Raw genomic sequence first — 142239 nt, forward strand, 5'->3', positions numbered from 1 at the left:
TTCAGATATGTTGCATTCAAGTTGTCAGCAATTTACAGGTTACATGTTGTTTCCATAACGTCCAGAGATCACTTATGTCAGGCCTTTACCATAAACTCGGTTACTTGTTTTACTAGTTTGCTTATGATCGCTTTGTAGGACACTCTCAGTGGGATAGATGTTTCTTCTACATTAGCAAACCAAACAGAGGTGTGAACATTACAGCTCTTCCACAAGTTGACACCACTGCTTAGAAGGAAGTGTTGCTCACAGCAGGTTTCTTACACTTCATTACCACCTTCCTTCCTGTCTGCACAGTTTCTTTCCATGGTTATCAGAAGTGTATGGGACTGTTCACACTGAAGGGCTCACGGCATGGCAAGCTACTGTTCCTCAAGGTTCTATTTTAGGTCCTTATTCTTGTCTCTCTATATGTAGCTGCTTGGACATGTAATTTGCATAAACAATGTTTCATTTTAATACTAATCATCATTTAGGCCAGATTCACAAAGTTGCTCCGACATATAATTGAATGCGGTGATACACAAAAACGTATTTCAGACATACACAATGTACACAGTGCACATTTATAGCCATAAATTCCACTGCACAATGACTGCTGACACATCAACCCATGTGTCCAAACCTTATGCTTCCGTGTGCAAATGAGCAAGTGAGATTTACTCTTAGACAGCTTCCTGCATTAATCAAAGAACCCTCGAGTGAGCCCTCTGAAGTCATCCTCTTTTCAACCTTCGTTCATCATCATGGCCGGGGACACGGAGGTGATCTATACGGCGGTGGAGGCGTTTATCGCCGTGGGGTGCTGCGTGGGCAACGCGTTGGTGATCTGGGCCATGTGGACAAGCGGAGCTCTCAGGCACGCCACCTTCTGCTTCATCTTCTCCCTGGCTGTGGCGGCCCTCCTGGTGGGGGTCGTGACGGTGCCCGTGTTGGTGCTGGTGGACGTCTCCGTGAAGACCTCCTCCCACAACTGCCTTCTCATGTGCTGTATGGTGATAGTGCTGCAAGTGGCGTCTGTGGCCTTCCTGCTGGCCATCGCTGTGGACAGATGTCTCCGCGTGTGCATGTGGACAGATGTCTCCGCGTGTGCATGTGGACAGATGTCTCCACGTGTGCATGTGGACAGATGTCTCCGCGTGTGCATGTGGACAGATGTCTCCGCGTGTGCATCCCCCTCACGTGAGTCGCCCTCCCGTCTCTCACGGGAATATCTTATTCACACTGTAAATTTCCATAATCGAGCACCTGCAGTGTACGATAAGGTAATTAACGTAGGTGTCATCCTGTCTCATGTTAATTCAACTGCTAACCCTGTGGTGTGTGCGTTCAAGATCCCAAAGATAAACGGGGCATATAGGAAGTTGTGGGTGAGACTTTGTAACGGTAGCGAACAGCAGCAGACTGGACATAATAACATATGAAGTCATGCTGCCATATTATGTCCCTTATTATCACTCCTGACAGCACTATTATACTCAGTGTGTCTTTCGTTTGCTTTGTTCAGGCGTGTTTTCAGGTTTTTTAATTACAGCCCAAGCAGCAATTGAATTATTTTAATGTGCATACATACTTTTAAGTGCACATGTAAATAGTATTCAATCAAACAGTTGAATGCAGCATCAACTGTTATATTTACACACATACACTTATTGTCTGGACGTCATCTGACCTTTTTTTAGAATACGTAGTTTATCAGAGACTAGACTGTGTTGCTAGTTCATTACACTCTGCCAAATAAACTAACTGCCAAATGTATGTTATTAATAATATTAAAACCTTTCTGCTTTGCTACAGTCTTGCTGTTCATAAGCATGTGATACTGCAATATCTTCACTGCTCCAGCCATAGCACTGGTTTCTGATGAAGGTTTTAACAATATAGTTTCTATTACGTTCAATAAGGCAAAAAGTGAAAGATATCAGGAAATGATGCACATTATTGTACTGAATATTTACCAATAGACTGTATTGACCTGCTTTGACCTTTACACTTGTATAAACTTTACACTTATATAGACTTTATGCTTGACTGAGAAAACCAAATTCTCAAATGCACACATGTCTGTACAAAAATATCCATAATGAAATTTTTCCACAGGCAGACTAATAGACTTTTTATTGAGCCTCTCAAAATCAATCACAAGTAAAATACATTTGAAATACTCACCATCTACTACGTAAATATGAATTAAAAGTCCAGCACAGCCATATCGTGTATGGGTGAAACAATAACGTAAATTAATTTAAAGAAAGTTCATATGCAGTTTTATGTAGAAGAATTATTTAAGACTGAAATGTTGTGAATACTGTTGGCTTTTATACCACGGTATATCGTTAAAATCTCTAGGTTAGCCAACATTCCTCTTTTCAGATATCCTATACATATAAGACTTTACTTTGTTTGCCATTTTCAAGCAGATGTATCCCCTGCATTTTGTTCTTACTTTGAATTTGTTCAGATTTTCCTTGTTTGACATGTTCTGCTTGTAAAACAACCCCATGCGGTCTGTTTAATTAATCACCAATGAACTTCTCTTGATGAGGGGATGCAGTTACTGTATTTTGCCACCAGGGTGTTCCCAAACACCACAGTGATTTCAGTGTGCAAAGGTACAAAGCTATGAAACAGTCAGCAGTGTGAACATGGATCTCGTCATAAACTGCCTTAAAGGGTCCCGAAATGACTCATGGTTGGAGATGTTGAAGAATTCGACCCTGTATGACATATATTTCTTGGCTCTTTGCTCTAATTAAAGTCACTGTGATGCGAGAGCAGGTTTTTCTGTTTATTTCAGTTTCATATTGAATTCATCAGCAGAGAAAAACAGGACATGCATAAAATCACCGCTTAACACAAACTAACCGCCTCTGTCAAAAAAATAAAACACAACCATTAATTATATTTTTTTAGCTATTTGACATAAACTCCTGTTTTCTCCATGGGTTAATGTGTCTCTCAAGGAAGGCAATAGACTGTATAGTTATCACCTCAATAGGATGTGATTCCTCCCACAAACTATACAACCTACTACCTCACCCTGTGGAAACACTGATACTCACCCTACCTCACCCTGTGGAAACACTGCTACTCACCCTACCTCACCCTGTGGAAACACTGATACTCACCCTACCTCACCCTGTAGAAACACTGATACTCACCCTACCTCACCCTGTGGAAACACTGATACTCACCCTACCTCACCCTGTAGAAACACTGATACTCACCCTACCTCACCCTGTAGAAACACTGCTACTCACCCTACCTCACCCTGTGGAAACACTGATACTCACCCTACCTCACCCTGTAGAAACACTGATACTCACCCTACCTCACCCTGTGGAAACACTGATACTCACCCTACCTCACCCTGTGGAAACACTGATACTCACCCTACCTCACCCTGTAGAAACACTGCTACTCACCCTAACTCACCCTGTAGAAACACTGCTACTCACCCTACCTCACCCTGTGGAAACACTGATACTCACCCTACCTCACCCTGTAGAAACACTGCTACTCACCCTACCTCACCCTGTGGAAACACTGATACTCACCCTACCTCACCCTGTAGAAACACTGATACTCACCCTACCTCACCCTGTAGAAACACTGCTACTCACCCTACCTCACCCTGTGGAAACACTGCTACTCACCCTACCTCACCCTGTAGAAACACTGATACTCACCCTACCTCACCCTGTAGAAACACTGATACTCACCCTACCTCACCCTGTGGAAACACTGATACTCACCCTACCTCACCCTGTAGAAACACTGATACTCACCCTACCTCACCCTGTGGAAACACTGATACTCACCCTACCTCACCCTGTGGAAACACTGATACTCACCCTACCTCACCCTGTGGAAACACTGATACTCACCCTACCTCACCCTGTGGAAACACTGATACTCACCCTACCTCACCCTGTAGAAACACTGATACTCACCCTACCTCACCCTGTGGAAACACTGATACTCACCCTACCTCACCCTGTAGAAACACTGCTACTCACCCTACCTCACCCTGTAGAAACACTGATACTCACCCTACCTCACCCTGTAGAAACACTGATACTCACCCTACCTCACCCTGTGGAAACACTGATACTCACCCTACCTCACCCTGTAGAAACACTGATACTCACCCTACCTCACCCTGTGGAAACACTGATACTCACCCTACCTCACCCTGTGGAAACACTGATACTCACCCTACCTCACCCTGTGGAAACACTGATACTCACCCTACCTCACCCTGTGGAAACACTGATACTCACCCTACCTCACCCTGTAGAAACACTGATACTCACCCTACCTCACCCTGTGGAAACACTGATACTCACCCTACCTCACCCTGTAGAAACACTGCTACTCACCCTACCTCACCCTGTAGAAACACTGATACTCACCCTACCTCACCCTGTAGAAACACTGATACTCACCCTACCTCACCCTGTGGAAACACTGATACTCACCCTACCTCACCCTGTAGAAACACTGATACTCACCCTACCTCACCCTGTGGAAACACTGATACTCACCCTACCTCACCCTGTAGAAACACTGATACTCACCCTACCTCACCCTGTGGAAACACTGATACTCACCCTACCTCACCCTGTAGAAACACTGCTACTCACCCTACCTCACCCTGTAGAAACACTGATACTCACCCTACCTCACCCTGTAGAAACACTGATACTCACCCTACCTCACCCTGTGGAAACACTGATACTCACCCTACCTCACCCTGTAGAAACACTGATACTCACCCTACCTCACCCTGTGGAAACACTGATACTCACCCTACCTCACCCTGTAGAAACACTGATACTCACCCTACCTCACCCTGTGGAAACACTGATACTCACCCTACCTCACCCTGTGGAAACACTGATACTCACCCTACCTCACCCTGTAGAAACACTGATACTCACCCTACCTCACCCTGTGGAAACACTGATACTCACCCTACCTCACCCTGTAGAAACACTGATACTCACCCTACCTCACCCTGTAGAAACACTGATACTCACCCTACCTCACCCTGTGGAAACACTGCTACTCACCCTACCTCACCCTGTGGAAACACTGATACTCACCCTACCTCACCCTGTAGAAACACTGATACTCACCCTACCTCACCCTGTAGAAACACTGATACTCACCCTACCTCACCCTGTGGAAACACTGCTACTCACCCTACCTCACCCTGTAGAAACACTGATACTCACCCTACCTCACACTGTGGAAATACTGCTCCAGATGGAGAGAGCTCCTGATTTTTTTCGCTGCACAGAAGGTCTCAAACACACTGTTCATGTGGAACAAACAAGTGACCAAGGCAACTAGCTGTCAGCATAACACAATTGCCTGCTGCCCTTTAAATACAATCTCCAGCGGTAGGTGTCGGACACGAGTCCAGGTTGGGTCGGCATGGCGTCCAATCACACGCGAGTTCACAGTTGATCAGACCGTCTCCTTAGGAAAGACAGTAGATTGTATAGTTATCTCAGAGGGAGGAGTAATACCCCACAACTATTCAATCTACTACCTCAGCCTCAAGGACAGTGTCTCAGCCACTGTGGCTGTATTCGCATCGAATTCCCAAGAATCTGGTTAAAGAGAGAAGGACATCTTGTTAGTTGTATGACGGTTTGTTCGACTTGTTTGCTTGCATGTGTTCTACATTATAAGGTTTATACATTGAAAACAATCATTTTAGAACTTTGCCGTCATAACGCTTAAGAACATGCATTATAAATATGATAGAAATTAACAGCGCTGCGACTTGATTTAAACTGCAAGCATGAAGAAACACAGGGAAACACAGGCTGGTTAAGGTGAGAAAATACACATAGCAAACGTTCCCCTAATCGAGGGTCATGTCCACACCCTTCCTTCCAAATGTGGCTTCGAGGGAGGGCGTCTGGTAGCAGTTTTACAGGGAATATTACCTTGAGGGAGCAATTTCCTCTCTGATCTTTTGGTTGGTTTAAAAATAAATAAATAAAAATAAAGAAGACATAGGTTCAAACCAGGCAGTCCTGGCTGAAATCTCATTCATACTCTCGCCGGAAATGTGACGGTGCTTAAGGCTTCAGTGGTTGGATTGCAGCATTTGTTTCAGATCAAAATTGCTAATGTAACGTGAAGACTTGATTGTGACGCGTCACTGTGCTCCAGTCGGTGCTTTCTGGTCTGGTTTCTTTTTGTTTGTTTGTTTTGTTTAAAGCAATAAGACAAAATAAGCGATGGTAACAATGCAATGACAATAGAACGTGTTCTCATTCGCACACGACTTATGCCCAGCTCACTGGCATTCAGTGTGGTTGGCGTGTAGTTGAGGTAATCGGCGCCAGGAAATAGTGCCCGTTTTCTGCAAAAACTTGGCGCTTTGCAGCACAGAGAAGCTTGTGGAAGCTTGCTGTTTAACAAGCTGAGGTAAATAGCTGAATTTAAACATGGCCTGCTCGGCTGTCCCAAGCCTCTAGCCTCCAGAGTGGTTTGTATAGACGGTTAGCAATGCATGGATAGGGAAGGGAAAAGACCCAAACAAAATGGCCGCCCTCCTGCCATTTTAGGTAACAGAGTTTGACTCTTGCATGTAAAAAACATCTGTGAGAGGAGAGAACTTACAAGCTCCCACACAAGTGTCTATGCTTTCCATTCTAAAGGCCTGAGAGAAAACATTAGACAATATGACAAGATATATGCTGTATAACATAAGGTAATCATGCCCAAGTCCATATTACAGTAACTGTCAGGGGTTTCTTATGATGACGATTTGTCGTTATCATAAGTGAAATGAAAATACAGCTAAAGGTACATTTCTGTGTTCGATTTTGTAATTGGCCCAAAATCACTAATAAACACTGAGGGATCTTGAAAAATGGCAGGTTTGAAAATTCAACACACCCAGACTTCATTGTGCTACCTCAGCGTCTGCGGTGGCAGCTGAAGCAGGCGCACAATGGCATGAAGCCGAGCCTGGGAGGCTAGCAGACAGGGGTCACCAGGGCAGGCCCAACAATCGACTGCCATGCAATGGAGGGGGTGGGGGCAATTGCCCTGTTGCTTTGCATAAATTAGCATGTGAACCAGAGACGGTGAAAAGCACCATGGTAGCTCATTAACATTCAGAATTCCTCTTTGGCCTAATTAATGGTGACAGTGATTGAAATGTTTTGGCATGGCAGCAGGCTGAGAGTAAAGCAGCCTGTAGTCCATGAGACGAGGGGGGATAGAAGCCTCTTAATTGAGACGTTGAATCAACCTTGAATCAATTACATGGCGAATGGTATCAGGTCTGTAACAGGCCAAGATCAAAACCAGACCATGTGGGAAATTGATTGAACTTTCCTGGCAGAGAAAATGGCTACCAAAGCTGAGGAGAAAGCAGCCATGAAATAACTAAGGGTTAGAAGAAAGATTGAAGAGTTGAAAAAATGGCCTTTCACACGTAAGCAATCACTATTTCATATAGAGATCGGATTGAGGACATTTTAGGACAGTTTTTAGGTCTTCATGCACTCGTCTGCAGGTTAACTTCTGATGTGCATTTAGAGTGGAAGGAAGAAAGAAAACAAATATCTTAATGAGGATCTTAGGATGATCTCATAGTATTTATCATTTTTAAGCAGTCTTTTGTAAACTATGCCTTTCTCTAAAAGTGCTACAAGTCTCTGTTCTCATGCCATATCCCTGTTTTTTCCCTTTGGTTTGCAAAATAATTCATTGTTGCTGTATCATTATATGGCCCTTGCTTAACCTGTATATGTCTTGCTTAAATCTGTGGGCCATTTCACCCATGTGATGCCTGTGTCAACATGAGTGTCAGGCTTCATGACCGAAAATATATGGTAGATACAATATGCCTCGCTACTCAAACAATAAGAGAACATGACCTGACATACCCTCATTTCCTCGCATCTGATACCATATTGTGTTCATATCATGTCCTTGGTATTTCATGTGTAACATATTAGGTTACAGCTGTACAAAAGGACATTTAAAAAATGCAAACAAAAAAACCTTGTGAGTATTTGAATGCAAAAACTGCTGGGTGTTTTTACTAGGAGATTGTACTTTTCAGTCCTCAATTTTTTCAATTTTTTTTGCAGCATTGTTTTAGATACTTTTAGAACAGTTTGCCGACTTGGTTTTATTCAAAACATTTCAAGTGACCTTGATTAAGGAAATGAAGACAGATAAGGAGTTATTTTCAAGACGATTTTTATAGCAGTGCTGCAAGAGCCTATGTTCACGGCACTAAATCTTTATTAGTTATTTCTTATCAGTGCCCAAGAGCAGTGACAAAACCCAGCCACACCCCCACCCCCTTCTTCTTGGGGCCCTGATGACATGATAAACTTTCCTGCTCAGATTCAGCAAACAAATCAAGTGTCTCTGCCTTTGAACACCCGGCACGTAGATAGCTGAATTGGAAAGGTCGATTAACCAGCAACACAAGATAGCACAGTAAAGTAACGATGTCTTTGTTGTGACCATTTTGGAGCGCTAAACAAAGTAAATATGGATGTTGTTTAACATGATAACAGAAGTGCCTAAGTATTTAAAAAGGCATTAATCTACCTGCTTAGATTTTAGTAAGATCGTGTGCTGTATGAAGAAATGCGTTAATCAAATGTAACCTCATTTTTATCTCCTTCACAGCCGCTGATTTCCAGGTCAGAATCGACTATTTTTTCACACAATTCATGAATACCACAGAATAACATTAGCCTGTTGCTGTCTAAAAGCTCTCGGGCTAAATTTTTGAGTCACTCTGTTATTCTGGAGAACTGGAGGAAAACGCCCTGCAAACAGAAATAGCGTCCCTAAACAGGAAGTCTGCCTGCCGTTGACCTGGTTTGACTCTGTCCCACGTGCTCGGACGTCTCTCGAAGTTCACCTCTTATCACTCCGATAGCGGCAAAGTTAAACAGTTTTTAATACCGACTTCTCCTTTTGCTGTCACAAAACAGTGCAGTTATATCAGTATACAGCCTATACATGTTCTTGATGTTAATTGCAGATCGTATGTCACAGTCACTGATACAGTGAACCTCATATTTTGCCCTGACCATGGACTTGGTAACATTATCATTATTTAGTAGTCTATGCAGTTACATGTCTAACAGATATATGCTGTTTAGAAAGGTATTTATCTGTTAGGGCATGTGATTAATGTTTGTCTTGTAATCATACTCTACAGCTGAAATTTGTTTCCAGATTAAGGAAGTAACTTGGTTCCTGGTTACTACACCAGAGAAAGGGAGCAAGAAAGTGTGTGTGTGTGAGAGAGAGAGAGAGAGAGAGAGAGAGAGAGAGGGAGGGGGGACACCAAAATAGCAGGAAGTAGAGATGGCGGGCCACAAAGAAAATATCATCAAGTAACATGGCGAGTTCATCTGAGGATAGAAACGAGGGGAGGGGAGTGTTCTGTCTCCACGCCCTTCTCCTGCTATACTCTTTTTTTCTAGAACATTGTACCGCTCGTAGCGATCGTATCTTAGCACTTAGTTGAAGCATTATTATAGTTAGAAAGTGAAAACTGACCATTTTAATCCTATTTAAACAAAATGAAGTATGCACAGCCGTACACAAATTGCAACCAGGAAGGTGGCATTTGTGCTTAGACAAAATATATGCACAAAAACATCTCCAACGTGCATTATGCCAATGTTAGATTAAAATAATTATTATAAATTCATGAAAATGAAACTCATGAAATGAATTTTTAAATCAAAAGCCATATTGTGCATTTTCTATGAATATTCTTCAAATTACAGAATCGTTTGGTAGAGCTTACATGATCAATGAAATTAACTACTCTGAACATCCTGCTACCACTGTCATGGTGGTGTTTCCCCCAGACTAAATAAGCTGCTTTTTTACGCCTTATTTGTTTGTGTCTTTTCAAATTCATTTGAGTGGTATTTTTCCTTTTATGTGGCTCCATACAGTGTCATTACAGTGTCATTTCCCCACTAGGCCTAACCTGGCTATGGTATGCAGGAATCATTTCTTCCTTTACGAATTCAGATCCATCAGAGATGGTTAAATATCAGAATGGACGATGACTTTACTTTCATGGCCAAGACAAATATACTGTTATCTGAACATTCCTCCAGCCTGCATTGTGCAGGAGGTCGAAAGGGGATTTTCACTTGTTTTTAAGGTGTACTTGCTACACTTGATTTGAACACTACCAGTCGAACGCAAAAGATGATAATGTTGCTATACTGTAAGCTACATTAATTTTTATTTCTTTGGAGGAGTAATTTGTTGACTGCAGCAGCGCAAACAGGTTGTCGAATGAAACGGTCGTGATCATGTGGGCTACAACTATCCTCAAGGGAAAGGCTCAGTTCTTGAGTACATGAACGCAGTCACAAACAAAATCAGACAAAATCACCGCTGGTATTACAAGGTGCAGCGTTCTTGTTTCTCAAATACAATTTGACTTCTTAGAATAGGTCTCTTTTGTAAAAAAGTTATGCGCAATTTTATATTGGATCGTAATGGCGGAGACATTCGCATAGCGCCAGAGGGGAGGCAGGCACGTGTGCAGGAGGAAGATGAGGATGAGGAAAGCGAGAACAAACAAATAAGGGTGGAAGAGAGAAGCACTTTAGAGAACGTGGAAAGCTGTACGACGGTGGCGATGACGGCGGCGGTGGCATCGAACGAACCGAGGGGAACGTGGGAAATACCTGGGCGCGGGGTCCGCGGAGGGAACGGGGCACCGCGAGCCGAGGGGAGGCGGGGCGGCGACGGCAGGCGTGCGGACGGCCGAGGAAGAACGAAGGAGGGAGAGGAGAGGTTCCGCGTCTCGATCGCTGGCTGGTTGGGGCGAGGCGAAGGAAAAGCAGGCGGAGGGGGGTGGGAGGGAGAAGGAGAGGCGTGCTGGCGAACCACCTCGCTCGGGCTGGGGCTGGGGCCTGGGCCCCCAGCCAGCGCAGAGGCCCCGCAACCGTGCCCTCCTCTCTCTCTCCCTGCCCACTTCATCCACTCTGCCAAAAGTGGGCGGGAGAGCGGGCGGGCGTGAGGTCACAGCAGCGCGAGAAGGGAACGGAAAGCGGGCAGGGCGAGGGCTGTTTCAGAGCGCCTCCGGACTCCCATCTCCGGGAGACTCGCCGGGCCGAGGCGTTTTTTGACTTTTTTTTTTTTTTCTTCCCTGAACCACCCCGATGTGCCCGAAACGCTCCGCGAGGCTACCTGGCGGGGCCGTAAGACACAGGGAGAACGGATTCCTTCCAAAAGCGGCACGTCAAGTGACTGCGAGCGCTCTTTTGGCCGAGCAACAGCGGGAAAGAGAGGAGCGAGAAAAGGAGCATGCGATTGTTGTGCCAACAAACCATGGAGAAAATTAGATAGATGTACTTACACAGGCTTTGGCATCTCTTCCAGGAGTCAGGCTAGATTCGTGAAACAATGCCAGGGAATTAAGACACGTCTTAGAATAAAGAATTGGGCTTCTCCCAGAAAGGGAGGGAGTGCAGTGAAGTCTTTTGTCAGCGTTTGGCATCCGTCCCAGGTAGTACATGCCTCTCCGTTCCCCTTCTACAGAAGTCATCACATCGTCTTTAGCTGCCCTCGCCTTGCCTGTACCTTCTGAGCAGATTTCCTCTTACTTTCACACTTCAGAACGCAAGGGGGAAATTTTCGTTCTGGTCTGCGACTGTGCAGGTTCTGGCAAGGGTAAAAGTTTTCTTCCTCTGGAAAAAAAAACACCTTCAGAAACTTAAACAAAGTTACGTAACGATCCAAACACGTCACTTTTTCAACCCCGATGCGGCAGGTGAAAGAAAATGCGCAAACTCATGGTTCGGAAGAGAACCTCGGTTTTCTTCACTGTCAGATTTCATCTATTTTTCTGTCATTCCTCTTGCCTCTGTGTGGTTGCTGTTAGCTGAACTGTGAGACAGTTAAAACTGAGGATTAAATTAAAGAAGCCAGTGACTTGTGGGAGTAGTTGGTGGCGGTGCTATGATGAATCCTGTTCTGCTGTGGAGAGAAAAGGGTCTTAGAATCCAGGCGTCCAGCTGGCCGAGGGAGAGGAAAGTCTCAGAAATTATCCAGCGTGGCTCTGCCAAAAAGTGTGCCTCACCCTCCTCCCAGGGCAAAGGCAGCGAAAGGCAGCGAGAAAGAGGGGGCGAGCACGAGAAAGAGGGAGCGAGAGTCTCCCGTACAAGTTCTGCAGTCGTCTTTTCTCATCCTTTTCTCAGGCATTGTCCAGGGCAGCTCACTCCGTGATGTCACGGCCCCCTTTTTTCCTCTTTTGTTGTTTGTTCATTTATTTCTCTCTCTCTCGCCACTGTACTCTCCAGCTCCTCCTCTCTTTAGCCTACACACATGCTCAGCCTCCCCCCCCTCCTCCTCCTCCGCCCCCCCCCCCCCCCCACGGCAAAAAAAAAAGAAAGAAGAAAAGCTGACAGTAGTCCACTCTGACAGTCTGTAAGGGTGGTTAAAAAATAATATAATAATAATAGCAGTGGACAACAGAAGCAGGAACAGAGAGAGAGGAGCCGCCTTCACAAATCTGCCTGTGTCTTCCTGCCACTCGCGAGCTGTGAGCTTGTAAAACTTTCAGCTGCAGCAGTTTTAAGGCCAGCCTCCGTTGGCAGCGGTTCAAGAAGAGAGCTGGCTGCTGCTACGTCGCCCGGGGAGCGTCTGAGAGGGCGGGGGGAGGGGGGGGGGGGGGTCGCGGCGAGGTGCCCGCGTGTCCGTGAGGTGACAGACTGGGCAGGAGGGTGGAGGGAGGGGTGGAGACGGGCTATGCGTGCCAGCCGCAGCTGGTCCGGGGGTCATACGGGGTCCATGAACTGGAGAGGAGGGCTATCTGACACACAGCCCTTCCTCTTGGCACAGGACGGCTCAGCCAATCCCAGGCTGTCTCACGGTTACACTGTGAGGTTTGGATAGTGGGGTAGATAACCTGGAGGTTTGGTATCGGATATTTGCATTCCATGTAATACTGCACAGGATTGTACACCACTGTACAACACCACTGTATTTGCATAAAACCTACATGTGTCGTAGTTTCTTTTTGTTTAATTCTATAAAAAAGAGGTTGGTCATCTGTCGGCGCAGAACCTTTGAATGATGTAATAAAATGTATGCAATTTCGAAGACAAGCAAGTAAATGCAGTTAAGTTCTGTTATCTGCTGAAATGCTATCTGGATATCAACTGGCCGCTACAGGTTAGGCCACCTGCTGCTTGTTTGCAGAGCCAGGTGGCTGGCAGGTGTCAACGTAGGACACTATCCTACTGCCGTCCTGTCAGCACTGATCTCCCCCCTTTATACACACACACACACACACACACTCACCCCTTGCCCACATACCTCCACAGCCACATACACTTTTCCCCCAGCTGCAGAGACACAGATGTCATACCACTTCTGAGGAAGACTACCCCCTCTCCCTTCCTCTGACACACACATGCACACAACTAAACCCCCCCACCCCCCCATTTCCCCTGACATACACACACACACACAGTTTGTAGTGTATAGAAAGGCTGCTGCTTAGGTGATGTTTATCTTATGGTGAGTGAAAGAGCATTCCAGGAGTGCCGTTCTACTTAGCCGAGACTCTCCCATATCAAACACACTTTACATATACAGAGCTGCTAGAGACAGGGGGTGCTGTGTTTGACAAGAACGTACAAAAGGCACTTTGGGCACGGCTTGGATTTCATCAGCCTTTCAAAGCAAACCACAACTGATCATTTCACCCCTTCGCTATTATGACACAGTTAATATTAAAGAAACCCGATAAGCTTACTTAGTACCTCTCATAAAACGCCGGCTATGGAGTGCAGTTTGTCACATTTAATCTTTCACTTATGAATTGGTTGTAACATTAAACTCAAGGCCTTGCGAGTCAGGCCTGGTGTCTCTGCGACTATGATCTGAACTCACAGGACCCTTAAGGAGAGCTTCACCACAGTCTGCCCACTTTGCCCATGACCTCATCTAAGCAGACATGTAGACTGTAAGTTGGCCCTGATGGGCTGATATTCCTGCCTTCTGCTGTTACGCCTCTCCAAATGGGCCCTGCTGTCCTAATTACTCGTAATGACTAAATGGTGGAGGGTTACAGAGGGGTAAGGTCAGTAACCTGGAAATTTTGCCTCTCCCCCGCAACAAGAGACCCCACCAGCACTACCTTCGTGACACGCAAACACACAGCAAACACGCACGCACATTCGTAGGTAGGCCGTGGGACGGATCAGGGGGTCCTGTGGGCCCCGCCACCCGGATTCTGCTTTCTCCCACTTTAATGTCAGTGATGCGGAGACTCACGTATCCACCGCTTGTCTTATTTTGATTCCAGTCCACGTGAGTTGCCTGGGTCCACTGAACGCACACGTTAAGAATGGAACGGATTGAAATTCGAATTGGCCCCAAACTAACACGAGCGTCAAGAAATAAGCACGAACGAAAGTACCGGATTCTCGTCTTCGAGTTCTACGTAACACGGAGGTGCAAAAATCGGCATTCCAGCTTTGCAAATGTTTGGTGGTGTGGGGCAAGAGACTCGTCGCACAGGCACGTGTGCAACGCCTCCTCCCGCCCGGCGCACAAGTGCAACGCAGCAGTTGTTCCGGAATAACCGTAATCACGAGTAATTCCAACTGGGAAACGTTGTTCAGGAAATGTGGCCAATGTGTTGCGTATTACCAGTAACTAAAGGCTGACCCTCTTCAAACAGAAACCAGTTGCAGAAGCTCAAGGTCGGACTTTATGTTACTATATGACTGTGCAACATCAAAGAGTCAGGCTAACCCTAGCTACCTACCAGACCACAACGACTCCGCTGCTAACATGTTAACATTCTGCTGCCATTTAGTGTTGCTTTCCCCATCCTCACTGACTTTAGCGGTGCTCTAGTGCAAACTGACCTCCAGGGTGACTTCTGGCCTCTTTAACTCAGAGTATATACAGCTATCCCCATGCATATGCGGGTCTGTATTGGCATGCACGTTATGCAAGTACGTGTTGTGGTTTCCATCAAAGTGCAGCAGCGTTTGTATCTGGCCTCAGGATCTGTGTCTCTTCCGATCTGTGCTGTTTTAAAATCGTTGTTCAAGGTTCTGCAGTATAAACAGGTTTGCAGAATGAAATATTTAAACGCACAAACTTTATTTTTCTCTTTGCTCAAACCCTGCAACAATAAGAGGACTGTCACGTCAGCACGTGCCCCGAGGACTAACACGTGGTCTTCAGTAGTGTTATTTGAGGTGAGGAGTAACTGACACAACCGGTTGAGGTAACCTTTGATTTCCACGCCTGTGATAGCCCTTCATGTGTCAGAATGGAGAATGGCTGTGCACGGAAACAGAGGTCAGTTCGAGTTTGAGAATTTATTCGCATGGCTTCCTGTTATATCGGAAAAAGCCTGCAAGTTGTTAAGCTGAAGGATAATGCCACTCTCAATATTTCTTATAAAGCAGTGACCACTGCCAACGACTGCACCTGCAGCCACTGGTCCTCCTCCACCCACCACTGGTGGTGGCAGCTCCTCTCCTGGCCCGGCCCGGCCCGGCGCTCTGTGGCGGAAGCATTGCGCTGCCTTTTCAGTTCTGGTTTGGGTTGACGCAGAAACCCGATCCGGCCTCCGGGCCGCTTGCGCGCGCTGTGGTTTCGGGGCAGAGGCTCTCTCGGGGTAGCAGGGCGGGGCTCGGCCACGAGGGCGTCTCAGGGCAGAGGGGGCGTGGCCCAGAGGGGGCGTGGCCCAGCGGGAGCGCAAACAAGCTGGCTCCGGTTCCCCCGCTCCGCTCCACTGAGCTCTGGCAACTCTTCCTGACAGCCCAGCTGCCTCCGACGTAAATGGGCCCTACGGCGTGCCAGAGTGGCATATGCCACCCCAGCGCATACACACACACACACACACACACACGCACGCACACACACACACACACACACGCACGCACGCACGCACGCACACACACACACACACACACACACACACACACACACATACACACACACACACACATACACACACACACACACATACACACACACACACACACACACACACACACACACACACACACACGCAGCCGCAGTCAGAGAATAAGCTCACTTAAGTCCCTTTAAGCAGGCCTCTGTGGTGCCCATAGCCTGCTGACAGCAGTAAGTCTGTGGTCGTCCTTCTATCTGGCTGAAACTCGGGAGCGTGTGAGAGCGCTCGTGTTCGGGACCCTGGGGGAGACGGGGCAGGCATGTAGTGTGTGTTCTCTTATCCTGCGGGCTTCCCTAGTCTCTCTTGGCTTGGCCTTGACTTGCTGGGTTTGTTTTACAGTGAGACTCAAACCTCCTGTCATTGTCTATGTTGTTGGAGTCACGCAGAATGCAGGAGCACTGATACACACACACACACATATAAAAGCCATCACTGCTTCCCTTAGGAGTGTGTGTGTGTGTGTGTGTGTGTGTGTGTGTGTGTGTGTGTGTGTGTGTGTGTGTGTGTGTGTGTGTGTGTGTGATTATTTGACCCACATCTCCCTGGGTTGGCTTCATTGTTTGTGTTTCCTGAGACAGTAGTGTGTGTGTGTGTGTGTGTGTGTGTGTGTGTGTGTGTGTCTGTGTGTCTGTGTGTGTGTGTGTGTGTGTGTGTGTGTGTGTGTGTGTGTGTGAGACTGTCTGACTGTGTGTGAGTGATTCATCCAGTAGATTGAGTTCATGTCCTCACAGTCAAGCTGCTTCAGCACTCACAGGTCAAGCAAACACCAGACTCTTCCTCTTTTCATAGCTTTTGCTCTCTGCCCTGCATTCCGGTGTCTGTGTATGTGTGCTGTGAACATCCAGCCCCTTAACGTGTGTGTGTGTGTGTGTGTGTGTGTGTGTGTGTGTGTGTGTGTGTGTGTGTGTGTGTGTGCTGTACACATGCAGGAACATGTGGTTGTGGTTTTACTACTTCTCAGGTGCCATGCTTTAACACTGTTGATTTGTGCTCAGGAGTTCATATAAAAAGTATTACTATTTTTATTAGTTTGTAGGATAGGTGTTTTTTCGGTTTTGTTTTGTTTTTTTTTTTAGACTATGAATTTTAAATATTTTTTTTAGTTTTCAAATAAGGGCATGTTCAAGAGATAAGGCTTTTAATCTCACATTTCAGGATATGTCTTTGTGAATCTCAAAATAGCTGTCATATAAGCTATTTTATGAAATGGGTCCTTTTCCTCAGCAGACTGTCAAGTGATTAATGACATCACTGATACTTTCTCTGTGGTTGTCCTGTGTCTTTAAGTCCCACGGACTCCCCAGGGTTCACTGGTCTTCCTTCGCTGACCTGCCCAGTGCAGTGTGGCGGGCGACGGTAAGGCCTACCAGAAGCATAACCAGGCCCCATAGTCGCGACTACATTGCGTGAACAAGTGGAGAATATCGCCATCTCCCGACAGCGCACGGAAGTGCAGTTTTTTTTCAGCATTCTGTTTTTTCTGCGATTCGTTACTGGCTATAGCACCACCTAGTGGCGTGTAGGAGACATGCCACTTCTATCAGAACTGACAGATGCGTGTTGTTGGAGTGTACATCAGAGGTGTCAATTCCAGGTTCAGAAAGTAAAAGTCCTCACCAGGAACCTGGAATTGACACCTCTGGTGTACATTGAATAGTTCTGTACACTAAATCAAGGCTCAAATCAAGTTGACTTCAAGTTGACGGTTTAGGGTTCCGGAGGGGAATTTTTTTCACATGTGTAAAATGTCCGTGTCCCACATGACACATGATTTTTGTTATTTCCTGCCAGCAGAGGCGTCAATTCTAGGTTCAGAAAGTAAAAGTCCTCACCAGGATTTTGCTCAGGCTTCCTGGATTGTGTTGATTCTACTTAATTTTACCAGGATTGCACTAATTAGAAAATCTAGCAAGCTTGAGCAAAATCCTCGTGAGGACTTTTAATTTCTGAACTTTTAAATTCTGGAATTGACACCTCTGCCTGCCAGATCACAATATCATCAATATCACACAGCTGTCTAGAGGCATAACATTATTTTACTGTATTGTGTTCCTGAATGTCATACCATTATTTACAATAATCCTACAGAAATTTCAGCTTCTCAATGGTGTCTATACTGTATCAGTGTCTTTTCTCTCCCTTCAAAATAACATTTTGCTACTGTCCATCTTTCATTCTGCTGTCAGACATTCAGAAGCCAAAATTACATATTTGCAGTTAAATTAAATTGATTTAATTTTAAAATATTTGGTTAAATGTTGTGAACCATTACAGGATATAGGTCAGGGTACTGAAATGGTACTGAAATTTTTCTCTTTGGACAGATAAGGTCCATAACCTGATGGACACCTCAGTCCTAGACAGTTAATATACTGCACACCCATTCTACACCACCTTCAATCCTCAAGGGTTTGGCCTGGTTTTCCCTCAGCTTCCATTCTCTGTGCCCTGTCTGCTGCTGTACAGGGCGGTGTGTATGTCCATCAGGGCTATATGATATATACTAGTGATGGTTTGTTCTTTGGCTCTTTTAAGTGAACGATGGGAACCCCAAAGAGCAGATTATTAAAATGACAAATGAATTTTGACCTGGAAAATATAAGAGCGTATTGGTATTTTTAAGGTCTGCTAAAGGTCCGTTAGTCACTCCCTAGATGCATAACCCCAGTCTGTCAGATTCCATATCTTTACCTGACGGTAGATTTATATTCAAAACTTGCAATAATATTGAAATGTTTCTCTAACTCTCATACTTGAATTAGCTGTGCCGTGAATCGGTGTGGGCAAGCCTGAAAAACCTCTATCACAACCACCATGAGGGTAAAACAAACAAAAGAAGCAAACACGAAAGATCCAGACCTGTGTTTGAGGTCTCGTGGGAACCCCCTGGACCTCCGCACCCCTCCTTCCACGCCGGGTCGACGTCGGCTGGACCCGCACGGTGTGGGTGCACCAGATGGGACATCATGAAAATCCTCTTACCACCTTTCTGCTGATGGCCACTCATTGAGTGCAGCTCTCCAGCTTGTGATCCGCTGGGCAGAGCTCACACTACAGGCGCCTGGTGCTGGCGTCTAGCCACAGGGCTGGTAGAACCGTGTCTGGAATCGCTGAAATTTTAGACTGGGACATGTCTACTGATAAGGTGAGCTTGTCACATGTGCTGTTGTGAAACTCATAGTTGGATTGAGTCTCATCTAGGTCGCCGAACGGTGTGTGATAAGCGGTGTTTGAGTTGGCACTCTGAGACAAGGGAGAGGAAATGTGAACAGAATTGTTTCAGTTTATTACTGAAAAATCTCTCTTTTAAAAAAACATGTAATGTGCATTTTTATATACAGGCATTTTTTCACTTGCTGATGCATAAATGCAAAAATGTCCTAATTATGAAAATGAACTATATTAATATTTTTGTTGGGAAGGACACTTGTGAAATGTGAAACTAGTGAAATGTTACAAAGTATTGTAAGAAAAATAAATGACGTAGTTGAATGTTGCTGTGGATACATTGTGAAATAAAGTCATCCATTAGCCTTCTTAAGCAGTGAGATATAGGAGCAGAAGCTATTACCAACTACTTTATGTAGCACACAGAAAGTAGCATGTAATATAGTTGTGCAAAAGGTAATGCATTTGAATTTAATGTAGTTGTATTACAGATTGAACTACTCAAATACACAGTATATTCTTTATATATAGCATTACAGTTATGGTAACTGAAGTGTCTCAGAATCAGATCAGATCAGAACAGTGGAATACTGTTTAGATCAACAACAAACAACGTGTTAAAAATGAAACGCATTAGTCCGACAGAAGCAACGTGTTGTTCATCATTTTAGCTGTAGTGTCACGAAAGCTTAGTGGAATAATGGTGTGTGTGTGTCTGAGTAGTCTGTCCCACACAGGGGATTGTGAGAAGTGAGGATATTATTAGTGCTACACTAATGGCGTCTTAAGTGGATTACACACACACACACACACACACAGTTTCTAGGAAGTCAGGCTTATGGTGATCTCCCTCTGATTGAGAGAAAAAGATATAACGTGAATACAATGACAGGTATAGAAGTTATATAACCTATAGGTATAGGAGCTTAACCAATATTGACCCTGAAAGGGGCACAAACGTAACAACACTGACTGTAATATATTTTACAACAGAATTTACTGTAATAGTCTCTATGCTGATCATAATGTGTGCATGTTTTCTTCAGTGTGTGGTAAACTCTGCAAACTAATATCATGAAATGCATGGAACATTCTGGGAGCCTTGCTGCTATGTGATGTGAGAGTAATTGTAACTACTGGGCTTAATTTATTCATGGCCAGAGTATGACTAGCATATTATTCTTCACAGGTAGTGATTCTATTCTGTTCTAGTTGTACATACACATATTTACTCTCTCACAGTATTGGTATTAATTCATTTATTCATTTTATATAGTATAATATTCAGTCACTGATTATCAGTAAGAAATTTTATCCAGTGTTAGTTGCTTCACTGTGTTAATCTGTATTTGAAAATTATGGATATTGAGATATGGTCATTTTAGTTCAAATTCTGATGTCACAGGAAGTTAATATTTTAAATTTTCTTGTTTACCCTCTCGTAATGGCTTTATTTCTTCTTTAAATGGTAAGTTCTAAACTTAAGTTAAAACGCTCTAATATCACCCATTACTTCAGTCATGTATTAATTCAAGGCCCAGCATTGATACATGTCCCTGATATCGTTCCTCAGCATAGAAACTGAAAAAGAAGAAGGCGGAGTCGACTCCTGTAGAGCTGAATGGAGCTGAGGCTAAAGCCCCGAAGACCAAGAGCAAGAAAAATACAGAGATGTCAGCAGAGAGAAGCCCAGCCGCTCCGAGTGAGAGAGACACTTCCACACGGTGGCCCCGGGCTATCTCGGGCTTTCTTGGGCACTCTGCGTCTTTACAGTAGTCCTGTCAGTATTCAGAAGTGTAAAAATACTAACTGTGACATAAAATTATTCAAACAGAAGCTGAGAGATTGAAGAAAAAGAAAGTAGAGAAGGAGAAAAAGAAAGACAAGGAACACAAGGAAACAACTGAACTCCCCAAAAAAGCCAGAAGTGTCCCAAAGAAGAAAAAAAAGAGTGGGTCACCCCCCCCCCCCCCCTAATGTTAATTTATCAATGTTATGTTTATGTGCTTTTTTTAAATTACCGGTATGTTTAATGTGCTTTAGGTTCAACCGAGGACAATGATGAAGACGATGATGAAGAAACAGAGGGTAATGCTCAAAAGAAGAAAAAGAAGAAGAAATCCTCTAAAGAGAATACTGATGGAACGGAAAAAGAAAAAGAGAAGAAATCTAAGTCTAAAGGTGAGCTGCGTCTTCACTACACTGAACTGGAGGTCCATACGAGGACGTTTTTCAGTGCAGCCATAAGACTTTTCTGGGTTTAACATCTGGAGTTCACTACCCTTCTTGTATTGTTAGGAGTGGAGGATGTATTTTGTTATGGATGTGCTTCAGATTTGAAGCCTTTTGGTGCTGTAAGAAGGTTAGACTAGGCTTGGTTTTATAGACCATATCGCTGATCTGGAATCAGCTCTGGTGTCTACGGACAGGAGGATCATGTTTTAGTGATGTTCATTTAGCACATGGAGATGTGAAGAGGTGGGATTGGCTGTTGCCAGTGGTGCTATTTTGTATACTGGGTTACGAACGCCACCTATCAGAGCATCTAGTCTGCTGCAGGGTGAAATTATAACGGCTCACAATATCAGTATTGTGGGACTCAGGAAAGTTGGAAGCGAAAAAAAATAATTTGGCAGGACATTTTCTGATTGCATAGCTGCATTGTCCTGACTAGCCTTGTCACACCATCGGGGTTCTTTCCTCAGAACTGCTTACTAACTAAAACACTACAGAAATGTGCACCGTATGGCTTTAGTTAAGACCCTGGGGACTTCACAAACGTAATGAAAGCCAAGTAATGAATCCAAGTTCTTCACTTCTTTACCAATTTACAAAGCATGTTTAGAGAACAAAGAAGACAAGGACGGTAAAGCAAAGCCAAAAACCAAAAAGAAAGAGACGGCCTCCATGTTCCAGATAAATGGAGACAAACCTGAGACCAAGAAAACAAAGAAAGGTTCGTGATGTCACATAATTTCTATGTCTACACCCATTTACCTTCACTTACAAATCTGTGGTAACATTTATCATAAATATGTGGTAACGGTTTATTTTTTTTCCTGAGACATCTTTATGTCATTGTGTGTGTGTGTGTGTGTGTGTGTGTGTGTGTGTGTGTGTGTGTGTGTGTGTGTGTAACACTATGGCAACACTGTGGATGATGGAACCCAGCTGCTAAATCAGAGAGTGAACCAGACAGCGACCCAGAGAGCAAAATCAACAAGAGTAAAAAGACGAGCGGCAGGAACGCAGCCTCCATGTTCCAGGTGGACAAAGACGAGGACAAGAAGTCTAAAAAGTCCAAAAGTGAGACACGCAGTGACACCCCGAAATCCTCTGTACCTACAGTCGTCCAGCACATCTTATGATCATATAGGTGCTGGCTTCATGCCAGCCGCCTTCGGCCACTAAAGACCTTTTATGAAACGCGTAACAAACGCGAATCAACCCCACAATGCTTTGCGTCCTCCCGCAGGCCCTGCCAAAGCGGAAGGGAGCGCTGAGTCCGACTCGGAGGCGGTGCCGAAGAAACCCAAGAGGAAAGGAAAAAAGGGGAAAAAGGTACTGTAGGGTTAGAGCACTGGCAAACTGCAAAGCTCTTTTTATCGTCCTAATAAAGAGAAAACTGATAATACCTAATCTCCCTTTCTCATTTCTAACTTAGATTTAGATTTCTTACAGATTTGAGTTTTATGTGTTTCTCGCCACACTGCCATATGAAAGACGTGTGGTCAGGGGAGGGGTAGTGAGGGAGGGTGAAAAGTAGTGAGGAGAATGATAGAGTCTTATCTCCTGACCTTCCTGTCGTCTGACAGGGCTCCAGTACAGACACAGGTCTGTCAGTCCTGACCATAAGACCATTGATGGACGTAATACATTATACATAAACAACACACAACAAGTGAGCTTAAGAAACACATGATCTTGGAGAGTCTACAGAGAAACAAGACCCAAACCTTGGTATGAGACATGATGGCAGAGATGCCACATATTGAAAGGGAAGGGACTTCATGCCACTGGTTGTCAAAAGAAAATGCAGCCTGTTGCATGGAAATGGATCAGTTGATCTGTGCAAGGTGGAATTAAAATGTTGCCTCTTTCCGGAACATTCTAGGAGGAGCGAGCGCCTTCTCCAGTCATCGAGTTCGACAACCTGGAGGAGTTTGTGCTTCAACCAGCCCAGCAGGGTGTCACGGTGAAGTGCAAGGTGACCCGGGACAAGAGGGGAATGGACCGGGGCCTTTACCCCACATACTACCTCCACCTGGACAATGAGAAGAAGGTCAGTCAACCCTTACGATGTTATAGACAGCCCTACTGGCCACAGAGCTGACACATCATACTCCATTATTTTGGAGAACATATAAAACTGTTCTTGGTGAGGTGATCAAAAATGACGGGAGATGTTTATTTAGGCTGGACAAAGGATTCAGTGCAGAACTGAATTTCAAGGGAGCTTATAATCCCTCTCTGTTCATTTTTACCAACAGGTGTTTTTGCTGGCGGGGAGAAAACGCAAGAAGAGCAGAACCTCCAACTACCTGATCTCAGTTGACCCCACCGACCTCTCCAGAGGGGGTGAGAACTATGTGGGGAAAGTGAGGTAAGCGACTTTTGTGTGGCAAACTGGTATTAGTGACTTTGCCTGGGCTTTCCGGTTGGCCAATTATCTGCGCTTTAACCCGCATGACTGTTCTTTTAGGTCCAATCTGATGGGCACTAAATTCACAGTGTTCGATAATGCACTGCATCCCGACCGAGCCCTCCCTGACCTGTCGAATGCCAGACAGGAACTGGCGGCCATTATCTACGTAAGGTGTTTACTTCAGCCGCCCCGGTTGTTAGATGGCGGCCCGGTCGGCCTCGGTTCCTAATGCAAATGAATGCTGATGCTTGATGTCCTGCATAATGCTTTTCACATGCTAAGGCTGGACGTTGCATTTATCTGCTTCTTGGATAACATCCAGGAGACCAATGTTCTGGGAATGAAGGGTCCGAGACGAATGACAGTCATTATCCCTGGCATGAGCAAGGAGGGAGAGCGAGTCCCCATACGACCGCGCAGCGTAAGTAAAACAACAACCCCCCCCCCCCCCCCCCCCCCCCCCCCCCCCATTCCACACACACTGGCCTGAGCAATATTTCCCACTACACATGGTATCTACTGCCCCCTGTTGTCTTCAACCAGCATGGCATGACCAAAAGAGTTTTGCTTCAGCAAGCAAATATACGGCCTACGGTGCTAATCGTGGTGCTACTCTACTGCAGATTTTAGATAAAGGAAAACGCAGAGCTTCGACTATATATCGGGTGGAATTAGAAATTATTTATAACCAATGAGACAAAAGCCTCTGGATGTAGGCCAGAGTTTTGAATGTATTTAATGTTTTTCTTTTACATACTGTCAGACATTTTGGAATAGAGCGAGTTTTGTACTTTTGTCTTGACAATTTGTGCACATTTTATTCAGACATTAAAACAAGACAGTGAACTCCACATCTCTGGAAACACTACAAACCTCAAACCTGTGACCCCCCCTGAGTGTCTGTGCTTCTTAAACATGTGGTCTAGCTGCAAAGACCAGAGGTATGAGAGCTGTGTCACGTCCCACAGGACAGTGACGGGCTCCTGACTCGACACCAGAGCAGGAACCTGGAGAACCTCATTGAGCTGCGGAACAAGACGCCCACGTGGAACGAGGAGACGGCGTCCCACGTGCTCAACTTCAACGGCCGGGTCACGCAGGCCTCCGTCAAAAACTTCCAGATAATTCACAGCAAAGATCGTACGCAAATCCCTATCTGTGATCAATCGTCTAGCGTTGCAGAGCTTTGTTACAGCACGTTTTAGAATTCTAGCATTTTTTAAAATACCGTACTTGCCATATTGCAGTTATTTATCAACCGTAGAATCTCTGAGCCGCAAGTCTAACCCATGCTAACAATAGAACTTGTGTTAGAACTTAAATTTGATACCAAACGTGTCATGTGATTCCAGACGACTACATTGTGATGCAGTTTGGGAGAGTGGCGGACGATGCTTTCACGCTGGATTATAACTACCCTCTTTGTGCTGTACAAGCCTTCGCCATCGCCCTCTCCAGCTTCGACGGCAAAATCGCCTGCGAGTGAAAGCTTCCAAACATACATCGCCTCTGCTTGCAGCCTGACCCATGACCCATGACCCCTGACCCTATTGAAGCTCACTCTTCATCCCCACGCTTCCTTGTGTCTCTGAGTGGACTGGAAAAACCATAAACCGATAAAAATAAAAGTGCCCTGGAAAAGTGTGCAAGGTTTTAGAGTAGATATTCGCTGCCTTGATGAGGTTCTGGGAAAATCTCATGTGGCACACATCCCATGAAAATACATACTCAGATGAGACGACTTCAAAGGATGAAAGTTTTGGGAAGAAGGCAAGTATCAGGGGATGCTTTGTGCTCTGTGAGGAAGATTAAATGAAGCACAGGTCCAAACCTGTGATATTCTTCAGGGTAATTTTTTTTGCAACAGGTAATATGAGAAGTTCCCAATTTGGTGAGAAGCCTAAAGGGGGTTATGACTGCATCAAACTACATGCTTTAGATATTTAGATAATGTTCAAGTATCAAGATAACATGCACTTTATTCATTTTTAAACTGTGCTTCTTACATGACAATAAAATAGGGAAACCCAAGATAGCATATATTATCCATGAGACATGCCAAAGTATAAGTGCAGATGATTTTGTGAAGAATACTAATAGAATATTGCATTTTATAATTTATCATTTTAATATGCTTTATTAAAACGTAATTTAATTAATAGATTTTTACTGTTTATATGGATGCATGTATAGATCTAAAAATCTAAATTAACTTTGTTGTAGGAGTAAACATCTCTTTTTGTATTCTTGTGTTTCTGTTAATTTCCTTTTATATTTTATTGTAGCCTTGTTTGAGATATGGTCATTTATGTGAAATATATAATGTCAAAAATACAGAATGTCAGTGTTCTTCCTATTTCAGTTTAAGTGTAAAGAGAATAGAAACATATGGGTTAGTGTGCAATACTGTGGCATTTAATAAAAGTCCAAAACAAATGTATGTACAATGCTTTTATTTACTTCTCTTTATTTCTTTCTTTCTTTCTAAGCTGAAACCATTCCTACAAACAGGTTCTAGATCTCTCTGAAATGTGAAATTCATTTCAGGTTTGGATGTAATTTATATTTAAAAGTCACGATTACAGAAGAAAAGCAGCTGTGACATGCTCTTTTAGTCTTTGTCTGGAGGGACAGCGTGGACTGAGTTTAAGGCCTAAATGCAGGTGACACCAGGAATGAAAAACCCGTCTTGAGAGCTGAGGTCCTCAGGGCAGACCAGGAACGACCTGCCTCAACCTGCTTGGTTAGTCAGTCAAACTCGCAAATTTGACAAAGGCTTTTGCCAGAGTTTCCAGTGCCTCTGATGTGAAACTATCGAAGGTCTCCAAAAGTCTTTTTTATAAGCGAATAATTCCTCTACTGAGCTAAATGATATAGTTGCAAGTTTTATGTTTGGCCAATAGACGGAGCTCTGTGCATTTAAAAGCTTGGGGGGTTGGTAGGGGGGGGGATGTGGACAGGGGCAGAAATAGATCCCAAAAGAAAGAATATTATAGTCTTAGGCTCTCTTCCAGAGTATTACATCACTAAGTTGAACTTTTTTCTTTTGCTCTCTGGAGACGAAGTGGCGAACCGTGAGGAGATTTCACTGCCCTCATCGCTCTGGAATGTAGTGAATTCTCACTGAATTCCACAATTATGTCCTTCTAAGGGTTTGGTAGCAGCTCAAATTCACATTTTCATTCAGGAGTGCATTAAGTTTGTACCAAATTCACATAGTTTCCCACTCACATTATTCATAATACAGAAATATTTTAATCTAGGCTGAAAGTTCAATGCTTTATAACTATAATTGTCATAAATGCCACTGTATCATTGAAACTGAGTCTTAAGTTTTTTAATCTGTTTAGCCTGGTTATTCGCCTTCCTGTAAAACGCTTATATATTATATATTTTATAAAATAGAACTAGTAAACGGCTGAAATAAAACACTGTTAATGGGTCACTTGTTTGCTGTACTTAAATCGACAGCATTTGTTGTACGTTTTGAGCGTTACTGTACAGTCCGGCTGCAACTACAGGGCGGGCATTTTGGAGAAGTTTCCGCCCACAACTCCGTTGATTGACGCCCAATGGCCCCTCCTTCAACTTTTTTTCCTCCTTCGTTTTTTTCCTCCTCCAGTGAAGTGCGTGAATTTCATACCAAACCCATACTTCGCATTCCACCTTTACTGTCAAACCAGGAGAAATATTACTGAAAACAATAACGGCCTCAGAAAACAAATAAGCGTTTGAATTAATGAATATTTGGTGCTGGTCCTGCACGGAGACGTGTTTTCTGATTAAAGGTGAGTGAGTGAGGACCCACACGGCTCCTTTGTCTCGTGTCTTTTGCTGGAGTTTTCATGCCGCTGTAGTGAAGTTTTCAGATCTTTGTCATATTTTGCATTTTTGGACGGAACTCCCTGCGTAGGGTGGGATGATGGAAAGAAATGCGAATGTATATGCTATATTGTGTATGTGACAGCGCAGGAGACGCGATTTTGTGTCCCTGACATCGAAAAAACTTTTACGTTTCACTGAATTAAAAAATTCAAGTTGCATCGTTCTTTGTAGTCCGCTTATCAGTTTGAGACCGTCCTTTAATCCGAGTTAGAGTTGACCAAAACCGAACAAAATGTCGCGTTTTTTGGTCGGTTTCTTGAAACCTGTGCTCTGGTTCTCCACAAGCTTGTTTTTGAGAATAAGAAAAGAACTTTTAATCTTCCCCAGGGCTGTCAAGAAGAGAAAGGACGGGGCGACCTCGGCTGTTTGGGACGATAATCCGCTCAAACTCCTGCTTCCACGTTCACAGGTAACCAAATTTCACTTTTATCTTCTAGTTTTATGTCTGTAACTTGTTAGAATGGCACAAACATGTTGTTTTAACGTTTAAGGGCCGCCGCTCTTTATCGCGGAAAGTAAAATCAAAACGACAGTGTGAATAAATCTCGGCTCGTCCAACACAGCGCGCGCAGCCTAATCTCGGATTATTAGCTACGGTCTGTAATTCGCTTCGAACTCGTGAACATGGCCAGTAATCTGCGTGTCCAACTAAAACAACGTAGTGAGTCAGCAGCCCAATCTCTCGGATTAGAGTCATCGTTTACTGTGGAAGTGGACTCATGACTTCACCACGCCACGGTGACTCTTCTGAATTGACACATTGGCCTTCTTTGGTATCATTTCTGTTAATTCAGTTAATGTTTCGGAAATTCTCGGGAATATATTTTGTAATTAGGACATTCGTAATATTTTTTTCTTACGAAACGTGACAGGGCACCATCATATCCACACAGGCACACAGCACTTTGCTGTTGGACCGTGTGAGCTGCGCATATTCCCGCCAAGACGAGACTTTTCTCCTGCCTGTCCTGGACGTCTTTGTCACAGTTTTGAGCTATTCTTCTGTGATTTCTTTCAATGAACTTGCATAAGTCTACACTGTCTTGTTGAGGTTGGAGTCTTAACCGTTGGCAGGTTTGGCGGAGGAACAGAATGCGGCTGGTCAGGTTCATTCCAGGTGGTTCAGCCCAGACTGCCTCTTCTGGTTCTGCAGCATAGTTAGATCTGTCTTATGATGTACCTCCATTTACAAACTCTGGTTATCGTCCCCAGAAGAGGGTTGTGCTTCTTAAGAGAGGCAAAAGGTAAATTTCTGTTAATCAAACATTTCATAATTGAAGTCTGAAAAAATAATTCATTGATCTCGTCCTGTGGAATCCAACATGTCTAAGATGGTGTGTGTGTGTGTGTGTGTGTGTGTGTGTGTGATATGAAGAGATTTTACTATTGAGTTATAAAATAAAAACGAGGTTATTGTTGTTCCAGTCGGTTTGTTTGATAGTTTTTCTGGGCACATATCAGTCTTAAAGTAAACACAAAATAACCACTGACAATGTGTTTTGGAGAGAAAAGTTAGCAGTGTTTGTGAATGTGGCTGCACATATACGTTTGTCCATGCTTGAATGTGTCTGTGTGACAGGAAGTTAGACCATCTCAGTAGATACTGCAAGGCTCATTTTAGGCTAAGCTAGCCCTGTCAAACCAGTATGTGAATGAGAGGTTTTATCTTAGTCAAATGAAGAGTGAAAACATGGTTGAGTATTTCACCTCACCGAATGACTGATATAAGGTTGTTTTTGTTTATTTGTTTGTTTTTTCCCTTTGTTTTTTTTGTTTTGGAAGGGCTTTTTGACTGGTACTGACTAGCGTCATGAGAAAATCTTGTGCCATCCCTAATTTTAAACCGTGAAGAGAGTAAAACGAGTTAGAAATTCCAGATGGTGCTTGGTGCTTTTTCACTTGACTCCTGGAGTCAGATTAGAGCAGGGGAAACAAAGAAGTAATTTAACCCAAGCAACACATAAGGCTTCTAATATTAGACCTTGAAGGCAAGAGTAAATCTGGGCTGGATTAACTTTAGCACTCCGCCGTGCTGGCAGAGACCGCCCTTGTGTTCGTGCCTCTGCCCTTCTTGAACACCTAAGTTGCTTCCTCCGTCTGTTCCAGACATCAGGCAAACCTTCCGTGTGTGACAAAATATGTTTGTTTTTTTGCTGTTGACGTCTTTTGCTTTCAGTTGAATGCAGTGGCTGCCAATTAGATTCATGGGGTTTTCTTTGCCCTCCCCCTCAGCAGTAGGCCTCCGTGTTATTCCAAGTGGAAGTTCATTAACGTGACACTGCTCAGTTTCTGGTGGAAAAGGCTACGATGATTTGTTTCGTGGAGAGTGGTCGTCCTCAAGTTATTGTTTAGCGCTCACTGTGTGACTTTGCGGTCAAAAGACCTTTTGTGATTTACAGGCTGATGTTATTTGTGTCGTTTGTGTGTTTGTTTAATCAGTGGAATTAAATAATATCATTGTGTGTTAAGAAAGGGGAAAAAAAAGGTTTTCTAAATCCAAGCAGTTCAGACCATTAAAAAAAATTGTTTTGCATTTGAATACAGTTCTTCTGGTTATGTATGAGCCGCATTCTTTGATCAGCTGCAGGTGTTGAGATTGCTCTCTCTCTCACTCTCTGCGATTGACTTTCAATTGCGCTGTGCTAGACGTTGTGTGAAGTAACCCAGCTAACTGTATGCCTTTTGGCTCCTCCATACTAAATGAGGTTTTCATGTCTAACAAGTCAACAATAGAATTTTGATGATTTGTTTGTTTTGGCTTGGAAGCCGCCTCATTATCTGTGACTTACAAGCACCGCCTCCATTTTCATTTCTGGGTTTTAAATGAAAACGCGCTGGCATCATTACTGATATTGTAAAGACGTATCCTTTTTCAAAGCTTAAAATGCTTCCTCGTTTTAAGAGCAAATGAGACTGGTTGGAACAGATTGTTTGGGCTGTGCGTGTGTGTGTGTGCACGCGCGTGTGTTCACGGTGCTGGCTGGGTGATAGCTCCCTCGCTAGGTTGCGATCGAGGCCCAGTGTCTAATGAGTCCTCCCCGTTTGTGCAGGCCGGAGCCTTTTAGCACCCGCCTTAGAAGTGACCCTCCAAAAGGTAGCCACTTACCCGTCTGTCAACACAGGCCTGAGCAAATATCTTGTGTGTGTGTGTGTGTGTGTGTGTGTGTGTGTGTGAGTGAGAGAGAGAGAGAGGGAGAGAGAAATAAGAACTGGAGAGGAGAGAAGATATGTTTTCTTTCCTTTCCCCCTAGCTCACTAATCACCCACTCTTAATTGTGTTAGCAACGTCCGTTTCACAGCTTTGGAAGTTTGCTGCTGTTTCACTCTTTAAGCCACCCAAACATTTGCTTAAGGAAACATTTCATAATGTATTCAATTTCCCCAAATATAATTTTTCCCCCTTTTAAATCTGAGACTTTTTCCACATGCGCTTCAAATGAGGCAGTTGTAGAGCTCCGGCCAAAGAACACATGATGTGTCGCCATGCTTTATTAATTATGACGGCAGGCTGGCCACGAAAGTGTGTTTACATGCACGATGAAAAGGAGTGCACTCCAGGCATCTGTTTACATACGCATCATGTGCGAGACGTCGGCAGATAAGGTTTTGGGCTCCCCTTTGGCCTTTCAACTCGAGGGGGAGGAGCGGGGCCATCGGCTGGAACAGAGTGGCCTTTGTTTCGGGCCGTCTGAGGGTGCTGAACGTTCCAGTTGTTCGTGAAGCCACACCACTTTTCCGTGGCAGAGCGGTGGAGCCCATGAACCGCAGGGTTCTGCACACGCGCGTGTGTGCACCTGAGGCACTCGTTCACCTCCACACCCACCACACCCACCCCACCACTTCTTTGTTTTGTTTGAACTCATTAGGTTATTATTAGATAGGACAGCTGGCTGCATGAGACTCTTCACTAGAATGTGGCGGGTAAATAAAGTCCGCTTAAAAAGAGCCTTTTCCGATGAACATTCGATATGACTAGCCTCCTGGCTGAACTTTGCATACGCGTCTGCTCCTTGGTCCGCTGCTGCGTATTATACTGGTAGCCTGGGCATCTGACTTTCTTGTGGCTTTCAGAGGGACTGTGTGTGTTTTATTCATCAAAATGTCAGTTTAGGCTATTATTTAAGGTCCAAGTCCAAAACGTCTTTACCTCAGACGTTTTTGTCTTGAAATATCTGGAGTTTTGCAATGGCAGGTCAAATCAAGTAAAGGTCATTCAGTCTCTCTCTCTTTCTCTCTGTCTCTTTCACTGACACACTCTTGCGCTCCCTCCCTCCCTCCCTCCGCCTCGAGCAGTCCCCTCTCTGCATGTCTTTCAGGTTTCGTGGGGTTTGGCAGCGGCCCCTGGCCCAGCCACTAAATGACCAAGTCGGGCAGTGAGCGCTGCTCCGCAGATTTGCCTGGAGATTTTCCGAGGAAAGTGCTGACTCAAGCTTTCGCGGGAGTCTTCTGGCCCACACGTCAGCCCCTGTGTCAGTCTTTCCTCTGCCGGCTGCAATACAGATGCCGCAAGGGAGCGTATGCTATCTGAAAGCAGAGGCTCCGAGCAGGCCGGCCACCTCCTCCTCGACGTCACGTGAAAGGCTGGGAACCGAAGACTAGCGATCCCCCCCGAGGTTCACGTCTGAGTTTGTAGCTTCGGACTGGAAAGAAATGAGAGAGTATATTACACAACAAGCTAACACGGAACAAGATACATACACGCTCGCGTGGGCAGAGTTTGTGCTTAGATCTGCTCCCTGACATCTCTGGATCTTTCCTGCTCTCTTTCATAGACACCATATTTTTTCTTTCTTTCTCGGCTCTCTCTCACTCGCTCTCTCAGCTCTGATTGTTTCCTGAGTGGCGAGGCAGAACGGAAGTAGGAGGAAGCTATTGGAGGAGCTGGGTAGAATTTATTAGACTTAACCACAGCCCGAGAGGCGAGGGGGAGGGAGGCTCTGGAACCCAGACACACTTGTGTCGGTTCTGGAGGGGTGTTGGAAGGCTGCTTCGGTCCTACTGATCAAGTTCCTTTATTTTGTAAGCTTCTCAGCAGTATTTTGTGAATGCAGAGAACACTAATTTACACAGTTTTCAGAAACGTATTCTTAACATTCAGAAAATGTTTTCATTGCATTTAAATGCAGTACATGGCTCTAGTTACATATCCACGTTGTTACCCTTGTTATAGTCACTCGTGTTGTTACTCTATTTACGTTCACACGCACTGTTACTCTATTTACGTTCACACGCACTGTTACTCTATTTACGTTCACACGCACTGTTACTCTATTTACGTTCACACGCACTGTTACTCTACGTTCACACGCACTGTTACTCTACGTTCACACGCACTGTTACTCTACGTTCACACGCACTGTTACTCTACGTTCACACGCACTGTTACTCTATTTACGTTCACACGCACTGTTACTCTATTTACGTTCACACGCACTGTTGCACTCGTTACGTTCACACGTTACTTTCGTTACATTCACATGTGCTGTTACTTTCGTTACATTCACATGTGCTGTTACTTTCGTTACATTCACACGCACCGTGCTTGCTCAATACTAGCGTTGTTTTCTCTGTGTTTTTTGTGTTTGGCAAGCGGTGTGTGTTTCAAGCTGGAGGTGTTATGACAGGCTGCGCTGTCCCTCAGCAACACCACCACCCAGGTTTTATGGAGGCCAGGTATGTGGCCCCAGCTCTCGGTACCAGTAAACGGGGCAGGGTCCCTGTGGACGGGCAGCGGCAGCTGCGGGCCTCTTTCTCCCGTCCGTCCGTCTGTCCCTCTTTAACAAATTCGTTGCGGGTACAGCCCTCGCGTCGCCCGGTGCAAAGCGTCAGATGAGAAGTTCGTTATCTGCGGGGTGGGACGAGTGTGGCTCGAGGGACCGATCTGCGGTAGCCGGCATACGCGTTTGAGCCCGGGGAGGGAGGCCGGTACTGGGCCGTGGGCTTTGTGTGAAGTGGTGTGATTTGGTTTTTGTTCGGCGCTGGTTTTGTGCAACGCGGGCCGCTCTGCCCCCAGCCCAGAACGTCTTTATCTGTAATCCGACCTGAGCCAGCAGCTGCTGCTACACTTGTCCAGCCCTGTTGTTCTCTCAAGTGTGTGTGTGTGTGTGTGTGTGTGTGTGTGTGTGTGTGTGTGTGTGTGTGTGTGTGTATGTGTGCGTGGGTTTGTGTGGGCATCTGCGTTTGTGCATGTGTTTGTGCGCCTGCAAATGTATACGTGTGTGTGTGTGTGTGTATGCATGATCACATGTATGTTTGGACATGGGCAAATTTGTGTGTGTCTGTGCGTGTGCACACACATCCATGCATGATTTTGTGTGTGCGTGTATGTCCGCACACTTGAGTTAAAGAAGGGTGTGTTGCAGGCGCTACCCTGGGGGCGTCCTCCCTGGGGTGGCTATTGCCAACAAGAGTTCCAGCTGCAGCAGTTTCTTAAGACGACTCCTATTCTGACTAGCGTTTAACAGGAAAAGCAGGGGACTCCTTTGAGAAGGCCGTATAGATTAGTTCCACTCGTACAATAAGGGATTCAGCCGTGGCCCTTGCGTCATGCGGTCTGTAGTCCGTGTGTCCTAGCATGTTAGCATTTGGTTTAGTTGCCCCAGGCCCAGTCCAGCCTGGGCCAGTTCTGACTCGTTGGGGCAGTCACCTCAGTCTAGGCCATGAAAAATGGATCCCAGTCGCCCCTCCTCTCACTGTGTTTTGGGTCCCCCCCCCCCCCCGTCACTTTTTTTACCAAGAGAGGTGAACGTACACGAAGAACAAAAGGCAGGTTATGGGTGCTAGCTTGGCTATCTGCCAATCCAGCACTGCACCCCCCCCCCCCCCCCCCCCCCCCCCCCAAGCCCTCTTTCACTAGCAGAAGGGCGTGAAGACCTCCCTCCTGGATAGGATCCTTCCCCCGACCTTTTCCTGCCAAAAAAGAAAAAAAAAAAAAAAACATGGCCGCCAGGGAAGACTAGCTCACAGATGGGCCCCGAGTTCGCTTCATGAGTAGAATCGTCTGTTTGCGCTGGAAAGTCCCCACACTCTGTCGACAGTTAGAGGACTCCCTGAAACTTAATAAGATGACTTATGGAGAGTGGAGGACGCATGAAAGAGGCTTCGTGAAGAGTCGTGCTTAAAGCAAGAGCGCTGAAGAATCCATCCGCACCTATGGTGGGATTGTGTAAGTCTTCTAGAAGACTGTAGTCTGTTGGTGCTGTTTTGGGACAAAGTTACAAGTTGGTATGCTTGTCTAGATCCCTGCAGAGGTGCTTGTGTAGATTCAATGCTTCTAGGCGACTCTTAAATAATTTCACGTCGGAGGTGGGGAGGATCTGTTGGGTTCCTTCCTATCCGCTCCATAGTCTGTCGAGTTCTCCGTCTGTCTTCTCCACCTGTTTTGTATTGATGACCTTCATGAAGTGGAACCCCACTTTGGTTCTTACATTGTCCATTTTGACCAGTCGAAAAGAATTGGGCAAACTCAAGAGAACCACTGGTGGCTCCTCTCTCATTTTGTGTTTATTACAAGACGCTAGATCAGTTACTGTTTAGTGACCCTGCTCATGAAATCCTTGTAAACAGTCGTCATCGTCATCAGCACGAGTTTGAGTCATGCACACCTCCACCCACTTTTTTGTGGGTCATCCAGAAATCCTTCAGACTGAACCTTCTCTGACCAGTTCCTCCCCCTCCCCCCCGCCCGTCCCCTCATTTCCAGAAATGACCGGTGACTAAGGGCTTCCCACACTGAGCTCACAAACGCACACTGGTTTTTCTCACCAGGGGACGTGTCTCTCCTCAGTCCCCACCAGACCGAGGGGGACGGGAACAGAGGGGGACGATCCCTGTGGAGGCTTAGAGAACGAGACACGAGTTGTGTATGAACACGTCACGCTACGGTACAGCACCGACAGGCGGAGCACGTGGTGACTGGACTGTGGGGATGGAGGGGGGGGTGGATGGAGAGAGAGAGGGGGCTACCGTCACTGAACGGGTGGATGCATGTGCCATGGAGCTTTCACTGGCGTATTTACATTCCTACTGCACGTGGGAATTCTTTAGCATTATAGACTGAGTAAGGGCTCTGTTTGGTGTGTGTGTGTGTGTGTGTGTGTGTGTGTGTGTGTGTGTGTGTGTGTGTGTAAAAGGTAGCTTTCCTACAAAGCGCCAGAGGTCTTTTGAGCGTTGAGGAGCAGATGATTTGATGAAAGTGGTTTTGATTTAAAGACCTCTCAGCTCCTCTCGTCTCAGAGCTCGTCTTGCATGTCTGAATTCAGCCGGGTTCTTATTTTTTTTATTTTTTTACCCCCCCTTTCTTTCCCCAGAACTGTTTCTTCAAGAAACCACGAGAAAAGCACGTGAACAGAGCAAACGTGTTGCCGTGTGTGCACCGCACAGTTGCCAACAAACCGACTCACTCCGCCTTTTCGCAGCGGTGTGTTGAGCAGCGGTGTGTTGAGCAGCGGTGTGTCCCTCCACACACTCCCCCCCCCCCCCCCCCCCCCCCACCTTTCGTCGTGCCCGTAGCTCAGGAACTCGCACCACCGTCGATCCAACTCCGGTCCGCTCTCGCTCCAGCGGGACACCCAGAGCGATCCGGCCGTCCGGGCCTCGGAGCGGGACGTCTGAAAGGGGTCCGTGCGCCGTCCCCTGTCGGCCCCCTGCACCCTCGCTAGCCCCCCCCCCCCCCAGCTGCGGGCGCGCACCCCCACACACACTCCTCCTCTCGCCCGCCACTCTCCCCTCCCCTCGGCCCAGGCTCACCTCTCCTTATTTGGGCAGAGCGCTCAGGAGTGTGGGGCGTCTGTGCTGGAGGGGGAGGACGCTCAGAGAAGGGGGGGGGGGGGGGGGGGGGGGGAGCACTCTCAGACTGTGCTTCCTTAATAAGGAGATGTCTGGAAGTTAAGCCCAGCTCTCCAATAGAGCAGTGTGTCTTCTACTCCTGTCTCACCAGATCCCCTACTGACACACACACACACACACGCACGCGTTCAGCTAGAGATATTGCAGAGAACAATATCCAGCCAGTGAAAAGACTAGGGACATTTAAAGCTTTGTGTAATGTATTGTAAGAGTTATTCAGAGGTTTGTCATTCTCAGATGACGGGGATTCTTACCCTTTCGGTTGTCAAACAGCTGTAGGTCAGTTTCTACCCATATTCAAGGGTGAATGTTTGCCACAGGGTGTCGAGTACACTCGTACCACACACACTTCACCCTGTCCTCCTCTGCACTCGTTTTGTATGGCGTGAGTTCCCCTTCAACACAGTCTGACTGTTTGAAAGCATATGTTATGTGTCACCTTAGCATAGTGTGGACTATATATAACTATACCCTATGTAGGGTATTTAACACCTTGCCGTGGGTGTGTGTGTGTGTGTATGCTCCCTCGTCTCTTGTTCCTCAAGCGTTAGGGGCTGCTGTATATGACCTTTGCTCTGTGTGGCTGTGGATGAGAGTGTACGCACGCACACACACACACACACACACACACACACACACTGCTGAAAGGTAGCTCTGCTGGAGTTCTGTCTCAGCGCAGGATGGATGTGTATGTCCCTCTGGTCTCAGGTTTGCTTCCTGCTCTGCATCAGGCCAAATTTGGGCCTTGTGGGGAATGTCCCACTTTAACCCCCTTTCAACCCTGGGCGACCCCACGCATCTGTGCTGGCCTGCTCCACGTGTCCCCATTAGGCCCTGCTCTTTTTCCACGGCTTTGATCACTAAACTTCAGCCATGGCAGACCCTCAATAATAACGATAAGATCAGAGTTAGTCATCTTTAATCCTCCGCCTTTGTTGCTCCGAGATAGCGGGCCTCGCACGCCTAACGTGGCGGAAACTTTGGAAACCGTTCTCCCCAGTCGCAGGTTCTACGGAGGCCCAGTCTCTTCTTACTGATGCCGGCCCTTACTGCCATGCACTCTCGTAGCCGGCCTCCACGAGCTGCGCTGTCGTAGCCGTAACTCCAGTGCTCCCAGGACCCCGCCCCTCGGATCACGTGCCCCGGTGGCCGCGTTCACCCGGGACCACGGCTTTTAGCCGACATCAGCAGAAAGCGAAATAAAGGAATGAATCATGTGGCCATGATAACCGCTCCTGGGAGCCTGGAGCCCAGAAACAATAGCATGCGCGAAGCAGTAGTCTGGAAAACAGTTAAGAGGCCTTAACCAGTTTCAGACGTTTCGACAGCCACATCGGAGCGTTCGCGCCTGACCACAAGCATTCTTCAGGCCTGGCCTCCTCCTTCAGGCCTTTTTATATAATGGCAGAAATTCTCTTGTCATTGGGAGGACGTTAGTCCCGAGGAAGTCGTAAGAGCTGTCCGTGCTCCGATTGTTTACACACCCCTCCTTTTATGGGTCAATTCGAAATGAGCTACGATGCGTGCAGGTTTATGGAGCATGTGTGCGCTGCTGTGAGTTTGAATCAGGAGATGTGTGTTATTTATTTATTTATTTATTTATTTATTTATTTTAGCTTTGCTAATTGGTTAGCGGCTGCACCTAATTTCAGTTTACTTTGTCTCTGTAATTCTTTATCTAGAATATTTGTATGAATTTGTATTTTTTCATAGGATTATAATGTGTTTGTAATTTTATTAGATCTTTGTTCATAAGGATTTCTCTCTCTCTCTCTGCCCCCCCCCCAGTATCTAAGGAGTGGGCTCGTGACTGAGCCCGGTTCGAGCCGGCACCATTGCGTCGAACGAGTGGAGCGCGAACGGCAGCCCGCAGCCGGGCCTGGAGGATGGCTCCGACGAGCTGGACAAGACCATGGACGGCGACGCAGAGGGCGTGTGGAGTCCCGACATCGAGCAGAGCTTCCAGGAGGCCCTGGCCATCTACCCGCCCTGCGGACGACGCAAGATCATCCTCTCCGACGAGGGCAAGATGTACGGTGAGGGCCCACGGCCGTCCGGACGCCACCTCCCAGCCTTTGGTTCTGTCTTTCCGGGCTACGTGGGGCGCGTTCTCCTCTCCGCCCGACGAGGTCTCGCAGAAGGGCCTTTTGGTACGGTGACTGGACCCGCGTTGTCAGGAGGCCCCAGACTGATGCCGTGCGCTGTGATCCCGTATGGTTATTTCAACATTTAAATTGCATTTGCAGCACAATTTGAAAGCAGCAAGAAATGATTATGTTTATCTGGCTCATCTGTTGCAAAACTATTCAGTTTTACTGGATAACTGCTGCGTTTGTGGCTAATGTGGGCAAGACATTAACTCCAAATTCAAGAGGGTTTTTCCTCTGTTTAGCCAGAACCCTCGCTGATTATCGCTGTGCAACACTCCGTACTCTGCAATAATACTTTATAATAGATTCATAAAGCACGGCAATGTTTTGACAAAAAAGAGGTATTCCTAATTATTGGACCATGTGAAAACTGCAGGTCTTTAAACCGCCACATATCTGTAGTGTCTGAGATTAGTAAAGACACACAGCACATCATAAAAAAATAGCTGAAACATGTTTGAGAGTTTCTTTTGTGTAGCAGATTTCTGTGATTTCAACATCACGAAAGAACAATATGAGAACGGTGCCTGACAGATGAAGCCTGTACTAACTGTGGTAAATGGTGAGCGATTGCAGATATGGAGGATGTGGGAGTTTCATGATTAATGGAGATCTTCTCTCTGTAGCACACTTGATCTTCTGTCAGCTTTTAATGTGTCCTGCTTTACACTACGCAAGACCAAAAAGCAATTCAGCCATCTTGGGGATTCTTCCTGGTCAGCCACTGTACTGGACGGGTTTTGTTGACAAACAATCCATCATTCACCCACGACTTGTGTCATCGTTCTTGTTTTGGTGAGATGGTTGTGAAGCCACAACTGGTCCACATCAGCAGGCATGGTAAACGGTTCCTGTGGAGAAGCGCAGTGTTGGGTTCTGGCCCAGTCTCTCTTCTGATCATATGTGAGCACCACAGGGGTTAGTTGCATCGAGATTGTGTGCGAGTGAGAGATTGCTGGAGGGAAAGAATTTTATTGGTGGTTCATGGGTGTTTCCAAGTCGGAGGGGGGGTGTGTGGGTGTGTGTGTGTGTGTGTGTGTGTGTGCGCGCACTCTTGCGCACTTGTTTTGTATATCTGAAGGAACGGGGTGCGTGCAGCACAGGCAACCATTAGTTAACACAGCCTTACCCTCCTGCTGACACACACACACACACAGGTTTTGCGCTCAGTGACTTCATGTCATGTCACTAAAACCTGTTCCCTCACTAAATCTTTCAGGTCGCACTAAAGTGAGTATAATTTGTGATGGCCAAATCAGCCTTGGTCTTCACCTGACCTTACATAAACAACGGTTTTAGAAAGAATTGTAACCCGAGCATTTCACACATGTTTGGGATTTCTTGGGTTTTCTTCAAAGGAAAGAAAACCTTCACGTCACACGTGTGCACGCACACACACACACACACACACACACACACACACACACACGCGTGTGCACACACACACGCAGATCATAGCCAGTAGTTGTGTTTTTCATGTTGCAGTACCAAACAGGCCTCCACTTGTCCCGAGAGGCAGCCTGAAGTTCTAAAGGCCAACAGTCTTCAGACTGGTTTCTCCTGTGGAGCGCTCACACCACAATCGCTCCTTTTTTTTTCTCCTTTGACTGTTTCTCCCAAAACTGGTTTGATTTAGCATCTCTGATCATCTCCAACTCCAGTTTCCAGTTATAGGTATAGGTTTTGTCTTTCTCTTTCTCCCCCTTCTCGCTCTGTCTTTCTCAGGGTTGGAAAAAAAGTGGCAAAACCAGCTCTGTGTGTCTTGCTCAATCAAAGCATGTTCTTTCACAGATTCTCTCTCTCTCTCTCTCTCTCACGTACGTTTGTCTTCTCCCTCCTTCCACACCTTCCATACTCTTGCGCTTTAATGATTTCAGGTGTTTTATTGCGCTGTGCCATGGTTAACCTTAACCACATGACAGAGAAAGTCATTACATACTTTGCCGGCTTTTCCTCGTATGACCTCCCAGCTTTTAAAGTGTAGCCAGGAGAGTTCTGAGCAGCTGGGTTGGGTGTCGGTGCTGTGACGCGGGGCTCAGCTGAGCGGGAGAACCGCGAGATGAACGTGCGCCACGTTTAGATGTTACCGTAACGAAATGGACGGTTAGTCGAGGCGTAGCTCCTCCAGGCTCAGGAGTTAGCGCGTTAGCGTGTGCACGCGTGAGCTTATGCTGCATATCATTTAGTCAGAGCACACACTCTGCTTCTCTCTCTCTCTCTCTCTCTCTCTCTCTCTCTCTCTCTCTCTCTCTCTCTCTCTCTCTCCCCCCCTCTCCCCCTTCCTCCTCCCACCCTGCTCCTCTTCAGCAGGGAGACCCAGGTGAGTAGGACTGCTGTGCTGTTTTGAGTTAGCACGAACGCTCTGGCACACCGCTGCCCCCCCCCTCCCCACTGTCCTCGCGGGACCTGCACTAAAGCCCCCCCCATCCCCCCCAGCACCGTAGGACTGTGAACTCCTCCCTGCCGCCCTCTGACCTCTGGGCGGCCCTCGCCACACCGTGTAATGTTCGGTTGTCTTCCCCGCGCACAAGACGGAACACTCGTTTCTGAAAGACGAAGCCTTTCCGTTTTTCCGCCCGGTCCCGTGTACACGCCCTCCTGGAACTTTTTCGCTGCTGCCGATTGGCCGATCCGGCCCTGGAAGCGTCGCCCTCCGGCCGTCCAGAACCCACAGCAGGTGCCGAACTCGAACCCTCGTGGCTCTGGTTTCCCAAAATCCTCACCCAACTCGCTGCTGCTGATCTGTGGTCAGCTGAAACGCCCTCCTCGCTCGTCGCAGGTGTGCGAAAACTGACCCAAGCTCAGCGCTTCCAGGCTCGGATGGGCGGAGACGAGGGGGGAGTTGGGGATTACAGGGAGGGGGCTGCGTCACAGCCTTACTGCTGGGCCTAGGTTACGTCACCCTGGCTCTCCCTGTTCCGTACTGCTAAACGGAGCCATATTTACAGCCTCCCGATAGCCCAGAAGGACACGTTGCTTGTCCTCGGCTTCCGAGGGGCCCGTCGGTAGCAGAAGCAGATAGCGAGGCCCTTCGGGAGGCCGCATCGCATCGTTAGCACTTTTCCAGGCGTCGGATTCGCGGTATATCGGGGAGGATTCCCCCGTGCGCCGGGTCCAAAGCGCAAAGTCGGACTGTTTTTAGCACGGTTCCACATTTTTAAAGCCTCTGTGTCCAAGGTAGATGTGATGCCGTGAGCCAAGCTGTGTTCTACGGAGCTCCTGTTCAGAGTTTCCACCTGGAAGACAGGATTTCTGTGTCGCTGGAAGCCCTCAAACATTCATGGAAAACTTAGTGAATCAGGTTCGCACCCTGTAATTTTTTTTTTTTTTTAGAAAAACATGGAAAGTTAGCATCAGCAGATCAAACTGCTAAAGCACTTCCTGCTGATATTAGTTGTCTTGACTGGAGATGATGTGATGTACAATAATACATCAACTTAAACTGTAAAATGGCAATCTTTTCATGTAAATAAACACCCTGCCAACTTCCTTATGTGAATTCTTTCTCTTTTAATTAGTGGTAAAAAAAAAAAACAACAAAAAAAAAGAGAAACAAACTTTGCAACCTGTTCCAGAACCTGTGTGTCATCATATCAAATCATGACAGCTAACCTGCAGCGCTCTGCTTGGGTGTGGTTCGGTTCTTCTGAATGGGTATCTGCACCGTCACTTAGTTAGTGACTTGGAGCAAGTGAGGTTCTGAACCCGCTGAGGGTGGGGGCGCATTGTGAGGGTGGGGGTGCATTGTGAGGGTGGGGGCGCATTGTGAGGGTGGGGGCACCCAAGGGCACTGCCCTCATGTTTCCACAATTGTTTCCAGCATTTTGGTTGACCCCTGACCTCCCCCGATGTCATTCTGGACCTGTGTCTGCACTTCGGCCCAGGTTAGCTCCAGCTAACTACGTAAGCGAGAGTGCTCCGAGATGAATCGCACACATTCTTTATCACATGCCTTTAAAGAGTCTGAGTATGTCGGTTGTTGTTGTTTTTCGTAATCGAGGCGAGTTGCTGATACACCGCGCCATATCTCCTATCAGTCCTGGGAGTGCGGCCGAACCCTCAGACCGTGGCCACTTGTGAAAGCCTTCTGCAAATGTTGATGTATGACTTCAAAAAAAACTAAAACTGAAAATTCTGGTATTTGTGGCCTCTCCACAGCGTGACAACTTGTTCACACGCAACCGAGGAGCATTCTCTTTTGCTCAGAAACACATTTGAATATAAACCTTGCCCTACATATCGTTTACCAATCAACCCCTGGCTTTTTCAACTTTTGCAACTGTTTACCATTCAGCCCTTTGCTGCCTGTGTCTCTAAGGCCAGCCAGGACCCTCCTCCCCCACACACTCCCCCCCCCCCCCCCCCCCCCCCCCCCCCCCGGGGGGTCTGCCATGCTCTTTTTCCATAGCAGTAAACACCTTCTCCGCTTACAGCCAGTCATCCGAGGCCGTACTAGCTGGGCCCAAGGACCCTGCCACTGAAGTAGTCCTCACGAGTAGGGTGACCTCAGCACGCCGAATCCCAACACTGACGTGAGGCTCGGAGAATGTCGTCCACCCCTGCCACTGGGTCGGCGCCGGGGTCGGCCAGGCGGAGGACGGGTTTTATTTAAAGCGCTGTTCCACCTCGGGTTGTTTGTTTTGTTTTTAAACCGTCGTCCATGTTGACTTTGACTGTGATTGAGGAGTGTACAGTGGGACGAGCTCTTCTGCCTCCGATGGTTTTTCGGTGGACATCGGAAGTTAATCTGCCCTCTATTGTCCTGTACACGTTCCTATACCGTCCCGATTTCACGTATTATCACATGCTTCACATAAACGCTATTTGTAAACATTGGATCTGATAACGGCGCGAAGCAAGCAATGGTTTTGGGCGCGAAGAAATGGAAAAACAAGGTGGTGTCTTTCGCGTGTTTGAGTCCTTTCGTCCTCGTACGCAGGGTCTCACGAGGTTGGAGTGACTCACGACGTAGGCGGCTGGCAGAAATGTAGCCGGGCTTGTTCTGTGGCTGAGATGTTTGTCCTACACCTGCGTTTACCCACGATGCAGTGCGAGCTGCCCACAAACAGGCCTGGCAGCTGTCGACGGCCCCGTCGGTGCGTGAGCGGGTAACGGGGCTCGCCCTCCAGGGCGGTGCGAGCCTGAGGGCATCGCCACGGCAGCACAGCGAACAGGTCGAGCTGGGACGCTGTGTCACGTGGTGGGTGGAGGCTTAACGCCTGCTGGGGTGAGACGAGGCCGGCTATCGATTGGTGGACATTCCTGATCTTTCCCACCGGTCAGGCCGGTTCTGAACCCAACGACGGGGTCCAGGGTAGGCAGGGGCAGTCCGGGCTGGGGTTAGAAGCTCCTGGCACAGGGAAGGACCTGAGTGTTGTTATGGAATAGAGTGAGAGCATGAAGCAGTTGGGGAGAGAGAGAGAGAGAGAGAGAGATGGATGAAGAGAGAGAGAGAGAGAGAGAGAGCCCTCTAAAGGTGAATTGGTGGTTCGGGAGAGCCAGGAAAAGTGTCTCTGTTGAAGGTGAGCGTGTGCCCACAGCCGTGTGTGAGCCGCGTGACCTCGCCAACCCATACCCCGACCCCCCCTTTTTTTGCCCCCACGGGTAGAGGCGGAGTTCGTTTGATACCATCCCGCCCCGCCTGTACCTAGCGCCCACATGCCCACGCTTATCTTATGACATCGGTTTGTGCTAAGGGCGAGAGATTTCGCCCTCAGATATTTGCCTCACCTAGAGGAGCGTGTTTGTCTGCCGAGCCATGTGAGCCGTGTGAGATTGAGGGTGACAGTTGAGATGCAGACCAGATGAGGGGGTTGGGGGGGGCGGGGTTTGGGAGGGGGGAGGGGGTGGGGTCAGGACTGTCCGCGGCAGGTGCAAGTGTCCGTTGGTGAGCGTGCTGAGGGGGGTGGCGTGGGGGGAGGGGGGGGGGGACTCCAGCTGCTAGCTGTTGGCAGAAACTGTAAAGCCCCCCCCCCTCATCTCCTTCTCTCCCCTCCTTTCACAGACTTCTCTCTTTCCTCTTTCTCTGTCTTCTGTCTCCTGCGCATGCTCTCGGCCCGGCCTCGTCCAATCGGGTTATGTGGGGCAGATGTGACGGGCGCAGAGGAATGTCAGGAATGCGGAGGCAGAGAGAGAGAGAAGCAGAATATTATGCGGGTGTGTCTGTAGGAGAAAGGGAGGGGGGGGCAGCATATGGCTAGGAAAGGCTTCTCTCTCGCTCTCTCTCTCTCTCTCTCTCTCTCTCTCTCTCTCTCTCTCTCTCTCTCTCTGTCTCTCTCTCTCTGTCCCTCCTCTGCTCAGAACTGCACTGCTTGACTTTTATGGTCACTGATGGAGCAGAGGAAGGGAAATGAAGGCTTTGAATGAAGACTGTGTGTGTGTGTGTGTGTGTGTGTGTGTGTGTGTGTGTGTGTGTGTGTGTGTGTGTGCGCGTGCATTTGTGTGTATGAGAGAGAGACCAAAAGTTGTAATCATGGTGTTTGAATACCCCAAGCTTCTGGTTCTTAACACTTGAGCCCAGAACATTTCCAGGCTGCAGTGCCTCCTCTGGGCGGATCTGAAGATGTGTGACTAAGGATCGAGAGACTATATAAAATATAAGCTGCTTTATTTAGTAGCACCAGAGGGATTATTGGCAAAAGTTGGACTTTTACTGATAAAAGCAAATTATAGCTTAATGGTTATAAGGTTTCAGTTTTGATTGACACACGTGGTGTATGTTTTAAAGCCTAATTCCTGATCTAATTCAATTTTATAGGATATTTTAGAATACTGTGTTTGGCCTGATCGATTTTGGAGTGGTAATATCTGGTTAGATGCGTATATGTCGGCCCTGATTTTTGGGGACTGGCATGAGGGATTTTGGATTGTGTCTCTTCCGGGTGTTGGACTACCTGTGAAACTCCAGTTTCCCAATTCCCTCTGGTGAAGACCTGCGTATGTAAACCCTCCCTCCCCACTGAGTGATGTGTGTAGGGGGGGGGGTATGAACGCAGGAGCTGTGTGGAGCTGTCTCCCATCTTCACTACCAGCAAGTGATGAAATGTGCTCCTACTGCAGCTGCTCTCTCACTCTCTCTCACACACACACACACACACACACACGCTCGTGCAAACATCTGTCTGGTCAACTGTTCAATTGGGAGATCTAGCATGACGGAGGCCCGTACACACAGGATATCCTGTAGTCAAGATTGTCATCCTTCACAAAATCATACTCGCTTTGGCCACGAAGGAGAGACTCTCCTTATCTCCCTCCGCCTCCACAAACACACGGCCGCGTCTTTCCCAGTCCTTCAGCAGACCGTGGGACCCGTCGCACGCAGACCAGGACAGTCCGGCCTGGAATAGAAGCACTGAACCAGTTTAGTAGTTTAACAACCACTCATTTTATGAGCACTGTCATGTTGGGAGATGAGATGTAGACACATGTTCTGTAGGCTTATGTTATATAAAGCAACGTAGTGAAGTGGTGAATGTTTTTCTTTTAAAGCTGCTCTTCCTGCCTGCGAGGCACCTTGGCAACGCACTGAACCGCGCGCGGTCCGACAATCGCCCCGACAATCGCCCCGCCACCCTGCTGTTGTGGAGTGCCGTTTTAAATGCAGCTATCGCCTGATATTAGCTCAAAGCTATCACTTAAATGTTAACAGCTCCACGTTTATTAATTTTCTATTTGCAGTAAGTCTCCTCATTAAGACCACGAGGGTTCATTGGAGGGGTGTGGGGGGGGGTGTTGGGGGTGGAGGTGTGCTTGCATGCGTGTCCTCGTACGTGTGCGCTCGTGTTCAGTACCTGGTACTTCCCTTGAGCGCCATCTTCTGGTAAAAGAAATAAATGACGTACTTTCTCTTTTCTCGCCACAGGTCGGAATGAGCTGATCGCCAGGTACATCAAACTGAGGACGGGAAAAACACGCACGAGGAAGCAGGTACACTCCTACCCCGCCATCTGACCTTATTTATCCTCCCAGTAATGTACTAACACAGGAGCTTATTGTGAAGCAACACGTACACAAAAAACCCATATATAAAATGATGTATATAAAGGTGTTCCAACCCCACGTCTCAGTCCTCTGACCTGAGCCACCAGGGGCTCTGACTACCTAGTACAGGGGGCTACAGCCAAAATGTGGACCACCATGGATGTCCCCAACCTTAAACACTATTAAACAGTCGTTTGTGTATGTTTTTGTTTGTTTGTGTGTTTGTTTGTTTGTGAAAGACTGGTCGCATGTGTGTTTTAAAACCCTCTCACACTCCTTCAGGTATCTAGTCACATACAGGTGTTAGCACGGAAGAAAGTCCGCGAGTTCCAAGCGGGTATAAAGGTAGGTGTCCCCCCGCTAGCCCCTCGGCTAGCGTACGAACGGCGTCTCTTCCCTCCTTGGTTACGGCCTCTCTTTTCTCTCTCTCTCTCTTTTCCTCCCTCTTTCCTCTTCCTCTCCTTTCCGCTCTTCTCTCCTGCAGGTTTCTAGCCATTTGCAGGTTCTTGCCCGAAGAAAATCTCGCGAAATACAGTCAAAGCTGAAGGTATGCGCTTTTCTGCGGGCGGGGGGCGGGGCTTTGCGGCGTTTGGCTTGGCGCTAACCAATCAGAGGCAGCATCACCACAAGGAACAGCGTGTTCCGTCTCACGATTGGCCTTCCACACACCCACAAGAAGACCTCAATGAAGGCAGAGTCCTCTTGTGTCAGATAGAGGTGCTCAGTACAAAAAACAAAAAAAAAAAACCCCACCCCTCCCCACCCGTCACGTTGTTGTAGGTCGTATATGGACGATGGCTCGAGTATAGTCCCGCGCCTGGTCCCGCGGGCCCACCCGTGTAGCAGGACAGCATGACGGTGCATGACGGCTCCGTGCGCTCTGCCTGTAGACTTTCCTGCAGCTCTCTCTCTCTCTTTCCCCTTTCCCTCCTTTCATCCAGAGCTGCCCTATGTCCATCCCACCTGTACAGTTCACTTGGCTCAGAACGCTCTCAGAACAAACCAGACAGGTAGAGTTTAAAGAAAGCCCTAGCTCGCTTGTTTTTCTTTGTCTTTGTGCATGAGGAGTTCAAAAAGCGGGGCGTCTCGCGTTGCAGGATACAAAAGCAGTAGGAACCTGTCTGTATGAAATCCTCCATATTTTAAAGACAGAAACTTTGTTCTAAGGCTCTTCATTGGACTATACTGTACCCTTATAAGTAATCCCAGCAATTCAAAGTCTTAAAAGTTTTTATAGTAATTTATAGTGATCAAAGTAATTACAGTCATTTACAGTGATCAAAGTAATTACAGTAATTCATAGTCTAAGTTTTTACTGTAATTTATAGTGACCATAGTAATTAAAGCAGTTCATAGTGGTCAGAATAATTAACTGTGGCACTATCGCCCCCTGGTGTCCTCAACCTGGCTAACACTGGTAGTACACAGTATATGACGTATTAGCCATTTGTGCTTTTTGCATAAATAATCAAGTTTTTAGTTTTTTAAGATTGCAAAATGGTTTTCTGTGTCTGCATTCTTTTAGGTTTTTTTTTTTTGTTTTTGCTTATTTAACTTTTTTCGTAATACAGACGCTAACTGACTTTTTTTACTAGTATTTGCACAGTATTTAAGCGCCTATATATCTGAAAGTGACATTTAAAGAACAGTTGTATCCAGATATCCACACAAGTGTTGTCACTTGTTAATGGAAGAATACAAATGGATACCAGACTTGCCTTTGTTTTTTGGCACAACAAAAAAAATCTAACTTGACAAAACTGTCCAGGAACGGACTGTCTGGTTAGGGTCGAATGATTCTAATGATCTGAGAGAAACCAGCCAAGAACACACTTAACGTGCAGATCTCCGGGACATTTGTACTAATGGTATCTCTTTCTTTTGATTCAGGCCATGAACTTGGTAAGTGTGAATTTGGATTTTGCTTCGCTTTGCCCCCGCCCCTCCCCCGCACAGCTCCCAGCATTCCGCTCCCCCCCCTCCTCCCCCCTCGCACCCCCTCGCCCTGCTGTACGCATACATTTCCCATAAGCCTTGGGGTGTCCGTAGAATGCCCTGGCATTCGTGTCCCCGTGAACTCTCTGCTTCAGTTTACGGTCATGACTCTCATTACAGCGATTACAGACCGTAGCGGTGCATGAAATTTGTGGACTAAAAGCGTAAGCCGACACCAACTTTGACAGTTACCCAAGCGTATTAATAGACAGAATTTTATTACATGCGCATCTAGTGTCTAATCCTAAATGTGTATACAGTATCTTGGGACAATCTATAAGATTTCTGTGCCATGCTGTGCATTTTGGAAACAAAGGAGAGGTTATTATCTGAATTAAGTGAGCAAAAACACTACACTTATAAGAACCAGTTTCAGCGAATGGACTCGAGACGGGTCTGATTGGCTGTGCATTAAGACTAATGATGAAAAGTAGACAGGGAAGTGATTTGGGTTGAACATACTGGCGTTTAAACAGACGTCCGAGTCCTGGCTGCTGTGGTGGAGTCTGGCTCAGTGATTGGCTGTTGGCGTGTATTGCAGCGTACTCTGGTCCCGATCTACCAATCACCTTCTTCTAACTGCCTCTGCCTGTCTCCTCTTTCCTCTCTTATGGAAACACAGAGCAGCACTATAATCTGCTTCATCTAATTGACAGAATTAACAGCTTTACTGTTATGCAAAAGGAAAATGATGCTGCACAGAAGTTTGATCCATCACGTGCTCTCTGGTTTCCTTCTCTGACACTTTTGGAACTGCCGCACTTATTTGTGTTACTTATGGTTTTTAGCTTTTTACATCTTATGGGCAAGTATAAACTGGGCTAAGCTTTGTGTATATGTTCGCAATTTGTTTTATTCCATTTATACAGTCCTAAGCTGTAACTTAGGACTGTGCTAGTGTGTGTGCGTGCGTGTGTGTGTGAGGGGGAGAGAGGGAGCATGCCTGTGTGTGTGTGTGTGTGTGTGTGTGTGTGTGTGTGTGTGTGTGTGTGTGTGTAACACTCACATATATATTTTACCCCTTTCTAGGATCAAGCATCCAAAGACAAGGCTCTGCAGAATATGGCATCACTCTCCTCTGCTCAGATCGTATCTCCAAATCTCCTCAGCCCAGATCGAGTCTCCAAGCTTCCACTGCCCCAGCCATCTTACCCACCTGCCCCCCGGGTGAGTGGTCCAGACCCCACAAGTGGCTAGGGCGCGAACGCAGGCATACACACGCGTGCTACCTTTACCCTTTTCCTGAATTCTGTTTTGTCCTTTGCAGTTTTGGCCGACTCCAATCCCAGGACAGCCTGGACCTTCTCAGGAGTGAGTTTCGTTGAGTTTCGTTGAGTTTCACATTGGCTTAAACTCCTGGATCTCCTCTAACGGTTCCTGTACTGATTGTTGCAGCATCAAGCCTTTTGCACAGCCTTACACAAACCTGTCCGGCCCTGTTCCACCTCCAATATCTGGTAAGCTGCTCTTCGTCATGGATAAGGACCGGGTCTCTAGATATTTATTTTGACCGGAGCCCCTCCCCCCACACCCTTTCAGCGTACGAGCCACTGGCACCTCCCCTCCCGCCCAGCGCCACCGCTGTGCCCGTGTGGCAGGACCGCACCATCGCTTCCTCCAAACTACGCATGCTGGAGTACTCCGCCTTCATGGAGGTCCCGCGTGACCAAGACACTGTGAGTGACTGCGCACCACACACACACACACATACACTGGTCTCTTCACATGCATCACAAGTGTGTTCAAGTCAAAAAACTGGTTTGCCAACGAGTTGCACTTCGGTGGGTTTTTAATAAAGGAGCAACTCGCGATGTCTCGGTATGCCCGTGCAACTCGCTCTGTCTCGGTGTAAATTCCTGGCTGTACTTTTCCGTTTACAGTACAGCAAGCATCTGTTTGTGCACATCGGGCAAACCAACCCCTCGTACAGCGACCCCCTGCTAGAGGCGGTGGACATCAGGCAGATTTACGACAAGTTTCCCGAGAAGAAAGGAGGACTTAAAGAGCTGTACGAAAAGGGCCCCCAGAACGCCTTCTTCCTCGTCAAATTCTGGGTGGGTGGAACACCTGGCGGCCAGTGTATCCATTATCACTCATTATCATTATTAACAAGCGTCACGCGTGTTAGTTTTAAAGTGTTCTCGCCAGGTCGACTCTAGAGCTCTTGCAGTGCTGTAGCCTGTGTGGATGATGGAGACAGGTGAGAGTAAAGGGTTTGGTTGCGTTGTGTGGGTCCTTCAGGCGGATCTGAACAGCAGTGACATGCAGGACGGCCCGGGCTCCTTCTACGGCGTCAGCAGCCAGTACTGCAGTGCCGAGAACATGACCATCACCGTCTCCACTAAAGTCTGCTCCTTCGGCAAGCAGGTGGTGGAGAAAGTGGAGGTGAGTCGCGTCTCCACCTCACACCTCTGGCTCAAAATATGCGGCCTCCGCACCGGCTGTCGAAGAGCTGTGTTCACCAGTGTTAACTTTGTTGAAGAATAATTCTTGTCATAGTTTTCGTCAACAAACCTTTTTTTCATGACAAAAACAAGACGATAACTAAATAAAAACTATACGAAGGGGTAAAAACGATGACAAAATTAATGGACATTTTTGTCAACGAATAAAAACGAGACGAAAATATTGGCCAGCGACGACATTCAATCAGACCTGATTTAGTTTAGTGAAAGTTAGGGATAAGTTAAGAAGAGATCCAACCGTAACTACTTTAGCGTACACAGAGAGGCGAGACAAACCGGGTAACCATCCAATCAGTACTAACGTCTTGACATCGCACACAACCCGGGAAGACCATACCAGCCTGTGAACTGTGGCCACTCATGAAATTCAACTCGAAGTTAACTCGGCAATGTCAGCAGGGAGAAAGATAAGAGGCGATATATGGACACATTTCTCCTTTGACTTTGGAAAAAAAACAAGATGGTGTGTAAGCCATGTGGGACGATGATGTCTGGGGAAAAATACGACAAATGAAACCACATCTGCAGGCTATGGCATTGCTGTTTTTTTTCCCCCAACATCATCGTGCCACATGGTTTACACACCGTCTTCTTTTTCTCAAAGTTAAAGTAGAAATGTGTCCTTAAATCGCCTCTTATCTTTCTCCCTGCTGACATTGTCGAGTTAACTTCAAGTTGAATTTCATGACGTTAGTACTGATTGGACGGTTACCCGGTTTGTCCCGCCTCTCCATGTACGCTAAAGTAGTTACGGTTGGATCTCTTATTAACTTATCCCTACCTTTCTCAAAACCAAATCAGGTCTGATTTAGGTCTGATATATTTTAGTCAACTAAATTCTTGATAATTAGTCGACTAAATTCTAATGATAATTAGTCAACTAAAACTAAAAACAACTACAATGACTAAATTATGACTAAAACTAAATGACATTTTAGTCAAAAGTCTAAGACTAAAACTAAATAAAAAATTGCTGTCAAAATTAACACTGGTGTTCACACAGCCCAAATCTGATTTTTCTGATCGAATCAAATTTGGAAACAAATTATCGAGTGTGAGGAGGCAGCAGTGGGCAGAGATTGTAATGATGTCTCCGTGGAGACATGGCCTCTGCTTTTATGAGATGTCAGTTCCAAATATGAAAGTAGCCCAAATCAAATTGCGAATGTCAGATTCAATGTGGGTTTTCGCTGTTCACAATGCCATTCAAATGACAAGTTTGTCACATCTGGAGAGAGAGGTCAGATTTGGGCCTGTTTTAACCGATGTAAGAACCAGGCAAGAGTGATGTGGAGTAATTAATGGGCAGACAAGTCAGGTTCCGCCCAGCAGATGGCGCTGTATCAAGGATTCTCCTTCGTTGTTGAAACCTACAGGTCCTTGGTGGCACAGTAAATGCATGGCGTTTCAGAAGCGTTATGTTTTTGCTTAGTGACGCTTTTCCACGCCTGACGAACAAATACGCAGGGGCTAGCAATCCCGTTCCCATTTGTGCGATGTCTGATGAGGTGTTTATTTTGTGTGTGGGTTTGTGTACTCTCGTGACCGGCAGACGGAGTACGCGCGAGGGGAAGGCGGCAAGTACGTGTACAGGATCCACCGCTCGCCCATGTGTGAATACATGATCAACTTCATCCACAAGCTCAAGCACCTACCCGAGAAATACATGATGAACAGCGTACTGGAGAACTTTACCATTTTACAGGTCAGTACAGAACTATATTGCAGCCGACTGTTAAAAGCCCTCGCAAGGTTTCTTGCTGGCGTGTCACGGCACGATCTGTCCCGTTCCAGGTGGTGACCAACAGGGAGACGCAGGAGACGCTGCTCTGCATAGCGTTTGTGTTCGAAGTGTCGACGAGCGAACACGGGGCGCAGTACCACGTCTACCGGCTCGTCAAGGACTAGCCGTGGGCGCGAGCGCCAGGGCTTCGTCCGACAGACCCTCGCGCCGCTCTCGCGCGCCCGCCATCACACACTGTCCGGACGTCAGAGCACTACGGCGGCATCTTCTCCAGAATGGACACGCGGTTTTAACGTCTTCCTCGCCGGCCCGGGCCAACCGCGCACACGTGGACGAGTGGAAAGAAGGAATGTAGTTTTGCTCTGTTAAAGGACAATCCTTTTTTTTTAATATACGTATTTAAATGCCTTAAAAAACAAAGTGGGTCACATAGGTATTGCCGAGTACAGATTCTAAATGTCTTTTATGCTTTTGGTTGTTTTTATTTTCTATTTTTGTTTATTTTTTATTTTTTTGTCTTCATTGGAGGACAATGAACGTTGAATGTGTCAGCAGGTAGGAAGGTTTGTAATACTGAAAGACGATGTGTCCTTAGTAGGTGCACAGTACGTATTAGTAGTAAGGACCAGGACCCCACCAAAAGGGTTGCAGAAATTTTCATAAAGGACATGTCTGCTGAAAATATACTGCTACTGTTTCTCCTATGGGAACATCATTGACGCTATCAATTAATATGAAACCTGATATTATAACAACTGTGAGGCCATCATCAACTTCATCTTCCCTCCCTTCTGTTTATTTTTTTTGTTTTTTGTTTTTAGTTTTACTCCTAAACGAAATGCAAATGATTTGATCGTGGTTGGTGAGCCCAGCTGATTACTTGACCATGCGCAGATTGAGAAACACTGCAGTGTATTTGCATGGACCTGTTTCTTTAGGAGGTGTCAGAACCTGGAAGGCTTACATGGCCGCCAAACGATTTTCTTACATTGGTGAAAGTGACAAGTGCCTCTCTCCAAAGTACACAATGTGGATTGACATTCTGAAGTGCCTTTTTTTGACTACCTCTCAACACAAATCAATACAACTATGTGCTAATGTTTTTGATACTAGAGCATGTCTACGCCTTTAGGGCTTGCTTGTTTTTTTTTTCCTGCTCAGAGCTGATTTCTTTCCTCCTCTAAAATGTTAGTTGCTGTACATTGACGCACGAGTAACTGTTCACACGTTCGTCACAAATTAATAGTGGCACCTGTACTAAGGAGAGTTTAAAAGCAAGGAGAACATGACTGTCAACAGATAGATGTTTTCGCATTAAAATACCCTCTAACACAAGGAAAACAGCATTACTATGGCTTAAGTCATTTTAAGATGGTAGTGGTACTACACATCTGCCTAATGCACCCAATTGGACATGTTTTCCACAATAGTGGGATCAGTTTTCAGTAAAGCTGCAGAGTGTTTGAAAAATACTCTGAGAATAAATCAAATTGGATGGAAAGAGCTGTGAGTGTCGGACCCAGAAGTGTCTCCTGTGTCATTAGTTTACTCTCCCTTTGAAAATGTGGCAGTCACTGATGGCGAGAGTGGGCCATGCTTGTGTGAAAAAGTTATTCCACCTTTTGGAGAAAGTATTCTTTATTTAATATTCATATTAGTTATTTAAGGGTACTCTGTTGTCAGTGTCTTAAGAAAATCTTGCCTCCGATAAACCCAGGTATTGTGCTGTGTTTAAACCAAATCGTAACAAAACAAAGTGTTGTGACCTTTTATTTATCCAAGGATAAAGGGAAATATCTGTGTAAATATTATTACAAGAAATCAAACAGATTAACAGGGTTTTTTTCATGATGCTAACAATATCTCATGATTCAGTTAATTCATTGTGAAGGGGTTATAAGTATTAAAGCAAAGCAAGATTTGACTTTTAAAAATGTTTACCAATCCATTTATGTCAAAATTACAAGGTACTTCTTAGTATACTCACGATGGCAGACTTGACGTTTCAAGGTGTCATGTTATTTCAAAACATTGGATTGGTACAGCCTTACACTGTAAAATGGTGTTGGATTGGTACAGCCTTACACTGTAAACGGTGTTGGATTGGTACAGCCTTACCCTGTAAAATGGTGTTGGATTGGTACAGCCTTACACTGTAAACGGTGTTGGATTGGTACAGCCTTACACTGTAAACGGTGTTGGATTGGTACAGCCTTACCCTGTAAAATGGTGTTGGATTGGTACAGCCTTACACTAAACGGTGTTTGATTGGTACAGCCTTGCACTGTAAATGGTGTTGGATTAGTACAGCCTTACCCTGTAAAATGGTGTTGGATTGGTACAGCCTTACACTAAACGGTGTTTGATTGGTACAGCCTTGCACTGTAAATGGTGTTGGATTAGTACAGCCTTAGCCTTTAAACGGTGTTGCAATGGTGTTATCTGTGAACTTTGGCGCCGCTTCCTCAATTGTACTTTGTTACAGGCTATTGGTTTTTTTTATAATTAATTATATGTTTGCTCTTTGACTTTCAATTAATGCTATATGCATCAATTGAAAATGTTGTGTGTTACTGTTGAGATTTTATATAATAATCTAAACGGTGTTGGAATTTTTTTCCCTCCTTACCCAGTAACAGTTCACTGAGGCCTTGGTTACCAGCTGTGCATTGAAGTCATTTATATTATGTTATCTACAATGTGAGGGGTTTGTACAATATAATCTAAACATGTATAGCAATACCAATAAATTGTCTTGGTTCCCCTTGGGACATTTTTCTTCATAAAATGTGCTTACTTGTGAAAGCCTCTATTTTCTCTCTCGATACACCTCTAATATTCTCTGATGCAACTCTATTTTTACTTTAGGGTGAACGTCATTACCCAACATTCCAGGAGTCTCATGATGACTCTGTGGTTATCGTTCCCAGTCTTAGTACCTACTGAACCCTTTTAGGTTTTTCCTGCTATAACATATGGGATCCATATCATGAAGGGCTTGAAAATAATCTCTGCCTGGAGGTGAAAACCCAAATTTAGTGCAGTGCCTCTTAATACTAGGCCCATGAACACACTGCTGCAAAATCCCCATTTCCACCTACATGATTCAGCTCATGACGAGCTTGACCGTAAGCTGGTAAATATTAATTTTGTTGCCTCCCTGGCTTTGGTGCAGTTCTGTCGTGAATTTAAATAATACAAGATGGATAATGGCTCTGTACATGTTGGCAACAAGGAGGGGGAATGTCCTCAGGATCGAGAAATTTCTGTCATGCTAAAGTTAAGTACAATTACATTATTACTATAATGTGTAATTACATTATAGATAGATATATATATATATAATTTTATTTATCCCAGAGGGAGACTGACGCATTGCAGTAGCTCCATGTATAGAAAGGCAACACTGCAAAACCAAAGATAAAACATACAATATATACAAAATTATAACGAGTTGTGTCAGTGCAATGTAAACAGTGTTACAATGTTCTTACAATTACTATTAATTTAACACTGAATACAATGTGTAATTTCTATATTACTATGTTATAGCAATAATTACAATGTGTAATTACAGTGTGTTACAATTGTAACAATGCAATACATAGCAATTACACATTGTAACAGCACACTGTACTTACATGTTGTAATTACTATGTAATATGTAATTACTGTGTCATAACCATATACATGTTACACAAATTGTTAGTTAGGTAGTTACACATTGTAATTACTATGTAATTACTGTAATTTCATGTTATAATTTCACATTACAATAACATGCCCTTCTTAGACTTTACTTGAAGTCTGAAAGGATTGAGTGACAAATACCACCTTGTGATAATGATTACAATTTTTCATGTTGGTCATCACTGCAATGCCCCGTGATCAGTCTGGAGAATAATATCTGCACCTAAAAGATAATATTTCAGAGTCCAGCGTCCATGTAGAATACCTGGTCTCCCTCGGGAAAGGTTTCCTGCTGATGTGGTGGATCAGCTTCAGATCTTCTCCTTCGCCCTGCAAAAATACTTCACCCCGTGCCTGATGCATAGGTCTACTCTACAATCTACTTTATCAAATCTGGGCTGCACAGTACCAGCCCTGAACACAGACAGTTCTGCAGGTCTCTGAAGGCTCTTTCACAATCACCTTACTCGGTCTGGCTGATCTTTTCTTGTTAAGTCAATTAATTCTGCTGCTCACTGCTGCAAAGTCAGAAATGAAGCAACAATACCAACCTGTCAATCCCAGGAAGGATTTCGTGTTTGGTTGTTGGTACTCCCTGGTAGCTTTAGCACTATCCACCTGAGAACATATGGAGTCATTAAGAACATACAAAAGTATTTTTTAAGTAAGACATTCAGATTTTCCTAATAATATTAGCCAAGTCATTCATATACATAATATTCATATACATATGGTGGTGGGTTAGAATACTTATTTAATCATATACTCATACACATTCTCATTCAGTTTATCAAAACATCTTTATGAAGAACAATTACAAGATACATGAATTACAAAATTCATACATATATAAATGGATCACACACATTCACACACATTTGTGGTAGGCAAGATTCTCTGGTAAATTGCTTCTTTTGGGCTTGAATTACTTAGATAATAATACCCATGAATTGGACCAATGAAAGTACTTTTAGGTAAAATGTTCACAAAGGTTCCTAATAAATATTATTATCCAAGTCATTCATATACATAAGGAGTCTTGGTGATGAATATGGGTACATATTGAATCACATACTCGTTTTCATTTGTTGTTGGTCAGTTTAACAACATTACAAGATTGCAGTATTTTTAAAATGCATTCATACATAAAGTGATTACGCCTCTTGTGGTATAAGCGCGCATGCGCTACCATGTTGCCGTGCTGTCGCGAGACCTGGCAACTCCGAGAATGAATAAAACCACAATCCAGTCGCGCGACAGCTCGTAGCAGCTAGCTAGCCCAAACTTTACAACTGTCTAGCTAGCTAGGCAGGTAAATAGGTAAGTAAATAGATGATTGATGTGAGTAAACACACATTTGGGATTTTTAGAAGTCGTTTACGTTACAAGTACGGTTACGGTAAGTTATCTCGCTCTTATAACTTGTTTATAATTTGAGTTTATAACTCGTTTAGGTCGTAGTTAACTAGCTCTCAGGTCAGATTTTACACATAATCCAGCGTTAGCGAGCTAGGTTGCTAGTTGGATTAACAGTTTATTTAGTTCCTGGTTCATGACAGCTTGTTTTATTGCCTTTTAAATAAATAGGCAGCTTCCGTGTGTGTTTTTGGATGTTTATTCACGGTACACAGTGACATGAACGAGTCGTCCTAGTTTATCCAGCTAGTTTATCCAGCTAACATATCCGCTAACTCTTATTACTCGGTCATCCCGGGTGAACCGCTATGTGAGGCAGCACCACCTCTAAGGTTGTCGTTTATAACCATGAATGCCCACTGACCAGCAAAGGTCAGGAAATATGCCACCTTAATTATTCCCAGGCTTGTGGCTTGACATTTATATTTGATTGTTGATTATTATCTAATTGTTTGGATTATTAATTACAGGCTTAGCCAACTTTGGAGCTCTGTCATAAAATCCAGTTAAATGTATTTATTTTATAAGATTTGACGTGGCTTGTAGGTGGTGTATGTAAAAAAAAAAAAAAAAGTTGATTACTGCCATGTGCTGCTGAAGATGAATTTATTTATTAGTTCTGTAACTAGATAGCTAGCTAGTCTGCCTTATGAACTTTTTAATGGCCATTTCCGTCCCGCCCTCATTTTAAGGGAGCACTATTTTCAGTCACTCAGCGTTTTCCAGAGTTCCTTAACTAATAACATGGGGGCTGTGTTGCTGGGAGGCTTTTAGAGGAAACGTCGCCCTGGCGTCTTGTTTTTATGCTCTTTATTTTGGTCATAAGAGCCTGGGTAATTTTATCAGTTGTTGGGCACTAATGTCATCCCTTGCTGGCCTGACGCTTTCTGTTTCTCCCTGTGCTCCCTCCCTCGTCTCCCTCTGCGTCCTAACTACAGAGTAGCATCCGCTCACCCGTCCCGCCAGCCGCAATGCCCGTAAAGCTTCGTGTCTTCTCCCTCAACTGCTGGTGAGCGTGTACACCCCCCCCCCTTGCCGGCACTGCAAAATGGCAGCAAAGCCAAGTGGGAAAAATGTAGTCTGCGTTCCCCTTCTCTTTTGTCTGACGCTGAACAGTTCCGGGCTAGGTGGTGAATAATTTATACACAGCCACTATCAAATGTATGACACTAGTGTGTACAGAGGCACGGGTCATGATGCCTTATCCTTTGTGGACATGTTGTATCATACTTTGGTTCGATCTGATTCATTTGATCGTTGCACTTCTTGGTGCAGGAGGGTGTGTGGTTTAATGCTTTGTGTGCGTGTGTTTCTAGGGGGATCCGCTACCTTAGTAAGCACCGCACACAGCGCTATGCCATGATCGGAGATCATCTGAGCAAGGAACGGCATGATGTAGTGTTACTGCAAGAGGTGACGGACACACACCCACCCACACCCACACATACACACAAAACAAACAAATCACTTAAGAAATAAGATAATAAAGTTTAGTTTAGAAGCTTGCCCTTCCTTCCAATCAGTTGTTTAAACCCACATCCTAATTTTGCAATACATTTTAATTGATCACAGTGTTTTTTTATTTTATTTTTATATGTAGCTTAGTAAATGCTCTATAAAATTCGGCTGGCTGGGTGTAGTAGTTTCTAATTGCAGCAAACTGTAAAGGTGGGATGATTCACAGAGGAACAACACTTAACTAAAAACAATGTTAAAAAAAGCCGACATATTTAGTACTCAGTTGAACTCAGTGACTCCCTGATATCTGATCCGTAGTTAACGAGATAAATCTCTGAGAAGACGCGCTGGTCACACCTCAGTAATCTTACCAAGCCGTAATCCTACCATTTGCTTCCTGAAGTGGTGTGTCTTTATGGGGAAATCTCTTTTTGTGCTCCTGGTAGAGCCGGTACAGCGCGGTGCTTGCAACACACAGGTCAGGGGTTCAGGGAGCATAAATACTGTCAGACTGATAAATATGTAGGTCTAAGCCGGCCTGGATAAGTGCTTATATAAAGAAAGAAAGTGGAAATGCTTTTTCAGTATGCTGGTCTTTCTGTGTCCTATATAGTGCTGTGAAAAAAATTGGCATATGTTTTATGTCTGTGTCATGGCTACACCTTTCTGAAGCACCCCCTTTAAGGTCATTAGATTTCATGTATTAAATGTCATGGTTTTCCTTTGCATATGGCTTTTGTTGAGCTGAGATAGGAATTCAAATGCTTCTCTATTTGTATGCAAGAGTTAGTTTTTCAGCCGAATAGTGTCATGCAATATCGGTGGAATCGGTCTTGGGTGAGTTTCCCGAAACGTTCTTAGCGCTAAGTACTTCTTAACTTCATACGTTTCATACGAGGTTACGAAGTACTTAGCGCTACGAACGTTTCGGGAAACCCACCCCTGTTTCCAAACTTCTTTTGTCCCAATAAGTATAATCAAGTTTATGGAAAGCTGACCAGTTGAGTTCACAGAAGTCTCCTCTGGTCCACGCTCGTAGAGTGCTCTAATGTTCCCCTGTCTGACGAATCCTGCCATGCTGGTGTGTCTAGGGCATCTTGGTTCGGAAAGATGGTGGAACCCATTTATCAAATATCAAGTAAAAATATCAATCACTTTAATGGCTGCTTGTTTCTGTTCAAGTGGTCCAAAGTTCTTTTAATTTGAATTATAATGAGCCTCTGATGCGTGCAGCTGCCCACAGCAGACAGGACTCCACCCTTAATGCAATACTCACTCCTGAAAAGACAGGAATGCCATCCATCAGCCTTCACTCAGCAGGCATTCACACGCTGTTATTGACACTATGCGGTGTTGAAAGGTCTCTTCCTACTGCTGACAGAGTTGGGTTACTCGCCCTTTACTTTGGAGGCTTAGATTTTTTATTACGATGCTAGTCTGTTCGTGTTTGTCTAACGTCCATGTACACCGTGTCTGTCTGATCAATAAAGATTTCAAATGTGCTACATGAGAGAGTGAGTGGAGTGTAGGGTTGTAGTTGTAACTTTGCACGCAGTTGGTTCACTGTAGCATTTCGGCTCCGTCAAAAGAGTGAATGGATGCTGAGGGTCCTTCTGTCTGCGACACACACACTCACTCGCCCTTCATCATAGACAGAAGAATATGTCGTTAGCATTCTGCCCTGAAGCCCTCAACTCTGCTGTGCATTTTGTCCTGAAGAAATTTGCTCGATCAAGCAAGTTCAGTGCAAGCCTAGTGATTTTAGAAATGCTGACCAAGTTTTATTGGGGGAAGTGACAGTCATGTTACTGCACTCGGGAGAGGCGGGGGGGGGACAAAAACCTTTAAAAAAAAAAGTAACGATGAGGTCGTAGTTTGCTTTTTCTGATCACGGGTTGTGTTTCAGGTTTGGAGTGAGAAAGACTTTCTCTTCCTGAAAAAGAAACTTGGAAGCACACATCCTTTTTCACATTATTTTAAAAGGTAAGACCTGATTCTTGCGACTTTGTGCCGATAGATTAAGTACTGGGCCATGCTTTGTAGATGATAACCGGATTTATTATTAAACAGGTTTATAGTTTTACACCTGTATTTATTAGGACAGGGTGAAGGAACAGCCACTCTTAAGAGCTGATAAAGTTCTGCCTACGTCATCTGGCGCAAACCTTGAACCTCCCAAAGAAGTTGATTCATTGCATTATCCTGAGAAATATGAAACAAAAAGCAGTTTTCTGTATGGTTAAACATAAAAGATGTCTGTGTGTTTGTAATCTCTCTTCCTCAGTGGATTTTTTGGGAGTGGACTTGCAGTGTTTTCCAGACACACAATCCATGATGCGTATCTGTACAGATACTCTCTGAATGGCTACCCCTATATGGTGAGAGTTCTAAAAGACAAAATCTGTTAAATGTAGAAACGTGGACATGCGTACATGTATGACGTGTTTGCTTTTGTGTGACAGGCACATCATGGAGACTGGTTCGGAGGCAAAGCAGTTGGGAAAATATTGCTTAATGTCAGTGGACTGTCAGTGCATGTCTTCGTCACACATGTAAGGCCGCACAAAGTGTGTCTGTGTGTGTCTGTGTGTGTGTAAGTCTGGAGTTTCTTTCTCCCTAAAGGTGAGTTTCTTTCTCCCTACAGCTGCATGCGGAGTATTGCAGAGAGCAAGACTCTTATCTTCCTCACAGGGTAGTGCAGGCCTGGGAGCTCATGAACTTCATACGGTACAAAGCAACTCAAATTCTCACCATTGTTAACCTGACAAAGCAAGCACTACTTTTTATTTTTTGGGAAAAGTGAAAAAAATGGCTCATTCTGGAAGTATTTCTTCCTTTTCTACACATATAAGTTTCCTATACCTGGCAGCACTAGAGGTGTGGCACTTCTATAGTTTCACCTTGAACTATCTTTTGTTGTGTGTCTTTTGTTGAGGAACAAAATAGAGGTTTATATAGACCCACTGTGTGTGACTTTAATTACTTCAGTTTGTTTGAACACCAGCAAACCATTTTCCAAGTAAGCTTGACCACTAGGATACTACAAGTAAAAAAAACCACACGCTGCGCTGATGGCTCCACCTTCTCCACTCAGGCACACGAGTGCTGGGGCGGATGTGGTGATCTTGGGGGGCGACCTGAACATGCAGCCAGGAGACCTGGGCATGAAGCTGCTGCACGGCTACACTGGCCTGCAGGACTGCTTCACGGAGACCGCCGCCTTTGACGTGAGGACGCGCGCTCGGCCGACACTTAAGCTCAAATCGCTTGATGGCAAACGCCACAGTGTATCTGTTAAATGCCCTCCAAGGCAGTAATTCATGTCATCTGTTTGAAATTACCAGGGCTGCGAGCAGGGGTTCACACATATTATGGACAATCTCTTTACTAATAAGCAAGAGCTTATTCCACTCGGAGGAGGAATCCGTATAGACTATGTATTCTTTAAGGTGAATATGCTTGAATGTGCCCCTGGAAATGTTTTTTTTATTATTTTTTAGCGAGAACATATCTTCATGTTTCTTCGAACACATTCGGTCCGGTTCTGACCTGTAATATTATGTTGTATTTTATCAACAGGGATCAAAGAGGGTGGATGTGAGGTGTGAATCTCTAACCACTACAAAAGGCGTTGTCCCTGGTCACCCCTTCCCGTACTCTGACCATGAAGCTCTGTGTGCTGAGCTGCTACTGTGTCCCTCAGAAGAGGGGAAGGGAGAAAGTGTTCCGGAGAAAGACAACACTGCAGGTATACAGACTTCTACAATGGCTTCTTCTTATTCGCGCCTTCTTGGGCTCCGGGTTCTTTTAAGATGGCGAGTTCATTCTCTTTCTCTCGTCCCTGTTCTCTTAGGCAAGCTTTCTGATCTGGTCAACACTGTGACTGAGGCTCGCACTGAGGTGAAGGTGGGCGTTCATTGCGCCGAGCGCATGCGTCACACAGCCGCGCGCCTCGCCATCATGGGCCTGGTCCTGCTGCTGCTGGAGCTCGCCATTGCAGCCGTGCCGTACCTGGCCATGGGGGCGGACCAGCCCTTTCCCAAGACCACCTTCTACCTCCTGGGGGCGCTCTGCTTCGCAGTCCTCCTCTCCACTACCCTGCTGTACATCTTTTACACCATGGAAGTGAAGGCTCTCCAGGGAACTGAGGACCAGATGAGACTCGCGGTGGGCAGCCTGCACGAGCGCCTGAGGGAGTTCCCCAAGGCTGCGTGCAAGGGCCGCTCACAAAGGGAATGTGACGGACTGGACCCGAACACACCGGACCCGGATGAGTGAATAACGCACAACTCCATGACTGTGGAAGCTGCCGGACGACTTTGCCGAAACTGTTACGGGACGCAGAATGCTTCACCTTACCTTACTGCACACCTGTAAAATACCGTTCTCCATTAGTTAAGTAAATCACTAAATCGGCATCCTTTTCTGTCTAGGCACTTATCTTTAGGACAAGACTGTGTCGAGACAGAAAAACATATTCCTTGTGGATGGACTAAATTATGTCTCAGGGATTTGGTTGGACCAATCGCTTAGCTCGGTTATAATGGGAGCTCAATCATTTTGATGAAGACTGAAAGAAACCTTGAAATGTAAGCAATATGTTTAAATAAGATAATATACTGTGTGCTGTAGTGATGCATTAAAAGAATGGACCAGTATATAGTACACTCTTTGTCTAATTTTTTTAATCAGACCTGTGAGAAAGTAGCACTATTTTTAAAATATGGGATTACACCTTGGAGCAATTGTTTTAGTACTGGGGTTTATCATAGTGTACTGTGTGTGCATTGAACTGTTAGGTAGTGTTGTAGACCTGGCGGAGGAGTCTTACTATTTAGCCTTCTGAATGTCCGTAAGCTCTTGTCTGAAACCTGCAGGCAGGTGACTCTTAACAGGATTAGCCACCTCATTTCTTTATCTTGGTTTGCCTTCATTATTTAAAAAGTTTCTTGCTGGTCACATTTTTGTCTGATATTGTTTTCATTCAAACAGCAGTAACTGTAATGACCTTTCAGATTTTATTATTGTATTTTGCACTCTGTCATGTACTCTCATTTAGCAATATCCTCTGTTTAACATGCTGTATACCTGCATAAACTGTGGGCCCTCAAATACCACCCCTGAGTGGACCGTGTAGTGCTAAGACCACTGTACTGCGATATATCTACACTTCTATGTCATATGCAACTTGATAGAAATGTGCTGTGTGTTTATCCTGTATGTGCCCAGTTTCACATACAACTCCAGTAATTTTAACACAGATGCACTTTCCTAGAAGAAATAAATTCATTTTACAAATGGGAAAAACTTGGTTTTGTCTTTGAATGTCAGGAAATATCCACATGTTTAATCTTTGACTTGGTGTCAGTGTTTTGTTTCTGAAGTGTTTCATATTCCTATTCATTCATATTCATATAAAGGTTGCAATTCATATTCATAAATAGGTCTCCAATCTGAACCCGAGTGGTGTTTTGTTATTGGACTTCTGTGCTCGTCACAGTCTGTCCATAACGAACACCATGTTCGAGCACAGAGGTGTCCATAAGTGCACATGGCACCAGGACAACTTTGGTCACAGCTCGATGATCGATTTTGTAATCATGTCGTCGGACTTGCGACCGTGTGGAGAGAGGAGCTGAGGTATCGACCGATCACCACCTAGTGGGGAGTTGGATCAGATGGTGGGCGAGGATGCTGGACAGACCTGGCAGACCCTAACGTATCCTGAGGGTTTGCTGGGAATGTCTGGCAGAGGAACCTGTCAGAAGGGTCTTTAACTCCCACATCCGGCAGAGCTTTGACCGCATCCCGAGGGAGGCCGGAGACATTGAGTCCGAATTGTCAATGCGGTGAACCGGAGCTGTGGCCACAAGGTTGCCGGTGCCTGTCGTGGCGGCAATCCTTGAACCCGATGGTGTACACCTTGGGTAAGGGAGGCAGTCATGCTTAAGAAAGAGTCCTATTGGGCCTGGTTGACTCATGGGACTCCAGAGGCAGCAGACGGGAACAGGAGAGCCAAGCGGATCGCGGCTTTGACCGTTGCGGAGGTATCAACTGTTGTGGGAAGAGTTCGGTGAGACCATGGAAAGTGACTTTCGATTGGCTCCGAGAAGATTCTGGCAAACCGTCAGCCAACTCAGTTGAGTTGAAAGCGGTTCTCAACCAACACTATTCAGTGGGGCTGGGGATCTCCTGGCCTCGACTGGGGATATCATTAGGCGGTGTAAGTAATACTTCGAGGGTCTTCTCAATCCCACATCACGTCTTCCATAGAGGAAGCAGAGCTGGGGGACTTGGATGGGGGTTTGCCCATCACTCGGGCTGAGGTGACCAGGGTAGTTGTGAAACTCCTTGGCGGCAAGGCTCTGGGGGTGGATGAAATCTGCCCTGAGTTCCTTAAGGCTTTGGATGTTGTCGGACTGTCCTGGCTGACACATCTTTGCAACATCGCTTGTACATCGGGGGCAGGCCCCCTGGACTGGCAAGCCGGTGGTGGTTCCCCTTTTTAAGAAAGGGGACCGGAGGGTGTGCTCCAACTATCGGGGGATCACACTCCTAAGCCTCCCCAGTAAGATCTATGCAGGGGTTCTGGAGAAGAGAGTCTGGTCGATAGTCGAATCACAGTTACAAGAGGAACAATGTGGGTTCCGTCCCGGTTGTGGAACACTGGACCAGCATCTCTTTTTTGCGGATGATGTGGACCTGTTTATATCATCGGGCCAGGACCTACAGCTCTCGCTGGATCAGTTTGCAGCCGAGTGCGAGGCAGCCGGGATGAGAATCGGCACCTCTAAAACTGAGACCATGGTACTCAGTCAGACAAGGGTGGAGTGCCCTCTCTGGGTCGGGTATGAGTCCTTGCCTCAAGTAGAGGAGTTCAAGTATCTCGGGTTCTTGTTCACAAGTGAGGGAAGGATGGAACGAGAGATTGACAGGCGGATTGGTGCAGCGGCTGAAGTATTTCGGATGCCGTTGTGGTGAAGAGAGCTGAACCAAAATGCAAAGCTCTCAATTTACTGGTCAATCTACATTCCGACTCTTACCTATGGTTACGAGCTCTGGGTAGTGAACGAAAGAATGAGATCGTGTATTTAAGTGGCCGAAATGAGTTTTCTCCGCAGGGTGTCCGGGCTCTCCACTTAGAGACGAGGTACAGCGCTCGGAGTAGAGTCGCTGCTCCTCCACGTAGAGAGGAGCCAGTTGAGGTGGTTTGAGCATCTGGTGCGGATGTCACCTGGGCACCTCCCTAGGGAAGCGCTCCAGGCATGTCCAACTGGGAGGAGGCCCCGGGGAAGACTCAGGACACGCTGGAGAGATTATATCTCTCGGCTGTCCTGGGAACGCCTTGGTATACTCCCAAAGGAGCTAGAAGAGGTGGCTGGGGAGAGGGAAACCTGGGCCTCTTTGCTTAGGCTACTGCCCCCACGACCCGAACCCAGATAAGTGGATGACAATGGATGGATGGATGGATGGATGGATGATACATTTTTTTGGAGTGCAAAAATGAGATACAACAGCATACATGTTCTTGAATCCAATTTTAAATAGAATATAGTATACACTGTGATGATATAGAGCCTGACACTCAACTCCACTCAAATTCTGATCATATATCTAGCAAATTGTGGAACCTAACCCTAGCCTCCTAGACCACGTATAACTATGAGGGTTATACCCTTAGAAGTTTTTTGGAAAGACGCACATTCCACACACCCTTTATCGACTATATGTCTGAAATTACAATTACTTAAATAACATAAAATAAACATTTCAGTGGCAAAAACTCTGACAGTTACACCTTTTACTTTGCTCAACAAATATGAAAATGAATGTGTCTTTTGTAATGAGACACTCCTGCCACAAGGGTGCGATGTCAAACACTCCGACTGTTGAATACGCTTAACATGACGGTGGTTGAGCATTGCATGGATTGCTTTGTTGTTTTTTTAAACTGATTAATAAGTAATTCCCATTTTGATAAATGTACAGACACCACACTCCAAGCTGCTGTCTATGAATTTTGTGAAGAGTGTTGTCAATGTTGTCATTTACGTTGCTTTTAGATATATTTACTTGTGTGTCATTTTTCAAAACATTTTAACTTAAGACAGAAAACGAACTTGCTCTGGCGTCGATTTACTATATATTTATGGTAATTACATCTATTAAAGCAGCTTATTGCGATTTCTAAATTGGGAGTAACCTCCTCTTTCCCATCCATCTTCACTGGCGCACTGGTTTGAGTCTCACGTTTTATTTTACAGAATTTGCTGAAAGCAGGGATTAAATGGGTCATTAACATGTCCTGACATCGACTTGATGTTGATGATACATTACTAGCACAGCAGGACCTGCCCATGCACATTAGTATTCTGCAGTCTTGCCCAAGGGTGTGGTGCAACCTTCTGTCTGTCGTATGTAAAGTTTGTCACTGGAATTTGGTTTTTAGACTTCATTTCCTTGCTTTGGGAGAAGGTTTTTTGAGGCATGGAGGTATTAGTACGTTCAATACATGCCATACTAAACCTAAAAAATGCAACCTGTTTTATTTAAGTCAATGTGTCCTTGTTTGTCAAATCTTTAATGTCAGAAAATTAAAGTAATCTTCTGTAAGCCTAAACAAGCCAGCAAGAGCTCACACAAAACAAAACTCTGGTTTATTCAATTTTCCTTATAAAATGCATGAATTAAACTATATCATGATCACACATGGTTGTCTTATGCACCAGAGGGAGTGGTTGGAGCGTCACATGGGCGTGAATCACCTTAAGGTGCAGGTAGGTGTAGCTTTGCGCACAGAGAGGGTCACACCTGAGAACGCAGGAACCGGAGGAACTTACACATCTCTTTAACGTTGTCCCAGGCTGAGTCTAAATGCGAAGTCTAAACGAATCGGTGTACCAAACCATGACGCTCGAACCTTTAAGGACAGCGTTGTCGGCCAGCGATGTCGGGGAAACCTCGCTGGCTCTGCCGTCGGATCGTGGTGTGCGGTCTGCGCAACAGAGAGTCTTGGATCAGGTTTCTACACTGAAAAGAACTCGGTCGAAATATCGGAGCGCCAGTGCATCCGGAACTCTATCCCCCACCAGTAAGTTATTTATGCATCATAGTGCCTGTGAATGATCCTAGACTGTGAAATCAACTCTTATGTTGTTTTCTGGACCATAACCGCATGCACTGGTGCGCAGTTCCTTCCTAACTGGGTTTGCTTGGTGCGTCTTTTTAGAACCGGATTGTTTACTTTCCTCCATAAACGTGATTATTTTCCGCATAGGTGTTTCACTAATAGGTTATGTGTCTGCAGCATGTTTTCATGGTTAATAGTGTTTTGAAAATCACGAAAGACACAAGCAACCCCAAAATACATGATTATTAACAAGGACCCCTAAAGTTTCGAAGATATCTGAATAATGTCTCTAATCTTCTCTGTAATTAGGCCCTCCTTTTGACGGCACGTTTAATGACCACAAATTCATCTATAATTGGAACGGATTGGAAGGCTCCGCAAATGGACATATAAAAACGGTAAGCTGTGTGTTATGAACATTCTCTGCCTTCCTGCGTTTCTTTGCAAAGCATAGGCAGAAATCTACACTGGTTAACAAACAATTAATCCAAATAAATGCGATGTAATTTGATGTCTGCGCTGTTTCCCGGAACCCGGAAGATTGACACATTCATGCAGGTATTTTAGAGGGAATCCGTGTAAACGCACATTGCTTTCCTTTAGCGCCATTAATAACGTGTGCGTATGAATGCAATGCGCAAATCGCATTATTAAAAAATAAAAAATAATTGACATTATTGGCATTATACCATTGCTACCATCAAATCTAATGGTGATCTAAGACTTCTGTACAGTACTGTACATTTAGCAAATATTTTAATGTTTCATTATGAAGACGTGTTAAATACGCAAACATGTTCGGCTGAAATGTATTTGTGCTTTTCTGTAGAATATGCCAAATGTCTCACCCCTCTGGTTCCAGAATCATACAAACATCCTAAGTCTCTTATAGGCCTACTTGAATTGTTGCGATTACAACAAAATCAGCAGTTAAAGGTTTACTGTCTTCTCCATGCTTTGGTAAAAGCAAAACTAAGGGATTCATGCTGCATTTAGGGATTAGGCTGTAATGCGTGGCTCAGGTTGAATCAGGTTGGAACACTTTGAGTTTATCCGATCCAGACTCCGGGCTGTTATGCATTGGATGTGTTAATTTAGATGTAATATTTGACAGCCACTCCAAAAGTATACTGAGACATTTTGCAGTGATGCCTTTCCTGGTTGTGTGGGCACAGTTGGTGCATATCTGGGGTCTCTAAAGATTAGATTAGACTAGATTTGATTTGATTTGATTCGATTCAACTTTATTGTCATTACACATGTTGATGTGCAAGGGAAGGAATTACTGTTTAGCACCTAACCAGAAGTGTAATAAGCAGCAAGTGCAAGATTCAGTTTGAAGTATGTACACAATACAGGAAGAGGCATGGTGCAAAACAAAAGCTGATATATTATTGAATGTACTATAACCATAGTATTCAGATGGGTGTGCTATAAAGGTGCATTAGTCAGAGAAGGAAAGTGATTGTCTCAAGAGTCTGGAATGAGAACAAAACAAGCATTGAGAATTATCATTCTGTGGCGAGAGTTCTACTGATGATCTCATCTGTTCTGGGAAACATGCACTCCCATAAATCGTATTTATGAAAGAAATGTACTGGAGACTTTAACAACAGAAAAGGAATGAAATATAGGCAGCCCTGTATTTTATTTACCAGCCAAATCTCACTATTCTAATTGTTTGGGAAAAGTGGGAAGATTTCTAATAATTGTTACCGTGTTTACGGTCCTGTTGTATTGTTTACTTGTTGCAATAGTGAATACAACTAACTTGAATTTGACTGTCTCATATGTGTATATACTATGGTTGTAATTATTAACATATACTGACACATATATTAACATATCGCATGAGACCCATTCTCTACCACGTGTGACATGAGTAATATTTAAAGTAACATGTAAAGGGAAGCTGGATTGGACACCATTTGGTTTAAGTGAGCTATGGACTAATTAATTTGATATTTTGATATTTGATGTTATTACTGCATGGTTACCATTGCAACATGTAGACAGCAATCATGTAGGTTACACAAATCATGTAGCACACAACCAAACAAAAACCCAGTCATGACCTCTTATTGTTTATGGGAAACAGAAGCATGGTTACAAATACAAGACCATCAGCAGCTGGGGCTCCAGTGGGCAGAGGTTCCCCGCCAGCCCCCCACCCATCAGCAACCCCCGAATCCAGACTGATGGCTTCGCAGGCACCATCAACTCCAAGAAAATAAGCAAGGGGGAGAGGAAGCCCACCACGCCCACCACGCCTACCAGACCTGGACCCGGTGGCCAGAACCCAGGGAACGGCACCCTCATTCATCCACCCTCAGGAGGTTTTGGGTGAGTAACACCTGAGATTGCTCCCGTCCTTAATGACCTCGGCCACACAGCGTGTCTCGGTGAATCGACGTTGTCTGAAGGTGTTTTTTTGCTGTTAGAAGGATTGACGAGAAACGAACACCTGATATTACACTAAAGGAGGCGGTGGACTGCATTCAAAGCACAGATGAGAACTATCAACTGTGTGGAGCCTCCTACATTCAGCACTGCACATTCACAGATGACAAAGCCAAGAAGGAGGTAAAGAAGGAAATGTCAAAATGGCCAACAAAAGTTTTCAGCGAAAATCTAGTAAGGCTAACACTGATGACAGAAAGTGAAACGATACCAGTTTTAGCATTATGCTAAATGGAGGCTACTAATTTCGCCACAGTGTGACTCTAGTAAGGTTTCCTATTTTACTTTCTTTCTCAGTTTCTTTGTGAATTGAAATTCACAACATTGAAACGGTCACCTCCAGCGTCATCTGTTTCTTAGGCATTCTGAAACGGTCCTAAACTCCCTAAACTCCTCTCGATCTGCTTCCTGTATGCTTTCATCCAGTGGTGGAGCTAGACTTTTTTTCAAGGGGTGGCCAAAGGGTGAGCAAGGCTTTCATCCACCCTTCCTCCACCCTTCCTCCACCCTTCCTCCACCCTTGCCACAAGCACCGTTCTCACTGCCTAACCCTCTCCCAGGTGTTGAAGCTGGGTGCCGTACCTCGTCTGGTGTCCCTGATGGGCAGCCCCAGCCCGCCGGTCCAGCAGACGTCCGCAGCCGCTCTGCGCAACCTTGTGTTCAAAGACCGGGCCAGCAAGGAGGAGGTGCACCGGGCCGGAGGCGTGACACAGGCCTCGCAGCTGCTGCACGAAACCGAGTCGTCCGAGACTCAGAGACACGTGACAGGTACATGACCCGAGGAGTGTTTAATCCCAAGGCAGGGGTCTGCTGGCAGGAGGCTTTGCTTCTTCTGTGAAAGGAGAGCATAAGCAGTAGTTTGGATATGTCCTACAGTGGAAATGAAGACCTAGTAGAAGGTAGGAAGGTCAAAATGGTAAGCAGTGACTCAGCATTGTCGGCATTAATTATCAGCGGCATTTTGGATGAATAGCATTTCGTGAGCCACCAAAGCAAATCTGATGGGTGCCCATGTCTCTGATCACTTTCTTGATTAAAGCAAAGAAAAGAGCAAACAATTTTAACCATAGCAACATTCAGCCTTAAGGTAAAATCTAGGTAACTAAATCCTCCACAGTTTGGTACGAAGGCACTTTTGGGATGTTCATCAACTACAAGTCTGTGCTGGTAAATGTATTGTTTCTTCCTTTGCCAGATCTAGCTAAACCTGAACAGATCCAAGCCAAGCCTTAAGCCCCAGTGTTAATCATTACTGCAGTCCCTGAGCAAGCTTGCTTTGCCCATAGCATTAGGGATGAGTTGTCTTTGCGTTGTGTCCCTGTCTCCACCCAGGCCTTCTGTGGAACCTGTCCTCAGTGGATACTCTGAAGCCCGATCTGCTCCGCCATGCCCTGCCTTGTCTCACCCAGTCAGTCCTGGAGCCGTTCTCCGGCACATCGGACCTCGAGGTCAAACGCGACGTGGACGCTGAGACCTTCTACAATGCTACAGGATGCTTGCGGTGAGCAGAGCCCGTTTATCTCATGATTATTAATGGACGTGATTCTGTGGTTAGATGCCATAATCATAAATAGACCCAAATGACCATAAGGTAGGTATCTGATGTTTTTGTTAAACGGTCAATCAGCCAAGTAAGTGCAGAATACCCTGCTGCTAATGTATGTCACTGCAGATTTCAAGCATTCTCGTGGTCGAGTTTGTGTTTTCATTCAAACAATCGGAGACAAAAGCCTCATCTTCCACACGTCCTGTTGCTCAGAGCGTGAGCTGTCCAGACACTGAGAATGTGACAACACACTGTGTGAACCGGTCTGCTCGTCAGACTGGGGGAAGCCGAGGGATTAAGTGGAAGCCGAGAGAAGGGATTGTCCTGGTGTTCTGTTACGCAACTGTGACCTGTTCGGTTGCCCCACCAACAGAAATCTGAGCTGTGGCAAGCAGGTGAACCGACAAGCCATGCGCAACTGTAAGGGACTGGTGGACTCCCTCAGCACCTACGTTCAGAACTACGTCGCCGAGGGTGATGTTGACGATAAGGTGACTTCCTCTGCTGACCTGCAGGCAGACTGTTGATGATGAATGAGTGTTCAGGGTAGGGCAAGTTAACCTAAGGTTAGATTAGGGGTTAGATTTGCTTGTTCACTTACAAGAGATGTATGATGATTACATTCTGTTATGACAGTCATGCCATTCTTAGTGTTAAAAGCACACCTTTGAGAAAATGGTGCTCTTTTCTGTCATATCCTGTGTAGCGACCTAGGAATTATGGGGAAAACTTTGTTTTCACTACATATGAAATAGTAAAAAAAAACTACTTTAGCATTTGAAAACAATTCTATTGCTGATGTAGCTGCAGACGGTTCAAGCAGTAGTAAAAGGCCTAACAGACGCTTACGGTTTTCATCGCTGCTGGTTGCTCGTAGTCTCTGGAGAACTGCGTGTGCATCCTGCACAACCTCACCTACCAGCTGGAGACCGAGTCCCCCGCCGTCTTCAGCAAGATCAACGCTCTGGCCAGCCACGTCAACCGTAACGCCAACGCCGCGGACACCGGCCCCATCAGCTGCTTCAGCGGCCAGAGCCGCAAGATCCAAGAGGTTTGCCGAGAAACGCGGGGATGTGTACCTGCTTCGTCGCCACAACGCTTGGTCGCTATACGAAATACTATCAGAAAGTGAAGATGTTCTGTTTTCTGTCTCGCAGAGCCACTTTGACTACCCAGTGATGGAGGAGTCTAGTCCCAAAGGCCAGAACTGGCTGATCCATTCACGGGCACTGCAGTCCTATCTCACGCTGATGGGCACCAGCGAGAACGAGGCTATCAGGGAGGCGTGCTGTGGGACTCTCCAAAACCTCACAGCCAGCAAAGGCCTCGTAAGATCCCCCCCCGCCCCACCTCCAAGCCCAATTAAGACAGCCAGGAACGCAAGGAAATATGAGCAGGCATTCCTGGGAAATAATAAGAGACACAGGGCTAAGGTTGAGTGCTGCGTTTCTAAGCAGGAAGCTCCAGGGATCTCCTGACATCAGCCAGGCTGCTGCTGCTGCTACAGGTTTAGCTCTTGTGTTCTTGTGCGTCGCAGGCGTCTGATGTTCTGAGTCAGACCATCGTGCAGAAGCTGAATGGTCTACGGCAGATCTCACCCCTGCTGGAATCGGACAACTCTACCATGAAGAACCATTCCATCTCACTGCTGGGGAACCTCTCCCGAAGCCCTCGTCTGCACAACGCCATGGGTAAACCCACAAACGCCTCTCCGTTAGCACCATGAACCCTGTGTGTGTTTTATTATATCATCCATTATTATATCGTCGTCCAGGCTGTCATGGCTGATTTCACTTGGTAGTCTGGCAAACTTTTCATTATATTTGTCATTATATGTAGGTTTATTAAATTATTGCATGCAGTGTGATACACATGTTGTGTGTTGTTATGACTGCTGTATATGTACTGGCTGTATAAAGGTTAGTGATTATGAAGAGTTATCTAGGAAGACAGATTACCTTATGCTTCATTGCCAGTTGTGTTGTGTAACAGTACTTACACTGATATTTGAAGGACCCACCAACAGGGTCCAGACTCCCTTTTCCACAGCTATGTGGCTACACATAATTCCTATTAGTTTCAAAGCTAAATACTTTTCAAAATGCTAAACAGTGCTAAATAATTCTCTATAGTTGCTGAATAATGTAAGATAATAAGATTAATATCTAAATTATAAGCCTGGAGTTTATGAGGTTAATGATTGTTTTTTGAGCTGCTTGATGTGTCTAGGGTGTCTGTTTAGTTATTGATTTAGCTGTGTGATTTTTCTTTGGCAAGAATGTCTTGTGTGTTTTGTGATTTGGAGCCGAGTCATGAGAGCGGGACTGTGCGTTTTCGTGCGACGTTCAACCCACCACGTGCCGCGTGTCTCCCACAGCCCGCCAGGCTCTTCCACAGCTCGTCCGCAGTCTGAGCTCCGCCACGCAGGGGGCAGCCCTTTCCCCCGAGTCTGACAACACCACCGCCACAGCCTGCAACGTACTGAGCAACCTGATAAGGGCGGAGCCCGAGCTGGCGAAGCCATTGCTGAATAGCAGCCTGATCAACTCGCTGAATAACCTGAGCCTGAACACGTGAGTAGCTTTATTGCGCAACAACCACGGCGCTCGAGTCAGGCATGTAAAGTTGTCTCACGCAGGTTCTAAGGTGGTGTTGGTGTGTTGTTTGCACAGAAACATGCCCGGGTCCAGCAAGGCTGCAGGAGTCCTGCTACACAGCCTCTGGTCAGACAAGAACATTCAGAGTGTCCTCAGAAGGGTGAGGTCATATATCACTCCTTTACACTGCACCAATGCCATTATGGTTAATTCCCAACATCTCCTAGTAGTTCATAAAAAATCAGTTTTTCTAACAAACCTGCATTATGATGTTTATCCATTTAATAATCAATTGATATAAATTTGCATGAATGACCATAGTGGCACTGCAGTAACAACACTGACAATGTTTTTTCCTTGGATTAATTTAGCAGTAATTTGCTCGCATTCTTGACTGGTTGGATCTGTCTGGTGTGGTGTAACATATATTAGTTTCTGTATGTAGAGGCAAGGGTGTGCTTGGGTGTGTTCTGTTTTGACTGGGTGTGGCAGGGAAGATCACACTGGGTGTGTAACTGCTGTTTTCAGTTTTAACCACCCACGTCTCACCGAGCCAGTTACTGTAAAGCAGTAGGAGTTTGAAAGTATTTGAAAGTGTCTTTGCATTTTAGTTTAGTTTAAGTATAGGCAGTAGACCTGCTGTCAGAAAGCTCGTGTCCAGTGATGCGTCAGTGCAAACATTTGGCCTCATTGTGGAATCTCGCCACGCTAGTTCCCGTGGCAAAAGTCGATCTAAAACCATTGACTCTCAGAGAGTGCTTCATTTTCTATTTCCTGCCCTTTCGATATAGGACGGGAAGCAGCTTTTCAAGATCATTAAAGAGCATTATTCAAAAAAACTGGTTTATAATTATGGCCTCGGGTGCTTGCTTTTCTTCCATCTTGTCATGTATGACTGGGAAGGTAAACAGCAAAATCCCCAGTGTTTCAATCATTTTACAACGTTCATATATGTTCAGCTGTGCTTATGTCTACTTCAGCACTGTAGGGGATTCCACTTTTCCATACGTTGCCTACAGTGTCATATTCCCCAGCCTATTTATGCAAAAATAGCTCTTTAATACGTAAATGTGATAATGGTGTTATTTTATTTTCTTTACCTTCCAGCAAGGGCTGAATAAGAAGTCATTTGTGAATGACATAACTTCAGCTGCTATCAAGTCCGTTCAAGTGATTGAGTGAAAGTCTTCAAGCAAGTATTTTTGCCAACAAATATGTGGGATATATAATGCCACAGAAAAGTTGAAAGAAATGAACACTGGTTATGTATAAAAGCACAAGCAAATTATTTTTTCTTGTCAGCAGAGCTGAAAATCTTTCTAAAAATGCTCTGGAACGTACAGAATTGTAGTTTGTGCGTGCAAAGGTAAAGAAAAGGTGGCACAAAAAGAACATGTAAAGGCATGGTTTGGCTAAATAAATAAATTAAATCTCATTTCTACAGTTTTAACCTATTATGTATTCATATTAGGTATCTAATGCATATTTGGTGTCTAACGTTTCATTTAATATTTTGCACTAAAGCTATGAGTCTTGCAGGAACATTTAAGATATTTTTCATCCAAAATCTTTTCTGTAAATACATTCTTCACACACTTACCTACATATAATTCACTTCAAGTTTTACGTTACGTAACACGATGTGGTTTAGGTCCTGATTACTGAAATCTAGAAAAATTTAACTTCACAAGATAGCTATGTGCTATAAAGTTAACATTGGATAAATGGAGTCAATTGTTAAACACTTTGGTGTGTGATCTGTATGTTGGTACACCTGCTAGTGCGTTCTAGTACGAACGGTGTGCTGTGCATACCCGTCAGTACAGTTAAAACCGTTGCGAGTGGAATGCATTACGACATAATCATTTTCCCTTTATTGCTTTCACTGCACAGCAGCTACACATATTGGACCATAGCTACTTTCTTCCTTTGAAAGTGAAAATGAAGTTCAGTTAGAACTTCTGCAGATTGTAGGCTAGTACCAGTTAGAGCACAAGTTTGTAAATATGAACAAACTGTCCATGCTATTTTTTTTTCCAAAATTGTTTATTTAATGTTTATTATGTATAAACATTCAAATATAAATAAACTACGTTTATACGTAATAATGTTTATACTTAATAATGTAAGCGAGTATGATGACGTGATAATGATGACGTGATAATGATGACGTCAGCATGTATTTCTAAAAGGTTTTGGGTGAATTGTTTTCTAGTATCATCCACGCTCGTTCGTAGCTAAAGTGCAAAACTGGTAAGGAAACTCTGGACATCAGTCGTTTCTATGCTGGTGAACTATATTTGGAGTTAGCGGGAAAGTGTGTCAATTAGATTTTTTTGTTTTTGTTGCCAAGACCGTCGTTTAAATTACCTTCACGATGTTGTTTGCCGTGGCAGTTGTTTAATTTAGCTTCACTGCGTTGTGTTGGCACAGCAAATGCAGGTGTAATGTTTGTCTTTGCAATTTCCTGTTGATTTCATTGTTGCTTGAAAGCTTTGCATCAAGAGGATACACTTTGTTGTTATTTTTTTTAAAGGAGACTTTTGTTTTTTGTCTCATAATTTTGTTTTTCTTTTGAGTGTATGTCTGATTTGAATAGTAAACGCATTACATACACCTGCAGTTAGAGGGATGTTTATGTTGTTACTTTCTTGTGTTTTTACGTATAATTTTGTTTGAATTCAATACCATCACAAATAATTTGTGTTTTTGCTTCTGCCAGCAGTTTAAAGTTAGTATTAGGATGAGGTGACATTATCATAAGAAACACAAATACTAGTTTTGTTTCCTTCTTTTCTCTGAGGCCTTTTATTATTTTTTGTGTTCTCATTTCGTCTTTCTGTTTAAAGTGGGGTCTGCGATTTTCACTGCAGTCTCATGTTTCGGTTGCTAAGGTTTGTATAACAGACAGCAAATAAAGTTTTCCAAAAAGGCATTTGTGTTGACTGTATGACTCTGGTCCTTTAATGAGATGCCACTACTGATGTGCTAAATAAATGGCTACAGTATGTTGCTGGTTAACACATATTTGGAGAGAGAAAAAACAACCCCCTGGGTAAACAACTGGTGAAAAACATAGCTTTCTTACATTAAAGAACGTACTATTATGAGTCATTTTAACCAAGCCACTAACATCAAACAGGGATAAGAATCAAAACTATGTTAATCTGGTTAACCAAAGCATATCAGCTCATGTCTGACTGTAAACACGCTGTCGGTATTCAAGTGACACAATAGAGAATATGTCTGATAACATGTAAAGTCTGTCAGACCTTTTCCTCCTATCAGCATATTTTAATACCCCCAGAGTATTTACCACCCCCAGCACATTTCACATATCCCCAGTGTAGTTTATTACAGCGTCCCTTTGTCTTGCGGGATTTCCTGGGATCCTCTGATCTACAGCAGTGACGTATTAGATCCAGGGTGTTTAATGAGCTCTTGTCAAGTTCAGGCAACAGAGAGAACAGTCGACTCTTATCAAGATTCGATCATTAATGTGGGACTGTGGTTATTGATGTACAAGTCACATAAACTGTTCCATTCACTCTCATAAATTATATTTGTGTAAGTTTGGATTGTATTTAGCATAAATCAAAACTAATGTTGGACCTGCTTCTTATTAAATCCTTTACTTAAAAAAGCCACAAGGCTCTTGTAATTAATTTGCATAGCCTAAAGTCTCAGCAAAGAAAACAAACAAAAATATATACAGAAAAAAATGTCCCCATTCGCACTCCTTCAGGCAGTCTCTCTCTCCTTCAAGATTGTGTTCTCATACCAGAGGCCTGGGAGCTTGAGGGTTCTGTGCAGTATCTGAGCTGTTCCCAGGACTGCACTCTTCTATCTGAGCTGTTCCCAGGTCTGCACTCTTCTATCTTAGCTGTTCCCAGGACTGCACACTTCTATCTGAGCTGTTCCCAGGTCTGCACTCTTCTATCTGAGCTGTTCCCAGGACTGCACTCTTGTATCTGAGCTGTTCCCAGGTCTGCACTCTTGTATCTGAGCTGTTCCCAGGACTGCACTCTTCTATCTGAGCTGTTCCCAGGACTGCACTCTTCTAACTGAGCTGTTCCCAGGACTGCACTCTTCTATCTGAGCTGTTCCCAGGACTGGACTCCTCTATATCAGCAGTTCCCAGGTCTGCACTCTTCTATCTGAGCTGTTCCCAGGTCTGCACTCTTCTATCTGAGCTGTTCTCAGGTCTGCACTCTTGTAGCTGAGCTGTTCCCAGGACTGCACTCTTCTATCTGAGCTGTTCTCAGGTCTGCACTCTTGTATCTGAGCTGTTCCCAGGACTGCACTCTTCTATCTGAGCTGTTCCCAGGTCTGCACTCCTCTGGATGGGGATCTTGAATGGGGTCCATTCTCCCAGGTGGGAGTAAAAGCCTCTATATCTGGAAGGCCAACAGGACCTTAGCTTCTGTCCAAAATGTCTTGGTATGCTGAAGCATTCATAGTTCCTTTCACTGGAACTAAGGGGCCAAGCCCAGCTCCTGAAAAACAACCTCATACCATAATCCCCTCCACCAAACTTTACACTTGGCACAATGCAGTCAGACAAGTACCGTTCTCCTGGCAATCACCAAACCCAGACTAGTCCATCAGATTGCCAGATGGAGAAGCGTGGTTCATCACCAGAGAACACACCTGCACTGCTCTAGAGTCCAGTGGCGGCGTGCTTTACACCACTGCATCTGATGCTTTGCATTGTACTTGGTGATGTATGACTTGGATGCAACTGCTCGACCATGTAAACCCATTCCATGAAGCTCTCTGCACACTGTTCCTGAGCTAATCTGAAGGCCACAGGAAGTTTGGATGTCTATAGTGATTGACTCTGTAGAAAGTTGGTGACCTCTTCACACTATGTGCTTCAGTATCCGCTGACCCTGCTCTGTCAGTTTACGTAGCTGACCACTTCATGGCTGAGTTGCTGTCATTCCCAAACACTTCCATTTCCTTATAATACAGCTGACAGTTGACTGTGGAATATTTAGAAGTGAGGACATTTCACAACTGGATTTGTTGCACAGGTGGCATCTTATCACATTTCTATGCTGGAATTCATTGAGCTCCTGAGAGTGACCCACAGAGGTGGGGACTCGAGTCACATGACTTGGACTCGAGTCAGACTCGAGTCATTAATATTAAGACTTTTGACTTGACTTGAAAAAATATTCAGAGACTTAGACTTGACTTGGACTTTTACACCAATAACTTGGGACTTGAATTGGACTTGAACCTGTTTACTTGCAAAGACTTGATTTTTTTAACCCCAAATCTAAATTTTAAAACGCATATTAATATTTATAAAGTGCGCCCCATTAATTTCATTTCCGTCCTTCTGACGCAGACCGGCGTTACACCAGATTCTGTGACCGTTGAGTTTTGTGACCACAGGGGGCGCTATTTCACAGTTTCTGTTCAGAGGCACAAACGCATTACGAATGCTACGTAAACTACGCTGATGCACTTTCTTTACTCGTTTTGTTGGTGTCCACGAGCCAAAATATGACAGATGTTTATATTTACATTTATCGTCTCTTAATTACATAAATGTACTTAAACAAGATTTACCATTCCCTCACCATTGCAGCCAACAAAGAAATCATGAATGGGATGTACAGGTGAGCCTTTTTAACTGGGGTCACCAATTCTGACGGCAGCCATCAGAATATGTGACCCCACTGAATCTCCAGGTAACAATAGTACACCGTGACCCCACAATAACAGAAAACAATGAAAAAATAACCCTAACCTTTTATTAGTCTATATTTAAACATTTTATCCAAATGTTTAGAATAACCATTCGTAATGACAGCATCTTGCTTACGATGAAGCTTGCTATTTTCGTGTAAAATGATGTAACGAAACATTCTTGTTTAAGTACATTTATGTAATTAAGAGAAGATAAAATGTAAATGATCTGTCATCTTTTGGCTGGCGGACACCAACAAAACGAGTAAAGAAACGCATCAGCGTAGCATTCGTAAAGCGTTGGTGCCTGTAAAAAAAAAAAAGACTCGAAAGGACTTGAAATTCCAAGTTTCAGACTTGGGACTTGACTTGACGGTTGCCTGTCTTGACTCGAGACTTGACTTGAGTTGACTGTCTTTGCTTGAGACTTGACTCGGGACTTGAGGATAAAGACTTGGACTTTCTTGAGACTTGCAAAACACTGACTTGGTCCCACCTCTGGTGACCCATTCTTTCACAAATGCTTGTAAAAACAGTCTACATGCCTAGGTGCTTAATTTTATACACCTGTGGACATGGAAGTGATTGGAACACCTGATTCTAATCATTTGGATGGGTGAGCGAATACTTTTGGCAATATTGTGTATATTCCCTCAATTTGTAAAAAAAAACTCAAATACAAGGATAGGTACAGGTCTGGGCAGATTTACTTTACTGCAGACTGCAGACATATAGTCAGTAATAACTACTTCTATGTCACAGTCACGTAACTTATCAAATCCAGCTATTATTTAAGAAGTTCATAGTATGGAATCAAATTGATCGTATGATATGTTTATTATGCTTTATTATTCGGCCCTTTGCAGAACCCTTTGAGTAATCATGAGTGTGTCATTCCGTGGTTCGGCTGGCCCTCAGGAACCCAAGGTCTCCTGGGTGGTCCCGAGGATCCAACATGTCCTCATTCCCCCCGTGAGTCCGTCCTATTTCCTCAAACCTCTCTTGCTCCTGCGCCCTTTGGTACTGAGGGAGAACACAGAAACACATATTACTGTAACTCAAAGCTATAATAAGTAGTCACGTAGGCATACATGCACACACATACATATACATAGCCTGTAGACAAGCATAAATAAAAATGTGTAAAAACAAACATTTCAAATGAGGAACGTTAACTGAATATCGAAGATTTGTCTATTTGTCATGTACTAAAAAACAGCAGGTTTTCCCTCTCGTGTTGTCAGTCTCTCATTGCAGTAGGGGGTAAAACAGGGAAGCCCCCCTCCATTAACAAAGCTATAGACGCTCGGAGGGCTGAAGTCTCACACAGGAGCTGGTTCTGGTCCATTTGAATCCTCCTACATCACAGCCTTAGCTGTAGCACCGCCCCCCCCCCCCCCCCCCCCCCCCCCCCCCCTCCTGACAACAGCTGAGATGAGCCCCTTGTTTCCACAAGCTAACCTGACACCTTTGGCTTGCCCTGCCCTGTGCCAGCCTGCCTGCAACATGCTGTGAGCCCTGTGGCGTTTCCACAAGCCTGCCTGTGACACACACGTTCAAGAGGGAAGGATCATCACACAGAGAGAGAGAGAGAGAGAGTGAGAGAGAGTGAGAGAGAGAGAGAGAGAGAGAGAGAGAGAGAGAGAGAGAGAGAGAGAGAGAGAGAGAGAGAGAGAGAGAGAAAAAATCTCATATGAACCTTTTTCTTTATGTATGTCTTTTATGAAGCAGCTGGAACCAATTCAAGGACTCCAAGGAATAAATTCACATATAAAACTGCCATTCGGTTCCTGTTTCTACTAAGGCGTTTTGGAAACGATGAGATAAAGGTGAAGGAGGGTTGGTTTTTTTGGCTCAATAACAGGAGTTTGGTGTTGTGGACGTTCTAGACGTTACTTAAGAATTGGGTGGAGATTATAAATGTTATCTATACAAGTTGCCACAGATCCGGCATGAGTAAAGGCTGCAATTATGACACACAAAACCAAAAAGAACAACCTTTATATCTGAAGCACCTAAAACACCATAATGCCATCACAGACATTGCACAAGCAGAAACATCACTCTTTCTTTCTGTCTTTCTTTCTCTCTTTCCTTTTGTTAACAGTTGTAATGCTGTGTGGTGTAGTCTTTTAAAGGCTCATTGAAGCCACTGAATGCCCAGTTATGGATGTCTAGCGGGGCTGGGGCTCAGCGTTATAAAATTATACTCCCTGACTTCACACACGGCTTAGTGTAGTTTTACAGCTGTCTTCGCTCCTTGTTATTATACCCACCCCTATTGAATAAGTGTGTGTGTGAGTGTGTGTGTGTGTGTGTGTGTGGGGGGGTGTGTGGGTGTGGGTGTGTTGGTGTTCACATATGCTTTATAGGGTGCCAAGCACTGTCCTTTTTGGAGATACCTTTATTTAACTCAGTGACTTGTGTAGTTGACTTGTGGGTAAAAAAAAAACTAAAAACAAATCACCACGCTACAGCCAACAACAAGCACCTGCTACTACTTCAGACAGAATGTTCTGGAATGAAGGGACTCTGTTTGGCCTTTCCAGCCTTAGCTGGGTATTAACTGTGGCTGTCACTGAGGTAAAAAAAATGTGTCCAAAACCATTAAGGTTTCTGAGGTGTAGGACATTAGTTTTAAATCTTAGTGAACCCAGTACTGTGTTCTTTGTGGTAAAAGTTATGAGTTAAGTTAGGACTTGGGTCATTTACAGTCAGGAGATGTCTTTTGCTTGGGCATGCGTGATGATAAGGTAGACGAGTGTTGTGTAGTGTGTCATCACTCACATCTTCTGGTGATCGCTGACTCGGTTTCTCAAGACAGTGACCTACGAAAAGCATCATCAGAGAAGTGAGACAAGCTTCTCGGAATCGTTCCAAACTCCAAGTTTCCTTCTCATGCCAATCAAATGTCTAGGAACTGATCCAACAAGACACAGTAAAACCAGATGGCTCTGCCAAATCTGGCCTAGGTGTGAATGGCACAGCTCCTATGATTTATAGTTTTTTGGCTCTGTAAACCTGTTTATATATAAAAGTTCTCTTTCATCAAAGGAAGTTACTGATCACGTTGTTATCTGTCCTCTTTATGCTTGTCCTAGTACTATGTTAGACACAAACTCATGTCAAAAGTCATACCTCATATTTCTGATGCATGTACTTGTACTGTAGTTCAAATTTCTCTGCCTCAAGTTGGTACATCCACTTCCAAAGTTCATTTGCCTTCTCTCTACGGCACGACAAACAGGATTAACCAGTCTCTAAAGTACGTATAGGCCTGTACTCTGTGGTTGTGCAGGATATTTTAAAAATGCCTTTAGCATACCATGCTTTAATACCACATTAATTCTTACATTTAGGCATTCAGTAGATTTATTTATGCAAATGTTCTGTCTGTACCTGAGCTTCTCAGCATTCAGGTGGTCAATGTTCAGCTCTTTACGGCGTTCACTGAGGATCTTTTTCTTCTTCTCTCTCTCTGTTGGCTTCCTCGGCGTTCCCCTCTTGTCCGTCTGTAAAATGAATCTGTCATAAATCATCCGGCCGCCCACCCCATAACATCACAGTCTCTGTGGAGTCACCGGAACTACCCTCTGAATGTAACCGGTGAACTGTAAGTTTGTCAGAACTTTCTTCTTCTTCGCATCATCATCAGCCTTTTTTTTGGCCTCTTCTTCTTCCTTTCTCGCCTTTTCTTCCTGCGATGTACAAGATTAATTAGTTTTGCAGAAAAAAAAAACCCAAAAAACAAGCCAAAACAAAAAAGCCCCGAGGTTTGAACTCACCACTAGCTTGTTCTGACGCTCTTTGTCTCTCTCGGCACGAATCCTCTGTTGCTCCGCTCTTTCCGATCGTCTCTTCTCCTTGTTTTGAGCAGAAAACGAGATGTTCAGGCGTTCTACCCCTACAGCTACAGTTCCTGAGCAAAACATCCTTTGGACTCACTATTCTGCTGGTGAGGGCGAGGAGTTCCTCTTCCTCTTTCTTGCGGCTCTCGAAGTGCGTCTCAATCAGGGACTGCAGCTCTGTCAGATCCTTCTCCATGCGCTTACGGTGGATGTCCTGCTCAGAAGACACCACGACATTGCCTGGCCTAGTTACAGTACTGTCTGTTTCAAAACAGAGAACTCCTCCTCAAAACTGGTGATGTTCCAACTATTTATTTCATTTGTACTCACATCAAAGTCAACTTTCTCCCCATCAGGAATTTTGGGAGGTACCAGGGGTGGCAGGAAAGTTCTGGAAATAATAGTGCAACTGCAGTTTTCCCTCCAACATACTGAGGAAGTGTACGTATATGCATCGTACCCCCCACAATCACTCACTTTGGTTTAGGTTTCGCTTCCTCTGTGGCAACCAGTTAGTTTGAAGGAGGTAACAAAAAGGGTTAAAAACATGTAATGATAATTATAATATCAAGAGAGATGCTTAAGAAACAGAGATAATAAAAAAAAAATTGGTGAAGTTGCAGGATTCTTTCCTACCTCCTTCCTCACATTCCACATTTGCACCTATGGAAGAAGAAAGGTCAAATATATCTGGGTAATATTACATCATACAATGCCTGAGGATTAAACCACAGACCATGTTGTCATTCACACTTCCTTTGTTGGAAATACAGCATCTCACAAAACCAAGATTTTTCACAGACTGGTGAAAAGGTTTGGGTATGGCAGATGGTACTTAAGGGGAGAATGTTCCAGAAGGACTTGCCCACAAGGACTTGTCTCCCAATGCGTTATTCATGCAACCTGTTGCTAGTGTCATCATTTAGCTATTTAGCTGTTCCTCTCCTGATTCTTGATGATTGGTTGACTCCCTATGAGCTGTTGAAGATAAACACATGGGCACGATGCGTTCATTTACAAATTACTCATTAGATGTTAAACGTTGAGAGAAGCAAGTTGTGGATGGTGTAGTCACTCAAGGCTTTGAGGTCGTGCCTGACATCCTCCTGCTTTCTTGTTTTGTTTGCATTTCCTTTATTGTCAACACATTTCTGGCGTTTCTTTTTTAAATTAATGTTATTATTACAGTATAAAGATGGAGAAAGAATTTCAATCTGACAAATTGATGGGGACGAAAAGGAAAAAATACATTATTACTAAATATTCATAGTGACTATTTTTTTTGTCCCTCCCCCTCATCTCTACCTTCCACTAACCCCTCCCACTCCTCCTCTCTACCTTCCACTAACCCCTCCTCCTCCTCTCTACTTTCTTCTAACCCCTCCCCCCCTCTACCTTCCACTAACCCCTCCCCCTCCTCTCTACCTTCCTCTAACCCCTGCCCCTCTCTACCTTCCACTAACCCCTCCTCCTCTACTTCTGGCCCCGCCCCCACACCCTCCTCTTTGCCAGGCTCTAACACCATACAGAGGCAGTATTCAGAACTGGACATCCATTCCAAATCCTGTCCTGGATTTTGCAACCCTCTGTATGTTGTAATCTTCTGTAATGACTCATTAACTGGTTGGGCACTGTGTCATCACACACTCCTATGAAGAGGGGGGAGACTGCAGAACCTGGACCTTGAGGACTATGAATCCCCTGCCATAGAAAATACATAATGTATCTGCTCACACATAAATCACACACAACATCCCCTCTCCCCCTGCGCACATTGTAGGCTACAATAGTGCATACCTGTCAAGTGTCCCGTTTTGGCCGGGACAGTCCCGTATTTTACCGCTCTGTCCCGGCGTCATCCCGTATTTTTATTTTCCCGTATTTGTCCCATATTTTCAATTTTTATTTTTTTAAAGCATTCATGTGTCACTAGCCTCGCGAGAACTGCCACCCAGACTACTGCAGGTGGAACTGCCACCCAGACTACTGCAGGTGGAACTGCCACCCAGACCACTGCAGGTGGAACTGCCACCCAGACTACTGCAGGTGGAACTGTCACCCAGACCACTGCAGGTGGAACTGCCACCCAGACCACTGCAGGTGGAACTGCCACCCAGACCACTGCAGGTGGAACTGCCACCCAGACTACTGCAGGTGGAACTGCCACCCAGACCACTGCAGGTGGAACTGCCACCCAGACTACTGCAGGTGGAACTGCCACCCAGACCACTGCAGGTGGAACTGCCACCCAGACTACTGCAGGTGGAACTGCCACCCAGACTACTGCAGGTGGAACTGCCACCCAGACCACTGCAGGTGGAACTGCCACCCAGACCACTGCAGGTGGAACTGCCACCCAGACTACTGCAGGTGGAACTGCCACCCAGACCACTGCAGGTGGAACTGCCACCCAGACCACTGCAGGTGGAACTGCCACCCAGACTACTGCAGGTGGAACTGCCACCCAGACTACTGCAGGTGGAACTGCCACCCAGACCACTGCAGGTGGAACTGCCACCCAGACCACTGCAGGTGGAACTGCCACCCAGACTACTGCAGGTGGAACTGTCACCCAGACCACTGCAGGTGGAACTGCCACCCAGACTACTGCAGGTAGAACTGCCACCCAGACCACTGCAGGTGGAACTGCCACCCAGACCACTGCAGGTGGAACTGCCACCCAGACTACTGCAGGTGGAACTGCCACCCAGACCACTGCAGGTAGAACTGCCACCCAGACTACTGCAGGTGGAACTGACACCCAGACTACTGCAGGTGGAACTGCCACCCAGACCACTGCAGGTGGAACTGCCACCCAGACTACTGCAGGTGGAACTGCCACCCAGACTACTGCAGGTGGCAGTTCTAGTGAGGCTAGTGACAGAATTCTGTTTGGAGCGGCACATGAATGTTTAAAAAAATATAAAAATTGAAAACTCGTGGGTTTAGTGTCGACAGTGGGAGCAAACCTGGAACAACAAATCAGAGATGGGTTTAACGAGAGAAGGCAGTCCTGCCAAAAAAGCTAAGCGTACGTGTGAGTACCTTGACGAATGGGACAGGGAATTTACTTTCCTAAAGAGGAGCATGAAGGGGCATAACTACTCATTCTGTAAGATATGTAGCTGTGATTTTAGTGTCTCTCTTCGGGGAAGGAACGATGTCCGTCAGCACGAACAATCTACCAAGCACAAACGCGGGCTAAAGGCACAGAAATATGCCTAGGAGATGTCCCCATTTGTAGCTAGAAATACCACTAGAAAATTTATTTTTTTATTCATTTGTAGTTCAAAACATATTTGGGGTGTTTTTTCTTCACTTTTTGCCACTCCAAAGATGTCTTCGTCTCTCCTACAGCCTCGATTGCAGCTATATGCAAATAACCGATTATGCAAATTAGGCGATGACGTCATATACGGGAAATGTCCCGTATTTTTAAATACAAAACTTGACAGGTATGCAATAGTGTGCACACTCACCATCATACACAGCAAACGGTTAAGAACTCGGCCATACGCTTGGTTAAGAGCTGTTAGATCAGGCATCTGTATACCTGCCCTCAGTTTATCTCTAAGTTTATGTCAATGTATCACCCCCCTACCCCCCACCCAGCCCACACACCACAGTCCCGCCAACATGGGTGCACAGCCATCTGACAGCTCCGGTCCTAACAGCTTTCCTCGTGGGAAGAACCTTGAGCTCAGTTACACGCAGCCAATAGCAGAAGACTAGGCAGGGATTATCGTGACATAGCTAACAACAGCTCCTCTGTTCGCGGTCTTCAGCTCGCTCGGCTGGATAGGCTCCCTGCGAACACAACGCGACCCCTCTCACCGCAGGCCAGCGTGGGACAGTTAGAGGAAACGCACGAGAGGATAGCCGGGACCCGTGCGACTCTACTAAGGCGCGTGGAAGAAGTGAAAGTTGCGCGCAGAGCCAGATCCCGCAGACCGTGCGTGCCAGCAACGTCCCGTGACCTTAACATAGCACTCCACCCTCCAGCATAGCTGTGTGTTTACCAACAGAGATCGTGGCATGTGTAGCTCCTCTCTGCTTGGTCCACTGCCAAAACCTGCAGCAACTCCTGGCTGGGACAGGGACACTGCCAAAAGTGCACCACACCCAGAAGGAGTACTCACTTTCTGAAACATTTTGGTAAATGTAAGGGTGTGCCCCCCCCCCCCCCCCCCCCCCCCCCCAATCCTCAGTTTGAGGGTGTTTGTTATGGCAGGACCCAAAAAGAGTGTCAGGGAAAGGGTTTGGTTGACAGGAGGTAATGCAACATAAAAGGTTATTCATAACTGACATTCTGTCTTGCTAGAAACAATAAGGATGGGGGGGGGGGGGGGGGGGTATTTAGAGATCTTTCCCTGAGCAGCTCGTGACTCATCTTTGGTCACGGCGTATATGAACATCTCAGATGTTCCATCATCACTTATCTCACTCAGTGATACTCAGATTTCAGTGCCGTGATTACGTGTGTGTGCTGGGACCTCTCTCTTCAGCATTTTGAATTTGTTGTGTATTTGTTGTGTAGTGGTGGCTTACCACGTTCCTCACTGAAACCAGAAACAAAGCAGAGAAGCACTTGATCAGATAGCTGCCATGATATTATACATTGTATATGTGTAGATAACTTTAATCTAGTCATAATTACCAAACTCTGCTGTGTAATATACAACATAACATCATCAATACTGAATTCCCTGAATTATAGAAAGCTGACATTAAAAATGTAGTTAGTACTCACTCATATTCATTACAAATGTAGTCAGTACTCACTCATATTCATTACAAATGTAATCAGTACTTACTCATATTCATTACAAATGTAGTCAGTACTTACTCATATTCATTACAAATGTAGTCAGTACTTACTCATATTCAGTTGCTTCTGTGTCTAACATGTTGGTTGTAATTCTGCTGCAAATAAATACATTTTGATTTTCTTTTCAACTTCAACATTATTACATTTTTTTGCTTGTTGTTTTATCTGTTTCACAATAAAATCACAATAACAACAGCTATAATAATAATCTATCATTTGAATTAAATAATTATAATAAGCATTGGCAACTATTATTGGCAACTTTTGCTCTGCACTGGATTAAAAAAAGATCCGGTATACTGCAATTAAAACAAAACCTTCACATTATTCAGATGCATGTTGATTAGCAAGACATTTTAAATCAATTGTGTATAAGACCTGTATAAAACTATTGCAGAATAAAAATTACATGAATCACAGGCATATTAAAGAATTTTATTAACGTAATTTAGTATAAGCTGTATTTTGTTTTTTAATCCTACCACATTCGGGAAAGAAACAAGAACAACTTTCACAAGAAAGTGAGGTTTTACCTGCGTCTGTGCAGACTGGGGTGGGCTTCAGGAGCTTGCTATACCAATGCATCTGAACTCAACTGGCTTATAAGCTGCCCCCTAGTCACATGACTACCTGTAGGACTCTATTTTCACATAGATGAATATTCTGCAGCATATGCACACATACACGCACGCCTCGGTACAATGGGTGGACACAAATTCTCTCTGGTGATCTATTGTGCCTATTTATACATCTCACGCCCAACTGGCCAGAGCTGAACTAATCCCCCCAACATGGAGCTGTCTCTGCTGCACAATGAAGAGGGGTTAGGGGTGAAGATAGGGAGAATGGGGAACTGTGAGATACAGTAAAGTCTACTGGGCCTAAACAGTTTATGACAGGGCATGTGAGACTGGGAATCGGGCCATACATCGGACTGCCTGACGCCTCAGGAGGATCAGTCACCTTTGACCTCTGACCTGGACACGTAGATTGAAGCCAAAAGCTACCAGCATGACTCATGTGCAAGGCGTTTGTGTTGCATAGATCATGACTATTGTTTTGCTTTAGTTTATCATGACCCCGTATGACAAATGCGAAAATATCTTTTAGGGATACATTGGTAAAATGCACATGGTAAAATCTACTGCAATATTGTAAATTTAAGTTTGAAATATGTAAATGCTATTTAACACACATTTTTTATTTAACTGCTAGAATATGTAAAATGGTGGAATTATCCCGAGTGGTATAAAGGGTGCCCAGCAGGAGAGGCGCGCACACACACACACATACACACGTGTGCCCCACCCCCTATCACCTGATTAAAGTCTACATACAGGTGCTGTGGATTGCTCACCTACAGCAGCTCAGGAGACATCCCTCATGTCTCTCTGCTCACGTTAGCACACTCTTACAGCCCCTATGTTTATTTGATTGTTTGCTGTTATTGTTTTTCCTTTACCAGCATGGTACCTGTTTTGTTGTCATGGAGAATAAAAGACTCACTTGCGGGGGGGGGGGGGGGGGGGGGGGGGAGGAGCACTGGGGACCCTAGGAGGGCTCCGTGCCCAGAGGTGAGCACAGCCTCACTGGCCTCATGTTCCCAGTGTGGGGTGACCTCTGCTGTCGTCATCACTGGTTGAAGGCCTCTCTTATCTCTAATACCCTGCATGTTTTCTATTAATAAATGGTATTGGGCTTTTAACACAAGGGCTCACCTGCCAAAGGATGACACTTCAAATGTTTTTTTTTTTAAATAAATAATTCGTAGCCTGATATATATGTCCTTTCATAAATATTTGGACAGCTGGTTTCCTCATTTTTATGAGTTTCCATGATGCTCTATGGTTTAAACAATGAATATCAAATGTCTTTGTTGCTTCTGAAAATGTCCAAACTTTGAAACCAGCTGCCAATAGCTACTATTGGCAATTCTGGAATTTGCTATTACCAGAAAATACCGATCCTTGTCATTGCTGTGTCCAGGGGCGAAACTGAGCGATGTGGCTACCAGAGCTGTCCAGTGTTCAGAATTTCAGTGTTTTGCACAACAAAGTAGAAAAGATGTCTTGTAAAAAATAAGCACTCTGTCGAGCTGTAAACCTGTCAGTTCATTTGTCTATTAGTACTCCCTTCCCCTCTGGCTGTTTATAAAACTGGTAATATGCAAGAAGAATTCAGCTAGACTTAACCAGAGCCTGATTAGCACTGTGGCCTAGGTCATGTTTTCTGTAAATGACAGTTTAGCTACCATAGTTACAACAGAGAAAACATGTTTGAAACGTGTGAAAAAAAATGTAGGTTGAAGCATAAGGTTGAGGTTTTGTCATAGGTACGATAATAGCAACAAGAACCACACAAACAACAACAACAACAGCATTTTATTATGAAATTGTGATTTAACATAGCTTTACATGAGTCTCTAATTTGTATATGAGGTTACATTTAATCTTTGATAATTTAGTACCTATCAAAGGTTTTCTTCACCATAATAAGGACATTGTGGTAGACCCAATGAATAAATATCATTTGTTGGATCATTATGTTTAAAGGTAATCATCAAGGTAGAAAAAATACCATTCGTATATATTGTTTACATATCTAATTGTTATTTTATGTGTAATTCATAGTATTGCTATTTTTATTGGGATATCATAATAAATTAAGGTCACTTTAATTATTGTGGTGTTGGTCTTTAAATGGTGTTTAATGACACTGGTTCTAGCCTATTGCATTGGGTCTGATGAACAGTAGTACGCAATAATCCTATAGGCACCCAGGAAATTAAAAGCTATTTATAACAGCCAAAATCATATTCTCTTATAAAAAAAATAAGACATAAATAAATGCAGAAATAAATCAATACCACAATAAATCTTGTTTTTTCTGCCTGATGCAACTTCAGCGGTGGCCTTCTGACTTTTTCTGTCTGTGCGACAATGACTTCAAATACACTGAAAGACCCCCAAGTGCCAGTTGAGATGTACAGATTAGAGCCCCGCTCCTCAGATTAGAGCCCCTCCCCTCAGATTAGAGCCCTGCTCCTCAGATTAGAGCCCCTCCCCTCAGCATAAGTACAGCTGGCCAAGCTGCTTAGACAGGAAATGGGAAGAAGCGTGTGCTTCTAAGAATCTACCATAAATATTTACTGCCCTGTTAAACAGCAAAAACTCATTAAACACCTTTGCAAAAAAGGTCATATAATTTTTGAATGCAAATTTTACTGTTGTATTTCTTCATGTGTTAAAGTTGTTTTTGTTTGATTTTACCAGTAAATATGTCAGCTATGCACAGTTGAGTATAACAAATGCGGGTGTTGAGTGACAGCCGTGACCTCATGAGACACTTAAAGGGCGTTACTGACTAATTAATGAACTCTTCTACATTATATCTCCAAATGTTTTATTCAGGAGTCAGCATTTAGTTCTTTATTAACATTACTTTTTACTCACACTCACAGACCTTTTTAGATTAGATAAATGGTTAAAGACATTTTAATACCTGTCCTCTGAGATTTGACTTTTAAAGTACTGGAACTGTTAATATCAAAAATTAACCTTTTCTGCTGTGTTCAGATATATGGGCTGATTGCCTTTGTAAGAAGCTTCAACCTACAAGCAAGAGAAAACACGTGGTAGATTTCTTACTGCAAAATGTTAAATAAAACATGTTAAATTAAATGAAAATACATTCATCCCCTAAGTGATTCTACTAAGTAGTCTGCAACTCAGAACTGTTCCCAAAGTTCCCACATTTAAATGAGGCAAACCTTTATAATAATTAATAATAAATTAAAGTAGCTCTAACTAGTCAAATAGACTTTAAATGGACTTTAATTATACCATTGTACAAGTAAATGTTTCATTATATTAAATGAAAAAATGTTTCATTAAAATATAAATACAATCATTTCTTCCTTTCATTCAACTAGAGATAAACAAATTACACAAATTCATATAATTTCCAAAAACAACAAATATTTAAACACTGCTTTTGTAATAACAGGGAACCAATTTGGGTGGCAGCTTAAACCTAAACAAAAAAAGTAATGAACATCTTAAAATGTCTGTCGGCAGAATTTATTACAGCAGTTTCGGATGGAACAGTTCCATGTTGTATGACAACGTGTCATCTTGTGCAGTAATAGTCTGTTACCTGCCGAGATCAGAAACCAAATCTCTGCTACCTCTGTGCTATTTTTGTGGAGACAAGGGTGTGTGTCCAGGCAAGTCTGATGCGCTCAGTCGGAGCTCAGATAACTCACACTGCATGTGAACACTGCCACCTTGCCGCGCACCAGGGCAACAGCCCGGGACTCATCTCATGAGTCATTCATACTGCTACCAATACGAAATCATCATTAAAGCGCTGCAGAACTGCACGAGCACTGACCTCAGCACAGCGGACCTGCGTCTGGACGCTCGCGCCCTGCACTAAAGTCAACAGTGGCAGTGGAAACTATGATAAGTGGTCTTGTGCTTATCAATCAGGTGCCCTGTCAGCCCGAGTGAACAACCACGTCTATTCTTACCATATCAGGACAGACCCATTCTGGAACATTCTGAAAGAATCACCAGAACCGTGAAAGTATTTCATCCCTGTACTGTTCTCCTCGCGTGCGTTTACGCAGTTCATCAGAACTTCCACCAAACGCTGCACGAGAGTCAGGATGCAGCGTCCTAGATAATGTGCTTTACTGAGCCATGCATTCCTGCATCAAATTACCTGGAGTGAGGCTGCAGGAATATAATAATGACTACAGCGTAAGTATTATGCACATATAAATTTGCCTTGCATAACATCTCGAGGCTATGCACACTGTATCGCCAAATTACCATTATCTTGTATCTACTGCTCAGCATGGTTTATTTAGTTTAGCATGAGTGGAGATGAACAGCTAACAATAGCAAACACCAACAATTGTACATAGCACGGCTCGACACGCATTTGGTCGTCAAAGTATTCATCTAAACAAAAACCACGAGTACTTATGAAGAATTCATCTAAGATCTGTGCAGTAGCATTAACCACTTACAGACGACGCATTCGGTGGCATAAGCAATGAAGACTGTAGGAGATTCATTTTGAATGTCAAAGCAGAGACGTTGAAATCTGAACTCCTTCTGGTCTTTTTTTTCAGAACTGAACCACTTCCCGCTTTGTAAAGGGGAGACAAACCTGCCAAACAATGTCCTTAGGAGGGGTTTATTCTAAGGACAGGAAAATCCCATATTAAAATAACGTCAAATTAGTTTAAATGTTAATGTTAATAAGGGTAAAACAAATGAAGCTTTAAAGTAAATTTCTTGTGTTTACTAACTTAGGCACTGTAAAAAAAAAACAATTATGTTATTATACAATGTACAATGTATACAATGGGATAATCTTTATCTTGACTACTATTTTGTCAGTTTTGTTCAGTCATTCGTCTACAATCAGTTTTTTTTTTGTTCTTTTAAAATTATATTGTGCAAAATGGTTTTCAAGAAAAAAACTGTAATAGCCTATTTCATAGAAAATATTTTATTGAAGAGGTCACAATCAAACATATTGTAATTGGACCGACAAACCAGTGGTAATATTTCGTAGTCAAAACTAATTCAATTCAAAGAAATATTTTTGCTTACGCATTGTAATCTCTTATTATAGTGCGCATTTTCCTCAACCTCAGAGAGACCGAAGTGTCGTTAGACCAGACTGACGGGTTAGTCTATGTGAGCACAGCAGTGAACTCTCTAAACTCTGCCCAATTTTCAAACACTAACTTCATAGATCCTGGAATTACATGAGTATTAATTTCATAAACGTACTGCATGCTGCATGCTAATGTGCACGATCTGTTAATTGGCTGGAATAAACAGCTGCTAGCTTCATCCCCACCGTAGCTGATCCCGACATCCTGTTAAAAGAAAACAGCATCATTCACTATGCAGTACTCTGTCCCTCTGATTAACAAACACACGAATGAACCTTCGAATAGCTAACACATGATTTGCAATGCTATGTTCGTGCACTTAAGACGTAGATGGTGTCTGTAGTTCTTCATCAGGATGTAACCACGTAGACTTAGATAAACACAATTCTTGTATGTGTTCAAACGCAGCTGTTGAGCAGATTATTTCCAGATTATTACCACCAGATTATCTGCTTTTTAGGCATCTAGAAGCGGTATCTTTCTCGTTAACATGCGTTCTTGTGGTTAGCTTCAGCTCTTCTTTGTGGGTGTAGCCTATGGAATTTCCAGTAGTTGTTAATGCTCCCACGAGCTGTGATTCACCCCAGGTCTGGCTCGTCCAGGCCCACGTTCTGTCTTATGACTCCTCGTGGCATCACACCGTTGTGAGCGTTGGCAAGTCACGCAAGCTGTGATGTTCTTGTGTGTGATATCAGGGTGGGGCTCACTCACATGTTCACTGCACTGGTCCCTTAGCAGCATCGAACATCTTCTTCCGCCCCTCCATTCCTGACATGGCCTCCACATTTTTCCTCCAGTCGCTGACCTCCACCGTCTTCTCCTGCAGAATACACACAGCAAGTTTAGGACGGTGCTACAGCAGGCATGATGAGTGTGCTCTCCTAAGGGCTCACGAATGATGGTTCCACCTTTTCTGTGTCTTCTTTCTTGACTGATTTGAGGTTTGCTCTCAGGTCCAGAGACACCTTATGTTTGGAGCCCAGGAGTGAGCGCAGGATGGCGTCTGCTGACACCCTCACCCTCCTCAGGTTGGGACGCTTGAACTTCCCTCTCAGGTCCAGCACCTTGATGTTCAGATCTTTGATCTGTATAGAGGAAAATCCTTATTGCTTACAACAACAATCATGTGGTTCAACAGAGAACAGGACTGTGTGAGGGTTCAGTCTGTATAACAGGAGTGTGTGAGGGTTCAGTCTGTATAACAGGAGTGTGCGAGGGTTCAGTCTGTATAACAGGAGTGCGTGAGGGTTCAGTCTGTATAACAGGAGTGTGTGAGGGTTCAGTCTGTAGAACAGGAGTGTGTGAGGGTTCAGTGTGTAGAACAGGAGTGTGTGAGGGTCCGGTCTGTAGAACAGGACTGTGTGAGGGTCCGGTCTGTAGAACAGGAGTGTGTGAGGGTTCAGTCTGTAGAACAGTACTGTGTGAGGGTCCGGTCTGTAGAACAGGACTGTGTGAAGGTCTGGTCTGTAGAACAGGACTGTGTGAGGGTCTGGTCTGTAGAACAGGAGTGTGTGAGGGTCTGGTCTGTAGAACAGTACTGTGTGTGGGTCTGGTCTGTAGAACAGGATTTTGTGAAGGTCTGGTCTGTAGAACAGGACTGTGTGAGGGTCTGGTCTGTAGAACAGTACTGTGTGAGGGTCCGGTCTGTAGAACAGTACTGTGTGAGGGTCCGGTCTGTAGAACAGTACTGTGTGAGGGTCTGGTCTGTAGAACAGTACTGTGTGAGGGTCCGGTCTGTAGAACAGTACTGTGTGAGGGTCTGGTCTGTAGAACAGTACTGTGTGAGGGTCCGGTCTGTAGAACAGTACTGTGTGAGGGTCTGGTCTGTAGAACAGTAGTGTGTGAGGGTCCGGTCTGTAGAACAGTACTGTGTGAAGGTCTGGTCTGTAGAACAGGACTGTGTGAGGGTCTGGTCTGTAGAACAGTACTGTGTGAGGGTCCGGTCTGTAGACTGCATGGCTCGGACCTCTCTGGTATTGTGCAGCACTTTGGCCTCGATGTCGTATCGCTCCTCATCCACCACGTCGATCTTGGCGTGTAGCTCTTGGCACAATTCCTACCCAGAAAAACCAGCAGACGTCTGCCACAGTCAGACTGAGTCACTGCTGACAGACGGTGTCAGCTATTTGAAACGCATATGAATGAAATGAAGTGGAAAGAAAAGCTTATTCAAATTGCATGCCAGGAGCAAAGAAACCATGTCGGAGTACAAACAGTGTCTCACGCCGGTTTTGATCCAACTTGGTGCCCGATCCTGTGAGCTTGAGCGGTCGTGGAGGTGTGTGTGTGCGTCGAGCGTGGGTTTACCTGCAGCTCTGCGAAGGACAGGCCGCTGGTGTTGAGAGGAGGGGCCTTCTCGGCCAGATATCGCTCCTTCTCCTCCTCCTTGTCCATCAGCTCCTGTTCCAGCATCTCTTTAGCTCTAGCCACCATCATACTCTGCCCACATACGCACACGCAAATATACATCACCTCGCCGTACTTACGACGGCTTCATCTTTATGTTTTCTACTCGTGATGTGAATCATTTTAGGGTCATATCAATGTACCTTTAGCATCAGCTTGCGGGAGGCTGAAATTTTGGGCTTTTTCTGGTGAATAGAAATCAGTTGTAAATCCAAATATATATAAAATTAAATTGCTACATATGATATGCTTGCGCTATATTAAAACACATTGGTCATCCCTTGATGGGACACGGTTAAAGACATAAAGGCTTAAATACTTGACCAAAATAAACTGCATTTGTTACTTGGATCATGTGAATACTTGATTCACCACAACACCCACAGGACATGCTATCATCACAGGGCTCACAACATTCAGTACAAAACAGCCAATATTGCAAAAAGGGTGGATGAAATTCTCTGTAGCCCTAGCTGGCTGTGATTATTTCCCCAGTGCGAACTGTATGCCAAAAATCTCCTGAAGCCCTGGTCAGAAGGTTCTGGAGAAGCAGTGCTGTCTAGACTCATATCCATGACTTATGTACATCAACTAATTTAAGTGAGAAGTTTAAGTGAGACAGTGCGGCTTAAATGATGAAGGACGTTTGCACTTTTATTTAGTTCTTTGTGGTTTACAAGTCCACAAAGCAAATTATCAAATTTGCATTCCTCTAAGATTCAACACAATTTTGCCCCTATAGCTTAGGTCTCAAAAACTAGTGAGCTGTCTACATAGACAGATAGACATCATAGTGTGCACACTCCCATTACGTAGGCTGTTCTTAGATCTTAGATCATTTAAAAATCTACCTGCTGAGATACTTTAATATAGCCACATTTAAGTCAACATAAGTCAATACAACTTTTGCTCCTGGCGAAGTCAATGTCAAATGTACGTTATTGTAGTTTGTTCTGCCGAATGTAGAACGTTAAATAAACTTTCAAATATATATTTCTTAAACTACATAGCATTTATTTTACCTTTTAGGTTACTTTGTGACCAAACTAAGTTTCATACATACACAGAGGGTGTTGCATTTATGCTAGTGGAGTTTGAAGCCTCAAGATACTATTGTGGATAGCCAGCTAGCCAACAAATTTCTTATCACAAGTAGCTTATCTAAAGCGAGAATTAAAATAGCAATAAATCCATTGTGCTGAAACACTGAGGCAACAGCTATTGAGCAAGAGCAAGCTGTGATGAAAATGCTAGTTAACTAGCTAGCACGTCTCAATTACCTGAGGATAAATGTCTATTAGAATGCTCCCTACTTAAACAGCTGCCTATATACAGTGCCTACTTAGGCAGCTAACTAGGGTTTTAGACAGGCCCTTAGTATTTAATGCATTTCAGAAGGATTTATGTAGCATTGTCCAAAATATATTAAAACTTACCTCTAGCCTGAAAACCAAAATATATATATATGATTAGTGTCAAGCAAAAAGCAGGAATATTAAAGTCAGTAATGTCCTAACTCACATATCAGAATGTTTATGTTGTTACATTGGTCATTAAAAATGCAATGAAATTAAACATTTTTATCAACCTGATTACCATAGTACAGGCATAGCTATCCTAAAAATAGTTTCATCTGTCAAGATGAGATGAAAAAAAAAATAAAAGAAAAGAAAATAATCAGTATGTTACTCACTCTGGCATTGTGACAACGTAGAATCAACCTAGTAAACAAAAATAAAGGCTTTGGTCACCGAAACTGAGGTCCTTGGAGTGAACTGCTTTAGATACACATGCATATGAAAGATCTCATGTTTCAGATGCCGCTGTGTCCAGAACAAGGCAATGAGTTAACACTAATCCTTTGCTCTTAAACACTGCTAAGAAATATTTTGCAAGTTAAAACTTCATTCTACAAATTTCTGCTTTTCTGTATGTAAGTGTAGTACTTGAAATTCACCCACAAGTGTAAATTGAAATACACTAAGTAATGTAAAAAATATATGTTGTGTTCAAAGTGTGAAGTCACCGATGAATGTTAAATAACTGTAAATTGTTGCATCTGTAGTGTTGTTTAAAATACATCAGTCACTTCATCATAAAGGAATCACAGACTGAAAGTTTTCAGTCTATAAATTCAATGTTACACCCAGTTATTAACCCAAAAACTGAATTTCATGTTAATCTCTGTTCCATGAAGCTTTATAATCTAATCTATTTTCAGTGTTAAGTCTATCGAGGGTGTCACAGGTTTACAGCATTAAAATGTGGGTATATTACAGCATAATTTAATATGTGGACGACTTTGATGTGGTGACACTGGCCACGCCCATCTGTCCATTCTCCCACCTACTGCCAAAGTTAATCCCCTAAAAAGAAAGAGCATCAGTCCCCACAGTATGTTGGGGGATAAAACATGCCAGCTATTTCAGACAGATAACAATCCGGCTTTCTCCTGCTCATTTCCATCAAGGGTTAGGCCAAAAATAGACCTTCATCTGGCCTGTTAAAATATTTGCAGACCTTCAGTGACTTAAAGACTCATTTGATATAAGAACTTTAAATATTTGCTAAAGTGAGATGATTCTGGTAAATATATTCCAACAAATAATAAGATGATATTTCTTCATGCAGAGTTATTGGCAATGTTGATGTGATATTACTTCCAGTGAGAATGAAAATGAATTAAACAATCAAACACTTTTCAATCCATTAATTATACAATTAACGTAAAATCCAACATTTACCATGCACTTACGAAGTTGTAGGCACACAGCGTCCAGACTTAGCAGTAGCTAGTACTGGTGGGAAACTGATAAAGAAGAAAGAACAGCTTACAAGAGAGGAACACAATGGGAAAAAGAAAGAATATCACAGTCCCCAAGCAGGAGGAGAAGCTCAAAGACCTGTGTTTAAGACGGGAGAGTCTTACCGCCAAGCGTGGGGCTGACCGAGCCAGTGGACACACTTCAGAAAGATGCTCTGAAACAATCTCTCCTTCTTTTAAGCAGACTTGTTCTTCCCTCGCTTATAACTGGGTGATATTAATAGATGTACGCATACACACAAGTCTTATCCAGCATGGGTGGTGCTAACCCCCCCCAATCACACACACACACACACACACACACACACACACACACACACACACACACACACACACACACACACACACACACACACCACTCCTGTCTAAACATTCCATCCTCCACTTAGTCTTCCATTTTGCCTAATTTGTTGAAATTTGAAAAGTACTAAACAGTAATCAACCACATTGAATAAGCTAACAGTTACACTGTTACCATATTATCAGGGGTACTGATTAGAACCAGATGTAATCTACCATTTTTTATATTTTATTTAAATGGAAGCATCAACACGTATTCTGGCTACAAAAAAAAAAACAATAACTAAATAACTATAGTCTCTGTGAGTTTAGACTCTAATTTCATGTGTGAACACAGTTATCTTTGAGTTTCTTTAACAATTCTACAGTTATAGTTACATTTTTATCATTTGTGCTAGCTATCATGTGCAGTCTGGATTGCTGAAACACTAGCCACATCCGAAATGAATGCTTTGAGAGTTTGAAAACAAACAATTCATTTGACCACAGAAGTGAGATGATAAGATTATTCAGGCCCAACTACAGACATGGTTCCTTATTTAGTTCTCTTATCTAAGACTTCCTTCTCAAGCCTGTTCCTTTTAGAATGTAAACAGCTAAACAGTTATAACTTGTTCTAGATAAGGTGTAAAGTTTCATGTGCAGCTGGAGTTCAGCGTTTTGTCTCTTAAAGACGTGAGTGTGTGCACGTGTGTTTGTGTGTGTGTGTGTGTGTGTGTAAATGAATAAGTGATCTAGATCTGGTAAAGACTGTGCTGGAGGGTTGTGCATACCCACAGAGATGCCTAAGGAATTATAGGTAATCATTGTGCTATTAGATTTGAGCTTTGTCTCAGAGCCCCACCCCCTTGCTCCTCCCACACTCTGATTAGTGTATTAACTGTAGACAGCTCTAATCTCTTTGTCTTGATGACAGGAACGTAATATTGCCCTTACACTAGTATTGCTAAACATAGAGCAGTGTGAAAGCTGACACTGTCACTTGTGTGTCTGTGTATTGATGTCTATTACTGCACTTCAGTTACCATTTAGGATGGAGAAAACCATCAAACACAGAGTCCTGGGATGGTTAGTTGCTTGTAAATATTTTTTACTATTACCCACAATAAACTAGTGCTCTGGTATACCAGTGGTAGCAGCACGGTGACCTATAATGTGTATGTGTGGAGGTATTGTTTCCTGCAGTATAAATGAAGGATAATCTAGGTGATTATCATTCCTGGACGACTGCACTTATGGGACATGGGTACTGATCTTGGCTGGGGTTTGAGTGGGACATATGACTCACATGCCAGCATTATCTCCATTAACCAGGCCAGGGGGTCTCTCCAGCCACACAGAGACTCACAAGCCTTGCCACACTTGTGGGGAACAACTGTTATGTTCACTCATGAGGCCTTACCTGTAGCTCACTGCTGGTTAAGCCTGTGTGGTATCTTTGGGCTTAAGGCCAGACCTCTGAATTGACCATGTTCAGTCATGATCTCTTGAATACTGGCAGACCATCACTTTTTAGATGCATCACATTTAGGGAAAAAAATCTGCTGGTTTTAGTTTATTGCCATAGTTAACTGGTGGTTAATATCCTTTAAAAGCAAATCTAGTATATTTGACCGTGTGCAAGCTATTTATCTATAGCTTTATTGTTCTTTCTTGTAAATTGTATATTTTTGTATGATCATCACCTCTTGTATATTTGCATGTAGCTAACCAACTAACCTTGTTTCTTTATTATGAAGCAGTTTTATTTTTATTGCTTCATTATTATGAAAGTCCATTATTTCATTATTCATTTCATTATTTATATCATTATTGTTTCATTACTATGGTTATATTTCCACGCCTGTCTATTTCCAATTTTTGATTCATTTTTGACTTGAATACTCTCTTGGATTAGCTCAGTGGTACCGAGCTAATGGATAGCCAGATACAGAGAAAAGAATGATGCATGTTCTTGTCAGCATTTTAGTCACACTATAAATGGCCACCACTGACTATAACATAGATAATTGTAGATTATTAATGAAAAAGTTCAGGACCATTAAAAAATAAAGAATAAAAAAGTAATTTTTACCATCAAACAGAAGTAAAAGTTAGATTAAGAACCAAATTGAGATTATTGAGATCAGATTAAGAACCAAATTGAGATTACTGAGATCAGATTAACCAAATGCATCAGGTTCTTAGTGCAGGTCACCCACATGGAGGCAGACATGTTTAAAATAAGTCATGAACAGTAAAATGGCTCTGCTTCATAATGCTAAATATTATTATGTGTTACTTATGTAACAAAAGTTACTCATTGCCCCATTTTCATCTAAACCTTTCTACAATATAGTAAATGATGGCCCTTCATGTTGACTGACAAAAATAATCTGGTTGGTAGTGTCCTCTAGTGGCAAAGCAGTCATCAGCTTTTTCGAAAACACCCTGTATTGTTGTCCCTCTCTAGAGATACTTTTATGGGCAGGTTATGCTGTTATATAACCCATCCACCCAGTAAATGGGCAGGGGTTTTTTTTATAAGGATTTAAGACTTTATTTATATAAATATATATTATTTATGAGTCACTGTTCCCAGATCAGCTTACCCCAAGGCATTCCCTCAGCCTCTGTCAGTCCTTCTGTTCGATCTATATTTCCCTAACCTATGTGTATGCTTCTGTCACCATGGTGACATATCTATCACAAGGGCAGAGACAGGCTCGCGAACATAAACAGTCATTGTTCCTCAACAACACATGCTGCTTTTTGATGTCTTAATGAGGTCAGAAGTAAACAAATGAATCATCTATGTGTACGGGTGATGAGCTCAACGTTCTTCACGTCTTCAACTGAGAAGGCAATGGGGCACTCTAAAAAGACAGCTGTAGACTGGTATCATGGCAAACCAATTTTCAATACATTGCCATGTAATAGATATATGTATTTTTTATAGTTTGATTTAAGCAACAAACAACATTAAAACGTTACAAATGAAGTGTGCCTTGTGCTGTGCTTCTCACAGTGAATCTCACGGAGACGTTAGCACTTCATGCAGACTGCCCTTAAAGACCAAGACCAAATCATGACTCACTGTTGTTTAGATGGAACAGGAAAGCAATACTTTATTTTCTTTATATATTAAATTATCTCAATTGTTTTCAAAGGAAAGTCAATCCATTATGTTTGAAAGCAATTCAAACCCCAGTAGAGTGATACAAAAGTATGAAAACAATCGGTTTAGTAAATACTGCCTTTAAGGTGCTGCCAAGCTGATTCTGGGATTATGGTCCATGTCCAGTGCTGTTTATCTGAGGTTAAACATTTCAAAGCATTTTTTCATGTGTGTGTGTGTGTGTGTGTGTGTGTGTGTGTGAGTGTGTAGAATGCATGCACGTTAAGACTGTGGTGGGTGAAATATTCAGACTTCAGGAGTAGGGGCCTGTGAGTCTTCTGCTCTGCTGTCCTACTGTGCATGAGCTAAGGCCCCAGCACCCTGGCCAAACCCGAAACCCTTCGGCCCAAAGTTCTTAGCGTAGCAACCTGTGGATCCAATGCAAATTATTGAGTTATTTACTACAGAAACTCATGTAATCATAATCATAGTATTCAGTCAGTATTGCAGAGTATTAAACTGTATGAACAAGTTGAATGAGCCCAGACAGTTGTAGTGATATCTGGGTGAGTGTAGTGATACCTGGGTGAGTGTAGTGATACCTGGGTGAGTGTAGTGATACCTGTGTGAGTGTAGTGATACCTGGTGAGTGTAGTGATATCTGGGTGAGTGTAGTGATACCTGCGTGAGTGTAGTGATATCTGGGTGAGTGTAGTGATACCTGGTGAGTGTAGTGGTACCTGGGTGAGTGTAGTGGTACCTGGGTGAGTGTAGTGATATCTGGTGAGTGTAGTGATACCTGGGTGAGTGTAGTGATACCTGGGTGAGTGTAGTGATATCTGGATCAGTGTAGTGATATCTGGGTGAGTGTAGTGATATCTGGGTGAGTGTAGTGATATCTAGGTGAGTGTAGTGATACCTGGGTGAGTGTAGTGATACCTGGATGAGTGTAGTCATATCTGAGTGAGTGTTGTGATATCTGGGTGAGTGTTGTGATACCTGGGTGAGTGTAGTGATACCTGGGTGAGTGTAGTGATATATGGTTGAGTGCAGTGATATCTGGGTGAGTGCAGTGGTATCTGGTGAGTGTAGTGATATATGGTTGAGTGTAGTGGTATCTGGGTGAGTGTAGTGATACCTGGGTGAGTGTAGTGATACCTGGATGAGTGTAGTGATACCTGGATGAGTGTAGTGATATCTGAGTGAGTGTAGTTATATCTGGGTGAGTGTTGTGATATATGGTTGAGTGTAGTGATACTTGGGTGAGTGTAGTGATACTTGGGTGAGTGTAGTGATATCTGGGTGAATGCAGTGATATCTGGTGAGTGCAGTGATATCTGGTGAGTGCAGTGATATCTGGGTGAGTGTAGTGGTATCTGGGTGAGTGTAGTGGTATCTGGGTGAGTGTAGTGGTATCTGGGTGAGTGTTGTGATATATGGTTGAGTGTAGTGATACTTGGGTGAGTGCAGTGATATCTGGGTGAGTGCAGTGATATCTGGGTGAGTGTAGTGATATCTGGGTGAGTGTAGTGATATCTGGGTGAGTGCAGTGATATCTGGGTGAGTGTAGTGATATCTGGGTGAGTGTAGTGATATCTGGGTGAGTGTAGTGATATCTGGGTGAGTGCAGTGATATCTGGGTGAGTGTAGTGATATCTGGGTGAGTGTAGTGATATCTGGGTGAGTGCAGTGATATCTGGGTGAGTGCAGTGATATCTGGGTGAGTGCAGTGATATCTGGGTGAGTGTAGTGATATCTGGGTGAGTGTAGTGATATCTGGGTGAGTGTAGTGATATCTGGGTGAGTGTAGTGATATCTGTACTCTGATCAGAGGATCCACTGTGTGTGAGTTCACACTGACCTTTGCAGTAGATCTCGCCATCCTTATCAGCTAGGGTGGTGGACTCAAGGCTCTTTCCACACTTAGCACACCGGAAACAACTCTTATGCCATGACTAAAGTACACACACACACACACACACACACACACACACACACACACACACACACACACACACACATACACACACACAAATACACACATAGACTCCTTTAATGCTGTTTTCCTTTAAATGCCTTTAGTTTTCTAGTCTTTGATGCCTTTTCCTCATTTTATATATATATATATATATATATATATATATATATATATATATATATATATATATATATATATATATATATATATATAAATAAATATTTAACTTCAGACCTTGAATCCACAGACACTTAATTTATGTCATAGAACACAGGTATTCAAATCTTGATAATCTCTTTACCTATCAGTTAACTGTGGTAAAACAAAATGGCCTTTTACATTAACTGTTCAAATACCACCAGTAATCACAACATCTGTGGTCAGAAATGGGAGTCGAGCTCCAATTTACAGAAGTCTGCTGAGCAGCATCCGGACATTAGAAGAAGCTTCGTTTACGGAGGTGGGTCCCTGGAGAACCTCAGGGGAGTGTCTTCACTCACATTGCCAGCTCCCACCACTTTCTCCGCGGCGTAAACGGCTTTGCCGCAGCGAGGACACGACTCCGAGCTGCCAAACTTCTGCGCGTACTTGGAGGGGTTGGGGTTGTTGGTGGGCCGATGTGCCTCCTGCCTGTGTGAGAAACACGTTCGGCCACGTCAAATATGTGGCACAGGCCGGAGACCGAAGGACACCGAGACGACCGTGTTGACACGAGTGGATTCACATACTCAGACGCTATTTCCCGTTCTTAACTTCCCTCTTTTGTACATTCCTTCCATTCCCTCAGGCTTCCATTTATACTCGGCTTTCTTCCACAAAGTAAAATAACTGAACTGCAGTTTCTCCACTTACTGCGCTGGTCGGATTCCCAGAGCTTCGCCCGTGTCCATGCTCAAAGTTCCTGCACCGCCACCAAAACCGTAGCCTTTTGGGCCGTATTTCTTGCCATAGCAGGACTTGCAGTAGATCTCATCCACGTGGACAGCTACTGTAGTGCTGTCCAAATTCTTTTTGCAAACCACTGAGAAGAAACAGAGAGACAACGAACACCTATTACATACAGTCTGCTGAGCCTTTTCGGGGATTTATTGGGTGAGTCAGAGAGCTTTGCTGTTCAGATAGTGTAGGGTTAGATAGCATGTATTCATATAAATTAGTTTTTGGTCAAGATTATATTTCAAGATTTTTTTATACTCTGATTGTGCCACTATGAATACCTCTGCCTAAACTTGCTCCATCCTGGATATTGTTTTAGCCTTCTCTGATCTTAATCTTCCTGTGCCCTGTGTTTCTACAATCTGTGAATGATCTAGAAGTTTATCCAGGCCTGTGGTGGAGGGTTGCATACACCCACAGGAAGGTCTGGGTAATCGCTGTGTTGTGAGAGATGAGGCCTGTCTTGGTGTTCACTGACATTTTTATCTCCCAGCCAAGAGCTATTTTTCATTTACAGTCTTATCACCAAGGCAAGAGCCATTTTTCATTTACAATCTCTGGCTTACACATAAACCGCATGTATTCCTTCATCTGATTAGATGATCGGATAATCCTCTGCTCACTCAGAAACGGCTTATTAAAGCCACTTTGGCTCAGATCTGAGAGCAGCCTCATCAATTCAGCGTCACCTTCATAAGACCACTGGCACACTTCTAAACTGTGGACACAAGGGTCTAACTCTACACAGTCAACTGCCATTGGCTGTCCAGCTGTGTACACAGCCGCACAGTCACGTTGCCATTGGTTGGCCGGCTGTGTACACAGTCACACAGTCAAGCTGTCATTGGCTGTCCAGCTGTGTACACAGTCACACTCACACTGTTATTGGCTGGCCAGAGTGTCAGGCAGTAACACTTTGGAACCCCATATAAGGCAGACTCAGGCAGTGTGACGTTCATGTACCAACTTCCTAATATGGAAACACTTCTTAAAGTAGGAGAGCTTTACTCAGTTGCCTTCCAGACGTGCAGGCTAAGAACCCAAGGACCTTGGGTGGCCCTGAAGTAAGCGTTGCTACCATCAGAGTTTCAGAGCAGATGAAGAAAGCAAGCCAGCCATGGATCGTGACATGGAACAGCTCGAATGCCTCATTACACAGACAGAGAGGCTAGCAGGAGACTTACTGCAGAGAAAGCAGGACTTGTGGAAAAACTTCCCCTCACACTGGACTTCCTCTGCAAAGTACACAGTCTTCTGACAGCAGCCACACCTGTTTCCCCCTCCGAGAGGCATCCTGAACAGGAACACACACACACACACACACACAACCATCCACAACCACAGTCAAATCTGAGCTCCGCCAATAATGTGGATGGAGAAAACGTCTCACGATGGCAGTTTCAATCATGTTGTTAATACACAGGGATATTTTGATAGCATACCTTACAACATAGCAAACAAGAAATTATATTTTAGTACTTTTTTTTTTTTTTAGCAACAATAACATTCCACAACTTCCAGGAATTCAGCCTAATGTGGGACAATTATAGAGCAAAACAATGCCCGACACATGCAGTTTTCTTTAAACCTCCTTCAGCTACCTCCTGCTGAAGCGGTATCCTGTTGCATCTTTGACTGCTTGTCCTTTACAGACTGCTGCTGTGACATTTACATTAGCGTTAACAGGGTGGATGTAGCGTGTGGAAGGTCTGTATTTCTTACCTCACGTCTGTGTCGTGGCAGCTCTGGACAGATGAAGCTCGGTAACAGCTTTTAACCAGTTATGTGGACCACCGAGAAATATCAGCCAACCGAGGGTGAAGCAAGGCAGAGGGTGAGTGTGGGTGGGACATGAAAAGAGAGAGAGAGAGAGAGAAAGAGAGAGAGAGGCAACTCCCTGGAATGACGCAGATTTCTATCATTCCTGACCTTCATCTGGTTCGTCTCACAGCAGTTAAACACAACTATGGTGGGTTTTTTTTTTCCACCATGGCTACTTGGTTAAACTGCTACTCCAAACAAGCATAATAATTCAAATGAACATCTTTCATGCCTTTTAGAGTGGCTTTTTCATTTGAATTCATTTTGGAATGACTGCTGGAATTGGCTTCCTTCATGGAATTCTAAATATTTAGTATAATACCAAAAAAAGCACTGGGTATTAAAGTAATTTAAGGGGACTATAATTAATGTATGTGTTAATAATAGATTTTTTGCAGTAAAAGACTGATATTTTGATATGTCACAGTAAATGTATGTAATTTAGTTTTGTCAGAGTTTTGTCATCTAGTAGTCAGTGGTGATGGTTTGACTGAATTTCCATACAAGGCGTTTGTTATGATGAACATTAGTGGGAGTCTGTCCTGCTTACACGTGTATTCACTCTGCAATGCACCAGACAGATAGTCTCTCTCTCTGCCTCTCTGTCTCTCCCTTTCTCTCACTGTTAAATTCACAAAGATGGCACCTTTTCCCATGTGTTCTGACATAAGGAGCCATTGGAATTGGGCCTTTTGCTCTAATGATGTTTTGCTTGACACATGAGTTAAGTGAACAGAACCTCAGTGTGTGATTTATATGAGGTTAGTGTTAACTCAGTCAAAATTGTTTTTTTATGTGTACTCAAGAGTTGGTTGCCAGAAACCTTGAAATCATTCATTAGGATTCTGGTAAAACCCCAGACTTTCATATTTCTTCAATATCTCAACACAGGGCGTGTTGACTGCAGGAATAAGCAGACTGTGTGTTGTGTCCATTTTAGAGAATATAGAGTCTCATCTGTCACAGTTGATTTGCACATCATAACGTGAACTGCACCATGAGGATTCACACACACACACACACACACACACACACAAAAGCACACACACACACACACACACACACACACACACACACACACACACACACACACACACACACACAGACTGACCCCCACACAGACACACAAGCACACACACACACACACACACACACACACACACACACACACACACACACACACACACAAACACACCCACATACACACAGACACACACACATACACACAGGCACACAAACACACAGACACACACACACAGACAATGCATTTAAAATGTTCATTTATCTTACTGATACTACTTAGGCATTAGGTTAACACATAATGTGATTAACATTTCAAAGTTTCATCAATCATGTCATATTGTGTCATTACAAAACAAGGCCATCTAATCTCATAAAAAGGAAGCGATTCAGATATTTTACTTTTCCTGCATAGGTGGGGAGTTGAGAAAAATATTGTAATTCATTGCTGCATGAGGGGAAAGATTATGCATGCAGCATGTCATATATACATTCTCAAACCATTATTATGTACTTTATTAGGAACTATATTCAGTACTTTATTAGAAACTTTACTAGGAACTTTATTAGGTACTATATTAGGAACTTTATTAGGTACTTTATTAGGAATTATATTAGATACTTTATTAGGAACCTTATTAGGAATTATATTGGGTACTTTATTAGGAATTATATTAGATATTTTATAAGGTATTTTTTATGTACTATATTATGTTCTTTATTAGGTACTATATTAGGTACTATATTTGGAACTTTACTATGCCCTTTATTATGTATTTTATTAGTAACTTTATTAGGAACTACATTAAGAACTTTATTAGGAACTACATTAGGAACTTTATTAGGAACTACATTAGGAACTTTACTAGATACTTTATTGGATACTTTATTAGGTACTACTGTATATTAGGAATCCTATTAGGTACTTTATTAGGTACTATATTAGGAACCATATTAGGTACTTAATTAGAAATTATATTTGGGTACTTTATTAGGAATTATATTAGATATTTTATAAGGTATTTTTTTGAGTACTATATTATGTTCTTTATTAGGTACTATATTAGGTACTATATTTGGAACTTTACTATGCCCTTTATTATGTATTTTATTAGTAACTTTACTAGGAACTTTATTAGGAACTACATTAAGAACTTTATTAGGAACTACATTATGAACTTTACTAGATACTTTATTAGGTACTACTGTATATTTGGAATCCTATTAGGTTCTTTATTAGGTACTATATTAGGAACCCTATTAGGTACTTAATTAGAAATTATATTGGGTACTTTATTAGGAATTATATTAGATATTTTATAAGGTATTTTATTATGTACTATATTATGTTCTTTATTAGGAACTATATTAGGTACTTTATTAGAAAGCTATTATGTACTGTATTATGTTCTTTATTAGGAACTGTATTAGGTACTATATTTTTCATTACATGGCACACTTGTTATTCTTAATTTCATTATTAAATTTATTAGGTACTATATTAGGAACCTTATAGGAACTTTACTATGAACTTTATTAGTTACTATAGTAGGTAGTTTATTAGCTACTTTATTAGGAACTGTACTAGGTCTTTTATTAGGTACTGTATTAGGAACTTTACTATATATTTTATTAGATACTTTACTATGTATTTTATTACGCACTTTATTAGGAGTCATATTAGGAATTTTATTAGGTACTATATTAGGAACCTTATTAGGAACTTTATTAGGTTCTACATTAGATACTTTATTAGAAATGTTACTATGTCCTTTTATTAGTCTATATTTAAACATTTTATCCAAATGTTTAGAATAACCATTCGTAATGACAGCATCTTGCTTACGATGAAGCTTGCTATTTTCGTGTAAAATGATGTAACGAAACATTCTTGTTTAAGTACATTTATGTAATTAAGAGAAGATAAAATGTAAATGATCTGTCATCTTTTGGCTGGCGGACACCAACAAAACGAGTAAAGAAACGCATCAGCGTAGCATTCGTAAAGCGTTGGTGCCTGTAAAAAAAAAAGACTCAAAAGGACTTGAAATTCCAAGTTTCAGACTTGGGACTTGACTTGACGGTTGCCTGTCTTGACTCGAGACTTGACTTGAGTTGACTGTCTTTGCTTGAGACTTGACTCGGGACTTGAGGATAAAGACTTGGACTTACTTGAGACTTGCAAAACACTGACTTGGTCCCACCTCTGCTCAGCACCAACCTTTAATGAACAGTAAAGAAGATGCTATACATGCTGACAAGTGTGCAATGTGTAATTCTTCACTCATGAGATGCACAATACCAAAAAATTCCTAATAAAGTACCTAATATAGTACCCAATAAAGTACCTAATAAAATTCCCAATGAAATACCTAATAAAGATCTAATAAATTTCCCAATGTAGTACCTAATAAGGTTCTTAATGTAGTACGTAACAAAATTCCTAATAAGGTTCTTAATATAGTTCCCAATATAGTACCCAATAAAGAACCTACTATAGTACCAAAAAAGTTCCTAATTAAGTACCTAATAAAAGGTTAGGGTTATTTTTTCATTGTTTTCTGTTATTGTGGGGTCACGGTGTACTATTGTTACCTGGAGATTCAGTGGGGTCACATATTCTGATGGCTGCCGTCAGAATTGGTGACCACAGTTAAAAAGGCTCACCTGTACATCCCATTCATGATTTCTTTGTTGGCTGCAATGGTGAGGGGATGGTAAATCTTGTTTAAGTACATTTATGTAATTAAGAGACGATAAAATGTAAATATAAACATCTGTCATATTTTGGTTCGTGGACATCAACAAAACGAGTAAAGAAAGTGCATCAGCGTAATTTACGTAGCATTCGTAAAGCGTTTGTGCCTCTGAACAGAAACTGTGAAATAGCGCCACCTGTGGTCACAAAACTCGACGGTCACAGAATCTGGTGTAACGCCGGTCTGCGTCAGAAGGACGGAAATGAAATTAATGGGGCGCACTTTATAAATATTAATATGCGTTTTAAAATTTAGATTTGGGGTAAAAAAAAATCAAGTCTTTGCAAGTAAACAGGTTCAAGTCCAGTTCAAATCCCAAGTTATTGGTGTAAAAGTCCAAGTCAAGTCTAAGTCTCTGAATATTTTTTCAAGTCAAGTCAAAAGTCTTAATATTAATGACTCGAGTCTGACTCGAGTCCAAGTCATGTGACTCGAGTCCCCACCTCTGGTGCTGAGCACAAAATCACTGCTAACTGGAGAGTAGATCGAGCGCAGCCCTCCTGTGTACGTTGGATGCTTGCTGCAGTATGGTCTGTGTGTTTATCTGCCCATTTGACACAGCAGTGTCACTGAGGTTTTTGGACATGTCGGTGCAGGCTTGAGATTGGCCTGCCACTCACGAATATCAATACCGTACTGTACCATACTGTACCATGTTGGACTCTCACAGTTGACAGGCTAGTGGGGTCAACACAAATTACGTTATGTGTCACCCAACAAAAAGCCTGTAATTTTAATACAGTCGGTACTAAAATAAATTGGCTTGTGAGAATAATAATTTATGGATTCATATCAAATGTTCACACACACACACACATATGTATTGCAAACAAAGTTTTTTTCATTTCATTTTCTCCCTTTGCATCTTTACAGAGACCCATCCATCCACAAGACACACAGTGTACCTGATATACTGCATATCTGATGACTTCCTTCATGAGAGATCAGTCTGAAATGCATCCTGAGTCTGGAGTTTCACCAGAGTCACTGTGTGTGTGTGTGTGTGTGTGTGTGTGTGTGTGTGTGTGTGTGTGTGTGTGTGTGTGTGTGTGTGTGTGTGTAGTGAGTGAGTGAGTGAGAGAGAGAGAGAGAGAGAGAGAGAGAGAGAGAGAGAGAGAGAGAGAGAGAGAGAGAAGCCTATTTATAGTGTCCTATGGTCAACACACATAGGCCACTGTCTACTCTGCCTCTGACCAATAGTGACTTTTTGTATAGAAAGAAGGACCACAAGCTCATTTCTGTTGTATGAAAGACTGAAGACCATTTTTACATTTTTAAAAATAAATAATACTTTTATCTGGATGCCAAATCCAACAAATCTGTAAGTAAATTCATTAGTTTCACCTTATAGACCAAAGTTGTATTTATTCCTGTATGACTGTAGATGAGTTAAAGTTCCTGCAGGAATATTAGGAGATCAACATGTAGCCTGTATTTCTATATTTTACAAATCACAGCCCACAAACTACTCTGACAAGATTTGAGGTTGTTTTGTTGTTACAGCATTAATAATATAATTTTTTATAATGAAAAAATAATGTTTAATCATGTTTAATTTCTAAGAATTTAAATCTTCAAGTCATTTTCTAAAATTAGTGAGGGTAAATAATGAATTATTTCAATTGGTTATAATAACCAAATTCAGAAATTCTTAAATGTTTTTTCCAAGACTATGTATTTCACTAATGAATAATTCCTCTCCTGGACCCATTAGCTTCCTCACATGATGGTTTTAAAATGGGGGCTAACGGGCAAACTCGATTTGGTTGATGTATTGGGGTCACTGACATGTGAGCCAATCAGCGTACTCCTCCTAATGTCCACCGCTCCAGTCTTTCTGCAGTGTGCCCACGAGCTTGCGGACGTGCCTGTGTCTGGATGCAGCTGCTGCTCTAATTGCTTGTTGTAGTATTATAGATTTACCAGAAGAGGGCGCCGTTGCCTGTTCGTGTGCTGTTTGGCCTTCGAGGCACACCCTTTTTCATTACGCTTGTAGTGAACGTCCTCTGTATTCCCTCTCGTTTTCTCATACGTTGCACTTGGCTTACTGCCATAAAATTGTTCACTATGTAAACTTTATCCTCCTATGTTATCCTCCAATAATTTAGAACAATATTATTTCTTCTTCTCCATACTCTAGGCAACGTTTCATTATACTTCCTTGACCCTTCTCTAAGCAGAAGACTACTTTAATACATGATATGTTGCCTCTTCTATGCCTTTCTTTTCATCATTAGACTGACGTGGTTTTCTCTTCTGTGTGATAAGCTAGGTATCAAAATGCATATGTACAGACACTTGTGTCACATACATAGACCTACATCCACAATAGAAAATGTGATCTATAGAAGTCAGATAGAGTGTGAAAATGAGATTCTTTCCGTCATGCTCAGATTAGCCTCAAGCAAACGGTGTTACTTATTCCCGTCTGACATTCATCAGGCAGCAATCAGATACATTAGATATAAAGTATAGTAGAAGGATATTTATATTACATGGATGGTTTTGAAGAAAGTTTTAGAGTATTTTGTAAAGGTTTAATACGTGGTGCTTAATAAACATATATTTGAACCTTTGGCTTGACATAGTGAAGAGCTGTAGTGGAATGTGGGAAGTGCCTCAAAAAGGCCAAAGTCCTTCCGAACTGGGAGGTGAGGGGATTAACTGAGGCCGTAGTTTCCAACGTGGGCAAGCCTGCTCTTGCTGTGCTAGGTGCCGTCTCTCAGGATCAACTCAATCCCTAAACATACACACCGCTGACAGAAAAACATACAAACTGGCACGAATGAGTAAGCAGCCATTACAATCCAAACCCAACTCTGACAGTGACTACAATTTAAAATTGGATACACTCCAGGGCAACTAAGCTCACTGTCTGATGAACCAATGCAAACCAATGCAAAGTTACAGACTGTTAGCTAAATAATAGATAAGACCATTTTGCCCCAAAAAGAACAAAAAAAAAAAAAAAACACTGCTCAGGGGACTATAGTTTGACAATACAGCTTCACCCTGTCCCTCATAAGAATATCTGGGACATTTGTATTACGTATCTGGGATCTCTTTCTGTTCTCTATCTCTGAGGCCTGAGCCCTCAGTAGGTATCAAAACACATGTGTGTCAGCATGAGGCCCGGATAAAAAATGAGTTGCTTCTGCTGGAACCCAGCCAGACAGTCCATTTGCCAGCGGTGATAATCAGCATCCCAGACCTGGCAGTATTGCTGTCTATGTAGGAGTGTTTCTTAAAGAAACCGGGCCCTCTGGACTCAGACAGACCTGAGGAGGTGCGAGCTTTGCCCTCACACAGCCGGAGGTGGGGCGGGTGTTTCGCTGGAGCGAGAGTGAACATGGGGAAACCGGGGTTCTGACGGGGTGCATCTGTGTTCCAGGTCCGTGGCAGACTTGGTGGTGTGAGGACTCCTGAGACTTCACGGCGGGTGTCAGCATCATCCCCCCTGACTGCCCTGCCCTCCACTGTGAGTACTAGGTGATTCAGGCTGTAAGCACATCAGTCACATTTACTGCTCATTGTCTCCCACATGGTAGTTAGGGCTCGCGTCGGGTCCAAGGACACCTGTTTGGAGGTATCGGAGATGAATGAAGGTACAACAGAACCACCAAAGCTAATATTCAGAATAAATGGACGCTTAAGCAGCATCTGGAAACGTGGTTGGTTTGCTGCTTTCTCAGGGTTATCTGGGGTTCCTCTCCACACAACGGCATCTGTTATTAGTCACCATGTTCGGCTGTGTGAGTCGGAATTTGTCAGAGTATTCATGACATGGATGAAGGTTCACTTAAAAATCCTTTTAAGTGTGTACAAGGAACCCAGTCCAAAGCACAATACGTATCGACCCTTAAAATACGGGGCAGACGGCCTGTGTTGGAAGGGGAGTGGCTTAACCAAGTCATGTCCATATTTGCTGCATCTTATGAGGCTCCTGGTGGTTCTGGAGTCTGTTCATCTGCTGGTCTTACCAGCACACTCTGCTCCTGTGTTAGACTATAAGCTCTGGAGTGCGTAGGCCTCTCAGAAACAGTACACAGTCAGTCTATGGTGTGGTGCGGAAGCCAAAATGTGGCTTGCCTATTTAAGCATGTTGAAGTTTGCTCTGAAGCACATGCTTTGGTTACTTCTGCACAGCAGTGTAGACAGATGAAATTACAGAAAGCTGTGTCATTTCTCACTGTCAGAAACAGCCCTCGGGTGATTGGCTTGTGAGGGATACTCGGAATCAGGGCTGGCTCCTGATTGGGCCTTCTTCGCTCTGCTCATATTAAATAGCTCAGTATGACAGCCACTCAGAATGACACCCAAGCGGGTGGCACAGGGGTCATGCTAATGCTAGGAGAAACTAATAAGTGTGGGGAAGAAAAGCGGTGTAGGCTCAAATCGCAAGTGTGATGAGCACACAGCAAAACTGCTTGTATGTTCCCTGAAGCTATAAGACCCTGCTGCCTCACTCCCTCATTCTCTCTCACCCCAGCCAGATTTACCGTCCATGAATGATTAGTCAGAAGTGAAGCATTTGTGGTAGACAGTGTGCACTCTGACACACTGTTCTTCCCCAGACACAAGAAATCCTGTGACTGGAATGTTGCCAGGGAACTTATATTGCCATAGAGACATTAGATGGAATGTGATGATGTCATAATGAGTGGCGTGTGGACCTATCGGAGAGGGTGTGGGGCCGGGGTTGAATATCACTCGTCTTTTCCGTACCAACAGCAGACTGGGCTGGAAAGACTGAAACGGAGCTCAGAGTCGGCTTCGTTGAGAGTGAATAGAAATATGTGGCCGAGTCTCGAACCGTACGTTATGGCTACCAGCAGTAGTGGTGACCACTGGGAGGACAGAGAGGACACGAAAGCTTTTTTAAAAGGTCATGATGCGTTTTTGAATAATAAACTTCCTTTCAAAAGTAATAGTCCTACAGAAAGCTCTCTCGTGTGAAGTCCTTTAAAGGGAATGTAATAGAATTGCTAAGGCTTTCGATGGTGGACAGGCTCTATGCCATAAAAGAGAAACAGCTCCTCAGCCATATTCTGTAGGCCAGTGCACACAGAAGTGAGGTAAAAAAATATTTAAATAAGTATGACATGCTCATTTGGTCAGACTCTAAAACCACTTTTAATTGATTAGCCTTAGCTGTTGAGCCATTTTTGTGGTCAAAATCTCTTACCCTGAAATATCCTCAGCTAAGACTGACATCATAAAGAGCATGAGCTCCGAGATGCTCCCTCTGCTTCTCTTTGGGAAAACTGTTACTTTGCCAATCTTGGCTAATCCAAATGAGGTACTTTGCTGTTTTACACAGACCGAAGTTAACTGGGAGATCATTGTTATTCCATACACGATCTATTCTTTAAGAGCCAGATGATGTTGAATCTTGTCTTTACCAACTTTATTGCAATGACTTTGAATTTTAGGTAAAACCTCCTAAAAAAATTCTCAGGTTTTTACTCTTTCTAATCAAAATCATTTCAGGGAACTGACGTGCAGGAAGCTGACAATAATACACTAGCATTTGCATTGAATCTGTCTATGACCACTAAATTCAAACCAAATTTCTGGTTGTCAAATGAGCTTCTGTAACTAAATGTAGTGGAGTGAATCTGAATGATTCTCTGTACTAATCTCCGCCTCACTGTTAAAGTCTGAGCTTCTGTACTAAGTCATTACTGCAGTTCCTCTTCTGGGCAACAGAAAAAAACTACCTTGGGTTTATAAAGAACGTCTTCAGTGTTTCTGAAGATAGGAGTAAGCTCTGCTTATTTCTCTGCATCTTTTTCGAGACACTTTAAGACTCTGTGACATGAGACTAGAGCTTTTCTGTTGATGTGTTCCCCTTGGTTCATCTAGCACCCTTTGAATATAGAAATCTCTCTTTCAGCAGCACTTCTAAAGAGGTTATTTCAAGTCATTCACATTAGATATCACATCCAAACATGTGAGTCACAGGAAGGTTGTGACTGGACAGCTTCCTTTTCCGTGCTGGGCTCTCATGGGATCAGGCCTGTAGCCTCATATTTTGGGCCCTGGGCTCAGGTCCCAAAGTCTGAAGTCTGCTCAGGGCCCCAGAACACCTGTACCACCTAAAAATGTAATATATATATATCAGGCCTGCCATTAGATGCTCTTCATCACCACTCCTTGTGATATTGGTGTTCTTACTGCAACATGTGCAGATAAGATTATTACCAAGCTTGTTTACACATAGTCTTGTCTTCTAGAGAAATACAGAAAGATTCAGTATTTAATTAATGGAAGCTCTTTACTTTTCCTGCAAGTTTCCAAACCTACTACTTTTAAAATTCCCATGAATGCAATACATCTTGCACAAAATAATTTTATAAATGATGTGCTGCATTTGTTGTGCTAACTGCTAGGTTTGGTAGCTAGCTAATTAACATCACTGTAGATGTGAATTGAAAAGTAAACTTAGGTACTAAAATCACAAAAGTCATCTAAATGTGATATTCATTCATGGATTCATAACGTTTTTTTGTTTCATACTAAATTATACCATACCGTTCCAGACATCCCAAGTCTCCCGGAAGCTGCGGGAGTCTCCCGCATTTCGGTAGTGGCTCCCTGATGCCCGCGAGTCACCTGGAATTCAGAACGAGTGCCCCAAGAGTGCACACACACAAACGCGCACACAGGCGACAGACTTTTTTCTCTAATCGCGTGTGAGAAGGAGAGAGAGAAAACCGAGAGGGGTCTGATTGGCCTGTTCTCTGCAAAGAGTCACCCCCCCCCCCGCTCAACAACTTACACTCGCCAACCACAACACCCCCCCCCCCCCCACTCAACAACTGAAATTCGCCATCCCGTGACCCCTCACTTATTTTTTAGGGGTAACCTCCCTGAAATCAACTTTTGCAACTTGGGATGTCTGCTGTTCTACCTCATACCATCATACTGTTCTACCTCATACCATCATACTGTTCTACCTCATACCATCATATCGTTCTACCTCATACCATCATACTGTTCTACCTCATACCATCATATCGTTCTACCTCATACCATCATACTGTTCTACCTCATACCATCATATCGTTCTACCTCATACCATCATACTGTTCTACCTCATACCATCATACTGTTCTACCTCATACCATCATACCGTTCTACCTCATACCATCATACTGTTCTACCTCATACCATCATATCGTTCTACCTCATACCATCATACTGTTCTACCTCATACCATCATACTGTTCTACCTCATACCATCATACCGTTCTACCTCATACCATCATACTGTTCTACCTCATACCATCATATCATTCTACCTCATACCATCATATCGTTCTACCTCATACCATCATATCGTTCTACCTCATACCATCATACTGTTCTACCTCATACCATCATACTGTTCTACCTCATACCATCATACCGTTCTACCTCATACCATCATACTGTTCTACCTCATACCATCATACTGTTCTACCTCATACCATCATATCGTTCTACCTCATACCATCATACTGTTCTACCTCATACCATCATATCGTTCTACCTCATACCATCATATCGTTCTACCTCATACCATCATATCGTTCTACCTCATACCATCATACTGTTCTACCTCATACCATCATATCGTTCTACCTCATACCATCATACCGTTCTACCTCATACCATCATACTGTTCTACCTCATACCATCATACTGTTCTACCTCATACCATCATACTGTTCTACCTCATACCATCATATCGTTCTACCTCATACCATCATACCGTGCTACCTCATACCATCATATCGTTCTACCTCATACCATCATACCGTTCTACCTCATACCATCATATCGTTCTACCTCATACCATCATACCGTTCTACCTCATACCATCATACCGTTCTACCTCATACCATCATACCGTTCTACCTCAAACCATCATACCGTTCTACCTCATGCCATCATACCGTTCTACCTCATACAATCACACCGTTCTACCTCATACCATCATACCGTTCTACCTCATACCATCACACCGTTCTACCTCATACCATCATACCGTTCTACCTCATACCATCATATCGTTCTACCTCATACAAGCACACCGTTCTACCTCATACGATCACACCGTTCTACCTCATATGATCACACCGTTCTACCTCATATGATCACACCGTTCTACCTCATATGATCACACCGTTCTACCTCATACAAGCACACCGTTCTACCTCATACAAGCACACCGTTCTACCTCATACAATCACACCGTTCTACCTCATACAATCACACCGTTCTACCTCATACCATCATACCGTTCTACCTCATATGATCATACCGTTCTACCTCATATGTCCATACCGTGCTACCTCATACCATCATACCGTTCTATCTCTTGTTTCAGTTTTCCCTGCCCTTAATTTGTCTCACCTGAACCAGGAATGTGCACCTCGTTTCTGTATCTTCTTCTGCACTTTCATGAGCTTCTGCTCTGTGTGATGGTTGGAGGAGGCAGGCACGGCGAAGCACGATATGGTGAAACATAGACGTTTTATTTAAACAGACAACGGTGGAGTCCAGCGCAAGTAGCACACAGTACACTGAAACATGCAAAGCGTACACACTTACAGGCACGAGCTTTAGACAAAGACGAGCACGAGACATTGCACGAATGCACATTAAATAGGCAAACTACACAATCTCCAGTGTTCACGAGACGAGGCACAGATGAGAACAACGAACACGCTCACAAACGACACACACCCACGGAACTACAAACAGATGCACCAGATGCAGACGACATAGCAACACGCCCACAAGGAGGGGTCCAGAGCTGAACCGTGACACTCTGTATGTATTCTCACCCTGCTTGCTCATTTGTCTCCATTCCCATGTTCTTCATAAACGAGAAATTTCTCTTGATGATTTTTGGTTTATCTCTTTACTTTACTTTACGTACCAAGCCCCAGAATTTTCTTTGTTCATCCCTCAGAAAATCAACGTTCAACAATGCACTTGCAACCTGTCCTGTCCGCTTCAGTATCACATAAAGACTGACCTAACTATGTTGAACAATCCTGCTCGAAGATGAACTTCTCTTCTACTTACACTCCTCCATCCAGGAATGTGTCCTGTTTCTTTTGTCTTATTCAGAAATGACCCCTTACACTGAGGAGGGTCCTGAGGAGACCTTCATAATAGAAAGCAACTCTTTCTCTGAGTGTTTAACCTGTCCTAATCCTCTTTGTGAAACTTCATTTAGTAAGACATTTCCTTCAGGGTAAGACTCTGTAATGGTCAGTCCTAATCCTGACAGGGCTGAGAAGACAAAAACATTGGAGGGGGTTTTAGCCTAATGCAGGCCAGCTTTACTAAGCTGTCTGCTCTTATGTCTGAGACCCCTTCTGAAATCCCCACCCCGCCGTTGCCTTCCCTGAGCCCACCTCAGGACAGCAGATGTGTTGAAGCCTGGGTCTAGTCTTATGTTTGGGCCTGTGGTCATGGTCACCTCTGCCTAGTTTTCACTATCCCGAGGGAGCTTTTCACAGACTCTTTTCTAGGGGGCTATATGCCCTTGAGTCTGGTTCCCTCAGGCCTCTCCGTTATCCCCTGTGGGAGATACTATGGCTGGGAGAAACCCCCCAGGAGCTTTTCTGTCTGTGTCCCCAGCAGCCACCTAGCCTCCTTGCCCCAGTGTCGAAGACATCAACCAGCCTTGTGTCCCCTGCAGTTCAGAGGGTGCCGGGCCCTCTCTCACAGAGGGCACCGTCTGCTCTGTCATGCCCTAAACCCAGAAAGTAGCTGCTTCCACCACACCCTGTACTCAGAACTGCAACGAGGGACCCACTACCATCTCCTGCCAAGCCATCGGCCATTATCTACACCCAGTGGCCACACCGTTGGCCTTCAAGCTTCGTGTGACTTCTGTGGCCGCTTCCCTTTTGTCTGCCCATGTGTTTTTCCCATCTCCCTTTCCTGGTTCCGTATTAATGTCTGTCCCTGTATACATTGTCATCATTGTCTCCATCTCTGATCCCATGACTGTGAGTGTCTTGGTTCCTGATCCTGTGTCCTACATTCAGTCCCTGGTCCATCCTGTTGTGGGTTCCCTTGCCTCATTGTCTGCCCTCTTGTTGCCCCACCAGGTCCCGTTCCAACTGTAGTTCTCTTCTTGTTCCTCACCATCTCCCAGATCATGTGCCCTGTGAACCCTGTGACCCTTGTCTCCTTTCTTGCAATGTCTTCTGTATGTACATGTGTTTAGTCCTGTCCCCATTCCTGTTTTGGTTTTGTTGGGCTTTGGGGATTGTGCATTTTATAGCCTTATATCCCTTGTTCCTGTGTCTTCTTCAGTGGTCTTCTGACCTTCCCCCGTTGTTTTAGACCCTCTGCCTGCCTGCTTCTTCTCTATTGTTCTCTGTTCCTGTGTTCTTAATCTCTCTGAGATGTTTATGGTTTACCGTTTACATCCGTGTTTCCCTTGCATCCTGCCCTGCGTGCTTCAGCATTACAGATACAGTATGGTAGTTCACACTTGAACAGAGGACTGGACAAAAGCCTACTTCTTCATGTCACACACACACACACACACACACACACACACACACACACACACACACACACACACTCTCACTCACTCACTCACTCACTCACTCACTCACTCTCTCTCTCTCTCTCTCTCTCTCTCTCTCTCTCTCTCTCTCTCTCGCACACATACACAGTGTAGTGCTCTACTGAAACTATTGGATAGTAGTTTTTATTGAATGAAATGATGGTATTACAGTGAAATAAAACAAAATTATATTTCAAAACCAATGTGCATTAGAGTCAAGAAACTCCACATCTAGTAATTAAGCAGGTGAAGACAGCAACACTGAGTTTTTAAAATATTTGGATCCGCCTGGTATTCCCACTAATGAACACACAGCATGTCTGTCCAATCTACAGTGGACAGCAGAGTTCAGCTACAGTTTTGTAGCATTACCAAAACCGGCCAACAATGAAGTAGGCCTTTTATTATTAATAATGCAAGGTTTTTAAAAGGTTGTTGGCAAAAGTGAATGGCGTGGTAGCTATCATCTCAGGTTCCGAGTGCTTGTATGTAGAAGCCCAGACAAATGAGTATGAGGAGAGGGCTACCCCTTCATTCTCCTCAGAAAAGAACAGATCATTTTACTTGGTAAATTATAATCACATACCATTACATTTATTTTTCTTCTTCTGTGTTTGTAGAACCTTGCCATCTAATAATGTAACCCAGTACTCTTAGTATTGCTCTTAGTAGAGTAGTGGCCTGAGTGATTATGAAATTATGAAATTTACATTCTCGAAAGTGGAATTTTTTATCTTTACTTATAATTTGTCTCATAACAATTTGCTGCTGTGAGAATAGTTGAATGTTTTTGCTGTTTAATATTCCTTTGTAATGAGTCAGTCACAACCCGTGTTAGCTAGTTAGCATGATTAGCTGCAAGAGAATTTGATGCAGTTGATCAGCATTACATATGTCTGAACGTGGTGCACGCAAAGCATTAATTTACTTAGCACTAAGTGATATCTACTCAATTTGTTTTGTTGTCTGTCACTCAAACGTTCAAACACGTTATACAGATCAGTTATATCTGTCCAGGAGGCACATGTTAATACATCCATCATCCCATTAAAACCTTCAACACACCAGAACATCTGAAACCACAAATGAATTTGTACACCAAGTTTTCTTTGACCATGATGTTATCTGCATGACTTAAATATCCACAGTTCATCTTTGGGGTGACCTGCAATAGTCGCTGATTCGACTATAGTCGACTATATCCCCTAGTCGACTATGACGAATGTACCATTCTAAATGTATGGGGGTGCCCAAGGATGCTGCTAAGCATTAGTTGTTACATGAAATGTCTTTGTTTTCGTTATATATAGCCCTTTGTCAAAATCCTAATTTCTGTTAATAAATATTTTTAAATGATATGTGCACATTAACAATAGGCATCTTCCTTACTACACATTAATAAATAACACCCTGCAGTTGCACAATCCAAATGAGCAGAGCTGAACACGCTACAAGATCAGCATCTGCCGAGATTATTTTGCAAAGTGCCTGTCTGACAGTTCGATATGCGCACTGCGCACTGACGGTAATGTTCTCTAGCGTTTCATTAAAAAATAAGTAAATAAATAAAAGCTGAATAAAGCCAACCTACCATGTTTATTCATTTATCTGAGTGTTTTAGATTTTTACTTTGAAGTGGAAAAAAGTCCTAAATGAGAACGGGATCCCGTTTAAAGTGCTCTAGATAAAAAAAAAAAAAAAAGCTGATTCGACTATTAGTCGACTAAAGGAAAAATCTGACGAATCAGATTCGACTATGAAAATCCTTAGTTGAATACACCTCTAGCCAGAGTTGCCAGGTTCGCGGTTTTCACGCCAAATTGGGCTTGTTTGAAAATCCTGATGCGGGTAAAAATTCTGGGGTCGCGGGGTGTGGTTTTTTGGGGTACTTTTGAGTTGGGCTACTGCGGAAGTTACAAGTCAACACTAAGAATCGATCGCGATATAATACTTAATTTGTCTCCATTTTACACACTCAACACCTCCCCATTGACAACTTACACTCGCACCCCCCATCGACAACTTTGGGCTTTGGGCTAGTTTAGGCTCCTGAAGGGCGGGTTTTACACAGATTTTGTGTGGGATATTTTTGTAGGACCTGGCAACCCTGCCTCTAGCTAATCATTTATGAAAGGTACGTTCACATTGTTAATGTAATGCCTGGTGATCAGGCTGTGAATGAGGATCCATGAGCAGAGTATGCAGGCAGAATTCCTTTAATTCAAGGAGGACAAAAATACACCAAAAGGGGAATAGCGAAGAGAGACACAGGCCACGGGAAGACAGGACGCCAGCAGCCAGGTCCGAGGACACGGGTGAGGTCAGGCAGAAGTACCGGAGGGCTAGACAGGGGCAGAAGACAAAACCAGAGCAAGATCAAGTACCAAAAAGACAATCAGAGAATTCACTAGGAATACGCTCAGTAGAGACTCATAAAGAGATGGCAATACTTCGCGAGGTAGGGCTGGGGAGGACGGGCTTTAGTACTGGGTTCAATCAACTTTGACAGAAAACAGCTAATTACTAAAATTCCGGTGATTGTGACCTCTGGTGGCGGATGGAGGTAGTGACTCCAGGTCTGACAGAACCCCCCATCGAAGGGGCGGCTCCTGACGCCACAGATAGACGTCGCAGAGGACGACCGCGAGGTCTGGGTGCCGGTCGACTAGGGTTGGCCGCATGAAAGTCCCGAATGAGGGAGGGTTCCAGGATGTTGTCGGCATCGACCCAACTCCTTTCCTCTACACCATACCCTTCCCAATCCACCAAGTACTGTAGAGTACGGCCCCGCCGACGAGAATCCAGCAGCTCCCGAACCAGGTAGGCGGGACCACCGTCGATGTCAAGAGGTGGAGGAGGCGGGGTCTGGGGAGACGGAGACATACTGGAAGAGACCACTGGTTTGAGCAAAGAGACATGAAAAGTGGGGGCGATGCGGTAATGCGGGGGCAGCTGTAACTTGTATGACACAGGGTTAACACGGCGCAGTACCTTGAAAGGGCCTATATAACGTGGATTCAATTTCTTACACTTGGTCTTGAGTCTGAGATCACGGGTGGACAGCCACACCAACTGACCCGGGCGGTATACCGGCCCGCGACGGCGTCTCTGGTCTGCCTGAATCTTTTGATGCCGGATCGCTCTACGTATACGTACGTGGGTCTCCTCCCAGACTTGTTCGCTACGTCTGAACCAGTCATCAACCGCGGGTAAATCGGAGGGTTCTCCCGACCAAGAGAACAGCGGAGGTTGGTAGCCTAGTATGCACTGGAAAGGCGTGAGTCCGGTGGAGGAATGAGTCAGTGAATTCTGCGCATATTCAGCCCAGGGGAGGAATGTACTCCAGTCCGTTTGAGAATGACTGCAGTAGGATGTCAGAAACCTCCCAATCTCCTGGTTTAACCGTTCTGCCTGCCCATTAGATTGGGGGTGGTAACCTGATGTGAGGCTCACCGTAATATTCAGCAATTTGCAGAATGATTTCCAGACGCGTGACGTGAACTGGGGACCTCGGTCAGATACAATGTCCTCGGGGATGCCAAAAGAACGGATGATGTGACAGAATATAACCTCTGCAGTTTCCATAGCTGAAGGGAGTTTAGGTAATGGAACTAAACGGCAGGCCTTTGAGAATCGGTCTATGGCTACCAAAATACAGGTATTACCTCGAGATGAAGGCAGATCTGTAATAAAATCCACAGCGAAGTGTGACCAGGGGCGCTTAGGCACAGGGAGGGGTTCTAGAAGACCGGCTGGGAGTTGTCGGGGAGTTTTGCTTCGTGCGCAGACCTCACAGGCGCTGACATAATCCGCAATATCTCTAGACATGTGCGGCCACCAATATCGCGCTTGTACTAACGTTACCGTACGTTGGATGCCTGGATGACCAGAGCTCGGTGAGGAGTGGATTTCCTGAATTAACTCAGGCCGTAAGCTTAGTGGCACATAAGTTTTACCTGTCGGACAATTGCTAGGAGGTGGGTCTAGGTTGTGTGTGTGACGAATGCGCGTGTCCACGTCCCAACGAATAGGAGCGACGATTACCGAGGGGGGAATAATGGGTTCCGCCTCCTCCGGGATCTCACCCTCCGGCTCATCGTACTGTCGTGAAAGAGCGTCTGCTTTCGTATTCTTAGAACCTGGGCGAAAAGTAAGATTGTAGTTAAACCGGGTAAAAAACAATGCCCATCTAGCTTGTCGTGCATTCAAGCGACGTGCTGCCCGTATATACTCTAAATTTTTGTGGTCTGTGATTATTAGGAAGGGATGACGTGCGCCCTCCAACCAGTGACGCCACTCCTCTAACGCCGACTTAATGGCAAGTAGTTCTCTATTGCCCACATCGTAGTTCCTTTCCGCGGCAGAGAGCTTACGGGAAAAGAAAGCACATGGAAATAACTTGGAGGGATTACCGTGTCGTTGTGACAGGATTGCGCCCATACCGGTTGCTGATGCGTCCACTTCCAGAACGAATGGGAGGTGTGGGTCAGGATGTTTTAGGATGGGAGCTGACGTGAATCGCCTTTTTAAGGTGGAAAAAGCCTCTGTAGCCTCCGCCGTCCAACTCAAACTCCGTGGTTTTCCCCTCAGTAATGATGTGAGAGGTGCAGCAACCGTACTATACCCACGTATAAAACGACGGTAGAAATTGGCAAAGCCTAGAAACCGCTGAAGCTCCTTCACCGTACGGGGTGTGGCCCAATTCGTGATGGCCATTACCTTCGTGTCATCCATGGAGATGCCTAGGGGGGTGATATTATAACCCAGGAACTTTATGGATTCTCTGTGAAATTCGCACTTCTCTAGCTTGACGAAGAGGCGGTGCTTGCGCAACCTGCGTAACACCTCCTGGACATGGTGAACATGTTCGTTAATGTCAGTGGAATAAATCAAAATATCATCAATGTAAACAATCACACATCTGTGCAGCAGATCTCTGAATACCTCGTTAACAAAGGCTTGAAACACTGACGGTGCATTTGCCAATCCATAAGGCATGACCAAATATTCGTAGTGGCCACAGTTAGTAACAAAAGCTGTCTTCCACTCGTCTCCCTCGCGAATTCTAATTAAATTGTACGCGCTTCGAAGATCCAGCTTAGTAAAAACGCGAGCCTGTCGTAGCTGCTCTAGCGCGGAGGGCACTAGGGGGAGAGGGTGATTATTTTTTACAGTTATGCTGTTCAGGCCGCGATAATCGATACAGGGGCGAAGATCTCCATCCTTCTTTTCCACAAAAAAAAACCCCGCTGCCGCTGGGGAGGTAGACGGCCTGATGTAGCCCAGCTTAAGCGCCTCTTCTATGTAGTCCTCCATAGCTTTTGACTCGGGAATGGACAAGGGGTATATTCTACTCTTTGGAGGTACGGTGCCAGGGAATAGCTCTATACTGCAATCCCAAGGTCGGTGGGGTGGTAGGGCAGAAGCTCGAGATTTGCTAAACACATCAGCGAACATAGCATAGTCAGGAAGAATGTGGCTAGATGTGCTTACGTTTGGACTTTCAATAGTGGTGGAAGCGCAAACGGTGGCCATACAATGTGACAGGCAATAATGGCTCCATTTAACGAGCTCGCCGGTGGACCAAGATAACACCGGATCATGCTTAGCCAGCCAGGGGTAACCCAAAACTAAAAGGCGTTTAGGGGAGTCTATGATGAAAAAGGGCAGTAATTCGGAATGGAGTATTCCCACACGGAGGAACAGAGGGATGGTGAGTTCACTAACACTGCCTGTCCCGAGGGGTTGCCCATCTATTCCATGTATGCCAAACGTAAACGCACAGGGGCGAACAGGAATGGACAGCTTATCCACGAATGACCGATCTATAAAATTCCCCGCTGCTCCTGAATCAACTAGTGCGGGGACGAAACACGAGGCAGCAGACCAGGATAATTCAACGGACAAGGTGAATTTACGGGTGTTGATAGGTGGAGTAGTGAGGTTACATACCGGAAGCTTTCCGCGATTGGCCAGAAGGCTGCAGGTATCTCTGTAGTGGCCCTTCTGACCGCAGTAGATACAGAGTCCCTCCCGAAAACCTCCGCTAGACAACCGAGTTCCCCCTAACTCCATAGGTTCGCCACCGGCCGGGTGGCTGGTCGCTGGTGACTTGACTGGAATGGAATGGGTCTTTCGACGGGAGCGGACTAGGTTATCCAGATGTATGGAGAGTTGAATGAGGTCGTTCAGGGACATGGCCTCCCCCTTACATGCCATCTCAGCTCTCAAAACATCGCTCAAACTCCGGCGATACACCGTGAGAAGCGCTTGTTCATTCCATCCGCTAGAAGCAGCCAGGGTACGGAACTGGAGAGCATGTTCGGCTGCTGGTCGGTTACCTTGCTTGAGGCGGAGCAGTTGTTCGCCAGCGTCCTCTCCTGTGGAGGTATGATCAAAGACTTCTTTAAAATGCTCCTCGAAAGTGGAGTAGGAATTTCGTACCGGGGAGTTCGATGTCCAAAGTTCCGTGGCCCAGCTCAAAGCCTTACCGGTGAGTAATGTGATCACAAAGGCTACTTTAGATAGATCTGTAGGGAAAGCATGCTTTAGAAAACTGAAATATAGCGAACATTGCAACAAAAAACCTTTGCATAGCCCCGGTGAACCGTCATATTTCTCTGGAATCGCCAATCTCACAGCTGAGGTGGGTTGGGTATCCGTGGGTGGAGCTACCTGGAAGGGTTGGTTCGCTGCGGCTATACCTTGGACTACCTGCGTCATGTCCTGTACGGTCCTCTCCAGATGGTTGAGATGTTGCTCGTGTGTTCCGAGAAGAGTACCTTGTGATAAGAGGGCGGTATAGAGATCAGGTGGGTCTGCTGGATCCAGGGACGGCGAAGTATTCTGTAATGCCTGGTGATCAGGCTGTGAATGAGGATCCATGAGCAGAGTATGCAGGCAGAATTCCTTTAATTCAAGGAGGACAAAAATACACCAAAAGGGGAATAGCAAAGAGAGACACAGGCCACGGGAAGACAGGACGCCAGCAGCCAGGTCCGAGGACACGGGTGAGGTCAGGCAGAAGTACCGGAGGGCTAGACAGGGGCAGAAGACAAAACCAGAGCAAGATCAAGTACCAAAAAGACAATCAGAGAATTCACTAGGAATACGCTCAGTAGAGACTCATAAAGAGATGGCAATACTTCGCGAGGTAGGGCTGGGGAGGACGGGCTTTAGTACTGGGTTCAATCAACTTTGACAGAAAACAGCTGATTACTAAAATTCCGGTGATTGTGACCTCTGGTGGCGGTCATCTGGACATCTGGAATGGTGGACTTGTCCACCTCTCTTGTGAAAATATTTAATTACAAGAAATGTGGAGAAGTGGAGATATGAGAAGTCAATCAGATCTGAAGTGATGAAAATGTTCTGAAGACATTAGGGAAATGTATATTGTTGTAATCAGTGTATGTTTTTATCTTGATTGCAGTCTTCCTTATTGTGAACATCTTAGCTAGGAAAAGGTACTGTTGTGTACTAAAGGTACTAGAGGTAGCATTTGCTGTAGGCTACTTTGAAACTAGCTCTTTTTTTCTTGTTGCTATTTAGCATTGTCTGCTTTTAGCTTTCCGCACTGTCAGAGTTAGCTAGGTAACTTAATCCTACATGAACCAATACTAGCAATACCAAAACCAGCAATACCAATACCCCAATTTGACCCCATGAAACATCAATTAGGTTAACTTAGCAAACTAGCCATCGTTAACCATGTATTATTCAGATATTTTAATTTAGGCTCAAGAGATAAACTTGAGAATAACAAAATGTAGCAACTCTTTTTGACAAGAATGCATATGATGAATAGCGTTTACACAGTGACAAGTAAAAAGTAATGTTACAATCATCTTCACAACAACATTATGGAAATCATCAGATAGTTACAGAGCAAAAAAAAAAACCCTTCACAAACACTTTACATTACATGACCACGGTCATATTTCACATTTCACAGTAGCTAGCTAGCAAAGCACCAACATAATGTATCTGTTCAGCAATAAAAAACCCAACTCAGCAGCACTGCTGAAAGCCTTCGAGTTGTCACCAGCTCTGAAAAGCTTTGTCACTGTCCCTTTTAACTTCTCTTCTGTTCTGTTTCTTTGATTTGTCCATGAAACTGCAGCAGACCGCTGGGTTTCCAATTAAAATGTCTTCATATTCAGCAATTTGGCCCAGTGGTTGAGGAATTTGTGCAGTGGTGTATGGATATGAATTTGAAATTAAATGCTACAAAAACAAAAAAACATGAAGTACAGATCAGCAGGGTGAGACACGCCTCCACCGATGTAACTCAGGTAACCATCTCTCTGAGGCGGCACGTGTGACGTTAATATGTAACGACGTCTGACATATACTGAAAAACTCCTGCTAAATCTGACCCGACAGCTGTGACTTTTGAATGAATATTTCATGCTTTATACGGTGATTGTAGCAGCAAAAATACACCATATTTTAGCAGGTATTTCTTTCCTCTTGACTCAGTAATGGGACTTTCAGCAAACAAATCTCATGTAGTGCAGCTTTAAGACTTTACGTTGTATTTACTTTGTACATTTGTATGTACTCAAATAAATGTAATTTGCATGCAAAACATGAATAAATATTTTTGCTGTGATGCATTGTCTTCTTTAATGATTAGTTTGCTTTACATATATATATCCATTACTATAAATAGCTGAGCAAGTATTCAACTTTTTCTACATTATTGTCTTGCCATCATCAGCTGGAATATGGAAATGTACACTGGAAAATACAATGAGCCACTGAACTATGTCCCAGTGGTGCTATGCCTCGGTGACACAGTGTGGTGTTATTGTTGGAGCAATGGTCTCAGATACGAAACAAAAGGGTGCATTCTGGTTTTGTCCTCTTAATACAGAAAAGGCTACAATGAAACCAATCCTTTTATGTGTTAATAATCAATCACGTTATTTGTTACGTTATCCAGGTTTTTTGAAAATCAGAAATTAATTTACATCTATTTTAAGATTTTGTGTCATACATGTCGGTACTTATGAAGCCTTCATGATGAAATTTTGCAGTGGTTTTCCAGCACACATGGCTGCAGTGGTGACTGACGGTACTAAAGACACGCCATCTCACCTCTCCCAGATCAGTTTAATCCAGGCTACTGCCGGTGTTCATGTTGCTCCATTACCCTGAGGTCAGCCTGCAAGGCTAATCTGCTGCTGTAGCAAGGCCTGGGTCCTCAGGTCAGTCACAGGTCAAATTAAGAAACCATTTGGGCACTATCTAAAAGGCTCAGTAGGGGACTGAGGGTAAGGGATGAGGGACTGTTTTCAGACTGAAGACGACAGATCTGTCTTCATTTCGTACCACTAATTAGACAGATATCAGTGTGCCTGTCTCATTAGTGTTTTTCATGACTGAACAGGGCGGACTCTTTATTTAAATGTGTGCGTTGTCTCAACTTAGGGTGCTTATGTAGGTTTTGTGCTTGCAAGGGTATATCTGTGCAATGCTGGATTCAATTTTGAAAGGTATTTTTTAAATTAGCACAGTGTGAACTCTGTTCAGTCCCACCTTATCCGCCACACAACAGATAATATTGTTCTTCTGCAAATTTCAGTTGTGTTGCTAAATGATGCTGGTCTCGCACTGCTTGTTTTTAACTGCTTGTTTTACAATGACGGTTCACATTTCTGTTAGTCAGGCTTTTCTGTAGCCTTGTGTTTAGTGCAGACTCCTCTCAGGACTGCTTCCTGTGCGATGGAATGGGCCACTTAGATTCCTGTGGGAAAAACAGATGGTGTGTTTTAATTGTGTTAGCTCTACGAGGCTGGGGAGGGGTGGGTGAAGACCTGTTGGCTGAAGTGAATGGAGGGAGAATTGGAGAATTGGATTAGCAGTGACTAGTTCCGGGAAGAAAAGGCAACACGAAGAGAGACAGAGACTGAGAGAAAGAGAGAGAGGAGAGAGAGAGAGAGAAATTCTGATCTGAGAAGCCTGATTTTAGGGGTTAAATCTACCAGTGCCCCTGGTAGATATAGTTGGTTTATGCTGACCAACAATGACATGATAAATCAGGACCACAGATTTAAGGTGAATGTATTAACAGATTATAAGGTAATATTTGAATTTTCCTTCAAATTTGATGGTCCCTTTAAACCGTTTCACATAGTAGGGGTTGGTGATAATCAAAGCTAAACGTCTATTCGTTGATGAAAGCATATATGAACTCACTGCAATAACAGATGAAGATCAGTGATAACAATGTACCTCTGGCAGACTTGTTATTGCAGTTGGATCTGACACAACTTCCATGATTAGTGACAGAGGTGTGCTTCCTCTCCGCCAGCTGCTGGCCGCCTCCCCTTCCTCTCTCTCTCTCTCTCTCTCTCTCTCTCTCTCTCTCTCTCTCTCTCTCTCTCTCCCTCTCCCCCCTCTCCATTTCTTCCGCCTCTCACTGCCGTCTCTGAGCTAAATCGGATCTGAAGTGCCTCCCGCCCAGCCTGCCTTGCTGTCTCACTCTCCGTCTGTCTCTCTCTCTCTGCCTTTCTCATTCTCTCTCTGTTTTTATCTCTCCCTCTCTTCCTCTGACGAGACCGAATGTGACAAAGACAGATAGAAAAAACAGAATTACTGAATGTGGGTCTCGGATCTAAATTTAACAAATGAAATCAGGCCTGTTACATAAAAATGTGAAAAAAGTGACAAAATAGCATTGTGAAGTGTGAAGGGTACAGTGGGAAATACTGTGCGTATAAGTCATAGCTGATTCAGAATTCCCACTATGTTTGTGTATGGACACAAATGCTGTAAACATTGGTCCTACACAGCAGAGTTATCAGATTTAAGAGTATTTATGGTGTTATTGTAGGAGTCCTTCTCTCATACTTCACTGGGACGGTTCGGTTTATTCGTAGGTCTGTAACATGGGTAAGGAGCGGGCTGTCACGGAGAGGGTGGAGTGTGTACCGGAGCTGCTGACTGATGGTGGAGTGATGACTAAAGTTGAACTGAAAGGTGGGCTCAAACAGTGAGTAAGACATGACCACAGGGGACAGCTTTGGCATGATGTCATTACTAATAGAAATATGAGTCACTGAAGTGCGTGTGTGTGTGTAAGTGTGTGTCAGCGTGTCGCACGGTAAAATAAAGATACCGAGACAGAGGGTGAGAGAGAGGGTGGGAGAATGTTCCTCTTTGGACGGTGCCGCAGTCGCGTTGATGGTCCCGTGTGTCTCCAGTCTCCTCCCCCGTTCTCGGAGTGGCAGCACGTGGCTGTCTCTGGCTCTGTTAGACGGCATTAGAGGTTTACTTCACCCCTGCGGATAACAACTGGCACAGCAAACACAGACAAAGGCAGCTTTGTTGCTCTGGCTGCTACGGGACTTTATCCTGCGACTGAGAGGACGTGAGCAGGACGGCCCAGTGGTCCCAGGTGAGCGGCAGGTTTTGCGGCTGAATTTTCCTAAGATAAGCCACATGCGTTAGTAATGTGTTGGGAGCGGTTAGTGAACTGTGATTTCTCTGTGTCACTCTACCAGTCCAATACCGGTGTCTGCTTAGGGGCTGGATTTTCCATCTCTGGCCACTTGACCAGAATCCACTCCCTCCGTTAACGGGATTGCAGTGTCATGAGAAAAGAGCGAGACATGGGCTGCTGACGGGCCTGGCTCCCCAGGGTGTCTCCACTGACTGGGCCAGGAGAGAATATTGAATTTCGGGGCTGAGTATTGATTGATTACAGGCTCTCTGAAGCTAATTGATTAACCTACTGCAAAGCCTCTCTCACGAATCTGTCCACTCCTTTCAGTCCATTATATCTTTTACTGCACTATTGAAGGTTTTGTTTTTACTCTTTGTGTTTCATCACGAAGTGGTAGTTTTCACTCTGACATTGACTTGGGGTTTGGTTGACCTCTTAAACTTTTAAAGTCATACGAGCAGGTTATTTGATTTTATGTAGTTTAAGGTAGTGTAAAAGAGACATGATGGCCCTGTCCGGTTCCACTTGGGTACCCACAAAAGTCTTGTCCAGTCATCCAGCGGAGTGGGTGAACTGAGGCTGATGAAAAGAGGAAGCATCAGCTATGCCATGCTAAGCACATGAGGATCTTATGACTGACCACTACAGCAGTGCTTGATTGAAGGCATATACTCATGAGTGTTCATTTTTCTGAGGTGGGGGGGTCGAGCTTGAAGTTGCTGTTTGCATGATGCTTTCAATGTTTCTCTTGGTCGAGTGTTAGGGAGAGCAGCACCATCTTGGAGAGCATCAGGAGTTGGTTATGATCTCATTCCCCCCCCCACCAGAGACCTGTTTTTACAGGTCCTTGCAGATGAAGTGGGTTGAATCGTACCTGTGGTTCTGCTGGGCCTGGGAGTCTGACCTGGGCAGAGCGGGCCGGTTCTGTGCCAGTCGCTGTGAGGTAGGGGCATGTGGGCCAGCAGAGAGGGCTGCCTGTGCCCGCTGAGGGTATCGAGCGGCGCCAGCCTGTCAGAGGACCTCTGCTCACGGCGCATGTAGAGCAACCCTAGATCTGGCACAGCGAGCTTCTGCGTGACGCTCTGGAAATGTCAGCTATAACGCGTGTGTCCCTTTATGCCATTTATGTAATTAAAAGACAATTGAATGCAGTTCTTCATCCAGGACCTCATCCAGGTGGTTTTAGCTTGTGCAGATGGTTGTGTATTCTTTCTGTAAGAGCACATGAAGAGCACATATTTAGCCATTTGAACTTCTTGTCCTGTTGCTCTTGCAAAAGAGATTATAATCTCAATGTGTGGCAAAGGGTAAATTAATAAAATGGATGCAATATCAGCAAAAAGCCATTATTGTTTAGGAGGAAACTGACACTTCATTACACTGCCATGATAAAGTGTCATTGACCATTGCAAATTGCATTCATAATTTTTATGATCATGCAAAAACACAAATGCTTAATATAGTGACGATTCCGGGTTCAAGCACGGACATTGGCCCTTGATTATGAATGGCTTGCCGAATTCAAGTTTGAGCATTGTATTTTCAAAGTGAACATTTTTTGAATGGAGGAAAATGTAAATAAGTTTCACAAGATCACTTTCCAACATGGGGCTCAAACATACATCCAAGTGAGTTGTAGACATCAGCAATATTTGCCATTTGGTGCATCTTGCACAACCTGTTGAGCTAATGGTGATGACCCAATTACAGGGACTCCTCTTTTGAGGAAACGGTTTACTTTTGATTAGAATGCATACTGAAACAACATGTCAGTGTCCAATGTCAGTGTTCACTCTAGATTTCATATTTCAATGCCAAAATTGGCAGTCCTCAGATTGTGATTCGACATACATTTGCTGACTTTGAGAGATACCACGCTGGTAGTGATTGATCGCTGTGTTTCAGTCACACAATGTGAAAAAGTATATTTTTTGACAATTGTTTAATTTCACACTATGGGGATTAATATAACACCAAAGATGGCGAGAATGCTTGAAAATGCTAGGAGTAGTTAAAAAAGCACGAGTTTCAAGATTTTTTAAACACTTGTAACTGCAAAGATGAGAGTCTTTCTGTGCAGAATAGAATGAGTGTCATTATATGACTCCAGTATAAACCATGTCAGAGATATGGTTATTTTGCAGCTATAACAACCCCCCCCCCCCCCCCCCCCCCACACACACACACACACACAGTTTTTGTGGCAGTTGATCAGTGTTAAGTCTTAACTTGCTGATGGCAGCCATGTTTATTGAGGTATGACATCATCTCTGACACACTAAGGCCTTGACACAAGTCGAGTCCATTATTATTAATTGAATAATGATGTGACTAATGCTTCGGAAGAAAAACATTTTCCCACATTATAGCGCCTCCTATTGAACACTGTTGGCATGTGACCTCAAAATCATGTGCTCTGTCACCGCGTCCAGTTTCATAAAGATTGATTGAAGTATTGCTGAGGTAAAGCTGTTTAAGTAAATGAAACTCAGAGCTGTTGAATGACGCATGGCAACCAGACTGAAAATTTTACAGTATTGATTGGCACAGGAATGATGAAAACTAGGAAAAACTGGTGTGACACAAAACACTGAGTTGCCAAAAAACAGTAGATAAAAAAAGAACAGTACATTTTCAGAATTTGAAGCAAATAGGTGAAAGATGCAAGACATTTGTCAGAAAGAGAAAATAATTTTTCAGTTTGACTGCACAGTTTAGGAGATATTTTGGAAAACGTGAAATGTTGTGCTATAGCGCCACCCAAAATCTAGGGTTGTTGAGTGAGGCCTACCACATGCACTGCACCTTTTTGCCAAATTTGGTCTTTGTACACCATACAGTCTAGAATGTACAATGTGTTTTGTTGGGGAAAAATAATAAGAAAAACTCAAGCAATTACTATAGGGTTTCCACATTACGTGCTTTCACCCTAATCACAGAAACCTATGTTAATTTAGATAAGAATGTGAGAAGCTAAGTATAGTTGCTCATGCTTATTCCACATTTCTGTAGCCCATCTGGGCAGTGCAAGATGTTTGCAACATGGTACCAACAACATCAAGGTCATAGGGTGTGTTCCCAAGGAGCAAACATACTGTCGCCCTGCTAAAACGTGCTCTGGGCAACTGCTGTTATTCTACTTCACCATATTACATCTGTGTTTTTATACTCTCCCCATCATTATAAATAATTCCATCTGTCTGCTGAAGTTCATACTATTCTGTTTTGATACACTGCTGAAGTTTTAGCTCTATACTTTGTAATACGCAGGCTACACTATAGCTGTGGGCAAACAGTGGCAGTTTAATACATGCAGTGTTTATGGAATTCCATCTAGACACCAGAAGACAATGTAAGAGTAGGTGTTATTCTTAGATACTAATTTAACACTGAGGTTTTCACTGTGTAAGACCACATTTACCACACACATCAGTGGCAGTGGCAAAACACATTGCTCTATGTTTGTTTGGCATGTTTTCAGTTTACTGTAAATAAGAGTGTCGTCGTCGTTTTTTTCCCTCTAGAGTTTTTCCTGCTGATCCTTTTGAGCCATGAGTGCTGGAGTCAACATGAAGCGGGTCTCTCAGGACCACGGGGCCTCAGGGATCCCTCTGCCCCGCACCTTCTCCAAACTGAACACCCCGTTCCTGAGCAGCAACCTCACAGGTCCAGCCGGGCAGTGCCTGTCTGGGGGGCGGGTGACCTCCCCGTCTACCCCTGCTAGTCGCAGCGGCTCTAAGGACCTGCGGGTGGAGGTGGGGTCGGGGGTTCGGGGTCCATGTCAAAGAGCCGCTCCGTCCGGACCCTCGCCCTGGAGCACCATGGGTTCACGCTCCACCAACAGCAGCCCGCGGGTCACCAGGCAGAACGTGTTCCGCTCCAAGGACACGGCGGACCTTCGAAGAGGCCCACTGACCCAGGAGGGCGCGAGAGAGCTGGCGACAACCAGAAACAAGAACTGGAGATCAGGACAGGTCCATTTCAAGAGTCTGGATAACGCTGACGTTCAGCCACCGTCCCGTACGCTGGCACAGGATTTGCAGGCCGGGAGAGCTAAGGAGGGTCAACCTCGTCTCCAAACAGCCAATCAGAATCTTGTATGGGGAGTGTCCTGTGGTAATCCACCTGCCGTCAACAAGCAAAGAAGCAAAGTGACAAACGGCAGCACAAATGAGAGAACTGTGATGTCTCACAGGCCCACAGCCCAGAACACCAGAGCAAACAACAACTCTGCAAGTGGTCAATCTCCTCATATGGCTGCAGTGGCACCGTTCAGGTTCAGGTGAGAGAGTTTATAGTTCTAAAACGTCACACAGTACGATCACCACCGTTAGGCTTACACACTGGTGAGTTAGGCTTACGCATTGGTGAGTTAGGCTTACGCATTGGTGAGTTAGGCTTAAACATTGGTGAGTTAGGCTTACACACTGGTGAGTTAGGCTTACACACTGGTGAGTTAGGCTTACGCACTGTTGAGTTAGGCTTACGCATTGGTGAGTTAGGCTTACGCACTGGTGAGTTAGACTTACACACTGGTGAGTTAGGCTTACACACTGGTGAGTTAGGCTTGCACACTGGTGAGTTAGGCTTACACACTGGTGAGTTAGGCTTACACATTGGTGAGTTAGGCTTACACACTGGTGAGTTAGGCTTACACACTGGTGAGTTAGACTTACACACTGGTGAGTTAGGCTTACGCACTGTTGAGTTAGGCTTACACACTGGTGAGTTAGGCTTACACACTGGTGAGTTAGGCTTACACACTGTTGAGTTAGGCTTACGCATTGGTGAGTTAAGCTTACGCACTGGTGAATTAGACTTACACACTGGTGAGTTAGGCTTGCACACTGGTGAGTTAGGCTTACACACTGGTGAGTTAGGCTTACACACTGGTGAGTTAGGCTTCACACTGGTGAGTTAGGCTTACACACTGGTGAGTTAGGCTTGCACACTGGTGAGTTAGGCTTACACACTGGTGAGTTAGGCTTCACACTGGTGAGTTAGGCTTACACACTGGTGAGTTAGACTTAGTTTGATGGTGGAAGTTCTGCTGCTCTGCATCTCCATGCAAAAAAGCCAGTGCGTTCACACAGTGCTATAACAAACATATATTGCCAGACTATGTCTGACTGCAAAGCAGTTTTTATTATTTCAAGGCTAAGATTTATAGGCGTGCACATGTCCATGTCTGTCTGTGCTCAAGGCTTCAGGTCCAGGAGGACACAGATGCTTCCTCCTTGGAGGACATGAGCGACTGCTCTTCAGACTCGGTGGAAGTATGCTGTGAAGATTTGGGTGAGTTCCCCCCGCAGCACCCTGGAGTTCATGGTTGGTGTCTTACACTTGCTTTGTGATCTATTATTAAAGGCCTTTGACATTGGATATAATTCAAGCCTGGCAGAATCAGATGTAATTACTGTCTCTGCAATTGCTAGGTGCAATGAGAGCGTGCTATTTTGTCTCTGTTTCCACATTCAGAGTCCCGCCATAGCTCAGACAGCTGGACTGTTTGAGACCGGCTTCGCCTTTTCCATGATAGCTTTTCCATGATCATAGCTTTGCTGTCAGTTGAGCGTATAGGCCCAGGGACTCGTGCGTCCTGAGAAATGAGTGCAGTTCAGTAGTAACTACGGGACCACGGTCTACAGCTGCACTCATGCATACCATCACTGTCCAAACTTAGACGGATGTTTTATGCATTTAACAGGCTGTTAGAGGTACAGATGGATGGATAGTTTCCTAAATGTTTTTTTTTTCATTGCCCTTCTATTCACCGATTTCTACATAAAGGAGACTAGCAAAAAAGGTTTTGGTTTGGTTTGGCATATCGATGTTTTCAAATGATAACGATGAGCTTAGGTTGAAGCAGGTGGCACAACCCTAGCGCTCTTGCACATAATGCAAGTTAATAGCAAAGCAGATGCATGCTACTGTTGGTTGAAACCACACTGGCTCACAGACTCTTTCAGCAACTTTAAACCTCTTTAAATTTCTTCTCACTCGCTTACTGACACATATTACTGTGCAGACACATTCTCCATCAAGGACCAACTTCTCACTTTTCTTAGTGTTTAATAGGTAACTAGATATACATACCTGAGGGTACATTTATAGTTAAGCATACAAAGACACATACCAGAGGACAGAGTGATGGTTGCTCAAATATTAATCTGATATGGCAGTTTAAAATTCGTTGATAATTTTACAATGCAATACTAATCTAAATAACATGTTAGGCTTTTTTTGTTGATATAGTTTGCCTGGTTATACTTGTGAGTACACTTGTTACCTGCAAGTCACATAGCTGGACATACTATCTGAAAAAGCAAGTTTTGTTAATGTTTCCCAGGCCCTTTACAGATAACAGTCAATATCGATTTCACTAGTTTAAATGGTCTTGGCGTTTTGACTCGTGGGAGTCTAGGGGAGTCTACAGTGGAAACACTGTTTTGACTCAGTGAGAAACTTGGAGAGTCTGGGATAAAAACCCTTTGCAGCTTAAATGTAACAAATGCCAGGAAGCTGGTCCTAGTAGTTAGAGCTAAAGATTCATTGCAGAGGTGATATGCTGGATCACCGATTAATTGCAGAGGTACTATACTGGACCACTGTATGCCTGCTCGTCGCATTTGTCTGTGTGAGGATGCTTCACGGTGATTTCGTGAGCAGACTTTTGGCATAGAAAGCATGAGAAAACATACTGTAAATAACATGTGCACGATTCTGACAGCTTTGTTTTTCCAAATCCCACACATTCCATTGTCCAGTCCCCTGGTCCCCAGTGTTTCGAAATCCTTGCTGTAGTTTTGTAATATGATTAATCACTCGCATTGCCAATAATTGACTGCATGTTTTGCTTCACTGTTTTTCTAGGTCACTACAGTGTTGCAAGAGGTTGTGAGAGTTATATAAGAGGATTTCTTTACAATTTATGAGAATCATTTGTTGACAGATGGAGTACATGTTGAGAAATATAAAGACACTGGGGTGATTTTGCAGTACATAGTACATTATTTCCATAAGCTACCTATTCCCACCGTAACTGCTCATTTTTATGTTGGCCCACAGAAAGATGATGTGTTTTAACTGGCATCACGGGTCTTTTAGATCATGGTTTTCGAACATTGGTCCAAAACACTGTAGTTTTGTGGACACAACTTTGACAATGGGAGGAATAAAAAAAGAAAAGAAATTAAGAAAAGAAAATTCTATTCGGCAGTCTCTCCCAGTAAATTGGTAAAGATTTTTCTTTGTGGATAAATTGGTTCCAGTTTAAAGTGTCAGGGGTCTATCTGCACATCACAGAGTAGTTCTCAATGATGGTGATTGAGCACTCATTTCTTGCAAGTTCTGGTAGAGCAGCTGCATTGAGGTCTTGTGACTACAGGACACTGAATCGACAGATGCCAGTTTGTCTATCTGTAGGATTATAGTCAGGTGTCCTGTTTCACCCTCTGCCACCGAATGTCACTTGGTGTTCCTCAGGGGCAGAGTTTTGGACCAATAAAAATCTGTTCTCCTAGTCGAATCACTGTTTATTCTTTTCTCTGCCAGGACACCCTCCAAATGAGAGTAATAACAAAAGATGAACAAATTGGTTTCGGGAACTTTGAAAGGAAACGCTAACAGGCTTTACACTAATTCAGTCTTCAGGTCCTCAGGTCTCTAGCAGACTAAGCATTGCGTGATTAGCCTAATATTCAGCATATGTGCAGACGGGGATAAATACGGTGAAGACTCTTAGGCTGCAAGTTTACATTCCACTTAGTTAAATGATTTCTTGACTGTTTTATTACCCAGTGAAGTGTTTTAATCTTGAAAGATTA

General features: G+C 44.1%; 9 protein-coding genes and 2 long non-coding RNA genes across 19 annotated transcripts in view; 6 read left to right on the plus strand and 5 right to left on the minus strand.

Annotated features, from left to right (window-relative positions):
• Positions 1-340: 340 nt before the first annotated feature.
• On the plus strand, positions 341-1686 carry LOC143521124 (uncharacterized). The gene has a single exon (XM_077013685.1). The coding sequence runs from the start codon at positions 747-749 to the stop codon at positions 1422-1424; it is 678 nt and encodes a 225-aa protein (XP_076869800.1). The 5' UTR covers positions 341-746; the 3' UTR covers positions 1425-1686.
• tulp1b (TUB like protein 1b) lies at positions 1082-26208 on the plus strand. Of its 3 annotated transcripts, none has more exons than XM_077013895.1 (13): positions 1082-1182; positions 20730-20858; positions 20991-21107; positions 21200-21337; positions 21993-22112; positions 22328-22462; positions 22632-22717; positions 23271-23438; positions 23647-23759; positions 23859-23967; positions 24124-24222; positions 24770-24941; positions 25154-26208. In XM_077013895.1, the coding sequence occupies exons 2-13, from the start codon at positions 20828-20830 to the stop codon at positions 25285-25287; spliced, it is 1422 nt and encodes a 473-aa protein (XP_076870010.1). In that variant the 5' UTR covers positions 1082-1182; positions 20730-20827; the 3' UTR covers positions 25288-26208. The 3 variants fall into 3 exon arrangements, with proteins under 3 accessions (XP_076870010.1, XP_076870008.1, XP_076870009.1); XM_077013893.1 differs by lacking the exon at positions 1082-1182 and adding an exon at positions 17140-19133 and having other exon boundaries at positions 20735-20858; XM_077013894.1 differs by lacking the exon at positions 1082-1182 and adding an exon at positions 17141-19133.
• Positions 4998-12372, minus strand: LOC143521245 (uncharacterized). The gene is made up of 3 exons (XR_013132706.1): positions 11399-12372; positions 5147-5621; positions 4998-5113 (listed from the first exon to the last, which is right to left on the minus strand). It is a non-coding gene; the product is annotated as an uncharacterized LOC143521245 (long non-coding RNA).
• A 1201-nt stretch (positions 26209-27409) lies between the features above and the next one.
• Positions 27410-55662, plus strand: tead3b (TEA domain family member 3 b). Of its 3 annotated transcripts, XM_077013898.1 has the most exons (15): positions 27410-27589; positions 28014-28095; positions 38322-38569; positions 46548-46612; positions 46949-47011; positions 47151-47213; positions 48557-48568; positions 49691-49828; positions 49929-49972; positions 50057-50118; positions 50201-50337; positions 50542-50715; positions 50903-51046; positions 52679-52831; positions 52921-55662. In XM_077013898.1, the coding sequence occupies exons 3-15, from the start codon at positions 38446-38448 to the stop codon at positions 53032-53034; spliced, it is 1293 nt and encodes a 430-aa protein (XP_076870013.1). In that variant the 5' UTR covers positions 27410-27589; positions 28014-28095; positions 38322-38445; the 3' UTR covers positions 53035-55662. The 3 variants fall into 3 exon arrangements, with proteins under 3 accessions (XP_076870013.1, XP_076870015.1, XP_076870016.1); XM_077013900.1 differs by lacking the exons at positions 46949-47011; positions 48557-48568 and having other exon boundaries at positions 27411-27589; XM_077013901.1 differs by lacking the exons at positions 27410-27589; positions 28014-28095; positions 46949-47011 and having other exon boundaries at positions 38347-38569.
• Positions 55663-57799: 2137 nt separating this feature from the next.
• On the plus strand, positions 57800-64746 carry smpd2b (sphingomyelin phosphodiesterase 2b). Of its 2 annotated transcripts, XM_077013896.1 has the most exons (11): positions 57800-57959; positions 58915-58985; positions 59293-59389; positions 61341-61417; positions 61719-61812; positions 61897-61986; positions 62079-62161; positions 62529-62661; positions 62779-62883; positions 63014-63182; positions 63288-64746. In XM_077013896.1, the coding sequence occupies exons 2-11, from the start codon at positions 58948-58950 to the stop codon at positions 63710-63712; spliced, it is 1311 nt and encodes a 436-aa protein (XP_076870011.1). In that variant the 5' UTR covers positions 57800-57959; positions 58915-58947; the 3' UTR covers positions 63713-64746. The 2 variants fall into 2 exon arrangements, with proteins under 2 accessions (XP_076870011.1, XP_076870012.1); XM_077013897.1 differs by lacking the exon at positions 58915-58985 and having other exon boundaries at positions 57801-57959.
• Positions 64747-68224: 3478 nt separating this feature from the next.
• Positions 68225-78102, plus strand: pkp1b (plakophilin 1b). Of its 2 annotated transcripts, none has more exons than XM_077013902.1 (13): positions 68225-68525; positions 68874-68962; positions 70663-70907; positions 71006-71147; positions 71585-71792; positions 72357-72525; positions 72944-73061; positions 73448-73621; positions 73728-73898; positions 74108-74261; positions 74948-75143; positions 75243-75327; positions 76275-78102. In XM_077013902.1, exons 1-13 carry the CDS (start codon positions 68309-68311, stop codon positions 76347-76349), a joined length of 2043 nt encoding a protein of 680 aa, XP_076870017.1. In that variant the 5' UTR covers positions 68225-68308; the 3' UTR covers positions 76350-78102. The 2 variants fall into 2 exon arrangements, with proteins under 2 accessions (XP_076870017.1, XP_076870018.1); XM_077013903.1 differs by having other exon boundaries at positions 71009-71147.
• Positions 78103-81556: 3454 nt separating this feature from the next.
• tnnt2b (troponin T type 2b (cardiac)) lies at positions 81557-90737 on the minus strand. 2 transcript variants are annotated; one of them, XM_077013905.1, is made up of 13 exons: positions 90077-90737; positions 89594-89635; positions 89264-89274; positions 85352-85378; positions 85193-85214; positions 85046-85106; positions 84813-84929; positions 84653-84730; positions 84458-84565; positions 84267-84379; positions 84006-84096; positions 83655-83695; positions 81557-81890 (listed from the first exon to the last, which is right to left on the minus strand). In XM_077013905.1, exons 2-13 carry the CDS (start codon positions 89620-89622, stop codon positions 81851-81853), a joined length of 738 nt encoding a protein of 245 aa, XP_076870020.1. In that variant the 5' UTR covers positions 89623-89635; positions 90077-90737; the 3' UTR covers positions 81557-81850. The 2 variants fall into 2 exon arrangements, with proteins under 2 accessions (XP_076870020.1, XP_076870019.1); XM_077013904.1 differs by having other exon boundaries at positions 89594-89638.
• Positions 90738-95045: 4308 nt separating this feature from the next.
• Positions 95046-97947, minus strand: tnni1b (troponin I type 1b (skeletal, slow)). The gene is made up of 6 exons (XM_077013907.1): positions 97788-97947; positions 97546-97677; positions 97205-97294; positions 96147-96323; positions 95950-96058; positions 95046-95442 (listed from the first exon to the last, which is right to left on the minus strand). The coding sequence occupies exons 1-5, from the start codon at positions 97794-97796 to the stop codon at positions 95954-95956; spliced, it is 513 nt and encodes a 170-aa protein (XP_076870022.1). The 5' UTR covers positions 97797-97947; the 3' UTR covers positions 95046-95442; positions 95950-95953.
• Positions 97948-99332: 1385 nt separating this feature from the next.
• Positions 99333-100708, minus strand: LOC143521253 (uncharacterized). Its single transcript, XR_013132707.1, has 3 exons — positions 100574-100708; positions 100389-100453; positions 99333-99365 (listed from the first exon to the last, which is right to left on the minus strand). It is a non-coding gene; the product is annotated as an uncharacterized LOC143521253 (long non-coding RNA).
• A 3147-nt stretch (positions 100709-103855) lies between these two features.
• csrp1b (cysteine and glycine-rich protein 1b) lies at positions 103856-108658 on the minus strand. The gene is made up of 6 exons (XM_077013906.1): positions 108502-108658; positions 107964-108073; positions 106696-106864; positions 106344-106473; positions 105727-105820; positions 103856-104293 (listed from the first exon to the last, which is right to left on the minus strand). The coding sequence occupies exons 2-6, from the start codon at positions 108070-108072 to the stop codon at positions 104217-104219; spliced, it is 579 nt and encodes a 192-aa protein (XP_076870021.1). The 5' UTR covers position 108073; positions 108502-108658; the 3' UTR covers positions 103856-104216.
• Positions 108659-134154: 25496 nt separating this feature from the next.
• The window catches only part of nav1b (neuron navigator 1b), a 59056-nt gene continuing 50971 nt past the window's right edge, over positions 134155-142239 (plus strand). The window contains exons 1-3 of one of the 2 annotated variants that reach the window (XM_077013909.1): positions 134155-134365; positions 137938-138695; positions 139617-139708. In XM_077013909.1, coding sequence (XP_076870024.1) covers positions 137965-138695; positions 139617-139708 — 823 coding nt within the window. In that variant the 5' untranslated portion in view covers positions 134155-134365; positions 137938-137964. The remainder of the gene's footprint in view (positions 134366-137937; positions 138696-139616; positions 139709-142239) is intronic. The other variant, XM_077013910.1, reaches the window with a different exon arrangement.

Source organism: Brachyhypopomus gauderio, chromosome 8, assembly GCF_052324685.1.
Source record: "Brachyhypopomus gauderio isolate BG-103 chromosome 8, BGAUD_0.2, whole genome shotgun sequence".
NCBI classification, from domain to species: domain Eukaryota; kingdom Metazoa; phylum Chordata; class Actinopteri; order Gymnotiformes; family Hypopomidae; genus Brachyhypopomus; species Brachyhypopomus gauderio.

Coding starts and splice junctions, on each gene's coding strand:
- pkp1b (XM_077013902.1), top strand. CDS start 68,309: ATGCGAAGTCTAAACGAATCGGTGTACCAAACCATGACGCTCGAACCT. Junction 68,526..68,873: donor CGGAACTCTATCCCCCACCA/GTAAGTTATTTA, acceptor CTCTGTAATTAG/GCCCTCCTTTTGACGGCACG. Junction 73,622..73,727: donor AGAGCCGCAAGATCCAAGAG/GTTTGCCGAGAA, acceptor TCTGTCTCGCAG/AGCCACTTTGACTACCCAGT.
- tead3b (XM_077013898.1), top strand. CDS start 38,446: ATGGACGGCGACGCAGAGGGCGTGTGGAGTCCCGACATCGAGCAGAGC. Junction 46,613..46,948: donor AAACACGCACGAGGAAGCAG/GTACACTCCTAC, acceptor ACACTCCTTCAG/GTATCTAGTCACATACAGGT. Junction 47,012..47,150: donor AGTTCCAAGCGGGTATAAAG/GTAGGTGTCCCC, acceptor TCTCTCCTGCAG/GTTTCTAGCCATTTGCAGGT.
- LOC143521124 (XM_077013685.1), top strand. CDS start 747: ATGGCCGGGGACACGGAGGTGATCTATACGGCGGTGGAGGCGTTTATC.
- tnni1b (XM_077013907.1), bottom strand. Junction 97,295..97,545: donor TGTCCTTCGCAGAGCTGCAG/GTAAACCCACGC, acceptor TTTTCTGGGTAG/GAATTGTGCCAAGAGCTACA. Junction 96,324..97,204: donor TGCTGCACAATACCAGAGAG/GTCCGAGCCATG, acceptor TCCTCTATACAG/ATCAAAGATCTGAACATCAA.
- smpd2b (XM_077013896.1), top strand. CDS start 58,948: ATGCCCGTAAAGCTTCGTGTCTTCTCCCTCAACTGCTG. Junction 59,390..61,340: donor ATGTAGTGTTACTGCAAGAG/GTGACGGACACA, acceptor GTTGTGTTTCAG/GTTTGGAGTGAGAAAGACTT. Junction 61,418..61,718: donor TTTTCACATTATTTTAAAAG/GTAAGACCTGAT, acceptor TCTCTTCCTCAG/TGGATTTTTTGGGAGTGGAC.
- tulp1b (XM_077013893.1), top strand. Junction 23,760..23,858: donor AACTATGTGGGGAAAGTGAG/GTAAGCGACTTT, acceptor CTGTTCTTTTAG/GTCCAATCTGATGGGCACTA. Junction 24,942..25,153: donor GATAATTCACAGCAAAGATC/GTACGCAAATCC, acceptor ATGTGATTCCAG/ACGACTACATTGTGATGCAG.
- tnnt2b (XM_077013905.1), bottom strand. CDS start 89,622: ATGTTAGACACAGAAGCAACTGAATATGA. Junction 84,731..84,812: donor TCGCCCTCACCAGCAGAATA/GTGAGTCCAAAG, acceptor GCTCAAAACAAG/GAGAAGAGACGATCGGAAAG. Junction 81,891..83,654: donor GTCAGCGATCACCAGAAGAT/GTGAGTGATGAC, acceptor GTTCTCCCTCAG/TACCAAAGGGCGCAGGAGCA.
- csrp1b (XM_077013906.1), bottom strand. CDS start 108,072: ATGCCTCTCGGAGGGGGAAACAGGTGTGGCTGCTGTCAGAAGACTGTG. Junction 106,865..107,963: donor CAAGTCCTGCTTTCTCTGCA/GTAAGTCTCCTG, acceptor GTTTCTTCTCAG/TGGTTTGCAAAAAGAATTTG. Junction 105,821..106,343: donor AAGTGGTGGGAGCTGGCAAT/GTGAGTGAAGAC, acceptor TGTGTACTTTAG/TCATGGCATAAGAGTTGTTT.